This window comes from Bufo bufo, chromosome 7 (assembly GCF_905171765.1).
Source record: "Bufo bufo chromosome 7, aBufBuf1.1, whole genome shotgun sequence".
NCBI lineage: Eukaryota > Metazoa > Chordata > Amphibia > Anura > Bufonidae > Bufo > Bufo bufo.
In genome coordinates, this window is record NC_053395.1 from 11,474,295 (window position 1) to 11,618,473 (window position 144,179).

Below are 144,179 nucleotides of genomic sequence, written 5' to 3' on the forward strand. Positions count from 1 at the left end.
TGCACAGTAATAGTCACCTGCACACACAGATATCCCCCTAAAATAGCTAAAACTAAAAACAAACTAAAAACTACTTCCAAAAATATTCAGCTTTGATATTAATGAGTTTTTTGGGTTCATTGAGAACATGGTTGTTGTTCAATAATAAAATTAATCCTCAAAAATACAACTTGCCTAATAATTCTGCACTCCCTGTAGAATCAGTACTACTATGGCTCCCTAATACAGTCCTGATCAAAAGTTTAAGACCACTTGAAAAATGGCAAAAAATCATATTTAGCATGGCTGGATCCTAACAAGGTTACAAGTAGAGCTTCAACATGCAACAAGAAGAAATGGGAGTGAGACAAAACATTTTTTGAGCATTCAATTAATTGAAAATAACGATTAAACTGAAACAGGCTGTTTTTCAGCTGATCCAAAGTTTAGGAGCACATGCCTTTAAAAGGCCAAATCTGTGCAAAGATGTGGATTCATTGTCATTTTCTGTCAGGTAGTCACACGTTGTGATGGCAAAGGCAAAAAACTGTCCCTTTTTGAACGTGGTCGGGCTGTTGAACTGCATAAGCAGGGTCTCTCACAGCGCGCCATCGCTGCTGAGGTGGGACGCAGGAAGACAGTCATTTGGAATTTCTTAAATGATCTTGAGGGTTATGGAACAAAAAAGTCAAGTGGAAGACGCAAAAAAATGTCATCAGCACTGAGCCGGAGGATCCAGTTGGCTGTCCGCCAAGACACTGGACGATTCTCGACCCAAATTAAGGCCCTTACTGGTGCTGACTGCAGCCCCATAACCATCAGACGGCATCTGAGACTGAAGGGCTTCAAAAACAAAAAACGTCTTCAAAGACCTCGTCTCCTTGAACGCCACAGAACTGCTCGTTTGGACTTTGCAAGAGAGCACCAAACATGGGACATTCAAAGGTGGAAGAAAGTTTTATTCTCTGATGAGAATTTTTTTTAACCTTGATGGTCCTGATGGTTTCCACCGTTACTGGCATGACCAGCAGATCCCACCTGAGATGTTTTCTACGCTCCACAGTGGAGGGGCGCCATAATGGTCTGGGGGGCTTTTTCCTTCAGTGGAACAATGGAGCTTCAGGAAGTGCAGGAGCGTCAAACGGCCGATGGCTATGTCCAGGTGTTGCAGAGAGCATTCCTCATGACTGAGGGCCCTCGTCTGTGTGGTGACAGGACAACGCTACAGTACACAATGCCCGCAGGACAAGGGACTTCTTCCAGGAGAATAACATCACTCTTTTGGCCCATCCTGCGTGTTCCCCTGATCTAAATCCAATTGAGAACCTTTGGGGATGGATGGCAAGGGAAGTTTACAAAAATGGACAACAGTTCCAGACAGTAGATGGCCTTCGTGCGGCCGTCTTCACCACTTGGAGAAATGTTCCCACTCACCTCATGGGAACGCTTGCATCAAGCATGCCGAAACAATAACGGCGGAGCTACTCATTACTGAGTTCATGTTTGGAGGTTGGATTTCCGTTTTGGGGGGGTTTATTTTTTTTTTGGAGGTGTGGTCCTAAACTTTTGATCAACTGAAAAACAGCCTGTTTCAGTTTATTCATTGTTTTTATTAAATTGAATGCTCAAAAAATGTTTTGTCTCCCTCCCATTTCTTCTTGTTGCATGTTGAAGCTCCACTTGGAGCCTTGTTAAGATCCAGCCATGCTAAATAGGATTTTTTGCCATTTTTCAAGTGGTCTTAAACTTTTGATCAGGACTGTACTTCATGGATCCCTTCTAACAAAAAAAAAAAGATCTTCCCACACAGGCGGCAAGACTGGCCAAGTAAGGATCCCCCCACAGGACAGAAGTGGATTGAGAAGGTAGATACGATATGTAGGCTAGCTGGGAACACAGAACACATCCTTTATATTCTAAATTGTGGCAACCGTGGAAAATATTCAGGTCTAGCAACCAGTCTACATAAAAAGACCAAGGTCCTGATGTGGCCCGATCCCCGTCTTGAGATGTCTATGCGAAGGGTTCTTGTGCAGTCCTGAAGTATTTGGTCCACACATGAGGACCTTGATGTACCATGGACAGCTTATAAATAGAATGGGTTTAATTACCCAACCTAGCTTTAATGTGTACTCGCCCTTGTGACCTTCGCAGCTATTACTCTTATTATTTAATATTTTTACTTTTTACTCATCTATTTGTTTATTTAACCATTTATTTATCCTTATCTATTTAATTATTCATATTTTATGTTATTGTACTTTATTTAAATACTCCTCTCTTCCTTAGCTCTTGTCATGCTTCTCATTGATGTCAGTATGCTGGATGATTTATACATTGTAATGTACATGTGCAATCAAAGTCTTTATACTTTAGGCTACTTTCACACTAGCGTTATTCTTTTCCGGTATTGAAATCCGGTAAAGGGTCTCAATACCAGGAAAAAAACGCATCCGTTTTCTCCCAATGCATTCTGAATGGAAAGCAATCCGTTCAGTATGCATCAGGATGTCTTCCGTTCCGTCCCTTGTATGGTATTTTTTTTTTCGGCCAAAATCCCGGAACACTACCGGACTTCCATTGAAATGTAATAATGCCAAGCATCCTGGAAATTGCTGCATCGCCGGATCCGGTTTTCCGATGTTCTTTCTAGCTTAGAAAAAATTAAAAACCAGGGCTGTTATTCAGGATGATATTGGAAAGACAGATCCAGTATTTCAATGCAAAAGTCTAACAGATCCGGAAAAAAAAAAGATATCCGTTTGCATACAGATTTCCGGATCTGGCAGGCAGTTTCGGCAACAGTACTGCCTTCCGGATTCTTCTAACGCTAGTGTAAAAATACCCTTAATGTTCAATAAAAGGATTTATACAGAGGGAAAGACATAGAGCAGAGATCACAGGACTTGGCCGTCAGGAGGGAGTAGCTGGTGTCATTGCAGCTTCTGGGATCGGACACTTGACATTCCCACACTTGCTGGGCAGGTGCGGAATATGACACATGGGGTGCGATGCAGATTAAAGGACCCTGAGCACCCAGCAATGTCCCAGGGGAGAGCATGCTCTGATCACAGGCAGGGATAACAGGAGGGAGAGAGAAAGTAAAACACAGAGAGGAAGCCGGAGAGATAGAACACCAAGAGATCTGAGCAAATGGCCAACACTTCTATTGACACAAGCTGCAGGAGCACACACTCAATTATTTATGGGGCCTGCTGGGGAACATTCACAGGACATCACCTCAGAGGAAGACGTAGACATATTAAACTGAAAGATTCATCAGGATACAATATTTCTTAACGTCTACCCAGTGTTCTTACTTGGTATGGTCCAGCCATGAACTTGTAATAGGTGTTTCTGCTCTTCAAACATCTGCATTAGAGATGTCCATGGACAACGGCCCTAAGATGTGCTGACCCTTCCTCCATTACCTCATGACCACAATTTAGTAAACTTGAAATACACCCTGAGGATCCAGTGGGGTGCACCTTGGACCCTGGTCACCTTATGCAATTTTTGCATCTTGACTCATCCATGCCATACCCTTCCTAATGATTCGGTGGAATTATCTTCTCTTAGTTACTCATTGGAATAGCACCAAGTCCCTGGTGGTCCAGTGAGCTAGTGTCCAACCCCAGTGGTTCCATTGAGATTCTGGTGGTCCAGTGTCCAACTCAATTGGTTTCATACAGACCCAGGTGGGTCCAGTGTCCAACTCCATTGGTTTCATACAGACCCTGGTGGGTCCAGTGTCCAACTCCATTGGTTTCATACAGACCCTGGTGGGTCCAGTGTCCAACTCCATTGGTTTCATACAGACCCTGGTGGGTCCAGTGTCCAACTCCATTGGTTTCATACAGACCCTGGTGGGTCCAGTGTCCAACTCCATTGGTTTCATACAGACCCTGGTGGGTCCAGTGTCCAACTCCATTGGTTTCATACAGACCCTGGTGGGTCCAGTGTCCAACTCCATTGGTTTTTATACAGACCCTGGTGGTCCAGTGTCCAACTCCAGTGGTTCCATACAGTCCCTGGTGGTCCAGTGTCCAACTCCATTGGTTTTATACAGACCCTGGTGGTCCAGTGTCCAACTCCATTGGTTTCATACAGACCCTGGTGGGTCCAGTCTCCAACTCCATTGGTTTCATACAGACCCTGGTGGGTCCAGTCTCCAACTCCATTGGTTTCATACAGACCCTGGTGGGTCCAGTGTCCAACTCCAGTGGTTCCATACAGTCCCTGGTGGTCCAGTGTCCAACTCCATTGGTTTTTATACAGACCCTGGTGGTCCAGTGTCCAACTCCATTGGTTTCATACAGACCCTGGTGGGTCCAGTTTCCAACTCCATTGGTTTCATACAGACCCTGGTGGGTCCAGTGTCCAAATCCATTGGTTTCATACAGACCCTAGTGGGTCCAGTGTCCAACTCCAGTGGTTCCATACAGTCCCTGGTGGTACAGTGAGATAGTGTCCAACTCCAGTGGTTCCATATAGTCCCAGGTGGTCAAGTGAGATACTGTATACGCTTTGGCGACTCGTTGGATGACCCAATTTGATTTCATTAACCCCCTTGTGATCTCACTGTGCCCCATTCTAACTCTGGTGGTCAGTCATCAGTACATAGCATGATCCATCATCTGTACTGTTACATATGATAAACGCAGCTTATGTTAGGGTGGATTCTGTTACACATGTCCGGTCAATATTCTTTTCAAAAATTATAACCCCCCCCCCTTCCAAAAATGGAATATCCTACACCTTGTATATGACACAATGAAACTGATAGGTGATACAATGTATCAGTGCTGGTACAATGTATCAGGGCAGCCATGACACAGGCACATGGAGGCCTCTCAGCAGATGTGGTGACAACAGCTGAGGGTGGGAGTATAAAGGGTTACTGTATTATTTGGGGGGGGGGGGGGGCAACAAGGTGTTAATTGAGTGATGATGGAGATTAGGTGAATATACACACAGTATACAGACTGCGCCCCCCCCCCTCCCCAACTCCAGGCACAGGATCACAATGATGCACTAATGACCTGCACATTTATAATTAGTGAGGGCTACAGGGTGTGACATAAGCATCTTGTCACAAGAGCTTGCAATCTATGGCCTGGTGTTTGAATGGAATGAAACAGCAATGTGAATTCTACTCCCTCCCCTCTCAGCTGTTTGGGGTCTCTCCTCCCCCTGTATAAAGCTCTCCCCCTGGGTCCTGGGAGTCAGATCACATCATGCACTCCACAGGAATACTGGGCTGCTGCTTGCCCACCCCTCCCGAATTCAGGAGAGACATGAGTAAGTAGCCCTGGACCCCACGGTATATGTGTGTGCCATAGCTATGTGTATGCAGATGTAGCAGAGCTCAATGTGCCATTTGTTTGTGTGTGTGGTGAGCGCCAAGTACAGATATTACCTGCAGTCCTATGTAACACCACAGATAACACAGTGATATCTCTCTGAGCACAGATAATGTTGTAGATGTCACCTGCAGTCCTATGTAACACCACAGATAACACAGTGATAACTCTCTGAGTACAGACAATGTAGTGGATATCACCTGCAGTCCTATGTAACAACACAGATAACACAGTGATGACTCGCTGAGTACAGATAATGTAGTAGATGTTACCTGCAGTCCTATGTAACACCACAGATAACACAGTGATATCTCTCTGAGTACAGACAATGTAGTAGATGTCACCTGCAGTCCTATGTAACAACACAGATAACACAGTGATGACTCGCTGAGTACAGATAATGTAGTAGATGTTACCTGCAGTCCTATGTAACACCACAGATAACACAGTGATAACCCTCTGAGTACAGATAATGTAGTAGATGTCACCTGCAGTCCTATGTAACACCACAGATAACACAGTGATAACTCTCTGAGTACAGATAATGTAGTAGTTGTCACCTGCAGTCCTATGTAACACCACAGATAACACAGGGATATCTCTCTGAGTACAGACAATGTAGTAGATGTCTCTGCAGTCCTATGTAACACCACAGATAACACAGTGATATCTCTCTGAGTACAGACAATGTAGTAGATGTCACCTGCAGTCCTATGTAACAACACAGATAACACAGTGATAACTCTCTGAGTACAGATAATGTAGTAGATGTCACCTGCAGTCCTATGTAACACCTCAGATAACACAGTGACAACTCTCTGAGTACAGATAATGTAGTAGATGTCACCTGCAGTCCTATGTAACAACACAGATAACACAGTGACAACTCTCTGAGTACAGATAATGTAGTAGATGTCACCTGCAGTCCTATGTAACACCACAGATAACACAGTGATAGCTCTCTGAGTACAGATAATGTAGTAGATGTCACCTGCAGTCCCATGTAACAACACAGATAACACAGAGATAACTCTCTAAGTACAGATAATGTAGTAGATGTCACCTGCAGTCCTATGTAACAACACAGATAACACAGAGATAACTCTCTAAGTACAGATAATGTAGTAGATGTCACCTGCAGTCCTATGTAACACCACAGATAACACAGTGATAACTCTCTAAGTACAGATAATGTAGTAGATGTCACCTGCAGTCCTATGTTTTACCTTTTAACGGAACAGAAATACGGAGACGGAATGCATACGGAGTACATTCCGTTTTTTTTGCGGAAACATTGAAATTAATGGTTCCGTATACGGAACGCGAAAAACGGCCCGTAAACGGAAAAAATAAACGGTCGTGTGAAAGAGGCCTTACAGGGACTGACTGGCTATAGATCCTACAGGGAAATTTCCCTGTGGGCCGATGCCCAGACAGTTGCCCAAGACCTCCTTCATGGCGGCCAGCCAGGTACATAAAGAACTGATGCTTAATGTAGGAACATCAGGCACTTTTGCATCTGGTCGTGGCCGCAGTTCCACTCCAAAATTCAACTGTATTGCTGTCCTCAGGACGATGATTCAGCTTCATTCTGTAGCGTGGGTGACAGTATATTGTGCTGCACTGTGGTATCTGGTTCTGCTGGGGCAGTATATTGTGCTGCACTGTGGTATCTGGTTCTGCTGGGGCAGTATATTGTACTGCACTGTGGTATCTGGTTCTGCGGGGGCCGTATATTGTGCTGCACTGTGGTATCTGGTTCTGCTGGGGCAGTATATTGTGCTGCACTGTGGTATATGGTTCTGCTGGGGCGGTATATTGTGCTGCACTGTGGTATCTGGTTCTGCTGGGGCGGTATATTGTGCTGCTCTGTGGTATCTGGTTCTGCTGGGGCGGTATATTGTGCTGCACTGTGGTATCTGGTTCTGCTGGGGCAGTATATTGTTCTGCACTGTGGTATCTGGTTCTGCTGGGGCAGTATATTGTACTGCACTGTGGTATCTGGTTCTGCGGGGGCCGTATATTGTGCTGCACTGTGGTATCTGGTTCTGCTGGGGCAGTATATTGTTCTGCACTGTGGTATCTGGTTCTGCTGGGGCAGTATATTGTGCTGCACTGTGGTATATGGTTCTGCTGGGGCGGTATATTGTGCTGCACTGTGGTATCTGGTTCTGCTGGGGCGGTATATTGTGCTGCTCTGTGGTATCTGGTTCTGCTGGGGCGGTATATTGTGCTGCACTGTGGTATCTGGTTCTGCTGGGGCAGTATATTGTTCTGCACTGTGGTATCTGGTTCTGCTGGGGCAGTATATTGTGCTGCACTGTGGTATCTGGTTCTGCTGGGGCAGTATATTGTTCTGCACTGTGGTATCTGGTTCTGCTGGGGCAGTATATTGTGCTGCACTGTTGTATCTGGTTCTGCTGGGGCAGTATATTGTTCTGCACTGTGGTATCTGGTTCTGCTGGGGCGGTATATTGTGCTGCACTGTGGTATCTGGTTCTGCTGGGGCAATAGTTTGTGCTGCTCTGTGGTATCTGGTTCTGCTGGGGCAGTATATTGTTCTGCACTGTGGTATCTGGTTCTGCTGGGGCAGTATATTGTGCTGCACTGTGGTATCTGGTTCTGCTGGGGCTGTATATTGTGCTGCACTGTGGTATCTGGTTCTGCTGGGGCAGTATATTGTGCAGCACTGCGGTATCTGGTTCTGTTGGGGCAGTATATTGTGCTGCACTGTGGTATCTGGTTCTGCTGGGGCGGTATATTGTGCTGCACTGCGGTATCTGGTTCTGCTGGGGCGGTATATTGTGCTGCACTGTGGTATATGGTTCTGCTGGGGCGGTATATTGTGCTGCACTGTGGTATATGGTTCTGCTGGGACAGTATATTGTGCTGCTCTGTGGTATCTGGTTCTGCTGGGGCAGTATATTGTTCTGCACTGTGGTATCTGGTTCTGCTGGGGCAGTATATTGTGCTGCACTGTGGTATATGGTTCTGCTGGGGCAGTATATTGTGCAGCACTGTGGTATCTGGTTCTGCTGGGGCAGTATATTGTTCTGCACTGTGGGGTCTGGTTCTGCTGGGGCAGTATATTGTGCTGCACTGTGGTATCTGGTTCTGCTGGGGCGGTATATTGTGCTGCACTGTGGTATCTGGTTCTGCTGGGGCAGTATATTGTGCAGCACTGTGGTATCTGGTTCTGCTGGGGCAGTATATTGTGCAGCACTGTGGTATCTGGTTCTGCTGGGGCGGTATATTGTGCTGCACTGCGGTATCTGGTTCTGCTGGGGCAGTATATTGTGCTGCACTGTGGTATCTGGTTCTGCTGGGGCAATAGTTTGTGCTGCACTGTGGTATCTGGTTCTGCTGGGGCAATAGTTTGTGCTGCACTGTGGTATTGCTGTCTCCACCATCAGTTTGGACCCACCTATAAAATGGGGCCATTTTTAGGTTATTTTCCAGGGCCACTTTAAGTTCCCCGTCCGCCCCTGCTCCTTGGCTGCCCACTTACCCGGCCGCCATCTAAGTGAATTGTCTCTTCTGCTTCTTTCAGGTGCAAAGTTCCCTCATCCTCCTGGGTTATTTCTGTCTCCGCCATATTGTTCTCCTCCACGATCGCCAGCGGCGCACGCTCCTCAGGTCACTGCCCAACTGGAGAACAGGGAATTATGGGAGAAGTTTAACACTGTAGGGACAGAGATGATACTCACCAAGAATGGAAGGTAAGTGTGAGGTGCTCAACCCGAGATTCCTGGCTCATGAATAGAATGCCACAACTACAGTGAAGACTGACACAGTGCAGGGAAGTAAGAAAGAGAACATGTGAGGGTGCCTATGTAAAACTGACACCCCCAACGGGCCCCGTTGTGGGGTCTGACTCTCCCTCTTGTCTGGACAGGCGGATGTTCCCGGAGTTTTCCGTTTCCCTATCTGGGCTGGACCCGCACGGTCTCTACTGTCTCTGTGTGCAGGCCGTCCCCGATGGTGAGAACCGTTACAAGTGGCGTGAGGGGGCCTGGAATATGAGCGGCAGAGCCGAGCCAGGACCCCCCACCCGTCTCTACCTCCACCCCGAATGCCCAGCCCCCGGTCACCGATGGATGGAGAGACCCATCTGCTTCAACAAGATCCGGCTGACCAACAACACTCTGAGCCAGGGAGGACAGGTATGGAGGAGCGAGAGCCTGTGGGTGTGCTCATAGAGCAGTGCACAATGGCGCCCCCTACGGTCGTACAATCCGGAAAAATTGAGAATTTTTGCATTGAAATGAACAAGATTGTGCGCCATCACCTAAACCTCTCAGATTACTACATGTCAGTGATGTACAGCCTGAGTGCCCCCCTGTGTCAGCCTGCATGTCCCCTCATGTCAGCCTGGGTGCCCCCCTCGTGTCAGCCTACGCAACCCCCCTCGTGTCAGCCGGCATGTCCCCTCGTGTCAGCCGGCATGTCCCCTCGTGTCTGCCTGGGTGCCCCCCTTGTGTCAGCCTGGAGCGCCCCCCTTGTGTCAGCCTGGAGCGCCCCCCTTGTGTCAGCCTGGAGCGCCCCCCTTGTGTCAGCCTGGAGCGCCCCCCTTGTGTCAGCCTGCGCGCCCCCCCTTGTGTCAGCCTGGAGCGCCCCCCTTGTGTCAGCCTGGAGCGCCCCCCTTGTGTCAGCCTGGAGCGCCCCCCCTTGTGTCAGCCTGGAGCGCCCCCCCTTGTGTCAGCCTGCGCGCCCCCCTTGTGTCAGCCTGCGCGCCCCCCTTGTGTCAGCCTGCGCGCCCCCCTTGTGTCAGCCTGCGCGCCCCCCTTGTGTCAGCCTGGAGCGCCCCCCTTGTGTCAGCCTGGAGCGCCCCCCTTGTGTCAGCCTGGAGCGCCCCTTTGTGTCAGCCTGGAGCGCCCCCCTTGTGTCAGCCTGCGCGCCCCCCTTGTGTCAGCCTGGAGCGCCCCTTTGTGTCAGCCTGGAGCGCCCCCCTTGTGTCAGCCTGCGCGCCCCCCTTGTGTCAGCCTGCGCGCCCCCCTTGTGTCAGCCTGCGCGCCCCCCTTGTGTCAGCCTGGAGCGCCCCCCTTGTGTCAGCCTGGGTGCCCCCCTTGTGTCAGCCTGGGGCGCCCCCCTTGTGTCAGCCTGGAGCGCCCCCCTTGTGTCAGCCTGGAGTGCCCCCCTTGTGTCAGCCTGGAGCGCCCCTTTGTGTCAGCCTGGAGCGCCCCCCTTGTGTCAGCCTGCGCGCCCCCCTTGTGTCAGCCTGCGCGCCCCCCTTGTGTCAGCCTGGAGCGCCCCCCTTGTGTCAGCCTGGGTGCCCCCCTTGTGTCAGCCTGGAGCGCCCCCCTTGTGTCAGCCTGGAGCGCCCCCCTTGTGTCAGCCTGGAGCGCCCCCCTTGTGTCAGCCTGCGCGCCCCCCTTGTGTCAGCCTGCGCGCCCCCCTTGTGTCAGCCTGCGCGCCCCCCTTGTGTCAGCCTGGAGCGCCCCCCTTGTGTCAGCCTGGGTGCCCCCCTTGTGTCAGCCTGGAGCGCCCCCCTTGTGTCAGCCTGGAGCGCCCCCCTTGTGTCAGCCTGGAGCGCCCCCCTTGTGTCAGCCTGGAGCGCCCCTTTGTGTCAGCCTGGAGCGCCCCCCTTGTGTCAGCCTGGAGCGCCCCCCTTGTGTCAGCCTGCGCGCCCCCCCTTGTGTCAGCCTGCGCGCCCCCCTTGTGTCAGCCTGCGCGCCCCCCTTGTGTCAGCCTGCGCGCCCCCCCTCCTGGGTGCTCCCCATGCCAGGGTCCTTTATGTTGTCTCTTGTGATCGCTAATACAGTTTTCTCCTCAGATCGTCCTGCAGTCCATGCACCGTTACTCCCTGCGACTATATGTCATCCCCACCTCCAATAACGGACCCCACGCACGGCCCACCGCCACCATATCCTTCCCCGAGACGTCCTTCATAGCCGTCACCAGCTATCAGAACCCCAAGGTCAGGAATCGGGATTAGTTCACCCCCTCGTACATCCCACGTCGGCCCCCTAGGGGTTAATACTTTGATTTACTGTATTTGTACAGTTCTGTCTTTTTCCTCTGTTCACATACAAAGTTGCATTTCAAATTCTGCTGACCAAAAAGTTTAGCTCCACCCTCCTGACAGTCATGTGACCTTACAGCTGACCTCCCACAATGCACTTCTCTGCTAACAGGAAGGCAGCAGAATTAAGAATGCAGCTTTGGATGCAAGTGGAGAAGAATATTTGGGGGCCGTGCCTTTGGAAGGAGCGGGGAGGGGGGTTGGGGAGATATCCATATCCAGGCAGGAGGAACTCCAGAATATTGGGGACCTGGGGCACAGTGAATAGGGCTCCAGGTGAAGCAATACACTAAGGCCCCTACTCCAACAGGAAGGGGTCATTATAATCCTTCCTGGGCTCCTCCCACTTACATTAGCCCCTCCTCTTACCTATGTTCTCCCCCCCCATAGCTCTCCTTGTTGAAAATAGAAGAAAATCCATTTGCAAAAGGAATCAAATATTTCAAGAGTCAACAGGAACAGTAAGTGCGACTCCTCCTGTCTGCTTATCGCCCCTACTGACGCTATATACTGAAAAACCAAATCAGCGGCTGCATGGTGCGCTGCCCCTGTAATGTGACCGCCGCTGAGCGGCTCAAATAGAAGGAGAAATGTAATCAGCCTTACGATACTGAAAACCCAGAAATTCTCTGTTCCAGCAACACTCCGAGAAAGAGGCAGAACAGACCAGGAAAGGATGAAGATGGGTCCCCAGGTCAGTCATTCGGTGATCGCAAGATGCTTCTGTGACCTCAAACATCACACACTAAACTGATACGCGACATGTCCTGAGTTACATCCTATATTATACTCCAGAGCTGCACTCACTATTCTGCAGGTGCAGTCACTGTGTACATACATTACTTATCCTGTACTGATCCTGAGTTACATCCTATATTATACTCCAGAGCTGCACTCACTATTCTGCTGGTGGAGTCACTGTGTACATACATTACTTATCCTGTACTGATCCTGAGTTACATCCTGTATTATACTCCAGAGCTGCACTCACTATTCTGCTGGTCACCGTGTACATACATTACTTATCCTGTACTGATCCTGAGTTACATCCTGTATTATACTCCAGAGCTGCACTCACTATTCTGCTGGTGCAGTCACTGTGTACATACATTACTTATCCTGTACTGATCCTGAGTTACATCCTGTATTATACTCCAGAGCTGCACTCACTATTCTGCTGCTGCAGTCACTGTGTATATACATTACTTATCCTGTACTGATCCTGAGTTACATCCTGTATTATACTCCAGAGCTGCACTCACTATTCTGCTGGTGCAGTCACTGTGTACATACATTACTTATCCTGTACTGATCCTGAGTTACATCCTGTATTATACTCCAGAGCTGCACTCACTATTCTGCTGGTGCAGTCACTGTGTGCATACATTACTTATCCTGTACTGATCCTGAGTTGCATCCTGTATTATACTCCAGAGCTGCACTCACTATTCTGCTGGTGCAGTCACTGTGTACATACATTACTTATCCTGTACTGATCCTGAGTTACATCCTGTATTATACTCCAGAACTGCACTCACTATTCTGCTGGTGCAGTCACTGTGTACATACATTACTTATCCTGTACTGATCCTGAGTTACATCCTGTATTATACTCCAGAGCTGCACTCACTATTCTGCTGGTGCAGTCACTGTGTACATATATTACATTAATTATCCTGTACTGATCCTGAGTTACATCCTGTATTATACTCCAGAGCTGCACTCACTATTCTGCTGGTGCAGTCACTGTGTACATACATTACTTATCCTGTACTGATCCTGAGTTACATCCTGTATTATACTCCAGAGCTGCACTCACTATTCTGCTGGTGCAGTCACTGTGTACATACATTACTTATCCTGTACTGATCCTGAGTTACATCCTGTATTATACTCCAGAGCTGCACTCACTATTCTGCTGGTGCAGTCACTGTGTGCATACATTACTTATCCTGTACTGATCCTGAGTTGCATCCTGTATTATACTCCAGAGCTGCACTCACTATTCTGCTGGTGCAGTCACTGTGTACATACATTACTTATCCTGTACTGATCCTGAGTTACATCCTGTATTATACTCCAGAGCTGCACTCACTATTCTGCTGGTGCAGTCACTGTGTGCATACATTACTTATCCTGTACTGATCCTGAGTTACATCCTGTATTATACTCCAGAGCTGCACTCACTATTCTGCTGGTGCAGTCACTGTGTACATACATTACTCATCCTGTACTGATCCTGAGTTACATCCTGTATTATACTCCAGAGCTGCACTCACTATTCTGCTGGTGCAGTCACTGTGTACATACATTACTTATCCTGTACTGATCCTGAGTTACATCCTGTATTATACTCCAGAGCTGCACTCACTATTCTGCTGGTGCAGTCACTGTGTACATACATTACTTATCCTGTACTGATCCTGAGTTACATCCTATATTATACTCCAGAGCTGTACTCACTATTCTGCTGGTCACCGTGTACACACATTACCTATCCTGTATCCTGAGCAGGGGATGCACAGTCACAGATGATAGAAGGTGATAATGATTTCCGTGTGGTTTCAGGCTGTAAGAGACAGAGAGAGCGTGCTGCCGAGTTAACAATGTCTCCAAGAGACAGCACAGAGAAGAGACCGCTTGTGTTAGATGTGAACTCAGAAGAGAAAAATGAGAGACTGCATGTGTCAGAAGAGATAACCGTGAAGGAAGAGAGACAGGAGGACGCAGAAAAGAGAGAGGAGGAAAAGAGACAGACACCTGGAACAGAGAGCCCCGGGGACATCAGGAATACGACAGACACCTCATGCCCTGAACACACAGAGGAGAGCTCCCACAGAATGGACAGTCTAGTGCAGTGGGACCCCATAACACAGAGACCGGTGTGGGCAGCACCCTCCGCCATATCTCCAATGACGGCCTATAGTTGCCCCTTCAGTCACAGGTAAGATCCTGGTCTTTCTTTCTGTGCTTGATTAGTTCAGCCTGGCTCTGCCGCCATCTGACTGCTTCTGTTCCGTTACAGATTCGCTCCATTTCCTTCCCCGATCTCTAATTTGCCCCCTGTGACTCCCTATTTTATGGCCTCCTGGACCCCTCCACCAGTTAGACTGAGTTACCCACCGATCATGCAGCAGATGTGTTCGTCACCCTGGTACCTGCCCCCACACGCCACCTCCAGGGGCCTCTGATGTCAGAAGCAGGTGTCCTGGGGGCCCCGCACAGAGTACTGCATGGTGGAGTAGTGACATGGTGCCTGAGGTGAGCAGAGCCAAGCGATGCAGCAGAGCTGAGAGACTGGCAGAACAGACCACCAAGCAGCAAAGGGGCTGCAGCGATGCTCTGCAGCAGGACTTGAACCACGTGATGCGATGCGCTGCAGAAGGACATGGACCAAGAGATGCTGTGCAGCAGGACATGAACGAGATGATGCTCTGGAAGCACGACATGAACAGGAGGATGCTCTGCAGCAGGAGATGAACGAGACGATGCTCTGCAGCAGGACATGAACAGGAGGATGTTCTGGAAGCACGACATGAACAGGAGGATGCTCTGCAGCAGGAGATGAACGAGACGATGCGCTGCAGCAGGTCCTGAACCCGACAATGCTCTGCAGCAGGACATGACCCAGACGATGCTCTGCAGCGACCAGCCGGCTGAGAGATGCTACATGGACCTGGCTGAGGAGCATATCCTCCCACAATGTGTCCACATCTCCAGGGTCTGACAGGGGGGGGGGGGGGCTCCACTACAATGTATCATGACTGTAAAATAAAGACTTTATTCACATCCTGTAGGTTTATATCTGGGGTCGTGTCCTCACATGTGTGTCCTCTGCTGGTCTGACGCAGGCGCCTGGTCCTCTGCCCCCCGAGTCCTCTGCTCCCCCTCGTGTTCCTGCAGGAAGCCGTGAAGCTTGGAGGGGTAATCAGTCATGACACCGGTGACTCCACAGTGAAAGGCTCTGCGGAAATCCGAGTCCTGGTTCAGCACCCAGAGGTAAACCTGCAGGGGGCGCAACACATGAGAGCAGGCAGCAAATGTATGACACATACACACATCACATGACCGGCCCCGTGTATAAGGCCTCATGCACACGACCGTTGTTTTGGCGGCTCGGATGCGGACCCATTCACTTCAATGGCGCCGCAAGAGGTGCAGACAGCTCCGTTGCGCGTCCCCGCTAAAAAAATATAACATGTCCTATTCTTGTCCGAGCTTTGCGGACAAGAATAGGCATTTATAATGCTGGCGCCAGTTCCGTTAATTGCGGAAGGCACAAAGGCAACTTCCGTTTTTTGCGGACCGCAAAAAACAGCACGGTCGTGTGCATGAGGCCTAATAGACATAACATGACCGATCCTGTGTATAATAGACATGACGCGGCATGGCCGGCCCCGTGTACAATAGACGCGGCATGGCCGGCCCCGTGTACAATAGACGCGGCATGGCCGGCCCCGTGTACAATAGACGCGGCATGGCCGGCCCCGTGTACAATAGACGCGGCATGGCCGGCCCCGTGTACAATAGACGCGGCATGGCCGGCCCCGTGTACAATAGACGCGGCATGGCCGGCCCCGTGTACAATAGACGCGGCATGGCCGGCCCCGTGTACAATAGACGCGGCATGGCCGGCCCCGTGTACAATAGACGCGGCATGGCCGGCCCCGTGTACAATAGACGCGGCATGGCCGGCCCCGTGTACAATAGACGCGGCATGGCCGGCCCCGTGTACAATAGACGCGGCATGGCCGGCCCCGTGTACAATAGACGCGGCATGGCCGGCCCCGTGTACAATAGACGCGGCATGGCCGGCCCCGTGTACAATAGACGCGGCATGGCCGGCCCCGTGTACAATAGACGCGGCATGGCCGGCCCCGTGTACAATAGACGCGGCATGGCCGGCCCCGTGTACAATAGACGCGGCATGGCCGGCCCCGTGTACAATAGACGCGGCATGGCCGGCCCCGTGTACAATAGACGCGGCATGGCCGGCCCCGTGTACAATAGACGCGGCATGGCCGGCCCCGTGTACAATAGACGCGGCATGGCCGGCCCCGTGTACAATAGACGCGGCATGGCCGGCCCCGTGTACAATAGACGCGGCATGGCCGGCCCCGTGTATTACAGACGCGGCATGGCCGGCCCCGTGTATTACAGACGCGGCATGGCCGGCCCCGTGTATTACAGACGCGGCATGGCCGGCCCCGTGTATTACAGACGCGGCATGGCCGGCCCCGTGTATAATAGACGCGGCATGGCCGGCCCCGTGTATAATAGACGCGGCATGGCCGGCCCCGCGGATCACATGCATCACATGGCCGGTCTGAGGTATAACATACACACTACATGTATGATGTCATTACCTGGATGCCTCTGGCTTGGAGATGCTGAAACAGACTCTTCCTCATTATCAATCTGTGAGAAAAACATCGGGTCTCATTATAAGGTATAATCGTACAGTCTGACAGCACATCATAGTCATCACCTGGAACAGCCGACTCTCCAGTTACCAGAGAGCAGTGCATTATGGGAGCTGAGCCTCAGGTTACTGTGACTTTGGCTGTGACTGGAGCAGAGGACATGATCTAACCCAGAACAAGTAGAGGAAAACCTTTCTAAAGAATCTCAGCGTTCCGTCGAGATGTAACCTGTGAAGTGCTGGAACATCTTGTGCAATGTGGAGTCCCCCTTTAAGAAGCTAAACGCTCTGCACTTACTTGTCCTGCAGGTAGACCAGGAAGTGGTTCCTCATCAGAGCGCGTTGTGGAAAATACGTCCTATAGGAGGGAGACGCGGGGTGAGGCCTCGGTATCCAGCAATGACCCCCCCCCCAATATAATATACACGCACCTGTTTATAAGGGACGGCATGTACGTCTCCACCACCGACTCCGGCAGATCCACGAACGGCAGCAGCCCCGTGTAATACAGGAGGAGGAGGATGGCGCCCCGGCGTGGCGTGAACATGAACGGCATCTCTGGGTTCTAATATGTGCAGGACGATGAGGATGTAGTAGTTACAGTAGGAGGAGGAAAGAAGAAAGGGAGTGAAGAAAAACAGCAGAGCTAAAAGTGATTAGGAGGATGGGGGTTGTAATAGCGGTGATTGTATAAGGAGGTTATTGGTGGGAAAACTGCAATGTTAAAAATGAGTGAGTACAGAATGATGGAGTAGTAGTAAAAAAGACAACAACTATACCAGATGTAAAGAGAAGGATGAGAGTAGTAGTGGAGAGGAGGATGACGTGGCTTAGTAGGCACACGGGAGAAAGAGCAAGCAGCAGTAGTAAACAGGATAGGAGAGTAGTAGCAGTAAATATGAGAATGATGGGGTAGTAATAGAGGAAAAGAGGATTACTAACAAGATGAAGGAGGAGTACAGAGCGGCATGAGAGTTGTAGTATTTTTAATGCATAGGATATTAGAGGATCAGCAGTAGTAAAGAGAACATGGAGTAGTAGTACATTGATGGAGTAGTAGTAGAAGAAAAGAGGATGAGGGAGTAGTGTTAGTAGTGAATGAGAGAGTAGTAGTAGAACTGAGGAGGAGGATGGAGTAGTAGAAGTAGTAGTATATACTGAGGGGAGTAGTGATGAGGAGATACATAACAGTCTGACTCTCTGGCCATGTTCTCGTTACCTCCTTACGACATTTCTTCATGACCTTGTCGCTGGTGCTGGCCCAGATGGTCCTCTCCATGCGATGGTATCTCCTCACGAGCTCCGACACCTGCCGCACAAAACGGGATCACTGCCTGCCATATGGGGGTCACTGCCGGCCACACTCCGCCACACCGGGGTCACTGCCGGCCACACTCCGCCACACCGGGGTCACTGCCGGCCACACTCCGCCACACCGGGGTCACTGCCGGCCACACTCCGCCACATCGGGGTCACTGCCGGCCACACTCCGCCACACCGGGGTCACTGCCGGCCACACTCCGCCACACCGGGGTCACTGCCGGCCACACTCCGCCACACCGGGGTCACTGCCGGCCACACTCCGCCACACCGGGGTCACTGCCGGCCACACTCCGCCACACCGGGGTCACTGCCGGCCACACTCCGCCACACCGGGGTCACTGCCGGCCACACTCCGCCACACTGGGGTCGCCACTCCCTGCAGTTACCTTCTTAATCAGCTCATCGTTGTCCTCCTTAATCTCCACATTGATGGGTTTATCGGGGAATCTCTGGAAGACCTCCTCCAGGAGGGGCATGCGGTGGTCTGTGCCTGACGATATGTGACCTGTGAAAGGCAGGTGTATGAGGTACAGAGGGTGTGCTGGGACTTGTAGTTCTGAAACAATCTGAAGACTACTAGAGTGACTACAACCTACCTGGGAAGAAGGTGACCTCCAGAGACTTCTTGTACTGCGGCAGCTCCTAGTTATGAACACAATATCTAAAATCCACGTTTCAGTTCACTCACAGAAAGCACAGATGGTGAAAAGCAAGGAACTGACACAAACAGAACTTTATTACTATACATACTGTCCGTATAAAGCAGCCGCCATTGTCATTACCTCATATGTGAGGTCGCGTATGTTCACGTCGTGTCCCGTCTGCCTTAGCAAATTGCCGTCATGTGACACCACAACGCGGCCATCTTTGGTCATGTGACAGTCCAGCTCAAGGAGGTCTGTGTGATGGGTGACCGCACTAGAATGAAGAGAATATGGAACCATCTTATCTGTGTGGCGCGTCTATTTAATGGGGGTCTGGCTAAGAAGACCTTTGTCTATGCCAATAACAGCTGAATTCAGGGCCCCCAAATTAAGGTCGCTATCAAAGTGCTGTGTACACTGGAGAACCCCTTGAAGTGTTCAGCCTATGTGCAGACAGCCAGAGGAGGCATTTCCATTGGCAACCAATTAGATTCCAGCTCTCATGTTCCAGAGGCCCTTTGGAAAATAAAAGCTGCAGCCTCATTGGTTGCTGTGGAGGAGTTACTCCCTTTCTCTTTTGCACCATCTTGACACACCTGCCCCTATACGATATATTCTAGACTTGCTTTACTTTCCAGAAATCACTTATTTACGGACACCCACATAATGCCGCCCCCCAGAGAAAAACACTGCGCCCTACATAAGGCTGCCCTCAGAACAATGCTGAACCCCAGAAAATTCCACTTCACCTCAAATAATGCCGCCCCCCCCAGAGAACAGTGCTGTACCCTACATAAGGCTGCACCCCTCAGAACAATGCTGCCCCCACATAATGCTGACCCCCCAGAGAACAGCGCTGTACCCCAGAGAACACCACTGCCCCCCACATAATGCTGACCCCCCAGAGAACAGTGCTGCCCCCCACATTACGCTGACCCCCCAGAGAACACCACTGCCCCCCACATTACGCTGACCCCCCAGAGAACACCACTGCCCCCCACATTACGCTGACCCCCCAGAGAACAGTGCTGCCCCCCACATTACGCTGACTCGCCAGAGAACACCGCTGCCCCCCCACATTACGCTGACCCCCCAGAGAACAGCGCTGCCCCCCACATTACGCTGACCCCCCAGAGAACAGCGCTGCCCCCCACATTACGCTGACCCCCCAGAGAACACCACTGCCCCCCACATTACGCTGACCCCCCAGAGAACAGCGCTGCCCCCCACATTACGCTGACCCCCCAGAGAACACCACTGCCCCCCACATTACGCTGACCCCCCAGAGAACACCACTGCCCCCCACATTACGCTGACCCCCCAGAGAACAGCACTGCCCCCCAGATTACACTACCCTCACACTTACTTATCAAACGCCTCAATGGTGTTCTCGATTTTCTCACCGGCTCCTGAAGGGCAGAGATAGAAGGCAGTTAGGTCATTGTGTCCATCACCCAGCTTTCCCAGACTCCTGCGCAGTGACTGCCCACAGCATTAATGGTCGTCACCCAGCTTTCCCAGAAACAGACAGGACTAAGAAATAACTGGACATTTTGGCATTCAACCATAATAATTCCTATTACCCTCATATTGTAGGCTGGCACCCTATTCCTCCCCTGGGTTAAATGTTGGGGTGGTACCTGAAGTCGGGGAGCACTTACCCCCTCGGTGGGAGATGTGACGGCAGTGGAAGGCCAGTCTCTTCCTCTTCTGCAGGATGTGAGGATTCTTCAGTAAGTAATAGGAGGTGGCAGCGTAGCCCCCCAGGACTGGCACCAGGAAATATAAGGGGGGCACCATGATGTGAGGAGATGGGCCCAGCAGCTATTCGGAGGCAGCGGGACCTGAGGAGGAGAAGGACGGCCCTGAATGTTCATCATCCAGACATCGTGGGATGTGAAGGGCACAGAGGCTGGGAGGAGTGAGGCTCCTGTGCACATTACAGCATCAGTCGCCTCCTCGCTGTGTCTGCCATGGGCACTGCCCAAAAATAATCACAGCTCCGCTCAGTGCCCAGACACAGGATTAATAATGTCTGCTGTGCAGAGAAATGTGCTGCCATGGGGCATCATCTCCTTTACTGCCACAGGGCATCCTCTACTGCCACAGGGCATCCTCTACTGCCACAGGGCATCCTCTACTGCCACAAGGTATGTTCTATTCTGTTGCCACAGGGCATCCTCTACTGCCACACGGCATCCTCTACTGCCACACGGTATGTTCTCTTCTGTTGCCACAGGTGTTATTGTAATATAGTCATAGTTACATAACAGGGTATCCTCTATTCTACTGCCACAAAGCATTCTCTCCTCTACAGGGCATCCTCTACTATGACAGGGTATCCTCTCCTCTACTGCCAGTGTATATTTCTTCTATTGCCACGGGGCATCCTCTCCTATCCTGCAATGGGGTATCCCACCCCTCTGATATAGCATGCCCTCTACTGTTCAGTACAACTGGGTGCCCTGTGACTGGCATTGTCTCCTCTATTGTCCTAGAGAACAATCCTCGGCTCGCGCTGGGTCTTCTCAGTTCTACTGCCGCAGTGCACTTACCTGCCATTGCATCGCTTCTATCCTGGCATACAATTAGTCTGCAGTTAGGTGGTATCTGAACTCCTGGCATACAGTATCTTCAGATGCAGCACATGCCCTGATCCATACAACCTACTCCTGCCATGGTACACACTACCCGCTCTTCTTCTGGCACAAAGGCTTTAGCTGTCTCATAGTAAAGAGGACCTACCTAGTTACTACCGCCCTGTGGTACCCACTTCTCTCCTGGCACACAGGGTATAGTGCCATCTGCATCCAGAATATTTGGTTCCTCTTGGTTACAGGATATGTGTACCCGTCTCCTGGCACTTCCAGACCCCCACCTGGTAATGTGCTCCTCACCTGGCACGCCGCCTCTGCTCCTGTTCTGGCACAGTCTTCGCCCCTCTGGTTTGGCACACAGTCAGCACAGCTGTATCCCGCCGCACACTGATAGATCTTCTCCCCTGGCACAATGGTTTACCGGTCCTGTTCCCTCCTGGTGTACTGTACATATACCAGCTTGTCAGTGGCTGGCACCGGGCCCGGTGGCTGCGCCCTCTTTCTACCTGCTCCCTGGACTGGAAGGGAATGCTCCAAATCAGCAGATAAAGACCTGACAATCAACAGTTTTTGATAAAGGGTGGGCACTGCTCAGAGGTGGGTGCCTGCGGTGCCCCTGGTATGACAGCTCTGTGCACAGGTCTGTTCTCACAGAAGACTCCTCTGCACGGGAGTCGTTCCGGCAGCTATGAGGTTAATCTCCTATCTGACACACCCACCTGCATTCCAAGCAGGTATGTACCCGCAGCCTCACACACCTGACCAGAACCAGTTTGGGCAGTGACCTGAGGACAAGGTGAGCAGACCTCCCATGCCCAACAGCTATGAGGGTCCATGTCACATGACCAGCCCACTCCATGCTGTGGTATCTAAGCCTCTCATGTGTGATACAGTCTGAGACCCACACTGTACTACACTTCATGCATTCTGTCACTGTGTATCTAATCCTCTCCTGTGTGATACTGTCTGCTGAGCTGTGTATCTAATCCTATCCTGTGTGATACAGTCTGCTGTATCTAATCCTCTCCTGTGTGATACTGTCTGCTGTATCTAATCCTGTCCTGTGTGATACTGTCTGCTGAGCTGTGTATCTCATCCTGTCCTGTGTGATACTGTCTGCTGAGCTGTGTATCTAATCCTCTCCTGTGTGATACTGTCTGCTGAGCTGTGTATCTAATCCTATCCTGTGTGATACTGTCTGCTGAGCTGTGTATCTAATCCTATCCTGTGTGATACTGTCTGCTGAGCTGTGTATCTAATCCTATCCTGTGTGATACAATCTGCTGAGCTGTGTATCTAATCCTGTCCTGTGTGATACTGTCTGCTGAGCTGTGTATCTAATCCTCTCCTGTGTGATACTGTCTGCTGAGCTGTGTATCTAATCCCATCCTGTGTGATACTGTCTGCTGAGCTGTGTATCTAATCCCATCCTGTGTGATACTGTCTGCTGAGCTGTGTATCTAATCCCATCCTGTGTGATACTGTCTGCTGAGCGGTGTATCTAATCCTATCCTGTGTGATACTGTCTGCTGAGCTGTGTATCTAATCCCATCCTGTGTGATACTGTCTGCTGAGCTGTGTATCTAATCCCATCCTGTGTGATACTGTCTGCTGAGCTGTGTATCTAATCCCATCCTGTGTGATACTGTCTGCTGAGCCGTGTATCTAATCCTATCCTGTGTGATACTGTCTGCTGAGCCGTGTATCTAATCCTATCCTGTGTGATACTGTCTGCTGAGCCGTGTATCTAATCCTATCCTGTGTGATACTGTCTGCTGAGCTGTGTATCTAATCCTATCCTGTGTGATACTGTCTGCTGAGCTGTGTATCTAATCCTGTCCTGTGTGATACAGTCTGCTGAGCTGTGTATCTAATCCTATCCTGTGTGATACTGTCTGCTGAGCTGTGTATCTAATCCTATCCTGTGTGATACTGTCTGCTGAGCTGTGTATCTAATCCTGTCCTGTGTGATACTGTCTGCTGAGCTGTGTATCTAATCCTATCCTGTGTGATACAATCTGCTGAGCTGTGTATCTAATCCCATCCTGTGAGATACTGTGCTGAGCTGTGTATCTAATCCTCTCCTGTGTGATACTGTCTGCTGTATCTAATCCTATCCTGTGATACTGTCTGCTGTATCTAATCCTATCCTGTGTGATACGGTCTGCTGTATCTAATCCTATTCTGTGAGATACTGTCTGCTGTATCTAATCCTATCCTGTGTGATACTGTCTGCTGTATCTAATCCTATTCTGTGAGATACTGTCTGCTGTATCTAATCCTATCCTGTGTGATACAGTCTCCGCTCTACAATCTTCTGCTACATGAATAATATTATATCTCACAGAGGATAATAATGTTATAATAACCGGTCTCCCTGCACTCAGCGGCATCAGGCATTAACAATCAAGTATCGATGCTCTTGATCCTAATGTCAGGCTTCATGTACGTCGCCCATAGCAACCAGAGTTCAGCTTCCAGTTTTGCATAAAAAGGATAGAAAGTGAAAGAAGTGATCCGATTGGCTCCTGGAGGATATACAGAAAATGGCTGCACACAGCAACCAATAGCTTTCGTTTTTCAGTCTAGGTTAGAAGAAGAAATCTGATTGGCCGATGTGAACAAATATAAGAAGGAGCCATTACTCATCGGGAGAGTCCACAAACATCAGATTGGGAGGGGGGGGGGGGGGGGGGGGGGGATGACGACTGGTATGACGGGTCTTACGTGCTGTACATATAGCAGCCGCAGGGCGGGGCACCAATAGTGACCGATTAGCTGCGGATTTTCAGCACCTAAGGGTGCGTTCACACGCTGCAGATTAGACGCAGTTTCCTTCCTTCTATCAGAAAATGGATCGGCTGCAGGATAAATGGACAGGATGCAGAGTTCTAATCCGCAGCAGCGGAGAATTGCTGAATGCTCATTCACTTTGCCGTTGCCGCACAACGCTGCAGCAAATCAGTCACGTGTGAACCCTGCCTAAGACTGCTCCCCCACAATGGACGCCAGCCTCTGGGTGGGACCTCTGCCTCAGGAACAGAATGTGAAAATGACAGTGAAGACTGACACCAATCCCAGTAGTCATTAGTAGCCAGAACTGAATTTGTAAAGCGCTGCAGAATATGGTGGCGCTATATAAATAAAATATTATTATTATTACAGTCAAAGTGGACTAAAGTAAGTTCATCCTGAGCTTCCAGGTTCATGAAGAGAATCTGAGAACAAAAGTGAAATCTTAAGCCCAGGGGGAGAAGGGTACGTAACGGTACAGATCACTGCATGCGGGGGGCCGAGCGGGTAGATGAGGGGTGCAGCACACATTGTGGGGATACATAAGGGGTGCGCCACACGCAGAAGGCATAGCGGGTAGACGAGGGGTGCAGAGTAGTATATAAGGGCCGCAGCGCACAGCACAGGGGTATTTAAGGGATGCAACGCACGAAGGAGGCCGAGCTGGTAGCGCACAGGTAAATAAGAGGTGCGGCGCAGGTAGACGAGGGGGTTCAGCAAACATTGCGGGGGTATATAAGGGGCGCAGCACAGGTACATAAGGGGGGCAGTGCATGCAGGAGGCAGAGCTGGTAAACTGGGGGCACAGGTAGATCAGGGGCACAGCACACATTGCGGGGGTATATAAGGGGGCAGTGCATGCAGGAGGCAGACCGGGGGCACAGGTAGATCAGGGGTGCAGCACACATTGCGGGGGGTATATAAGGGGGGCAGTGCATGCAGGAGGCAGAGCTGGCAGACCGGGGGCACAGGTAGATCAGGGGTGCAGCACACATTGCGGGGGTATATAAGGGGGGCAGTGCATGCAGGAGGCAGAGCTGGCAGACCGGGGGCACAGGTAGACCGGGGGTGCAGCACACATTGCGGGGGTATATAAGGGGGGCAGTGCATGCAGGAGGCAGAGCTGGCAGACCGGGGGTGCAGCACACATTGCGGGGGTATATAAGGGGGGCAGTGCATGCAGGAGGCAGAGCTGGCAGACCAGGGGCGCAGCACACATTGCGGGGGTATATAAGGGGGGCAGTGCATGCAGGAGGCAGAGCTGGCAGACCGGGGGCACAGGTAGATCAGGGGTGCAGCACACATTGCGGGGGTATATAAGGGGGGCAGTGCATGCAGGAGGCAGAGCTGGCAGACCGGGGGCACAGGTAGATCAGGGGTGCAGCACACATTGCGGGGGTATATAAGGGGCGCAGCACAGGTACATAAGGGGGGCAGTGCATGCAGGAGGCAGAGCTGGCAGACCGGGGGCACAGGTAGACCGGGGGTGCAGCACACATTGCGGGGGTATATAAGGGGGGGGCAGTGCATGCAGGAGGCAGAGCTGGCAGACCGGGGGCACAGGAAGATCAGGGGTGCAGCACACATTGCGGGGGTATATAAGGGGGGCAGTGCATGCAGGAGGCAGAGCTGGCAGACCGGGGGCACCGGTAGATCAGGGGTGCAGCACACTCTCGTGGAGTCACGTCTCCAAGGCGCCGGTTACACAATATGAACACGACAATACGGAAACTTTTACTTTATTACATTCCAAAGGTTGAAAGGAGTCTCCTCCCTGAGCCGAGAACAGATGGAGAATCCATCGCCGTTGTGTCCGTCTGTGCCGCCTTTTGGAGACCTCTGGAATAATTGCACGTTGGGTACAGTTTATACAGTGACTGCTGCTCGCTGTAGCCCGGGCACCAGAAAATACACACAAGCAGCAACTACCAGTGGGCACCCCTCTTCTCTGCCACAAGCTGAATGAACTGGGCATGGTTGGCATACAGGCTGCAGCTGCTGCTGATGTCCGCCCACTGCACCTTGCCCGCGTCGTCACCGGCTTCTAAGGCCAACGTGTCCAGGATGTGCCCTGTTAGAAGACGGCAGAGGCTGGCATCAGAGGGCAGAGGGAAGGGGCAAGGTTACATTATCAGGGGACTGTCATACACCCACCTGTCTCATCGTGGTAGTTGACGGCTTGGGTCTCCATCCAGGCATTATCTGTGTTACGGGGGTCATCCACATACCCCCTGTATACCTGGAAAGTCACAAGCGAGTACAATCAGCCACACAGATCAACCACCAAAAATAGTTCATTGACTTTAGCTCTGTTCATCCAGAGCTTCCTGGTGCTTTAATATCAAGCCAGAATTTCAATAAGCACTGACACACAAAGAGCAGAGGGGGAGATATGCAACAATGCAGGCTAACATGTCGAGCTCCTTGGGTTACAGATCACTGTCTAGGCAAGATGAAATTGTAACAAACCATCAGACATCATCAGGGTCCCCCTACAGGCCGCGGCCAGAACTGAACATCCATGGGACCATTACCAGTAAGTGATCCTGAGAGAAGATGCTCTTGATCTTCTGCTCTGTGTCCGGCTCTTCTCCCGTCCTCTCCAAAGAGTTCAAGGCTTCCTCACAGAACTCCCTGCACAGCGCAGCCGTCATCAGCTCCCCGGGGTCCACCATTCCCTGCAAGAGCAAGAAGATTTACACAGAGGATAGCGGTTCTATTCCTGTACATAGGAGGCAGTATTATAGTAGTTCTATTCTTGTACATAGGAGCAGTATTATAGTAGTTCTATTCTTGTACATAGGAGGCAGTATTATAGTAGTTATATTCTTGTACATAGGAGGCAGTATTATAGTAGTTATATTCTTGTACATAGGAGCAGTATTATAGTAGTTATATTCTTGTACATAGGAGCAGTATTATAGTAGTTATATTCTTGTACACAGGAGCAGTATTATAGTAGTTATATTCTTGTACATAGGAGCAGTATTATAGTAGTTCTATTCTTGTACATAGGAGGCAGTATTATAGTAGTTATATTCTTGTACATAGGAGGCAGTATTATAGTAGTTATATTCTTGTACATAGGAGCAGTATTATAGTAGTTATATTCTTGTACATAGGAGCAGTATTATAGTAGTTATATTCTTGTACACAGGAGCAGTATTATAGTAGTTATATTCTTGTACATAGGAGCAGTATTATAGTAGTTATATTCTTGTACATAGGAGCAGTATTATAGTAGTTATATTCTTGTATATAGGAGGCAGTATTATAGTAGTTATATTCTTGTACATAGGAGCAGTATTATAGTAATTATATTCTTGTACATAGGAGGCAGTATTATAGTAGTTATATTCTTGTACATAGGAGCAGTATTATAGTAGTTATATTCTTGTACATAGGAGGCAGTATTATAGTAGTTATATTCTTGTACATAGGAGGCAGTATTATAGTAGTTATATTCTTGTACATAGGAGGCAGTATTATAGTAATTATATTCTTGTACATAGGAGGCAGTATTATAGTAGTTATATTCTTGTACATAGGAGGCAGTATTATAGTAATTATATTCTTGTACATAGGAGGCAGTATGTACAAGAATATAACTACTATAATACTGCCTCCTATGTACAAGAATATAACTACTATAATACTGCCTCCTATGTACAAGAATATAATTACTATAATACTGCCTCCTATGTACAAGAATATAACTACTATAATACTGCCTCCTATGTACAAGAATATAACTACTATAATACTGCCTCCTATGTCCTCTTGTATTAGAGCAGTATTATAGTATAAACCATTATACAACAATCCAGAAGCCTGATTAGGCTAGTTACCACTCCTGTCCCAGACACTAAAACATAACTTAATTTATTGGTTTAAGATTAATAGGAAAAAGTGAGCAAACTGAAAGATGAAAACTATCTGAAACCCTGTAGGTCCTATATTCCAATGGTGTAACCACAGGAAGCCCTTGCTCTTCTAGCTGATGTATGGTCAGTACCCCACTGTAGTCATCTAGGAGGCAATCGCTGTCCTCACCGAGTACCTATGACCCCGAGTACTGTATTACATCTGGCACATTACTAGCACTGTCCATAGAGGTTCAGAGTCTAAATCCCCTGATGACGGCAGATTAGCTGGCCAAACATGTTGGGGGGGGGCAGTTGTTAGGTTTTAGACTCTGAACCTCTATGGACAGCGATTGCCTCCTAGAATCCCTGTACAACAGGCCGGATACAGTGGGGTACTGACAATACATCAGCTAGTAGAGCATCGTGGTTCCAAGGAAAGGCCGTGCACCCCCCGCCTGCGCTCCTGTGGTTACACCATTGGAATATAGCACCTACAGGGTTTCAGATACTTTTCACCTCAGTTTGCTCACTTTTTCCTATTAAACTTAAACCAATAAATTACAAGTTCTGTTTCAGTGTCTGGGACAGGAGGGGTCGCCAGCCTTCTGGATTGTTCTGTATTACAGGGTCCTCCCCGTTTTTGCGCAGTATAAACCATTGCACATTATTTCCGGACCTTTACTGCAGTCTGGATTCTGCTTTAATAGATAATATACTGCAGTCCTGCGTTTCCAGTTCTTTCCTGAGATAATGGACGCCTCCGCGCACAGGTTCTATCTCGTCTGTGAACTAAGAATTTCTCAGGAATAAGATGCGGGGCTCATTTACAGGGTGGATTCGGGTGATCAGTAGATTTATCACCGTTCCGTCATCTGTCATTACGGTACGGGCAATGCTCCGATGATAGAATATTACACAAGCAGGGGCGACTTCTGTGCCAAGACTGTATTTAAAGGGAGCGTACTAAATAAACCACCATGTTAAGAGGCTGTCCACAGGGTAGGGCAACATGGTCTGATCGCTGGGAGTCCGATGAATCCGGACTCGTTCCCTATTTGAATGAAGCGCTGGACACGTATGCGTGCTGCTGGAGATAGCCGAGCGCTTGGACTGGTCTCCAGTAGCTCCATAGATGGACTTGCAGAGGCAGGTTTGCTGCTCCATTCAAACCGAGGAACAGGCCCCCAGTTCTTATCACCGGCAGGGGCCCCAGAAGTCAGACCCCGCTTGATTAGACAATTTTCCTCCTCTGGGCAGGAGATAAGTTGTTGGAATGGGACGACCCCTTTAACCCCTGACGATGTCTGCTGTACACGAAGGCAGGTGTTTTCTCTTTAAAGACGGCGCCCGCTCTGAAGTGAAGCAAGCGCCATAACCGCCGGGTGCTTGCCATTTCACACAATAGACACAGAGGGCTGTTGTCTGTGATCAGGGGTAACGCCAACATTTAACCTCTCAGATGCCATGGTCAAGTGTAACCACAGCATCCAAGCATGGAAAACCCAAAGGCCAGAAAGCCTTCCTGTCACCGAGACGGGGGAAGTAATAGGTCTGAGCCTGTACAAGGCCACCAGGCCCATTACAGGTATAGTCCAATGCAGGACTGCAGGGGGCAGCACTGCATTGGAATACAGTATACAAGGTAGAAAAGGCAGTCTGATTGCAAGTTCGTGTACCCTGGGGGGTGTTAAAAAGAAGTAAAAAAAACAAAATTAAATAATAAATATATATTTATTGGAGTAAGAAGCCTATTCCCTCAAGAACGTGCACCCAACCTTCCACTTTTTGCCAGTGCCGCCATTTTTCTCTGAAATATATATATATATATTTATTAGGGCTGCACGATATATCGCAAAAATAATCGAATCGCGATTTGGCCGACCCGAAAATGCTGCGATTATATATGAAGGGGCCCCTATTGATAAAATGTCCTCTGTCCTATTGATAAAATGTCCAGCCTCTGTACTTACTTTCACGATGAATGCACTGCAGCGAGCGGGAGCGAGCGAGGCGGCCGGCGCGTGACTGACGTCACTTAGTCACACTCCTGCTTCCTGAATTAAGTGGGAGGAGCGTGACAGTGACGTCAGTCACGCGTCGGCCGGCTCGCTCTCTGCCGCTCTCTGCAGTGCATTCATAGTGAAAGTACAGAGGCTGGCCATTTTATGAATAGGAGAGTTATGTGCGCAGTTTAGGACACATGAGGGGACACATAGGGCCATGAGGGGGACCAGCATAAGATGCTATATGTGTGTCTTATGCTGGCCCCCCTCGTGGCCCCATGTGTCATAGCACACATCCCCCACATAACAGCGTCCTCCACAGGTCCCCTACATAACAGCGTCCTCCACAGGTCCCCCACATAACAGCGTCCTCCACAGATCCCCCACATAACAGCGTCCTCCACAGATCCACCCCATAACAGCGTCCTCCACAGATCCCCAAAAGAAAGTTGGGGTTAGAATATGAAAATTCAAAATATATATTTGTCTCACTCACCCCGGGGATGGCCCACTGGCCACAGTCCTTCCTCTGTATAGCTACAAACTGTAACCAGGGGTTCCCGGAGTCGGGGTGCACCACCTTCCCTCCTGCAGCATCGCGTTTCCACCTGTAGAGGGCAGATGATGTGAGACCAGTTCTGACATAATTCTGCCCGGTGCATGAGGGGAGTAGTAGTGCTCACCTTGTGATGATTGGGTCTGCTGCATGGTTAGGTCCCCATCGGCCTAGTAATCCTCTTCCTATCACTCCTGTCCGCCCCGAGGGGTTTCTGTGAATTGAAGAGAATGGTTTGGGTCAGAGGTAATAACCAGACCCCGACTACGTCTTCCACACTCACCTCGGGGATCCGTTCATCACTTCATATGTCCCTTCAAAACTGGCTCTCTCCACTTTTCCATCGAGCGCGTTGTATTGTGGGCAGAAGCCTTCAGAGCTGCAAATTACATTGAGATCATATACTCCGGTCACTGACTGCAGCTCTGGTTGTGACTGGAGTATAAGACACGATGGAACTCATGCAGTAGTTTAGTAGCGTTACTTTCTACAATAGGGACCTTTCTGTAGATTTCGGGCAGTTTTCGGAGATCTGGCGCTCTGCCATCTACTACCATTAGGATCTACCTTCTGGGTGTGTTCTGCAGTCCTCCACTAGAGGGCCCCATAAATCAAGACATGAATGGCGCCACGCGGATATTTACAAGACTTATACGTACAATATCGACAAAGACACGTCGCTACACCCTTAGGGCTCATGTGCATGACCACTGGGTGGTTTGCGGTCCACAAAACACGGATACCGCATTTTGTGGAACGGTAGGGCCTGCAGCGTAACAATCCACGCAGAACGGCCTGCGCAGCAGATTCTGAATCACTAAGGTGCGATGCACAGGCAAAATTCAGCAGAAAATCTGCTAAAATGTAAAGCTGAACTTCTGCTGTGACCAAATCTGCGCCCACGTGCCGCGCCCTTTCAGACAATGGTAAACTGAACTGGACAAACCGCTCTGGTGGGTTTTGGGGGGCGTCACTCACCTGTGCGGAGGGTCGGCCCAGGGCGGCTGGGCAAGGACAGAAGGGGCGGTGTATTCCACGGGCTGATACTCCGGCCAATTGACGGACCAGCTGACCTTCTCTTCAGGGACTGGCCACCTCTCCACCTTGGAGCCGGGGTAAGGGGAGGTCAGCGCTTTGACGTGAGCCACCATTGCTGGCGGGCGGCTGCGGAACCAGCGGGACAGCAATATACTGTTAGAAAAACGAAACATCAGAGGGGTTACGACCTGGAAACGCAAATAATTCCTAACTGAGCAAACACATCACTGTCTGGAAGGGACCTGCAGCTATCTGGTGGACGAATAGAATGTAGAATACAGTTAAGACTGACACAGGCGGGAAAATCGAGCAGGGGGGAGATACAGGTCTCTAATACTGTGGACACTAATGGCAACCAACCCAGACCAGTAGGTGACCGTATAATGTAACTGCTACACGTACTCTCCTGTTCAGTGCATACAACATAGATGGCGGCCATGTGTAATGTAATGAGCGAACCTTCCGAGGGCAGCGGCGACGGCGGTCGTGGTAAGAACTCGAGTCTGGGTAATGCCCATCATCCACTCGTCCAGTCACACACCTCGGCCTAGCTGTGGAGGCGGCAAATGTGAAGGGAAGAGGTGACAGTCAGTATATCATCAGAAAGCATGGCCCCACACCCACCGCTCTCCTGAAATACTCTGTGCTGCTGCATGCCTCCAGATAATGACAGTGCTGCCGAGTTCCCTTCTGAGGTTTGTGGCCTGGTTATCCCGTCGCGGCTACATTACCGAAATGTCCTCATCTGCAAATTGGAGGAGGAAGCACGGCCCCTGCCATGATCAGCAGCACAGAGGAACACTGCGAATTAACCCCAGTGCTGCCATGGTTTGAAACTATGGGGTTATTACTTTAATACCTCACCTTTAGGGCTCATGTACACGAACGTGCGCCGCCCGTGCCGTGCATTGGGGTCCATAAATTGTGGTCCCCAATGCACGAGCACTGTCCATGTGGCCGGCGCTGACCCATTCAAATGCAACGGGTCCACGATCCGTCCGCACCGCAAAAGAATAGAGGATGTACGGAGGCACGGAGAGAAACCCCACGGAAGCTCTCTGTAGAGTTTCCGTGGCCTTCCGCTCTGTATCTTCTGGATTGCGGAACCATTCAAGTGAAACGGTGCGCGCGCGGCTGGTGCCCGTATATGGCGTACCGCAATACAGGCATAGCCGGCACCCGTTTGCGTGCAGGAGCCCTAATAGTTAGTGACCCCCATCAGGTACCTCTTCATACAATGGGTAACATGGAGTTAGGCCTCATGCACACGGCCGTGGTTTTGGTCCGCATCCGAGCCGCAGTTTTTGCGGCTCGGATGCGGACCCATTCATTTCAATGGGGTCGCAAAAAATGTGGACAGCACTCCGTTCCGTGGCCCCGCAAAAAAAAAATAATAGAACATGTCCTATTCTTGTCGGTCAAGGACAGGCATTGTTACCATGGGTCCACAGCACAGACGTCACCTGGATTTTGCTGGCTGTAAAATAAATACGGTCGTGTGAACGCACCCCAATAGTAAGTAACCCCCCGTCAAGTAGCGCTTCACATAATGGGCAATCGATAGTTAAAAAATAAATAAATAAATAAATAAATAAATGAATCCTCACACAATCTCATTTTTGCCTGGCATCATGGGGTTAATGTGGGGGTATTATTATTTTTTTTTTTTTATGTGTGGTATCGAATATCGCGACATTTTTCTTGGTATTGAAATCAATCTGACGACTCTACGCCTCACATCCCCGGGCACGCAGAAGGCTTCTGCACACGACCATTGAATGTTTTGCGGAACCACAAAATACGGATACCAGCCGCGTGCATTCCGCATTTTGCTGAACGGAAAGGCCACCCCCTATTTTTAAAGGGGTTCTGCACTTTCATGCAACAGGCTTGGGCGGGGCTAAGCTCTGTTCACTTGAATGGAGCTTAGCCGCGCCTACGCTAGTTGATACTAGTCGTGACGTCACTGGGCCGGCGGTAAACAGTGAGAAGGCCGCAGATCGGAAGCTGATGATCTATCCAGAGGATAGATCAGCAGTTAAATGAAAGTGCAGAACCCCTTTAAGTCTTCTGAAATGTCATGAATTAGACGCCCCCTCCGGCGGTCTGTGACCAAAATCTACTCAAACTTGTAGCTGCCGTAGATTTCAGCCGTCATTTAGGCCATAAATCTGTTACGGGTGCGCTCACACAGCTGTACGACGGCTGCAGTCCGCTAAACACGGATACGCAAAATACAAAAGAAGTCTGCGTGACGTCCGTGTGGCATCCGTTTTTTTTCTGCAGAACCACTGACTTCAGCGGGTCCGTGGTCCGCATGTGCAGCTAAGAATAGGATGCGTTATCAGTATGGATCCATAGAAATGAATGAGCCCCTGCGCAATCCGACGAAAACGAGGATCGGACACGGATGTGAACCGCAGGCACAGTGAGGATGTGGGAGAACCATCCGCCAGTAACATGGGCCCCCAGCTGTATGGAAAGTGGGGCCCCTCCTGACTAGAATATGGTCTGGATCTCAGCAGGAAGAGGAAGGCGGGTGATATATATATATATATAGATCCATATCTCCATCTCTGTCACACACGTCCGACGGCGCTCAGCGCACAGACGTGGGCCCCGCAGGGGAATCGTTCAATTAACATGATTAAATAAAATTGTGCAAAACATAATTATACATACAAATAAATAAAATAGATTATTAAATGTCCGTATCACTTCTGCATTTCATAATATACACTGCTCAAAAAAATAAAGGGAACACAAAAATAACACATCTTAGATCTGAGTTAATTAAATATTCTTCTGAAATACTTTGTTCTTTACATAGTTGAATGTGCTGACAACAAAATCACACAAAAATTTAAAAAAGGAAATCAAATTTTTCAACCCTTGGAGGTCTGGATTTGGAGTCACACTCAAAATTAAAGTGGAAAAACACACTACAGGCTGATCCAACTTTGATGTAATGTCCTTAAAACAAGTCAAAATGAGGCTCAGTAGTGTGTGTGGCCTCCACGTGCCTGTATGACCTCCCTACAACGCCTGTGCATGCTCCTGATGAGGTGGCGGACGGTCTCCTGAGGGATCTCCTCCCAGACCTGGACTAAAGCATCTGCCAACTCCTGGACAGTCTGTGGTGCAACGTGACGTTGGTGGATAGAGCGAGACATGATGTCCCAGATGTGCTCAATTGGATTCAGGTCGGGGGAACGGGCGGGCCAGTCCATAGCATCAATGCCTTCGTCTTGCAGGAACTGCTGACACACTCCAGCCACATGAGGTCTAGCATTGTCTTGCATTAGGAGGAACCCAGGGCCAACCGCACCAGCATATGGTCTCACAAGGGGTCTGAGGATCTCATCTCGGTACCTAATGGCAGTCAGGCTACCTCTGGCGAGCACATGGAGGGCTGTGCGGCCCTCCAAAGAAATGCCACCCCACACCATTACTGACCCAATGCCAAACCGGTCATGCTGGAGGATGTTGCAGGCAGCAGAACGTTCTCCACGGCGTCTCCAGACTCTGTCACGTCTGTCACATGTGCTCAGTGTGAACCTGCTTTCATCTGTGAAGAGCACAGGGCGCCAGTGGCGAATTTGCCAATCTTGGTGTTCTCTGGCAAATGCCAAACGTCCTGCACAGTGTTGGGCTGTAAGCACAACCCCCACCTGTGGACGTCGGGCCCTCATATCACCCTCATGGAGTCTGTTTCTGACCGTTTGAGCAGACACATGCACATTTGTGGCCTGCTGGAGGTCATTTTGCAGGGCTCTGGCAGTGCTCCTCCTGTTCCTCCTTGCACAAAGGCGGAGGTAGCGGTCCTGCTGCTGGGTTGTTGCCCTCCTACGGCCTCCTCCACGTCTCCTGATGTACTGGCCTGTCTCCTGGTAGCGCCTCCATGCTCTGGACACTGCGCTGACAGACACAGCAAACCTTCTTGCCACAGCTCGCATTGATGTGCCATCCTGGATAAGCTGCACTACCTGAGCCACTTGTGTGGGTTGTAGACTCCGTCTCATGCTACCACTAGAGTGAAAGCACCGCCAGCATTCAAAAGTGACCAAAACATCAGCCAGGAAGCATAGGAACTGAGAAGTGGTCTGTGGTCACCACCTGCAGAACCACTCCTTTATTGGGGGTGTCTTGCTAATTGCCTATAATTTCCACCTGTTGTCTATACCATTTGCACAACAGCATGTGAAATTGATTGTCACTCAGTGTTGCTTCCTAAGTGGACAGTTTGATTTCACAGAAGTGGGATTGACTTGGAGTTACATTGTGGTGTTTAAGTGTTCCCTTTATTTTTTTTGAGCAGTGTATATTTGTGTCAATATTAAAGGGGTTTTCCCATCACAGACAATGGGGGCATGTCGCTAGGATCTACCCTTATTGTCTGATAGGTGCGGGGTCCGGAGTCCGTCCACCATCAAACGCTTCTCCCATAGACGCGCAGCCGCTGCTCCCATTCATTTCTATGGGGCTGACGGAAATAGCCGTATTTTCGGCGGCCCCATAGAAATGAATGGAGGGCGGCTGCACATGCGCAGTGCATTTCCCCGCTCCGTTCTCATTGTAGGTCCGGACCCGCAGCGATCAGACAATGTGGGCACGTCCTAGCGGTATGCCCCCATAATACCCCTCATTATGTATAATTAATGGCAGCGCGCTCAGGTGCAGATTAAAAAAACCACCATGTGAACAAATCGGATCACTAATTACACGGTCAATTCGTGTTTAACTGAACAAGTCCCCCGCGGGGCCTCCATCTGCGCACTGAGCACCATCGGATTTTGCGTCCCAGTAAGGGCTCGTTCACACGGCCGTATGGCTTTTTCAGGGTTTTGCGGGCCGTTCTTCCGTTTTTTTGTTTCAGTAGTGGTTCCGTTTTTCCGTATGGCATATACAGTCTACAGTAATTATTGGGCTGGGCATAACATTTTCGACAGATAGTTCCGTAAAAACCAGAAGGGATACGGAAGACACACGGAGTACATTCCGTAGGTGTTCCGTTTTTTTTTTGCTGACCCTTTGACTTCAATGGAGCCACGACACGTGATTGGCGGGCGATAATAGGACATGTTCTATCTTTGAATGGAAACGGAAGGCGAAAACCGTTGGTGTGAACGAGCCCTAAGGACTGACAGGTCGCGGTGACGTTACTATCGATCTGGTGCCGCGGAATGACCTATACACACTGTGACAACGCCCGGAGACCAATGCCACTCAGCCGCACGGTGGCTCTACCCTAGCGGGGGGCCACTTACCTGCCGGACGCTCTGTGATTGGTTGGCAGCCGATGGCACCGAGCGCTGAGCCCAACCACAACGCAAGGAACCCGGAAGAGGAGCGGGAGGCACAGCCTTGTAATGGCAGCGACACACTGCGCAGGCGCACAACAAGGGGTCACGCCCGCTGTTTCCGTGGCGACGGCGTGGACAGTGGGCGGAGCGTATTAGCGCGTGAGCGCGGTTTGTCGCTGACAGGAAGCAATGCTGCTGAGGTAAATAATGTCTGAGGAGCGGGCAGCCCGGTGCACCGTGTACCACAGCCGCAGGGTATAGTGCAGGTGGCTGTCTGGTTGCCATAGTAATTAAACGTGACCCCCACCAGTAATGAACCCCAATTTGTGGTGGGAAAATTAAGAAGTCAGTGAAGCACACTGCGCATGCGCCGCCTCAGACATCCACAGACGTACATTTGTGGTATCAGGACCTGGGGAGGCTGTGGATGGGGGCGACCATCAGTGATGGGGGCGTTCACACGTAACATACATTTATCTGTACACGAGACACGTCAGTGATGGGGGCGTTCACATGTAACATACATTTATCTGTACACGAGACATGTCAGTGATGGGGCGTTCACATGTAACACATTTATCTGTACATGAGACACGTCAGTGATGGGGGCGTTCACACGTAACATACATTTATCTGTACATGAGACACGTCAGTGATGGGGGCGTTCACACGTAACATACATTTATCTGTACACGAGACATGTCAGTGATGGGGCGTTTACATGTAACATACATTTATCTGTACACGAGACACATCAGTGATGGGGCGTTCACATGTAACATACATTTATCTGTACACGAGACACGTCAGTGATGGGGGCGTTCACACATAACATACATTTATCTATACATGAGACACGTCAGTGATGGGGGCGTTCACATGTAACATACATTTATCTATACATGAGACACGTCAGTGATGGGGGCGTTCACATGTAACATACATTTATCTGTACATGAGACACGTCAGTAATGGGGGCGTTCACACGTAACATACATTTATCTATACATGAGACACGTCAGTAATGGGGGCGTTCACACGTAACATACATTTATCTGTACATGAGACACGTCAGTGATGGGGGGCGTTCACATGTAACATACATTTATCTGTACACGAGACACGTCAGTGATGGGGGCGTTCACATGTAACACATTTATCTGTACATGAGACACGTCAGTGATGGGGGCGTTCACATGTAACATACATTTATCTGTACATGAGACACGTCAGTGATGGGGGCGTTCACATGTAACATACATTTATCTATACATGAGACACGTCAGTGATGGGGGCGTTCACATGTAACATACATTTATCTGTACATGAGACACGTCAGTGATGGGGGCGTTCACATGTAACATACATTTATCTATACATGAGACACGTCAGTGATGGGGGCGTTCACATGTAACATACATTTATCTGTACATGAGACACGTCAGTAATGGGGGCGTTCACACGTAACATACATTTATCTATACATGAGACACGTCAGTAATGGGGGCGTTCACACGTAACATACATTTATCTGTACATGAGACACGTCAGTGATGGGGGGCGTTCACATGTAACATACATTTATCTGTACACGAGACACGTCAGTGATGGGGGCGTTCACATGTAACACATTTATCTGTACATGAGACACGTCAGTGATGGGGGCGTTCACATGTAACATACATTTATCTGTACATGAGACACGTCAGTGATGGGGGCGTTCACATGTAACATACATTTATCTATACATGAGACACGTCAGTGATGGGGGCGTTCACATGTAACATACATTTATCTGTACATGAGACACGTCAGTGATGGGGGGCGTTCACATGTAACATACATTTATCTATACATGAGACACGTCAGTGATGGGGGCGTTCACATGTAACATACATTTATCTGTACATGAGACACGTCAGTGATGGGGGGCGTTCACACGTAACATACATTTATCTATACATGAGACACGTCAGTGATGGGGGCGTTCACATGTAACATACATTTATCTGTACATGAGACACGTCAGTGATGGGGGGCGTTCACACGTAACATACATTTATCTATACATGAGACACGTCAGTGATGGGGCATTCACACGTAACATACATTTATCTGTACATGAGACACGTCAGTGATGGGGCATTCACACGTAACATACATTTATCTGTACATGAGACACGTCAGTGATGGGGGTGTTCACACGTAACATACATTTATCTGTACATGAGACACGTCAGTGATGGGGGCGTTCACATGTAACATACATTTATCTATACATGAGACACGTCAGTGATGGGGGCGTTCACATGTAACATACATTTATCTATACATGAGACACGTCAGTGATGGGGGCGTTCACATGTAACATACATTTATCTATACACGAGACACGTCAGTGATGGGGGCGTTCACACGTAACATACATTTATCTATACATGAGACACGTCAGTTCACACGTAACAAATGGGAAATTGCCGCCAAAATTGAGGAAAATTGGCTTCTATCTCATGGGGGGAGGGGTTACCGTCTTCCAGGCCAGGTTTGCAGGATAACCGGCTGACGTAGATGGACATGTGCCTTTTTTGAACCTTAGAAACTATTGGGGTCATTTATGAAACAGGTGTAAAGTAGAACTGTCTTAGTCGCCCCTAGCAACCAATCAGATTCCTCCTTTAATTTCCAAAGTAGCTGTCAAAAATGAAAGATGGAATCTGATTGGTTGCTATGGACTCCTAAGCCCGTTCTACTTTAATAAATGACCCCTATGTTACTACAATAAACACCTGAATGTCCACAATACGTTAGCAGATCACACGCTGACAGAGCCCAACATGTAAAGTACTACTGCTCTAAAGAGGAGCTCGTCGTTTCCCCTTCTGCTTTCTCCCTGGAGGCCATAAGGGACGTCCGTGGAGCCACTTCAACGTGCTTCTGAGAGGAAGAAGAAACTTAGGAGGTTGTTGAAAAGCGAAACTCAAGAAAGACTTAAAATAGAACTGATAGAAAAGAGCAACGTGAAAGACGTAACGGACTAAGTGGAGTTTCTCTTTACTGATATCAGGGCAGATATCTAAGAAAGATGATTTTAAGAAAGGTCTTGGCAGGAAGAGCAAGACGGACTGACGCATTAGCTGTCCTAACAGGCCGTCTGCTAAAGTCTAGGGCAGTGGTGGAAATGGAAGCAATGGACGTGGCCACCACATAGAAATTCCTCGAGATTGCCCAGAAGTCTGGCTTAAATTGTGAGCATTCAGTGGCTGTATTCCACATGCTGGAGGCCTCCTGGTGCCTCTACATAAGCAGGGGTATTAGGACCGATGTCTAAAGCGCCGTTCTTAATAAATGCCCCCTACATGTTTATCTCAGGAGACCTTAAAAGTATTTGCCATTCAAAGATAAAACTTCCCCAGTCAGAAACATATTGCGTTCTAATCCTCAAGCGTTTTCCTGCAGGCCATCATTTATAGAAGGTGGAGGCAAATCACTGTGAGAACTGGATGATGGGGTGGCCTTTCCCCTATAGAAAGGAACGGTTTTCAGTCCTAGGGTCTACAGAAATCCGACAATATGTATTCAGTGAAATATAATCCAGCTGTAGAGATTCCAGTGAGATATTAATATACCTGGACCATAGAGCCGGTCAGTGGTGCCCTTCTGCTACCTGTACACCTAATGAGCACCTTTACTGCCCCTCTTCATGACCTGTTCTGAGTGGAGGTCTTCATGCCCTGTTCTGAGTGGAGGTCTTCATGCCCTGTTCTGAGTGGAGGTCTTCATGCCCTGTTCTGAGTGGAGGTCTTCATGCCCTGTTCTGAGTGGAGGTCTTCATGCCCTGTTCTGAGTGGAGGTCTTCATGCCCTGTTCTGGTTGGAGGTCTTCATGCCCTGTTCTGAGTGGAGGTCTTTATTCCCTGTTCTGAGTGGAGGTCTTTATGCCCTGTTCTGAGTCGAGGTCTTCATTCCCTGTTCTGAGTGGAGGTCTTCATGCCCTGTTCTGAGTGGAGGTCTTCATGCCCTGTTCTGGGTGGAGGTCTTCATGCCCTGTTCTGAGTGGAGGTCTTCATGCCCTGTTCTGAGTGGAGGTCTTCATGCCCTGTTCTGGGTGGAGGTCTTCATGCCCTGTTCTGAGTGGAGGTCTTCATGCCCTGTTCTGAGTGGAGGTCTTTATGCCCTGTTCTGAGTGGAGGTCTTTATGCCCTGTTCTGAGTGGAGGTCTTTATGCCCTGTTCTGAGTGGAGGTCTTTATGCCCTGTTCTGAGTGGAGGTCTTTATGCCCTGTTCTGAGTGGAGGTCTTCATGCCCTGTTCTGAGTGGAGGTCTTCATGCCCTGTTCTGGGTGGAGGTCTTAATGCCCTGTTCTGGGTGGAGGTCTTCATGCCCTGTTCTGGGTGGAGGTCTTCATGCCCTGTTCTGGGTGGAGGTCTTCATGCCCTGTTCTGAGTGGAGGTCTTCATGCCCTGTTCTGAGTGGAGGTCTTCATGCCCTGTTCTGGGTGGAGGTCTTCATGCCCTGTTCTGGGTGGAGGTCTTCATGCCCTGTTCTGGGTGGAGGTCTTCATGCCCTGTTCTGGGTGGAGGTCTTCATGCCCTGTTCTGGGTGGAGGTCTTCATGCCCTGTTCTGGGTGGAGGTCTTCATGCCCTGTTCTGGGTGGAGGTCTTCATGCCTAGGTTAAGATAAGTAGCTGGCAGATGAGACATTCAGTAATGTGGTTCAGAAAGTGAATATCGACACAACGGCGATCAAAAGCAAAACCATTTTGGAGTCCTGATGGCATCGAGAGCTTTGTTTCTCTTTTTGTTTCTCATTAGTTTTTGCATTTGGAGTGATGTGATTTATTACTGTCCTTCTATAGTGCAAAGGATTGAAGCTCTGCCGCCCTGCGCTCTATCTAACCTGCAGTCTAGCTGTAGTATTGTTCTGGGCTTATGAACATATGACGGTCACGTCTGGATTTCAGTGCATTTTCAATGTAATACATCCAGTACAGTTTGTAGATTTCCCAGGCGATAGCAGCTTCCTAAACTCTTACAGGAAAACCACATGTGGGTGATGCCGTGATTCTCAGGGTGCCCCACGGCTGCCGTGTCCTTACCTTTATAGTGATATTCTCATTCATCTACAAACATAGATGGACAGATCCCCCGAACCTTCATATTTTTCACTTTTATTTGATAATTTTTCTAACTTTGTGGTTCCTTTACATGTAGCAGTAGTGTTCTGCGCAGTTTTAACTTTCTGTGGTTTTGTGAGGCTGTTTTGTACAGGTGAAATAATTGAAGGCACCTGCTTCACTTGTACACACTGGATGGATGCTTTACTTGTACCAATCTGGATGGATTTTTCTGTGACTGTCGCATCGCAGTTGCAGCATGTCACATGTCGTGTGACACATATAGCAGTGTAGTTGTGCCCTATGTGTCGCGCGACTTATTGTCATCGTGTAGCCCTTGCCTAAAGCTGACCTACAGCAGTGAAGAAAAATGGCTTGGTTGTTATGGAAACCTGGAGTAAAACTGTGTGTATGTGGTGACTAAGGGCCTGCGAACTTCTATTGGCTGATCAGGGACATGTGACCGTGTGTATGGCAGTTGAGATATGAAGAGAAAGACTTGCAGGCTTGTATTGGCTAATGCAGGTCATTTTTTGGCAACAGTACGTCCTAGAGAGCTGAGACCCGGTCTAAAACCTTCCCGGACACCTGGTGTACCTGTGTGCCAAATTTGGTGAAGATCGGTCCAGTTATTTGGTCGCGCATAAAGAACAGACTGACGTCAGGACAGACAGAAACTCATTGTGTACTGGCATGTTACCTCCACAGTATTCTTTCCCAGATAGTAAGTGATATGTGAACCAAGTTTAGTAGAAATTGATCGATGAGTTTTTGAGTTACAGAGCAATATGTGTGCAGCAAAAACAGCTGAAGCATACAAACTCCATGCAGCTGCTGTTTAGGGGCGTATGACCCCCACAAGATTTCTTTCCAGGTAGCAAGGGATGTGTATACCAAGTTTCGTTGAAATTGATGGTTGTGTTTTTTAGTGATCGCGGAACATACACACATACACTCACCTAAAGAATTATTAGGAACACCATACTAATACGGTGTTGGACCCCCTTTTGCCTTCAGAACTGCCTTAATTCTACGTGGCATTGATTCCACAAGGTGCTGATAGCATTCTTTAGAAATGTTGGCCCATGTTGATAGGATAGCATCTTGCAGTTGATGGAGATTTGAGGGATGCACATCCAGGGCACGAAGCTCCCGTTCCACCACATCCCAAAGATGCTCTATTGGGTTGAGATCTGGTGACTGTGGGGCCATTTTAGTGCAGTGAACTCATTGTCATGTTCAAGAAACCAATTTGCAATGATTTGAGCTTTGTGACATGGTGCATTATCCTGCTGGAAGTAGCCATCAGAGGATGGGTACATGGTGGTCATGAAGGGATGGACATGGTCAGAAACAATGCTCAGGTAGCCCGTGGCATTTAAACAATGCCTAATTGGCACTAAGGGGCCTAAAGTGTGCCCAGAAAACATCCCCCACACCATTACACCACCACCACCAGCCTGCACAGTGGTAACAAGGCATGATGGAGACATGTTCTCTTTTTGTTTACGCCAAATTCGGACTCTACCATATGAATGTCTCAACAGAAATCGAGACTCATCAGACCAGACAACATTTTTCCAGTCTTCAACAGTCCAATTTTGGTGAGCTCGTACAAATTGTAGCCTCTTTTCCCTATTTGTAGTGGAGATGAGTGGTACCCGGTGGGGTCTTCTGCTGTTGTAGCCCATCCGCCTCAAGGTTGTGCGTGTTGTGGCTTCACAAATGCTTTGCTGCAGACCTCGGTTGTAACGAGTGGTTATTTCAGCCAACGTTGCTCTTCTATCAGCTTGAATCAGTCGGCCCATTCTCCTCTGACCTCTAGCATCCACAAGGCATTTTCGCCCACAGGACGGCCGCATACTGGATGTTTTTCCCTTTTCACACCATTCTTTGTAAACCCTAGAAATGGTTGTGCGTGAAAATCCCAGTAACTGAGCAGATTGTGAAATACTCAGACCGGCCCGTCTGGCACCAACAACCATGCCACGCTCAAAATTGCTTAAATCACCTTTCTTTCCCATTCTGACATTCAGTTTGGAGTTCAGGAGATTGTCTTGACCAGGAGCACCCCCCTAAATGTATTGAAGCAACTGCCATGTGATTGGTTGAGTAGAGAATGGCATTAATGAGAAATAGAACAGGTGTTCCTAATAATTCTTTAGGTGAGTGTATATACGTCCTTCTTTTTATTTGTGTATATATATATATATATATATTGTGGCAATGTGAACATTGAGGTGTTGTTTCCCCAGGTTCCAGTCCGGGACTTGAGACATGCTCATGTCCAGGGATCCTATTTAATCCTGCTACTGGATCCTGGGTGTGTCTCACTCTGGAGAGTGTGCAGACAGAGGCCTGGTGAGGCTCTGTCAGTGTGGTCTTAGCTGGGCAAGGCTGAGGGGCCACGAGGCTATGCAATAGCCTGGGCTTTGAGGGACTCAGCGACACCCTGGAACAAGCATTGAAAGGTCAGAGTCAGGAGGACTGCTAGACCACAAACCCCTCCAAAGGTACTGCATTTGTTACAGCCTGAGGGCTGGTGGACTGTATGTCTGGGGTAAGCCGCACCTGGTTCCATGTGGGAACGTTATCGTATAGCTGAGTTAGGGATACGATGTTTATTATGTTTAGGTAGAGCCCAGACGGGCAGGCTTTTGTTTTATGCCATGTTGTGTATGAAGAGTGTAAAATAAATTGCACTGTTTGGACCTAAAACCCAGTGGTTATGAAGATCATTGTGAGAATGACCCCCGAATAAAAGGCGATCCCTTACAATATATATAGGATAGGAAAACTGGACAGCACTCCAAGTATAAAACAAGTGGTTGTTTATTCACCCATGTGGTAAGGCAACGTTTCAGCTCATACAAAGAGCCTTTTTCAAGCAATGAACACAAGTGCATCATGGGGTATATATAGTCCACCCCCTCCATATAATGATCAACAAAGCAATCTACATCAATTATCATATTGCATAAAAATAAAGTGTAACAAGTGCATTAAAAAACCTATACTTCATACACAGTGCATATGGTCCATATGAGGACATATCCATATAAAAATAAAGTGCATACATAATAGCAATCATAATAAATTGCATAATAAAGTGCCAACAATTAAATACAGGTGTATGACATCAATAAATATAAGTGGGAGGAGTGATGCGATGCATGGAAATCTGTAAAACAGAAAGAGGAGGACAATGACATACCGTGTAAGAACACCTGAGTCCCACATGCAAACTATCGCCAAACCGAGTGTTCGGAAGTTGCTATTGCGCAGGCGCCAGGTTGCGTCAAAGACCTACGGCATGAGGTCACAACGTGCCGTTTGTGGAGCATGCGCAATAGGTCGAGACATTGGGCATGCGCGCACGGGAGGAGAGGTCTCGACCTATTGTAAAATGGCCGCCGATATGGCCGATAGAGCGCATGCTCCACAAATGGCACGTTGTGACCTCGTGCCGTGGGTCTTCGACGCAACCTGGCGCCTGCGCAATAGCAACTTCCGAACACTCGGTTTGGCGATAGTTTGCATGTGGGTGTTCTTACACGGTATGTCATTGTCCTCCTCTTTCTGTATTTAATTGTTGGCACTTTATTATGCAATTTATTATGATTGCTATTATGTATGCACTTTATTTTTATATGGATATGTCCTCATATGGACCATATGCACTGTGTATGAAGTATACAGTCGTAGCCAAAAGTTTTGAGAATGACACAAATATTAGTTTTCACAAAGTTTGCTGCTAAACTGCTTTTAGGTCTTTGTTTCAGTTGTTTCTGTGATGTAGTGAAATATAATTACACGCACTTCATACGTTTCAAAGGCTTTTATCGACAATTACATGACATTTAGCAGTGTTGGCCCTTCTTTTTCAGGACCTCTGCAATCCGACTGGGCATGCTCTCAACCAACTTCTGGGCCAATTCCTGACTGATAGCAACCCATTCTTTCATAATCACTTCTTGGAGTTTGTCAGAATTAGTGGGTTTTTGTTTGTCCACCCGCCTCTTGAGGATTTACCACAAGTTCTCAATGGGATTAAGATCTGGGGAGTTTCCAGGCCATGGACCCAAAATGTCAAAGTTTTGGTCCCCGAGCCACTTAGTCATCACTTTTGCCTTATGGCACGGTGCTCCATCGTGCTGGGAAATGCATTGTTCTTCACCAAACTGTTGTTGGATTGTTGGAAGAAGTTGCTGTTGGAGGGTGTTTTGGTGCCATTCTTTATTCATGGCTGTGTTTTTGGGCAAAATTGTGAGTGAGCCCACTCCCTTGGATGACAAGCAACCCCACACATGAATGGTTTCAGGATGCTTTACTGTTGGCATGACACAGGACTGATGGTAGCGCTCACCTTTTCTTCTCCAGACAAGCCTTTTTCCAGATGCCCCAAACAATCGGAAAGAGGCTTCATCGGAGAATATGACTTTGCCCCAGTCCTCAGCAGTCCATTCACCATACTTTCTGCAGAAGATCAATCTGTCCCTGATGGGTTTTTTTGAGAGAAGTGGCTTCTTTGCTGCCCTCTTTAGGAGACGATTCTGGCGCTTGCTGGACTTTCTTGGACGCCCTGAAGCCTTCTTAACAAGAATTAAACCTCTTTCCTTGAAGTTCTTGATGATCCTATAAATTGTTGATTGAGGTGCAATCTTAGTAGCCACAATATCCTTGCCTGTGAAGCCATTTTTATGCAACGCAATGATGGCTGCACGCGTTTCTTTGCAGGTCACCATGGTTAACAATGGAAGAACAATGATTTCAAGCATCACCCTCCTTTTAACATTCTTATGTAGAAAAGGGTCGGCACTGCTGGAGTAGACGCGGTGCACGAGTCAGTGGGGAGACGTCCCAATACTTGCAATAAAGAAGGAAGGACCAGCACTCGCGATGATGATGAATGTTGCGTTTATTCAGTCTGCCATTTTAACCCAATCAGCCTGACATAATGATCTCCAGCCTTGTGCTCGTCAACATTCTCACCTGAGTTAACAAGACGATTACTGAAATGATCTCAGCAGGTCCTTTAATGACAGCAATGAAATGCAGTGGAAAGGTTTTTTGGGGATTAAGTTAATTTTCATGGCAAAGAAGGACTATGCAATTCATCTGATCACTCTTCACAACATTCTGGAGTATATGCAAATTGCTATTATAAAAACTTAAGCAGCAACTTTTCCAATTTCCAATATTTATGTAATTCTCAAAACTTTTGGCCACGACTGTAGGTTTTTTAATGCACTTGTTACACTTTATTTTTATGCAATATGATAATTGATGTAGATTGCTTTGTTGATCATTATATGGAGGGGGTGGACTATATATACCCCATGATGCACTTGTGTTCATTGCTTGAAAAAGGCTCTTTGTATGAGCTGAAACGTTGCCTTACCACATGGGTGAATAAACAACCACTTGTTTTATACTTGGAGTGCTGTCCAGTTTTCCTATCCATTTTATGGGGTAAGCAGCTACACTCCTGGACCTAGCACCCGCCAGCTATTTTTGTCCAGTGCCGCCATCGTGTTCCATTATTTTTATATATATATATATATATATATATATATATATATATATTCTCATTCATCTACAAACATACAGTAGCTGGACAGATCCCCCGAACCTTCATATTTTTCACTTTTCTTTGATAATTTTTCTAACTTTTGGAGCTATTCCGGGGTTCCTTTACACGTAGCAGTAGTGTGCTGCGCAGTTTTAACTTTCTGTGGTTTTGTGAGGCTGTTTTGTACAGGTGAAACAATTGAAGGCACCTGCTTTACTTGTACACGCCGTGATGCCAAAAGCCACATCAAAAAGTTACAATGATTCAAACACAGCATGCGCAGTAAACTTCTGCTGCATGTACAGGTCGGGTTTTATTCCCTGCAAAGCTGCAACAAAACTCTCTTTGGCTGCACCGTGTTACTACATCCGTAGTCAGATGCTGAGTGACTTTTCTGGTGTTAATTTGGCCAACACTGCCTCCGATGGACAGGTGATGAGTCATGTATACTCTTTGTTGTGGGGAGGTGCCACCTGACATTGAGTGCCCTCTGGGTGAATTTACAGTTGAGGTATTTCACTGCCGAGCCCTTTGTTTCCCACCCTGAGATAAGCCGCACCGGAGCTGCCCAGCAACTTCTCATCTGCCCCCAAATGTCAGATACATGCATGTTACTCTGGACAAATGCTGACTGATGGATATGTACGACCTGCGTACAGAAGCTCCTGACACATGTCTGGTAGGCGCTGCCTCCTTCGCCATGCTTATTTATCACCACTTAATTAGCAAGATTTGCCATTCGGGAGTATGGGAGAGCGCTCAGCCGGTCCTTTCTGGTGGGTCATCTCCAGCACTCCGTCCTTTCATGCATCTTGTTTCAGCACTCTTGTCTACGGGTCTGTGAAAACCTTAGACACAACACAGATGCCATCCATGTTTGGTCTCTGTTTTTTAGGGATCATTGCCACAATATGCTCTGAAAATTATTTTTCATCCTCAAAATGGATGACACTCGGACGGCAAAAAATGGACACATGGACCAAACACAGATCCTTCACAGACATCCTCACGGATATCATCACAGACACTGATGTGTGAAAAAGGCCTAACTCTGAATCCTGCACGTCCCAAGAATCCAAAATGGACTAATCAGTTATGATTCCTGAGTTAAATATATTGACGTGACATGATCTAGAAGTTTCATGTGTATTGATCAAATATTCATTACAATCGGCACATCATGAAGCAATCTCTTATTCACGTAGGATTCCACTTGTCTGAGCTAAAATGAAGTTCTCAAAGTTATATGGAGCCACTCAGTTATTACCGGGTGTAACTGTACTGTCTAATGGTGGGTTGACACATCCCGATAGGCAGATTTCCGGGAACAAACGTTCCTGCGAACACTCGTTCCTAAAAATCTGTCCGTCTAAAGGTGCAACCGACCACCTGATGAAGGAGCGAAACAGTTGTTCGTGCAGGCAAGTAAATTATGGTTTCTAGGCAGTAAATCGTGCCATCTAAACAGTGATCTGCTGCCCAGAATCAATGCAGCTGTACGAGGATGAGCAATTGCAATAGTGGCTGCTCGTCCTCATACTGTGGAGGTGATCGCTGCATGTAAATACGGGGCTTAACCACCACTGAATGAGCAGCCAGTTCCCGATAATGGGCTGCTCCTCTGCTTGTGTAAATCCACCATAAGACTTGTCCTGTACCCTGTTGAAGAACAGCAGCTGGATGCTGGGGTTCTGAATGTTATCACCAGAGCAGAGGTAGCAATAACGCCTGTACAAGCGTCATCGATGCCTGTTGCAGCCATTTTCTTCCCTGGAAAAAGTCTAAGGCGTACCAATACGCCTCAGACTTTTCCCCGTACAACAAGGAGCTTTGCTATTGGTTAGTTTGGGCGGACGCAGGAGCGATACAGGTCCTGCATCAGGGGAAGCCGGCGGGCGCTGGAAAGAGGAGGGGCCGGCTCCCGGGGATGTTTGAATATGGAGTGTCGGGCGCGCTGCACAAGGACCCTGGCGGCGGTGGAGGAGCTAAAGACTGGGCCCAGACATGAAGATGGACGCAGAACAAGGTGACCGCAGCGTGTAACGCAACAATGTGTGTGATGTATGTAGTGCAGTGTTTGATCATCACACTACATACATCACACACTCCACTACGTACAATACACATGTATACATCACACACTGCACTACATTAATCACACACATGTATACATCACATGCTGCACTACATACATCACACATGTATACATCACACGCTGCACTACATACATCATACACATGTATACATCACACGCTGCACTATATACATCACACACATGTATACATCAGATGCTGCCCTACACACATCACACGCTGCACTACATACATTACGCGCATGTATGTGCTGCAGTATGTAGTGAATGCAGACAGGCTATTATAGTCAAGTCTTAAAGTACAGGGAAGATCCGCCATATTGGACTGGACTTTAACATCAAGCTATTATACCGAAGTTATAATTAGACCAGTAATGGTTTCCTCCACACCCAGCTCTTAGGCCCCGTTCTCAGCACCACTATTTATTTCTATTGTTCTGCTCATCTAATGGTGCAGAACAATAAAAATAAAGGAAGTGCTGGATCGGGCACGTAGGGCTGGGTTTTTGTCATACGATCAACATACACAACAGACGCCGTACTGTGACATCCATCACCATGGAGTGCCATAGTGAAAAAATAAAAAAAAGGACTTGGCAGGAAACATGTAGGCTAACGTATCTTTTTTATATTTTTTTTACAATGGAATTCTATGGAGACAGATGCCACAGTATGGCGTCTGTTAATGTATATTCATTTTTTGTGTGTACATTAAATATATGGGCTAACTACTATGATGGAGTCCGTTCAGTTTCCATTCACGAGCCTGTCTTTATACCAGACCAAAAAAATTGCTGCATACAAGGCTTTTTTGTCCGGTCTTTAGACAGAATCTACAACAGAGGCTCCAAACGCAGATGTGAACAAGTGTAGGCAGATATATTATGTATTTGAATTACTGCAAATTTCGTACTCCTCCTCGGGTAAAAATACTCCTCAAAAATGGTCGGAGGAGTATTTTTACTCTTCTGGAAAAAAAATTGTGCGACCTCTGCACCAGAGTACACCATTACAGCCTGAGACTACCAAGACTGTCCAAAGGTTTCTGTAGACCCGTTCTCAGACTAGGTTGTGTCCTTGAGCTCATTCACACCAGGAAGCGGAAGGATAGATCGGTGCCGGACATTTCTTTCTGATAATACTCATCGAATCTCTCGCTCTGGGACACAGTGAAGTGATTTTTCCAATCTCCGCAGATTCCTGGGAAAAAAAAGAGACAAAGCCCTTTTTAGACCATTTTAGTTGATAACTAAGAGAGTTGTCATTGATTGACCCCTACAACAGTCAGAGTGACTCCTAAAACGGTCTTGTAAAGATGACAATCTTCTGTCCACCCAGAAGATTGAAAATCTGATCTCAGAAGATGTTATACATCAAAATTGACCATGACAGCAGTCAATAAGAGTGCAGATGATCTTGTGGCAGCCAGATGGCGGTGTTGTACCTTTCCTCATAAACGGAGAGACCGTTTGGTCCATAATAGTAGATGGGATGGCGGTGTAGTTTGTTGTTGGGTTCTCTTTCATGGCCTTGAAGGAGGTTTGTAGACAAATCTTCTCTAGGACATCGTCTGAAAGATCTTTCCCCAGAAATGTCATTACTTTCCGGATCTCCTTCTTTGGGTCCTGTTTATAGAGAAGAGAAGGATAGATATTTAGCTCAACAGGTTAGACAGGATATTAAGATTCCCCAACTACCATGCTGCCCGCTATGCTGGAGAATTGCTGGAGGTACGACCGACCACCACCTACCGGACAGAGGAAAACTCTACTAGATACTAGAGGGTTGGTAGGGGCTCAGTATAGTAAGTACTTAGGGGCACATTTATTAAGATCAGCGTTTTAGATGGCGGTCTTAATAAAGCCCCATCGCTGGAGGTGGACCCACCGAAGTTATGAAGAGGCGCCGGCCTCTCCATAACTTTGGCGCATCCTGCACCAGTTCTTAAAGAGGACCTTTCACCTGTATAAACGATGTTAACTGAGTATGCTGCCATATAGAGCGGCGCCCGGGGATCTCACTGCACTTACTATTATCCCCAGGCGCCGCTCCGTTCTCCCGTTATAGGCTCCGGTACCTTTGCTTCTTAAGTTATAGTAGGCGGGTCTTTCCTTGTCCTGTGGGCGTCTCCTTCTCCTAGGCTGCAGCGCTGGCCAATCGCAGCGCACAGCTCACAGCCTGGGAGAAAAAAACCTCCCAGGCTGTGAGCTGTGCGCTGCGATTGGCCAGCGCTGCAGCCTAGGAGAAGGAGACGCCCACAGGACAAGGGAAGACACCGCCTACTATAACTTAAGAAGCAAAGGTACCGGAGCCTATAACGGGAGAACGGAGCGGCGCCTGGGGATAATAGTAAGTGCAGTGAGATCCCCGGGTGCCGCTCTATATGGCAGCATACTCAGTTAACATCGTTTATACAGGTGAAAGGTCCTCTTTAATGTAAGAAGCTTCTGAGCTGTCTTACACATATACCATTTTCTACGACGAAGAGGCCTGCCGGGCCTGCCCCACGCACTCCACTCCCACAATTTTAGACCTGGCGTGAGCGGGGAGAAGTCGCAGATAACGGTTAACCGGTGTGCCGCCATCTGCGCCTGAAATGCACCTAATTTAGGCATATTTCAGAATAGTAAATGACCCCTGTAGTTGTCATCCTGCACAAGGCCTTCGAGAAATTCTAGGAGGAGACTTACCTCCAACATATCTTCATAGAACATATAAAGGATGTTTCTTTCTTGTCTTAAGGCCCCAAACTCTTTGACGTGAGCTCCCCATGGCCCAAATCCCACTAGAACAAACCGAAAAAATGTCAATGTCAATCCATAAAATGACAACGGAAAGAATAAGTGACTATTCCTCACTGTTTCCTTGAATGAACTTCTCCAAGTATTCCTCCCAGGTCCCCGGCTCCGGATGTAGTTGGTTCATCTTATCGAAATAATAAAATGACACGACCACGTCTTTAGGATTCCTCGCTACATAGATAATCTGATAAGACACAAAGCAAAGGAAATTGCCAAATGGATTATACCCAAATGATCGTAATGTAAGAGAGAAGAATGAGGAGCAGCCCGTACCTTACAGTTCTTTTCCCAAAATGACTTGGGAAAGAGTGAGACTGGTAGATGGGTTATCACCACTCTAGGAGAAGGTAGAGAGTCTAAAACCTCAGATCCTGGAAGATAATAAACCAACATTTACTACAAGGAAGATCGAAGTAACTACTGTCCCTGGGGAAAATGTATAGTCAATATATTCTACTCCATATGGGCAGTATTATTATCATACTTATATTATTATTGTTTATTTTTAAGCACCATTAATTCCAGAGAGGTGTACATCTAAAAAGGGGTATACATGCATAATAAAATACAACACAAGTACAATAAGCAGACTGGTACAGAAGGGTAGAGGATCCCGGCCACTAGGGATTACAGTCTACTCTCTATGTATCCTTCTCCATGAGAGGCTGTATTATTGTAGTTATATTCTTGTACATAGGAGGCAGTATTATAGTAGTTATATTCTTGTACATAGGAGGCAGTATTATAGCAGTTATATTCTTAATCAAATTTCTTTTTATTGAAGAAAACGCAAATAGTCATGTGACAAATCAATCACTTAAATACCAGGCGCAGCTGGACAAATGCTTATTCACTAAGCGCATCAATTCAAGTGCAGTGGCGACATGACTCAATAACACATTAACATGTGCATAAAAGTAATTAATACGGAAAAGTAAAGACAAGACATGGGAAGAGGGGAGGGGGAAAAGGAGGTAAGGGGGGGGGGGTAATAGATGTCTATCATATGCTTCGTGTGAATCTAGAAGTTACGATAAAGCTTCCAAGGGTACCATGTTTTGATAAACTTTGCTCTAGAGTGAGTCTCCCAGTGTGCAAGCTCCTCAAACCTATAAAGCTGATCCACCTTCTCGGTCCACATCAAGAGGGATGGAGGAGAATCATTTCTCCATAACAATGGAATCAATAGGCGAGCTGCTGTTATAAGCATAGTCGGGAGATTTAACCTTGAGGGGGTCAGCGTGTCATTAGGACACCATAACATTAGGAGTTTTGCGTCTATTCTAACCTGGTTTTTACAGGTCTTATTTATAATAGTTTCGATCTCTATCCAGAAAGGCCGGATCTTTTCACAACTCCACCATATATGAGAAAGAGAACCAACATCTCCCCCGCACCTCCAGCAACGGTCGGGGATATCAGAATTGATCTTATGAAGATATTCTGGTGTTTTATACCATCTTGTGAGCAATTTGTAGGAGTTAGCTTGTATCTTAATGCAACGGTTGAATCCGTGCGAGTGTGTGAGGATAAAAGCTTTCTCAGGTTCTGACAAAGTTATGGATAACTCCTTCTCCCAAGCTGAGAGAAACCATAGATCTGGAGGGGCGGAGGAGAGCAGCTCCTTGTATAATGTGGAGAGAGGCTTCCGCGGGCGTTGGCCTACTGAAATCTTCCCCTCCATCCATGAGGGATCATTTGTGGGTCGTGGGACCTTTTCAATAAGCTTTAGGTCCTTTTTAAAGGCCATAACTGCCAAAAAGGAAGCCTTTTGGACCTTTGGAAGAGCGAAAACATCACTCCAATTTAAAGCACCAGACTCAGATATAATATCTTGTAACCTTAAGCTAGATAGTAGGGCCCAAATTCCTGATGGTGCAGTGGTGGCGGGATGAATATGGGCCTGAAGCAGGTGCAGGGGGATATTCATACTAGGGAACTTAAGAACTGACGCCCGATATAGTTTGGACCACTCTAACAGTAAGCCCTTCCACAAAGGCGAGGCATAAATGTTATTAGCAGTACTTTTCCGCAAACCCCATAAGACCAGTTTATCTTTATAGGTGAGCATATCACACTCCAATTGGGAGGCAAGATTGAGAGGGCGCCAGGAGAGGAGGCTTAGAGCTCTGCTTATCATTGCCGCTTTATAGTAAAGGTATATGTCTGGCAGGCCGAAACCTCCCAATCTTCTCTCCCGAGTGAGGGTGGTGTATGCTATTCTGGGGGACTTACCCGACCATACAAATGCTGAGAAGATTCTGCGGACCTCCACAAAGAAGGAATGGGGTAGCCAAATAGGTAGTGTTTGAATGAAGTAAAGTAGTCTAGGGACAATGAAGGCTTTAATATAATTCTTCCTTCCAATCCACGAAATGAACGGGAGTTTTAGGGATTGCAGGTGTGCTCTAATGGATCTAAGTAAAGGGGCTTGATTAAGCTCGTAAAGGTCCTCTGGTTTTGCTGATATATGGGTGCCCAAAAATGGGATTGACTTGGGGGCCCACGTAAATGCCGTGGAGCGTTTGATCATTTCTATGGAAGTGGCTGAGCAGGAAATATTTAGGGCCTGTGACTTACCATAATTGATCTTGAAATTAGAGACCAAACCATATTCCTCAAAAAGAGCTTGGAGCCTGGGAAATGAGGTCGTGGGATTGGACGTGATGACTAAGAGATCGTCTGCAAAGGCAGCTGTCATATGGGTATGAGATCCCAAGGTGATCCCTTGTATGTCCGGATCTTGCCTAATTTTAGCCAGCAGTGTCTCCATAACAATAACAAAGAGGGCCGGTGATAATGGGCAGCCTTGTCTCGTCCCATTGGTAATGGGGAAAGTTGGAGAGAGTGTGCCATTGATCCGAATCCTGGCAGAGGGGAGCGAATAGAGTGAGAAGATGGACTGGATGAACTGGTCCGGAAGGCCAAATTTTGACAGTGCCCGAGACATAAAATGCCAGTTGATCCTGTCAAAGGCCTTCTCTGCATCTGTACTGAGAAGGGCTAGCGGTATAGAATTCCGCCGAGCATGCGTGATTAAGTGTATGACGCGGACCGTGTTTTCACTCCCCTGTCTGCCAGTGACGAATCCCACCTGTTCCCTATTAATAATGTCAGGGAGAACCGACTGGATCCGATGGGCCAAAATCTTAGCCCACCATTTCACATCAGTGTTCAAAAGCGAAATAGGGCGGTAGCTCCCGCAGTTTAGGGGGTCCTTATTTTCTTTGTGAATTACTGTGATATGGGCCTGTAGCGATTGTGGGGGGAGGGAACCTCCTTGGAGTAAGTAATTACAAAGGATGTTAAAATGTGGGATCAGGATGTGCTTAAAGGTTTTGTAGTAGGAGATGGTAAAGCCGTCAGGGCCTGGGCTTTTCCCGGAAGGTATGGAGGAGAGGACCTTGCTGATTTCAGAGTCCGTGATAGGGGATAGGAGCTGGGCCGACTGTGATGGGGTGATAGTAGGCAGCTTGAGGGAGGAGAGAAACTTCTCAGTCGCTTCCCCTATTTGGGCTGGCGAGAGTTGGTTTGGTGGCTCTAAGTTATAGAGGTCCCTATAGAAGGCACAGAAGGAATCTGCTATGTCTGGGGTACTTTTATGTAACGTACCTTTGGCATCCTTGACAGCTGCGATAAAGGAATCGGCTTTCTGTTTTTTAACTAAGGCTGACATTAGCCTATTCCCTTTATCTCCATGGGCATATGACCGAAATTTGGCCCGTAAAAGTAGTTTGGCTGACGTGACATTCAGCAAATTCTTAAGCTTTGTGCGAGCCTCTGACAGGTCCGAGGCACATCTAAGGGCCTGCGAGTTTTTGTGCGTTATTTCTAGCGCCTGTATCTGGGAGAGGAGGGCCGCCACTGCTTGGTTCCGCTGCTTTTTAATATGAGCCCCTAGAGCTATCAGCTCACCTCTCAGAACCGCCTTGTGGGTCTCCCAAGTGATGGAGGGGGAGGGCGCGTCCGGGCCTAGGGGGTTAAGTGTGAAAAATTCAGTTATGGTAGAGGACAATTTAGCGACATGGGAAGGGTCAGAGATAATGGTGTCATTAATACGCCAATTCCATTCCCTCTTTGGGAGGTCCTGCAGAGAAACACTCAGGAATACCGGGGCATGGTCAGACAGGGTGATGTTCCCTATGTGGGATCGGATAGCCCTATTAGCATGGGTTTTAGACAGGAATAGATAATCGAGTCTATGGTAGGAGGATTTAGCAGCTGAGTAGAAGGTGTAATCCTTACTAGAGGGGTTTGTGGTGCGCCAAATATCTATAACACCTAACCTATGTAAGGCGAGTTTGAGACGTCGTAGCTTCACATGTGTAATGGCGGACTTCCCATTTGAGGAATCTATGGAAGGCTCCAGGGTGACATTGAAGTCGCCGCCTAGAATCACCATACCTTCCTTAAAGGTGGATAACAAGCCAAGGGTCTGAACGAGCCAAGCAACCTGCCCTCTGTTGGGAGCATATACAGTTGCCAGGGTAACAGGAGTGTCAGCGATAGCGCCCTTAACAAACAGGTAACGACCCTCAGGGTCCGAGGAGACAGCAGAATGCTTGAAGGGGAGCTGTTTGTGGATCGCTATGCTGACACCCCTGCTAGCCGAACCGTACGTGCTATGGAACCATTGGGAAAACCTTTTGGGGGGCAATTTGGGGGTCTTACCCTCTCTGAAGTGGGTTTCCTGGAAGAATGCTATAGACACTTTATCCCTTTGTAAAAGGGCCAGGATTTGGGACCGCTTGCAAGGCTCGTTCATTCCCCGGGCGTTCAGGGAGGATATCACAACGGAGGACATTCTGTAAGTGAGAGAAAACAATCAGCATCTACATAGACTCTAAATGACATCTGACTACAATGGGGAGGGTGAGACACAAGAGGGAAGGAGGGGAGACAAACGGTTAATGAACAGAACAATAGTGCAAACAATTCTTGTAACAGAAGCTCCACTGAGCACCTGACTGTGAGGCGACCCTTTCTCATCACGGCTACCAGCCGGGGTCTGTCAGGTGGGGGGTCCCGCAGAGCTAAAGAGGGCCACTGACTGACCATCAAAAGGGGAAGGGTGACCCGTAGGTAAAGCCGGGTTAACCCCTGCAAACTAAGGTGAGAGCAGGGAGTGGGAAGTGACCAGACCATGGTAATAACCATAAAAGCCTGGAAGAAGAGGGATCCATTACTAAACAATAAACAGACAATAAGGCACAGAGTCCCGTATACTTAGAGTGGAACTGGAACAGAAAACGCAGAGAACCTCTTCACGGTCCTATATTCAGGTCGGAGCTTGAGCAGAATTTTCAGCCCTGGTTTTGGGCCCTTTTCTTGTGCGGACGGAGCGCCATTCACCCGCATGGGGTGGCGGTAAGGGTGGGTCTTCTAGATCCGCCGGCATCCACGAGGGTATCTTGATAGGGGTTAACCCAAGCTGGGACCAGCTAGCCTGTAGATCCGTCGGCGAGCGGATAGTGATTTGGCGTCCGTTTTTAAGGACTGCAATGCCAAAAGGGTACAGCCATCTGAATGGGGTGGCAGCAGCTTTAAGGGCGTCCAGGAGTGGGCGAAGAATACGCCTTTTAGCCAATGTGGATGGGGCCAAATCTTGGAAAAACAGGACTGGCGTACCTTCATGCTGTAGCTGCTCCGCTTCTCTGCCGGCTCTCATCAGTGCGGCCGTGTCGACATAGCTGAGGAGGCCGCAAATTACATCGCGAGGAGGATCTGTAGCTTTCGGTTTGGGCCTAAGCGCTCGATGTATGCGCTCGATTATTATCCGATCCGATTTTTCGGCACCCAGAATATTCGCGAATATTTCGCGAGCAACTTTATCAAGCGCCTCACTGGCAATCGATTCCGGGAGGCCGCGAATCCTCAGGTTCTTCCTGCGGCTGCGATTCTCCTGATCCTCAATTCTTAGGAGAGCCTCATTTAGCAGGTCGGTGTGGGATCGGATTACATTGTATGACTTCTCCTCTCTCTGCAGAGCAGCTTCCTGTGTGCTCTCCAGGTCAGACACCCGACACCCCATATTCCTCAGGTCTTCCTTGATTTCAGACAAATCCTTTTTTATAGGGGCTAGTGCTGAATTAAGCACTTCAAGAAGTGCAGCTTTAGTGAAGGATCTCCCCTGTCTGCGCGATTTGCAGGTAGAAGCATCAGAGACACTCCCGGCATCTGAATCCTCCTCCATGTCAGATAGCTGAGCCGGAGCCATCTTAGGTGTCTCAGCCGACCGGAGCTTCGGCTGTTTTCTTAGATATTGTTCCATATCTGGTTGTCTGGACCGAACTGGAGTGGGATCTGCTGGATCCTTGGATCTATCTTTACCCACTTTGCCCATTAGAGCGGTGCTGTAAGCTGATTATAGGGGTTAAAACACCGGCAAGGTTGAGGAGCTCAGAAACTAGCAGCCATTCAGCTACACAGCCAGGCTCCGCCCCCCATAGCAGTTATATTCTTGTACATAGGAGCAGTATTATAGTAGTTATATTCTTGTACATAGAAGCAGTATTATAGTAGTTATAGTCTTGTACATAGGAGCAGTATTATAGTAGTTATATCCTTGTACATAGGAGGCAGTATTATAGTAGTTATATTCTTGTACATAGGAGCAGTATTATAGTAGTTATATTCTTGTACATAGGAGCAGTATTATAGTAGTTATATTCTTGTACATAGGAGCAGTATTATAGTAGTTATATCCTTGTACATAGGAGGCAGTATTATAGTAGTTATATTCTTGTACATAGGAGCAGTATTATAGTGGTTATATTCTTGTACATAGGAGCAGTATTATAGTGGTTATATTCTTGTAAATAGGAGCAGTATTATAGTAGTTATATTCTTGTACATAGGAGCAGTATTATAGTAGTTATATTCTTGTACATAGGAGCAGTATTATAGTAGTTATATTCCTGTACATAGGAGCAGTATTATAGTAGTTATATTCCTGTACATAGGAGCAGTATTATAGTAGTTATATTCTTGTACATAGGAGCAGTATTATAGTAGTTATATTCTTGTACATAGGAGCAGTATTATAGTGGTTATATTCTTGTACATAGGAGCAGTATTATAGTGGTTATATTCTTGTACATAGGAGCAGTATTATAGTAGTTATATTCTTGTACATAGGAGCAGTATTATAGTAGTTATATTCTTGTACATAGGAGCAGTATTATAGTAGTTATATTCTTGTACATAGGAGGCAGTATTATAGTAGTTATATTCTTGTACATAGGAGCAGTATTATAGTAGTTATATTCCTGTACATAGGAGCAGTATTATAGTAGTTATATTCTTGTACATAGGAGCAGTATTATAGTAGTTATATTCTTGTACATAGGAGGCAGTATTATAGTAGTTATATCCTTGTACATAGGAGGCAGTATTATAGTAGTTATATTCTTGTACATAGGAGCAGTATTATAGTGGTTATATTCTTGTACATAGGAGCAGTATTATAGTGGTTATATTCTTGTAAATAGGAGCAGTATTATAGTAGTTATATTCTTGTACATAGGAGCAGTATTATAGTAGTTATATTCTTGTACATAGGAGCAGTATTATAGTAGTTATATTCCTGTACATAGGAGCAGTATTATAGTAGTTATATTCCTGTACATAGGAGCAGTATTATAGTAGTTATATTCTTGTACATAGGAGCAGTATTATAGTAGTTATATTCTTGTACATAGGAGCAGTATTATAGTGGTTATATTCTTGTACATAGGAGCAGTATTATAGTGGTTATATTCTTGTACATAGGAGCAGTATTATAGTAGTTATATTCTTGTACATAGGAGCAGTATTATAGTAGTTATATTCTTGTACATAGGAGCAGTATTATAGTAGTTATATTCTTGTACATAGGAGGCAGTATTATAGTAGTTATATTCTTGTACATAGGAGGCAGTATTATAGTAGTTATATTCTTGTACATAGGAAGCAGTATTATAGTAGTTATATTCTTGTACATAGGAGCAGTATTATAGTAGTTATATTCTTGTACATAGGAGGCAGTATTATAGTAGTTATATTCTTGTACATAGGAGGCAGTATTATAGTAGTTATATTCTTGTACATAGGAGCAGTATTATAGTAGTTATATTCTTGTACATAGGAGCAGTATTCTAGTAGTTATATTCCTGTACATAGGAGCAGTATTATAGTAGTTATATTCTTGTACATAGGAGCAGTATTATAGTAGTTATATTCTTGTATATAGGAGAAGTATTATAGTAGTTATATTCTTGTACATAGGAGCAGTATTATAGTAGTTATATTCTTGTACATAGGAGCAGTATTATAGTAGTTATATTCCTGTACATAGGAGCAGTATTATAGTAGTTATATTCTTGTACATAGGAGCAGTATTATAGTAGTTATATTCTTGTACATAGGAGCAGTATTATAGTAGTTATATTCTTCTACATAGGAGCAGTATTATAGTAGTTATATTCTTGTACATAGGAGGCAGTATTATAGTAGTTATATTCTTGTACATAGGAGCAGTATTATAGTAGTTATATCCTTGTACATAGGAGCAGTATTATAGTAGTTATATTCTTGTACATAGGAGCAGTATTATAGTAGTTATATTCTTGTACATAGGAGCAGTATTATAGTAGTTATATTCTTGTACATAGGAGCAGTATTATAGTAGTTATATCCTTGTACATAGGAGCAGTATTATAGTAGTTATATTCTTGTACATAGGGGGCAGTATTATAGTAGTTATATTCTTGTACATAGGAGCAGTATTATAGTAGTTATATTCTTGTACATAGGGGGCAGTATTACAATAACTTAATTTTTATCCATAGGGCTGGATTGGTAATACTTGCTCTCTTGTTGGAATACACTATTATTCGTAAGTGAAATTGACAATAATAAAGGTAAGTTTTCAGATACCTGGGGGTATTGCACCGGGCACCCAGAACTCCAGCATTGGAGCCTTATTAAGGATGTTATCTCTCCGGCTCTTCTCTGTGTCCCCGTCATTCAGGACGGCATCCACAATCTCGCTCATCCATGTTGTACCTTGAAGAGACAGTCAAGTAAGATGTCCACTTCTTACCACGCCGCTCTGCAGGTCAGAGAGCTGATCTGATTCATGACTGACCTGATTTGGGGTAGGTGGCGATAACAATGTCATTTTCTCTGGCCTGGAATTTATCAATCCTCTCCCAGTTTGAAGAACAAGCGCAGATCATTGGGACACCGCGGATCTTAACCCAATCTTTCCGACGCCATTTTGAGTCCATAATGTCTAATGTGATCTGCTGGAAACAATGCAAGAGTTGAAAGGGAATATGCGGTTTCTCGAATGAGTGTCTATATTGCAGCATCCTCTGACCAATTCCCTAACATTTTCTGTGTGGCAGATCTTGTGGACCTATACGCCATGCGCTGTCAATCGCCAGTCTGCAGAGCTCTCCAAAAGCTGTCACATTGCATTCCTATCTTTAACCAAACTATTTATTCTAGCCAAAAAAGAACGCCTCCTCCCTCTCCCTGCCGCCCCCTCAGGCATTAACTGTGCACAATTATTTACGGCAAGTTATCTGAGTTCTCTAGAAGAAATACTAATCCATGGCCAGTGGAAAAAATCATTTCAACTCCACATACATGCAGATTTTATGTCGATAGATATTCCAAGTACTGCTTTTTGAGAAATCGGTGTGGCTGTGTTGCATGTAAAACCCATGTCTGGAATGATTCTGTAGCTGATTGTGAATTTGTTTCTGCTGGTTGTGAAAAGCACAGGGCTGCTGAGCAAATACATGTAGGTGGAAGGCTACGGACACATTGGTTTAGATTTACCAAAGGAGGTATAAAGGAAACTGGATTAGTTGCCTACCTTTAACTTTTCAGAGATCCTTTGGAAAATAAAAGGTGGATTTTGATTGGTTGGTATGGACAACTAAGACTCCAGTTAGGGGTGGGCGATATAAACGATATACGATATTATCGTCATCAATTCGGCCAACGATATGGATTTTAGTTATATCGCGATAGATGACCACGGAGCGGTAGTGAATTGAAGAAGCTTCTCACTCACCGCTCTGTGGCCTCCCGACTCTGCACCGCGCTGCAGGGCCTTGCGTTCACACATCGCCAGTGCATTGGCTGACGCTGTGTGTGACATCAGGTCCCTCCCAGTGCATGCTGAAAAGAAGACGCGGCCCGTCTCGTCTCCTGCGGACTCCATCAGCCAGCCGTGCAGGAAAGGTAAGTAGCAGCAGGGGCCCGAATCTACCGGGGGGTGGATGGCTATGGCATGGGGCTGATGATGGTGGCAAATAATGGCATGGGGCTGATGGCCCTGGCTGGGGGACATGATGATGGTGGCAAATTGGCAATGGCATGGGGCTGGTGGCGCTGGCTGGGGGACATGATGATGGTTGCAAATGGCAATGGCATGGGGCTGATAAATAAAAATATTGTTTTCTTAAAGCAATTTTACCAATATGTTTAAGGTTTTTCTTATTAGAGTACTAGATTAATACTCATTTGCTAAAATAATCGTTTCCTGCAGCCCTAGATGTCATCAAGCTGTGTGCCTGTTTTGGTCAACTCGCAAGCATGGAGGAACTTACATGTGTGGAGGAGGAGGAGGTGCTCATAAAGAAGACCGGTGCGACATCAGTCATATAGACCTGGTTTGGGTTGAAGGAGTCAGATCCCGAGCAGAAAAATATAATCTGCAAACTATGCCGGGCGAGAATAATAGCGAAGGTGGGAAATACAACAAATTAGTTTTATCACCTAAAATGAAGCACGTTTTGGAACACGAAGATAGCCAAAAGTGCACCCTCCTCCACAAACGCCCAGTCAGTCAAGTGGAAACCAAAAAGGTGGCCCAACACACCAGATTCATATTTTAAAAGCATTTTTTAAAGGCATTCCATATGACAAAAGAAATCGGCGGTGGATTGATATTACAAATGCCATTCCCTGTACCTGTGTAAGGACACGGTGCTGTTTTTTACACTGGAGATAAGCGGCTTTCAGAACATGATTAAGACACTCGATCCACGTTACGGGGTACCTAGCCACAAACACTTTACCCAAACTGAAATGCCCAAACTGTATGACAAAGTCGGTGAGCAAGTGAAGAAAGAACTCCGGAGCATAAAACACTATGTAACTACAATTAGTCTCACAGTCCACTTTAATGACGAGTGGAAGTTGTGCAGCAGATGCCTACAGACAGTTAATTCCCCCGAGGATCATACGGTGAACTGATATCTCAGGGATTAAAGGAAGTGCTGGAGTCATGGGGATTTAAAGACGAGTTACAAGTCTGCATAACCACCGACAATGGCGCAAATATCGTGAAAGCAGTGGAAATGAACGGCTGGACAAGACTGCAGTGCTTCGGCCACAGGCTCCATCTCAGCGTCGGTAGGTAAACATTTATTTTAGTCCTAGACTAGTTCAACATTATGCGGGGGGTATTGTGCTAATAATATCTTCAAATTTTGTCCTTAAAGAGAAGTGTGAAAGACGCCCGCGTTGAACATGCAATTGGCAAATGCAAGAAAATAGTGAGTGCCTTTTGGAAAAGAAATGACTAATGCCCAGGCTGAGCTAAACCTGCCTCCTCACCGCCTTATCATTGAAACACCAACAAGATGGGGGTCTCGACAACAGATGATTCAGTGGGTACTTGAACAAGAGAAGGCCATATTACAGGTCCTGAAAGCAGAGAGGAAAACCAGGCACCTGGTACCAACTTGGCAGCACATTGATGTGTTAGAATCTATGAGCAAGACCCTCAATCCCCTGTTGGAGTTCATAGATGCTCTGTCTGGAGAAGAGTATGTGAGTGTGTCGTATTGACACAGACCTGGTGAAGGACATGAAGAGAGCCATCCTTGAGTATTTAAATGAGAAGTACTCAGACCCTGCAACTGATGACCTCCTGAATATGGCCTCCTTTGTCGACCCACGCTTCAGATCGATCATCATTTATAGCAGATGATCGAAGAGAGTTCATCTTCACAAAAGCAGCAGCAGAAATTCAGGCACTGCTAGAGACGCAAGCTGTGTCTGCCACAGAGTCACCACCATCACACACGAGCAGAGGAGCTGATGGAGAAGCCCAGAGAGAACCCAAGGGGAGTAAACAAAGTCTGGGCAGCTTTTTCAAAAATGCATCCGCTCAGCCTGGCCCAGCTGCCTTCATTGACAGAGAAGGAATTGAAATTGAGCTTAAGAGTTACCTGCAGGCACTGGATGTAGAAGGAGAAGCAGACCCACTGGTGTGGTGGAGGCTGCACCAGGCAAATTTTCCCAGGGTGGCAAGCTTAGCTAAGAAATACCTTTGCATACCTGCCACGAGTACCCCCTCAGAGAAGGGCATTCAGCACCAGTGACAACATACAGTCCTGATGAAAAGTTTAAGACCACTTGAAAAATGGCAAAAAAATCATATTTTACATTGTTGGATATTAACAAGGTTCCTAGCAGAGCTTCAACATGCAACAAGAAGAAATGAGAGTGAGACAAAACATTTTTTGAGCATTCAATTAATTGAAGATAACGATTAAACTGAAACAGGCTGTATTTCAACTGATCCAAATTTTAGGACCACATGCCTTTAAAAGGCCAAATCTGTGCAAAGATGTGGATTCATTGTCATTTTCTGTCAGGTAGTCACACGTTGTGATGCCAAACTCTCCCTTTTTGAACGTGGTCGGGTTGTTGAACTGCATAAGCAGGGTCTCTCACAGCGCGCCATCGCTGCTGAGGTGGGACGCAGTAAGACAGTCATTTGGAATTTCTTAAATGATCCTGAGGGTTATGGAACAAAAAAGTAAAGTGGAAAACCCCAAAAAATTTCATCAGCACTGAGCCGGAGGATCCAATTGGCTGTCCGTCAAGACACTGGACGATCCTCGACCCAAATTAAGGCCCTTACTGGTGCTGACTGCAGCCCCATAACCATCAGACGGCATCTGAGACTGAAGGGCTTCAAAAACAAAAAAACGTCTTCAAAGACCTGGTCTCCTTGAACGCCACAGAACTGCTTGTTTGGACTTTGCAAGAGAGCACCAAACATGGGACATTCAAAGGTGGAAGAAAGTTTTATTCTCTGATGAGAAAAAATGTAACCTTCATTGGAACAATGGAGCTTCAGGAAGTGCAGGGGCGTCAAACGGCCGCTGGCTATGTCCAGATGTTGCAGAGAGCATTCCTCATGACTGAGGGCCCTCGTCTGTGTGGTAACGACTGGGTTTTTCAACAGGACAACGCTACAGTACACAATGCCCGCAGGACAAGGGACTTCTTCTAGGAGAATAACATCACTCTTTTGGACCATCCTGCGTGTTCCCCTGATCTAAATCCAATTGAGAACCTTTGGGAATGGATGGCAAGGGAAGTTTACAAAAATGGACAACCGTTCCAGACAGTAGATAGCCTTCGTGCAGCCGTCTTCACCACTTGGAGAAATGTTCCCACTCACCTCATGGAAACGCTTGCATCAAGCATGCTGAAACGAATTTTTGAAGTGATAAACTATAACGGCGGAGCTACTCATTACTGAGTTCATGTTTGGAAGTTGGATTTCTGTTTTAGGGGGCTTTACACAATGCACATCTTAAAAATTTCTTGAAAAGTTTTGTAATTTGTATAAATACAGAAGAAAATAATATATCGTGATATATCGTTATATCGCCCAGGCCTCAAATTATATCGTGATATAGATTTTAGGCCGTATCGCCCAGCCCTAACTCCAGTTTTAACCTTCTGGATTTTTTTTACCTGACCCAGTTGAGGAAGTTGGGTGGGATATACACCCCTTCCAGGACTTTACCATACACTTTTCTGTTCACCTTACCACACCCTTTAGGTGTTCCACAAGAATTAAAGGAAAATGTAGATGAAATTTCAGAATTTCACTTTTTTGGCAGATTTTCCATTTTAATCCATTTTAGGGTTAACAGCCAAGCAAGGGTTAACAGCCAAGCAAAAGTCAATATTTATTACCCTGATCTGTAGTTTACAGAAACACCCCATATGTGGTCGTAAACTGCTGTACGGGCACACGGCACGGCGCAGAAGGAAAGGAACGCCATGTGGTTTTTGGAAGGCAGATTTCACTGGGATAATTTTAAGCTGCCATGTCACATTTGAAGACCCCCTGATGCACCCCTAGAGTAGAAACTCAAAAAAAGTGACCCCATTTTGGAAACTGCGGGATAAATTGGCAGTTTAGTTGGTACTATTTTAGGGTACATATGATTTTTGGTGGCTCTATATTACACTTTTTGTGAGGCAAGGTAACAAAAAATAGCTGTTTAGGCACCGTTTTTATTTTTTGCTATTTACAATGTTCATCTGACAAGTTAGATCATGTGATATTTTTATAGAACAGTTTGTTACAGACCTGACAATACCAACATTTTTTTGTTTGTTTGTATCAGTTTTACATGATAAAGCATATTTGAAAAAAAAGGATATTTTTTTAGTGTCTCCATATTCTGAAATATACAAAAGGTTTGGCAGCACTACTGTCCCACATAAGGGAAGGCCATTCTGGAAAATACCTTGAAGGTAATGGTGCACGCAGATGAGGACCCTGGCTGATGATCCCAACGTCAGAATAGATATACAAGAAATCCGCAGCACTCGTCAGTGTGATAAATCCAAGGTGGTTTATTCCATATACAGCAAGGTGGTGCGACGTTTCGACCTAACCAGGTCTTTCTCAAGCAACCTTGAGAAAGACCTGGTGAGGTTGCTTGAGAAAGACCTGGTTAGGTCGAAACGTCGCACCACCTTGCTGTATATGGAATAAACCACCTTGGATTTATCACACTGACGAGTGCTGCGGATTTCTTGTATATCTATCCATATTCTGAAAGCCATAGTTTATTTTATTTTTTTGAGCGACTATCTTATGTAGGGGCTAATTTTTTTCGGGATGAGATGACGGTTTGATTGGTACTATTTTAGGGTGCATATAACTTTTTGATCACTTGGTATTACACTTTTTGTGATGTAAGGTTACAAAAAATTGCTTTTTTTAACACCTTTTTTATTTTTTACGGTGTCCACCTGAGTGGTTAGTTCATGTGATATTTTTATACAGCAGGTTGTTACGGACGCGGCAATATCTAATAAATATACTTTTTTTATTTATTTAAGTTTTACACATTAAAAACAGCCTAGGGTGAGTAGGAGAGGCTGTCCTAGGTGAAGATCAGTGCTTTCCCAGATTGACTATAGCTGTGACTATATCCTTCCCTGGCACTCAGTTCACCATGGAAATTTTGTGCAACAGAACGGGTGAATCAGTATAAGATACCTGTCCAATGGCTTGAGAGACCTTTGGTGGTGATATCTGTGGCTAATAGGGCTCTCTCCAAGTCCGTTCAATTTGCCACTGCACCCATGGATCTGCAAGGTCCTCTCCACTCAGAAAAGATCTCCCCTCTCGTTTTTCCAAAGTCTTCTAGTCCCCTGCTAATGGGACCTCCATGGCAAAGTCAGTATAGTACAGTCGTGGCCAAAAGTTTTGAGAATGACACAAATATTAGTTTTAACAAAGTTTGCTGCTAAACTGCTTTAGATCTTTGTTTCAGTTGTTTCTGTGATGTAGTGAAATATAATGACACGCACTTCATATGTTTCAAAGGCTTTTATCGACAATTACATTACATTTATGCAAAGAGTCAGTATTTGCAGTGTTGGCCCTTCTTTTTCAGGACCTCTGCAATTTCACGGGGCATGCTCTCAATCAACTTCTGGGCCAATTCCTGACTGATAGCAACCCATTCTTTCATAATCACTTCTTGGAGTTTGTCAGAATTAGTGGGTTTTTGTTTGTCCACCCACCTCTTGAGGATTGACCACAAGTTCTCAATGGGATTAAGATCTGGGGAGTTTCCAGGTCATGGACCCAAAATGTCAACGTTTTGGTCCCCGAGCCACTTAGTTATCACTTTTGCCTTATGGCACGGTGCTCCATCGTGCTGGAAAATGCATTGTTCTTCACCAAACTGTTGTTGGATTGTTGGAAGAAGTTGCTGTTGGAGGGTGTTTTGGTGCCATTCTTTATTCATGGCTGTGTTTTTGGGCAAAATTGTGAGTGAGCCCACTCCCTTGGATGAGAAGCAACCCCACACATGAATGGTCTCAGGATGCTTTACTGTTGGCATGACACAGGACTGATGGTAGCGCTCACCTTTTCTTCTCCGGACAAGCCTTTTTCCAGATGCCCCAAACAATCGGAAAGAGGCTTCATCGGAAAATATGACTTTGCCCCAGTCCTCAGCATTCACCAAACTTTCTGCAGAAGATCAATCTGTCCCTGATGTTTTTTTTGGAGAGAAGTGGCTTCTTTGCTGCCCTTCTTGACACCAGGCCATCTTCCAAAATTCTTCGCCTCACTGTGCGTGCAGATGCGCTCACACCTGCCTACTGCCATTCCTGAGCAAGCTCTGCACTGGTGGTACTCAGATCCCGCAGCTGAATCCTCTTTAGGAGACGATCCTGGCGCTTGCTGGACTTTCTTGGACGCCCTGAAGCCTTCTTAACAAGAATTGAACCTCTTTCCTTGAAGTTCTTGATGATCCTATAAATTGTTGATTGAGGTGCAATCTTAGTAGCCACAATATCCTTGCCTGTGAAGCCATTTTTATGCAACGCAATGATGGCTGCACGCGTTTCTTTGCAGGTCACCATGGTTAACAATAGAAGAACAATGATTTCAAGCATCACCCTCCTTTTAACATGTCAAGTCTGCCATTTTAACCCAATCAGCCTGACATAATGATCTCCAGCCTTGTGCTCGTCAACATTACTGAAACGATTACTGAAATAATCTCAGCAGGTCCTTTAATGACAGCAATGAAATGCAGTGGAAAGTTTTTTTTGGGATTAAGTTAATTTTCATGGCAAAGAAGGACTATGCAATTCATCTGATCACTCTTCATAACATTCTGGAGTATATGCAAATTGCTATTATAAAAACTTAAGCAGCAACTTTTTCCAATTTCCAATATTTATGTAAATATCAAAACTTTTGGCCACGACTGTACAGTCTTAGATTGGAAGTCCAGATACATTTTACGTTGGGGATCAACCTGCTTTTCCAAATGCTTGACTCGTATACAGCCTGTCTGATGCCCTTGGTTCCCCAAAACCTGCAGGTCCTACCAGAGCCTTATCACAGTTTTTCTGACGTTTTTAATAAAAAGGAGGCCACATTTCTGCCTCCCCACGGTCTGTATGACTGTCCAATTGCTCTGGTCCCTGGAAACACAGCCCTTCAAAGTCGAGTATACCCGTTGTCTCCTCCTGCTGTGGGGGATTATATTAAGGTGAATCTGGACAGAGGCTTTATTCGCAAATCCTCATCACCAGCCAGAGGCAGATACATGCATCCATTACCGAGGTTTAAACAAAAGAGTATGCAAGGAGCTAAAATCTTCACTAAACCGATCTGCGTGGTGCTTATAATCTGATCCGGATCTGTGAAGGTGATGAGTGGAAGACTGCCTTCAACACTTGTGATGTATATTACGAATACCTAGTCGTGCCCTTTGGACTGAGTAACGTGCCCACAGTCTTTCAGAAGTTCATGAATATCTTCAAAGATCTTCTGTAATGGTATAAATAGATGATATTCTAATATTTTCTCCTGACCTGCACACTCATATAGAGAAATAGACTGTATTCCAAGTTTGAAAAATTTGTTTATGAGAACTCTTTCCTCCCTTTCCTTGGATGTGTAAGTTCTGACCAAATGGAACCCGAGAAGTTGTCTGCTCCGTTGAACTGGCCTCGCCTATCAGGATTGTGTTCCATCTAGCATTTTCTAGGTTTCATAGACCACTCTAGGCAGTTAATACAGCATTTTTCCATCTTGATGGCACCTATTTTTGCATTGACTCGCAAGGGAGCCAATGCTACGAGGTAGACTCCAGTGGTGGAATCTGCCTTCCAGACTCTGAAGCTGGCCTTCTCTTAGTCTCTAATCTTTCTTCACCCTGATGTTAACAAGCAATTATTTCTTGAAGTAGATGCTTCCTCCATAGGAGTAGGGGCAGTTCTGCCACAAAAAGCCGCTTCTGGCAAAATGGTGACTTGTGAATTCTTCTCCAAATCTTTCCTAACTCCTGAACTAAATTACTGTATTGAGGACCAAGAATTGTTGGCCATCAAAATGGTCCTGGTGGAATGGTGTCACCTATCGGAGGCAGCTACCCAGCCTGTAGTGATGTATACCAGTCACAAAAAATTTACTTATCTGGAGATAGCACGGCGAATTTACTTGATAGGCCCGATGGTCCTTGTTCTTTGCCCAATTTGCCTTTTTTCTTAATTTCCATTCTGCAGAGAAATTTTTTAAAGCTGACACTTTGTTGAGATCCTTTGACCCTACAGATCTGCAGAAAAAACCTCATTGATCCTACCAAAATTGTATTTGTAGTTCCTGTACAGGTGAAAGACATTCCTCCTGGTAGGATTTTAGTACCTGAGCCTAAGAGAAAACTGATTCTGTTCTGGGGACATCGTTCCAAAGTAGCCGGACACCCTGGTCAGTGTGAAACCACCAGTTTAATCTCTTGGTTTTACTGGTGGCTGTGCATGATTGAGTTTATCCGGAATTTTGTTTCTGATTGCACTATATGCGCTCAGAACAAGACCCTGAACCTAAAACCTACTGGTCTTCTTTGTCCATTACCTATTCCCGAGGCGCCGTGGCAGCACATAACCATGGACTTTATTACGGACTTGTCTTTATCCAATGGATGTACAGTTATCTCGGTAGTCTTAAACTGTTTTTCTAAAATGGTTCATTTAGATTCCTTTCTGCCAGTCAGCTGGAAGTTTATTGAGCATATCTTCTGGCTCCATGGATTTCTGCTGCATATAGTGTCCGATAGAAGAGTTCAGTTTACCTTGAAATTCTGGAGAGCCATGGAATTTTCTTCCACATACCATCCACAGTCGAATGGGCATGTTAAAAGGACCACTCTGGTCAAAAATGAAAAATCAGTCATCACTTGCTATTTATATGAGTTCATTACCTTTACATTGTACATGCTATGTTCTCCCTTTTATTTCCTGTTACTATATACATTTCCACATTGCAGCATCTAGTGGCGGCTGACTCCATGATTCCATGGTCATTAAATGAGTCAACTGTATAATAATAATATTTATATAGCGCTACCATATTCTGCAGCGCTTTACAATTCAGAAGATTCATGTAGAAAACAAAGACATCACAACGTAACTGGCTAATATACAACTGAAACACTAGAAGTGATGACTCTGCGCGCAAGAGCTTACAATCTATGAGGAAATAGGGGTAACACAAAAGGTAGTTGATTGTGATATGTAGTAGTAAAGCCATTATTGTACTGAAATCAGTGGTGTAGGCCGATCTGCTTCGGGTGTTGGGAGAGAGGGGTTACTAGAAGAACAGTCAGTTTAGAGAGCATGATAGGTCTGCCTGAAAAGATGTGTTTTTAGGGCACATTTGATGGTAGGGAAGGTGAAATTAACCTGATATTCCGGGGAAGAGTAAGTCAGGGGGGCCCCCCAGGACAGACGGAGTAAAGCCCTGACCCCTGATTTACAATACCTGCGGGCGGCGCCGACAGCTAACTTCACATAGGGGGGCGGAGGCAGAGCCGTGCGTGCAGGCGCAGGCTCAGCAAGGAGAGGGAGTGGTCCTGCTCCTGTTTGGCAGTTCTGGCCGGACGTGGAGGAGAAGCTGCGTGCCGCGGGTGAGTGAGGCGAGGGCGGCCGCGGCGGCATGACGAGCAGAGACTCAGAAATCTCTGCTCTGGGTCACAGACTCACGGCAATGTGGTGAGAATCACTGCTCCTATATGGGTTGCACTTGCAATCCCATATTTCCAGTGCTGACCAGCCCTGTGTGAGCAATAATAGCGGGCTTGGCGGCGATGTTGATAGCCCTGCTGGCATATGATGATGGCAAAGCAAACTGAAAGGATAAGTGAAGGAAAATTAAGAACTATGTACCTCCAATGCTGCAGAATGACACATATAGACTGATTCCAGCACAAGCGGCAGCTATATCATCATCATCAATGATTCATTGATGATAATGATGATATAGCTGCCGCTTGTGCTGGAATCAGTCTATATGTGTCATTCTGCAGCAGGTAAATAGTTCTTAATTTTCCTTCACTTATCCTTTCAGTTCTTCTTTTTAAGATAACCCTTATATACGAGCTGTGTAATGAGCGCAATTGTGAGGAGGTAAGGATTCAATGACAGAACTAAAGTGCAGATGCTGCATGTCCCAAATTGTCCTACATTACAGACAGTGCCTTTCACTCATTTTCGTCTTATACAGTATGTGCCACAAAATGTAAATTAGTGCAGTTAATATTTATACCACTAGGTGGTGCAATAAGAGAATTTGTCTGTATAAAGGTGCTGTAGGCTCTTGTTTGCTCATAGACCCTCTTAATAGCACAGCATGTGGCCGAAAGTGGTATTGCAAGTAAAAAAGAAAATCATTTTTGGGCAGTTTGGGTATAATGGGGCTAAACAGCGGTATAAGAGGAAGTTCATACGTTAGGCTAAATGATGGAAGACTTAACGTATAGCATTCGACTCTCCTGACGCTACATTTCAGTTTTATACTGGGCAGAGAATGGCGTGCCGACAAATACCCAGTAACGTCTTCTACTTCTCTTATGTACAGTCCCTGACAAAAGTCTTGTCGCTTGTGTACAAATTGACCTGAAGTGCCGCTAAAATATATTTCTAATCAAGATTTTGTTACAAGAAATGGGTCATTTTAATCCCAGCAGCTTTTGTAATAATATTTCAGTGCAAAACGAAACTGACAAAAAGTATTCTAATATTCACAGCTTGGTAAAGCCCATTGAGTCAATTTTTGCCAAGACACAAGTGTTGTCGCCTTGTCATATAAGCTTCACCTATGACTAATAATGGATCAATTATAATGGATCAATTTGGTCTCAGGTGTGTATAAAAAGAACCCCAGTACACTAGACCTTCACATCAACTGCAACTAGACCTCTGCAAACATGCCTAAGATTCACCCGGAGACTAAAGTGTTGACTATCAAGAGGCTGAAGACCAGATCCACTGCTGATGTGGCAGACACCTTCAATGTGTCTCAGCATCAAGTTCAGAGGATAAAAAAAAGATTTGAAGAGACTGAAGGCGTTTTAGACAAGACCAGGTCAGGCCGACCCCGCAAGACAACTGCTCGAGAGGACCGTTTGTTGGCTCGAAAATCCAAGGCCAGCCCATTTTCTACTGCAGCAGAGCTCCACGAGACCTGGTCACCTGAAGTCCCTGTGTCAACCAGAACAGTTTGTCGGATTCTGTCTCGAAATGGCCTCCATGGTCGAATCAGTGCCCATAAGCCAGCACTAAACAAAAGACAATTGAAAAACCGTGTGGCATTTGCCAAGGGCCACAGCCTGTTAAAAGGATGGACGCTGGAAAAGTGGCAGAAGGTGGATTTTTCAGATGAATCTTCTGTTGAATTACACCACAGTCACCGCAAATATTGCAGGAGACCTACTGGAACCCGCATGAAGCCGAGATTTACCCAGAAAACAGTGACGTTTGGTGGAGGCAAAATCATGGTCTGAGGTTACATCCAGTATGGGGGTGTGCGAGGGATCTGCAGGGTGGAAGGCAACATCAATAGTCTAAAATACCAAGAAATCTTAGCTACCTCTTATATTCCCAACCATAAAAAAGGCCAAATTCTGCAGCAGGATGGAGCTCCATCGCATACTTCCATCTCCACATCAAAGTTCCTTAAGGCGAAGAAGATCAAGATGCTCCAGGATTGGCCAGCCCAGTCACCAGACATGAACATCATTGAGCATATGTGGTGTAGGATAAAAGAGGAAGCATGGAAGACGAAACCAAAGAATATTGATGAACTCTGGGAGGCATGCAAGACTGTTTTCTTTGCTATTCCTGATGACTTCATCAATAAATTGTATAAATCCTTGCCAAACCCCATGGATGCTGTCCTTCAAGCTCATGGAAGTCATACAAGATATTAAATTTGGATCTCACAGCACCACTACTTAATTTGCTGACATATTTTTGGATTTGCAGTAAAGTTGTTCAATTTCTGTATAGGCGACAAAACTTTTGTCTTGCCAAAATTTGACCTTTCTGTCTTGATTAAATGATAAATCTTTTTTCAGTGAAACTAATTTATTTCAGTGCATTAAACATCATTTGGGAGGGCTTTAGCTTTTCATATGAGCTATTTCTAACACCAATTGATTAATTAAAAGTCAGGTTAATAGCAGGAGTTTCTACAAAATAGAGAAGTGACAAGACTTTTGTCAGGGACTGTAGATCTGTTATACGTCTGCGGTGATATCTGGCTGTCTGTGCTCACTTTTATGCTGCAGTATCTCACATACTATACGGATTTCCAGGTTAGTATATTTGACATTAACTTTTATTTTATTTTATTATTACTATTACAGACTCATGAAATTGCATCTCCTGTGAGGTATAGGAACTTAAAGGGGTTCTCCAGTAATAATGAAATTTTACTAAGCTAAGGATTCATACTTACCTGCTCCCCGCCGCTCCAGTCACATTTTTTCCTTCTCCTAGATCTGCCACTGTGCGTAACTGGGCCACTACATTTTATTATCTCATTCAGATTTTTTATTTTCAATAAAAAATAAAATACTTTACTACTTTTAGATGGCATCCTTATTATTATTATTATTATTATTATTATTATTATGCACTTATTGGATTAAAATGTATTTTCTCGGTGAGATTTTATTTCTGCCATTGGGCATTGTGGCGTGCAGGGGTCTGGTGGTGTTAGGAAACGGTATTGAGGGTAGGGGGGGACCCAAACTGGACTCTTGCATTAGGGCCCATGAGCCTATAGCTACGCCCCTGATTCCAGAGAGCAGGTGCAGCTCGAGAAAAGTCTTGAAGACGGGAGTGAGAGGTACGAATTATGGAGGTTATTAATCTTAGGTCACTAACAGAATGGAGAGCACGAGTAGAGTGGTAGACGGAGATGAGGGAGGAGATGTATGGAGGTGCAGCACTGTGGAGAGCACGGGTAGGGTGGTAGACGGAGATGAGGAGATGTATAGAGGTGCAGCACTGCGGAGAGCACGAGTAGGGTGGTAGATGAAGATGTATGGAGGTGCAGCACTGCGGAGAGCACGAGTAGGGTGGTAGATGGAGATGAGGAGGAGATATATGGAGGTGCAGCACTGCGGAGAGCACGAGTAGGGTGGTAGATGGAGATAAGGAGGAGATGTATGGAGGTGCAGCACTGCGGAGAGCACGAGTAGGGTGGTAGACGGAGATATATGGAGGTGCAGCACTGGGGAGAGCTTTGTGGGTGAGAAGTTTGAACTGTATTCTGCGGTGGATGGGCAACCAGTGACGTGACTGGCACAGGCTAGAAGCATCAGTATAGCGGGTGGGCAGATAGATGAGCCTCGCTGCAGCATATAGGACAGACTGAAGGGGGGAGAGTTAAGTGAGAGGAAGAACAATTAGTTATGAGTTGCAGCAGTCAAGACGAGAGTGGATCAAAGCAACAACAAGAGTTTTGGCCATTTCCACCGTAAGAAAAGGGCGGATTCTGGAGATATTTCTGAGATACAAACGACAAGAGCGTGTAAGTGATTGGATGTGGGGAACAAAGGAAAGATCGGAGTCAAACGTGACGCCAAGACAGCGGGGGTGCTGCCCAGGAGTTATGATAGTGCTGCAGACCGAAACTGAATTGTATACCAATTAACCTTCAGTCCATTCATATCAATGGGAGGTGCACACAGCTAAGCTTCTCTCACAGAGATGAAAATGTAAAACTGACAGAAACCATGTGTCATGGAGCCTGAGAGACATAAACCTGAGGTAATTTTACATCTTAACTTTATCCAAACCCAACGATAACTGCTCTACTGTTAGCATCCTGCAGGGGTGTAGTCATCATTGTCACATTGTATGATTCTGTCAGAGTTTATGTTATATACTGTATCAGGACAGCACTGCTCTGTAGTTATGAGAGCGCAGGCTTGAGCTGTGGCCTAGTAGGGGACTTCTGTGTAAGAGGGAGACCCGAGGGAGTTTGCTAAGATACAGTGACTGCACGGACAGTGAGCTGTGTAAATCAAAGTAACTTTACTGACTAGAGGAGAAAACTATATACACTATAATGCACACTGTGATTCAGCCGGACCACATGGAGTGAGGTGCGCTCTGGTGTACTGAAGTGGTGGTAAAATCTTGTTGGGTTGCTAGCAACCCAAGATTGTCCACAGTGGGACCCTAGCCAGGGATTCTCTAATTTAGGTACCGTACCTTTATGGATTTGTATTTTGCCTAAATGCCACCAAATGCGACAGGATCTCCTAACCCAACACAGAGAACTGAAGCCAGAGAACCTGGAGGAAACCCACGCAAACACGGGAAGAACATACAAACTCATGCAGATGTTGTCCCTGGACCCTAGCGCTGCAAGGCACCAGTGCTAACCACTGTGCTGCATTGATCCCTCCCGGATCCCAGTAATGTCCACCACCCCATTTCAACTAGTCTCTCCTTGGGAGCGGAGGCCAAAAATGGGCAAGATCGGCCAACAACGGTCTGGGGACCTTTCTCATCATCCGAAAACTCCCGTGGGCGGTGGAGATATGGACAAATTTATAAATAAAGCGGAAGCCATATACGCTGCAAAAGAATCTAAGATGGCGCTCACAAGGAGACGGAGGACAGTGATCCTGATCTGCAGGAGGACGCCACCGACACCGAAAGCTCTAGGAGTCACAAAAACCTTCTGAGGAAATACCTTGACACAGCTCTCTTAAAAGCCCTGGATCCGCTTGTGGGAGAAATATCATCCCTGAGGCAAGATATTCGGCAGGTGTGGAACAGAGTGGAAGCTCTGGAAAACACACAAGCCGCGATACTGGATTTCCACACCGCGGCAACTACCAGCTTGCAGAAATGCCAGGCGCACTTAAACACAGTCTATAGAGCACAGGAGGACCAAGAAAAACGCAGCAGAAGAAATAACCTGCGGTTCCGAGGTATTCCAGAGAGGCTACCTGTGCGGATCTACCTGTTTAAAGCTACCTGTGCGGATCTAATGGGTCCAGAACTCTATAGCCCAATAATCTTAGAAAGAGCCCACCGGGCGCTCCGTCCGAAACCTAGTGCCTCTGATCCCCCCAGAGATATTATTTGCTGCTTCCTTAATTACCAAGACAAGGAAGCCATCTTGATTAAGTCCCGTAACTCACAAGTGGTGAAATACAAAGGGACTGGGATCAGCATCTTCCAAGATTTGGCTCCGATCACTCTTAGAAAGAGAAGGGCCCTGAAACCACTAACAGACTTGCTCAGGAATCACAAGATATTGTACCGATGGACTTTCCCACTTGGCCTTTCCTTTTCTTTCGAGGATAGACGTGTTTCCATCCGGAACCACACAGACCTGGGTCCAATGTTTGATATGCTGGATATTTCCCCTCTGGAAATCGAGGACTGGGACCTTATTTAAGACTTAACCCTTCTTCCAGAAGTTCCCAGGATTACTCCCTTTGAAACTCGCTCCACTCCAACTAACTTTTGATCCCAAGTAGCATCGCCTCAGAGGTCTTCTGAAGCAACCACTGGATGTCTTTCACCTCCAAACATTTAATTGACCACTTAATAGTAGCGAGCCCCTGTTGATCTTAATAGAGGACATTTTGCATTGTTTTTCCAAGTATCTCCTCCCTTGATTCATACTACATATCTGTTTTTCTTATTCTCCATCTTACCCTATCTTCCCCTCCCCTCCGTTTCTCCACCCCTCTCCACTTTCATACTACAACCCTCTCCTTTTCACGTTCCCCCCTCCTCTCTTATACTACACCCCTCCCTCCCCAGAATTCAAGCTTAAAAGGCTCATTTATGTCCAACTAGGCCTCTGAGATAATGGCATACCTGTGCCCTCTCACCCCGGGCCCTTCCATAGTTGTCTTCAACTGCAGAGTCATTGTCAATCGACAGTTTCACATCATTTCTCCCCTTCTCATGTTGGCGCTCTTTTGTCGCGACTATATCCATATTTCTTATGTTTGTTTTATCTTCTTATTATTTAACAGGTCATTGGAATATCTTCTGAAGCGGTTCGGACTTTTCAAACATCAGATCAAATTGATCCAACAAGATCCTCTGAAGGATAATGCACATATCACAACACTTTCAATCCATGTCAGTGCTGATGGTCTCTCTTGATAAACCCAATGATGGCTCTTAGAATTGCCTCATATAATGTACAGGGCTGCAATACACCTTCCAAATGAAGCCAAATATTTGGGGTTCTGAAGAGAGATAAGGCCACTGTTGTTTTTCTACAAGAGACGCACTTCAAGCTCAACCATTACCCCAACCTCACACATTCTTGTTTCTCCAAGTGGTTTCACTGTGGTTCACCCTCCTCCAACTCTAGAGGAGTTAGTATAGGCTTCCAAAAGAAAGTTCCCTCTCTTTTGATGGATCAAATTAGTGACACTGATGAGAGATACATAATGATCAAAGGTACTATAGGACAACATCTCTATACATTTATAAATGTATACTCCCCTAACAGCAATCAAATACGGTGGTTAAAAGAAACCCTACAAGTAGAAGATTCAGAGAAGGTATTTCAATTTTTGGAGGGGATTTTAATGTAGTCCTAAACCCACGTTTAGACTTTTCCTCACACAAATCTGCTCAATCTCAGAAAGCCTTATGCTCTCTTTTGTCAAAGCTTGACGAGCGTCACCTTGTAGACGCTTGGCGGATTCTACACCCTGAATCTAGGGACTACACTTTTTATTCTCCGGTACATGGTTCATACCAACGCCTGGATCACCTGTTTATATCCGAAGACCATCTCCAGCTGTGTTCGGAGGCTGACATGAGTTCCATTATCCTGTCGGACAATGCCCCAGTTTACATTACCATTTCAGATCCCAGACAACGCCATTGTACCATGAAGTAGCGCTTGAATGAACAACTATTACGTAATCCAGACACCTTATCTCGTTTACATCTATTAGACGATTACTTTTCAACCAATTGCACCCCTGATGTCTCTCCACAAACTATTTGGGATGCTCACAAGGCCTTCATTAGAGGCCATTATATTAGCCTAGGTGCCCACTGTGAGGGATGCCACCCCTCGTGCCCGCTTGACGTCAACTACGTCGAGCTCACGAGGTGCGGTAGGGTCACTGGGTACCAAGACGTGACGTTACACCCTCCCAGAGGAGCATGTAAGGTCAACTTGGTACAGTTTACACAGACACCTCCTGTCCACGCGGGCACAGAGAGGCAACAAGCTGAGAGAGCCTTTTCACTGCCACAGTAAAACAGCGCTTTCTCAGCCCGGGTATACTGCCCCCAGCTTCTCGTATGATATAAGCCCGGTCCGCTAACAGGATTATGCAGGGTGAGAAACCAACCCGCGGTAGCTTATAACTAGGCCGAAACACAGACGTGGGGATTCGTGATCGAGATACAAGACAGCACAAGATTAAATTATATATTTAATCGCCTTAAGGGCACACTAGATAACACACTATACAAAAAGAATATATACAGTGGTCTGAGGTTATGAATATAGGTAGTATGGTACAAACAGGATTACACAGAGCACAAGTCAGTTACCGGGTAGATGAACGTTCCTTTGGGTTATGATAAGTCCTTTGCTGTATTCACATGGAGGGCAGTGATGTCAGCTGGTTGATGGTCCCTCTAAACACATGGCACGATGTGACCCTCCTTCAGAGAAAAGACACGCCCGCTTGCTGGCACAAGCCTTTTAAACTGTAGCCGGCCCATCCTCTGGGAAGGGTCCACTCCCCCTCTTCTGGGCTGGCATTAAATGACCCACAAAACCCGTTAGGGTTCATAGCTCCAGAACGTCACAGGGGGATGGTTCTGGGACCAACAGATCCACCTGTGTTCCAGCTACAAGTAGAGTCCAAACATGGTACCATTATTTGGTTTCTGTGGGGAGATATATATATATATATATATATATATATATATATATCCCTTCCCTGGCCTCCCACCACCACGCTAAGACCATGGGCATGTTCATCGTGGCCACCAGGACACCAATATGCATCCGGTTTGCGCCTGCGATGGCCGGGCGATTCATAATTCCTTATAAATCGCTGATTCCATGCTGTCTGCTATCACTACCTCTGCTATCTGATGGCTGGTGTGGGAACATGGCTAACATGAAATAATCCATATTCCTCACACCCACCTTAAAAAAAGAAAGAGCTAAACACGATAAAATACAACGCTTGGAAAGGGCTCATAAATGTTCTACACTCCAAACTCACTTAACTGAATTAAACGCATGTAGAGCCACCCTTAAAAATCTTCTAAATACAGCGTCTGCAAAATACTTTCTCCACTCCCAGCAAAAAATATTTGCTCATGGTAATAAAGCATCCAAATTTTGTAATCCAAAGGCTTAAGAGAAGGAAATTGAACAATTATGTTCACAAACTAAAAAACCCTGCTGGCTTCTTTACCTTCGACTCTGAGCAAATTGCCTCTCAATTTAGAGATTTCTATGAAACTCTTTACAACCTGGACTCCTCACAACAGACTCCTGAGGGGGGGGGGGGGGGGAGAAAGACTATCCTCCCGGTAGCTCCTTCCTAGAAGGGCTGGACCTTCCCGTCTTATCTGAAAACTGACAAGCAACAATTGATATCCCCTTTTTCTTCTGGAGAACTGTTGGCGGTCATTCGGGAATCTCCCAAAGGGAAGAGCCCAGGACCTGATGGTCTAACAATTCTTTACTATATCACGTCCCACTAAATACTAATTTCACATTTACTCCCCATATATAACAAAGCTCTGAAAAATACTCCCCTCTCTAGAGACATTACCAAAGCCCATATTACCCTAATTCTGAAAAAAAGGAAAGAGCATACCCTCTGCCCAAACTTTAGACCAATTTCTCTTCTCAACATAGACCTAAAATTAATGGCCAAAATGTTAGCCAATAGGCTAGCAAAGATTTTACCGTCACTGATTCACAGGGACCAAGTTGGATTTGTCAAGAACAAAGAGGGAAAAGACGATACCGCAAGAGTGCTCAGTATTCTGTACTACGTTAAAAAGAAATCCTTGCCTCTAGTCCAGGGCTGGCCAACCTGCGGCTCTCCAGCTGTTGCAAAACTACAACTCCAAGCATGCCCAGTCTGCCTACAGCTATTAGCCTACAGCAGGGAATGGTGGGAGTTGTAGTTTGACAACAGCTGGAGAGCCGCAGGTTGGCCAGCCCTGCCCTAGTCCTTTTCAGCACTGATGCTGAGAAGGCTTTTGACAGGGTCCTCTGGTCCTTCATGAATCTAATGTTACATTCTCAAAATTTTCCAGACCCTTTGATACACACAATAGATGCAATGTATTCAAATGCCTCTGCCTCAATATTAGTTAATGATATTATTTCTGATCCCTTCAGAATTAGCAATGGCACTCGGCAGGTATGTCCTCTTTCTTGAACCTTTACTACGAACTATTAGACTAGATACGGATATTAAAGGGATAGTACTGGGTGATCAAGAGCACAAAATAGCTGCATTCACATATGACATGTTAATAATGGCTAGTAATCCCGATACAGCACTTCCCAAGATTTATAAACATTTAGAAAATTATAGCCTCCATTCTAACTTCAGAGTTAACCACAATAAATCCCTGATAATATATACTGGCATCTCAAAAACCCACAAATTACGTTTGGAACAAGACTCGCCTTTTAACTGGTCCTCTCCCCACCTGACTTATTTAGGGGTGAAGATAAGCACAGATCCTAGTCAACTTTTCACTCTAAATTATTCACCTCTCCTAAAGAAGATCACGGAAGAACTTGCCAATCTTGATATACCTATACTATCATGGTTCGGTAGAAAAAACTTCCTCCTGTCACTGGTACTTCATAAACTAACATATCTGCAACAAGTACTACCAATCCCTGTCCCATCTTCATTCTATGTAACATTGAGATCCCTTTTTAGGACCTTCATCTGAAATAAGAAAAAAGCCTGTATATCTTATAAAGCTTTAACCTACCCTAGAGAGAAAGGGGGAATTGCCCTCCCAGACCCTGAGTTATACGATAGAGCAGTTCTTCTCGCCAGAGTGGTTGATTGGCTGAGAGCCCCTCCTCGTAAATCGTGGGTCCCTATGGAACAAGCTATGTTAGGATCTTCGTTTAGAGCCTTCCTATTAGGACAAGAAACTCCCCACCTCTCCCAACCCAATACCTCTTCTATCATGAAAGCTACCTTTCAAGCTTGGGATATATTACATGGTTCATATCACCGGATTCCTCACCCCTCCCCAACATTATTAGTCAGAGATGTACTTCAACTAGCCCCTAAGGCCCTTCGCGACAGTCTTCCATCTTTTGTCAAGAACTTTGACATCCGGATTATTGACCTATACCGGGACAATCACCTCCTTTCCATAGAAGACATGAGCTGTCTACTGGGCACTTCTCCATCTAATATTAATTCACTATATTTTCTCCGGGCATACATAAACCAACAGGTTCAATTGAGTAACCTACTCCGGATCCTTACTTGGTTTGAAAGCCTGATAAGTCAAGCACAATCTACCAAAACCATCTCACAGCTTTATAGCAGATTGAGAACCCCAGCTAACTCTACCACTCTGGCTTTTATTAGGCTATGGGAAAAATACCTAAATAAAACTTTCAAGTAGATAATATCTTTATAAAATGTCCAGATGCGTAAAAATACAGGAGAATGGATATAAAATCATCACATGGTGGTATAAGACCCCGGACAAAACATGCCTATACTCCATGTCGGCCTCAGATACATGCTGGAGATGCTCAAGTGCTAGGGGCACTTATTTCCACATCTGGTGGAGCTGTCCTAAAATACTTCAATGGTGAGAAGAAATTTTCCAAATTAGCAACCAAATATGTGGAACAACGTTCCAACCCTCCCCGGAAATTGCCCTCCTAAACTTATACACACGGGGCCTACAAGGATCCAACTTAGGCCTGTTCAGGCACTTAATCAGCACAGCCAGACTTCTCATCCCGAAGCACTGGCTCTCCCCCGACATCCCATCTAGCGAACATTGGTTACTTAAAGTAGATCTGATATACAGATCGGAAGAAATTTCTTCCTGGGAAAAGAGTTTGATTCACAAATTTACAAAAATCTGGCACAACTGGAATACTAGAGGTTTTGGAGTACAGTAAACCCAAAATACGATATTAACACTTATGGAAAATATTCCAACATGCTGCCGTCATCCTTGCTTAACCCCGCATATAAGGGTGATCGCTGGATAACTAATGTCCGACCCGCTCCAGAACAGTGATAATTTTTGAATTACCATATGACCTACAACTTTCCATTGACTTACCGATATGTTATGTTTTAGTAATAATATTTCCTATTGGAGGTTCGTGATCCTCCACCTGTTGTTAATATGTCTACTAAATTATTTGGAGGTTACTGATCCTCTTTGGCAGGCGGCAGCAGATCTCACTTACTGACTAGGGATGAAGCACTGGATCTCTGGCCAGTCACAGCACACCTCAGGTAAACAACTTATGCTACTTTCACACTTTCATTTTGTGCGGATCCGTCATGGATGGATTCGTTCAGATAATACTACCGTCTGCATCTTTTCAGAACAGACCCGTTTGTATTATCTTTAACATAGCCAAGACGGATCCGCCTTGAACACCATTGAAAGTCAATGGAGGACGGATCTGTTTTCTATTGTGTCATAGAAAACGGCTCCGTCCCCATTGACTTCAATTTGGCTCAGTTTCGTGCTTGGAGCGTTTTGGTGTCCGCCTCCAAAGCAGAATGGAGACGGAACAGAGGTAAACGGAGGCAAACTGATGCATTCTGAGCAGATCCTTTTCCATTCAGAATGCATTAGGGCAAAACTGATCCGTTTTGGACTGCTTGTGAGAGCCCTGAACGGATCTCACAAATGGAAAGCCAAAACGCCAGTGTGAAAGTAGACTTAGCAGACACATCTGAAGCCGACTCACTGCCCTCCTTCATGCCACTTCCTCTCACCAGCCCCTCTAGCTATTAGGTGCGTGAGTGTCCCTCTTTCTTTCTCTGAGTTGGTTTAGTCGCAGACGCTGTGGCTGTTCCTTCGCTTCATGGAGTCTGGGATTTACTGCACAGAATTGGAAAACAAACACGCGCACCTCTGGGTGAGATCTTATGTAGTTTGTTTAACACACTTAAAATTATACTTTAAAATCATGTGGTTATGCATATTAAACATCTTAAAACACCCCACACATAGTGACTGACATCACATGATAGCAGTTAAGACTTAATGTGACACTTATATAAAACAATTCAGGTCTAATTCTACATTTAAAACATTGGGGGTTAATGTGTTTAATAAATAAATAAATTCGGTTTCTTTCTGCGATATTGGTTTTATTATATCTTCTCCACTCTATTCACATTGTGCTGTTCCCCATACTTTTAACCACCTAACTGTTTTGCCTAGTGGGAAAAGTAGCTAACTGGAGGCGGGGGGCTGCTTTAGATGCTGCTATCTCCTGAATGGTAGCAGCTAGAAACATGCAACTGGTCTTGTTTGAAAGCTGACATCATGCTTTAATACAAGACCAAAATGACAGCTAAAGTCCAAGCAACAGAGGAGAAATCACTGTTAGAAATCGAGTCGGGAATAATCACAGGTAAAACCTGCTTTTACTTTCACTTTCAGCTGCATTCACTGCATCCCGATTTCTATCAGTGATATCTTCCCCTGTACTGAACATATTGCTGTCATTCTGGTATTGTCTGAAAGCCTGGAATGTCAGCTTTCAAACAAGACAGTTGCATGTTTCTAGCTGCTACCATTCAGGAGATAGCAGCATCTAAAGCAGCCCTCCCTCCTCCAGTTAGCTACTTTTCCCACTGCTGGACTGGGGCAAAACACTTAGGTGGTTAAACCATTAGGATTTTTATTAAGTTTTTCTGCAAAATATGCTGAAACCCTTTCTAATGTTTCTCAGATGTTCTCCCAAGCGAGTTTTTAATTGGCTTGCTGTATGGCCAACATATTGGTACCCACATGGGTTCTCCAATAAATAAATAGTATTTCTACTGTCACATGTTATGTTTTGTTCTATTTCATAGATTTTTCTTTCCTTGGAAATAAAACTTGATGTTGATTTTGATTTTATTATTTTGCACACAATGCACTTGCGACGCAGAAAGAAACTGTTCATGTTTTGTTTGGACTTCCTTTTATTACCTATGTGGCTATGTTCTGTTCTGTCTTTGATAGTGGTGGCACGCTTAAATATCACTTGGGGCTGTACAGGTAAAAATTTTGATAAAATCGGGTCCGACTTTAAAACATGCCAGTTCTTTAGTGTTTTTCTCATCCATCCAGCATCCCTCGAATATTTTGTACAGAAGGGTACTGTTATCTGCTCCTTCAGTGATGTATTTTCTTCTTCTTTTTTTTATTTTATATATCTTCCCTAATTAGGTTAGTCACCTCCAGAATGGCTCTATCCAAATCTTTTTCCACATAATTTTTTTTTCTTCAAAAAACGCCTTTTTACAGTTTCTGATTGGTTGTCATAATCTTCATTTTTTTGTGTAGTTCCTTTTTATTCTCATAAGCTGTCCCTTAGGTATATTGGAGATCCAGGGTTCATAATGGCAGCTGTCTCTTTCTATATGTTTTTAATATATGTCCTTGTGCATCATTTTCCATTTTAGGCCTAAAAAGTTGACTTTATTGCTATCTGCTTCCCACACAAGTTTAATTCCCCAATCATTTGTGTTAGTTTTCTCTAGGAAGGACATTAAACTGTCCATAGAGCCCTTCCATAAAATCATATAGTCATCTATATAGTCATCGATATAGCGCCACCTTCAAACTAAGGTGGATGGTGGTACTGCAAATACATATTCATTTTTCCAAGCAGCCATATAAAGGTTCTCGTAACTGGTGCAGGATCTGCCCCCCCTGTATAGATGCACCACTGCATATGGGGTTAAGCACTTCCTGCTTTTTAATACCACGCCAATCTGTAGTTTGTATGGAGAATTTCGCTCCCATCTCCGCGCCCCTGTTCATCCCACCAGAAGAAATGGTGGCTCAACATGAACAAAATGGCTTTTCTGAGAAATTCCTTTTGTTCTTCTTCTATTTATGCATCAGATAGGAGATGTTGTCTAACTACCTCCAGACCTTTTGTGTGAGGTATTATGGTATAGAGTGATGTCACATCTGCCAAACAAAGTAGTAAATCCGTTGTGTTTTCTATGTCCTTTAGTTTGATGATTACATATTTTGAATCCTTTAACCACCTCAGCCCCCAGTGCTTAAACACCCTTAAAGACCAGACCACTTTTTACACTTCTGACCTACACTACTTTCACCGTTTATTGCTCGGTCATGCAACTTACCACCCAAATGAATTTTACCTCCTTTTCTTCTCACTAATAGAGCTTTCATTTGGTGGTATTTCATTGCTGCTGACATTTTTACATTTTTTGTTATTAATCGAAATTTAACGATTTTTTTGCAAAAAAATGACATTTTTCACTTTCAGTTGTAAAATTTTGCAAAAAAAAAACTACATCCATATATAATTTTTTCTCTAAATTTATTGTTCTACATGTCTTTGATAAAAAAAAAATGTTTGGGTAAAAAAAAAAAATGGTTTGGGTAAAAGTTATAGCGTTTACAAACTATGGTACAAAAATGTGAATTTCCGCTTTTTGAAGCAGCTCTGACTTTCTGAGCACCTGTCATGTTTCCTGAGGTTCTACAATGGCCAGACAGTACAAACACCCCACAAATGACCCCTTTTCGGAAAGTAGACACCCTAAGGTATTCGCTGATGGGCATAGTGAGTTCATAGAAGTTTTTATTTTTTTGTCACAAGTTAGCGGAAAATTATGATTTTTTTTATTTATTTTTTTTCTTACAAAGTCTCATATTCCACTAACTTGTGACAAAAAATAAAAACTTCCATGAACTCACTATGCCCATCAGCGAATACCTTGGGGTGTCTTCTTTCCAAAATGGGGTCATTTGTGGGGTAGTTATACTGCCCTGGCATTTTAGGGACCCAAATGCGTGCAAAGTAGTTTGAAATCAAAATCTGTAAAAAAATGGCCGGTGAAATCCGAAAGGTGCTCTTTGGAATGTGGGCCCCTTTGCCCACCTAGGCTGCAAAAAAGTGTCACACACATGGTATTGCCGTACTCAGGAGAAGTTGGGCAATGTTTTTTGGGGTGTCATTTTACATATACCCATGCTGGGTGAGAGAAATATCTTGGCAAAAGACAACTTTTCCCATTTTTTTATACAAAGTTGGCATTTGACCAAGATATTTATCTCACCCAGCATGGGTATATGTAAAATGACACCCCAAAACAGTTAATAAGGGGTTAATAAGTGACGGGGATGGGGGGGTTGTAGTGTAGTGGTGTTTGGTGCTACTTATTACAGAGCTGCCTGTGTCCTCTGGTGGTCGATCCAAGCAAAAGGGACCACCAGAGGACCAGGTAGCAGGTATATTAGACGCTGTTATCAAAACAGCGTCTAATATACCTGTTAGGGGTTAAAAAAATCGCATCTCCAGCCTGCCAGCGAACGATCGCCGCTGGCTGGCTGGAGATCCACTCGCTTACCTTCCGATGCTGTGAACGCGCGCGCCTGTGTGCGCGCGTTCACAGGAAATCTCGCGTCTCGCGAGATGACGTACGGATGCGTCCAGGAGGAATTAATCGACCGCCTCCAGGACGCATCCGTGCGTTAGGCGGTCGGGAGGTGGTTAAATACGAGGGCATTTTTTTAACGTTTTTGCAGAAATATATCCACATATTCGCCTCATCTTGAGTGGATCAAATTGATCCCGGAAATTATAGAGGATTTTTATGTATTTTTGGTAGAAAGGAAATTACGGGTATTTTGGGGTGTTTGTTGAAGAGATAATTGTATTCTTCTTTTTTTCTTTCCTTGTAACATAACTTTTATTTCTTTCAGATATTCTTCACTTGGATTACTTTTTAGTTTTTCAATTGAGTGCTTCTCGTTTTTTTCTTGGTTAGATTAGGTTTACTGAGGGGTTTGTGTTTGACATCTTTGAGGTCCTTCAATAGTAGATTTTTTTAACACCTCCATAGATGATGATTTATCTGGAGGGTTAAATTAGGATTTTTCTTTGAGGGAAGTGTGTCAGTATTTGGTTGGTTCTGGAACTGATGGTGTTCTTCTTCTATCTTTTTATATTTAATTGTCTAGCATACTTGTGTATGTCTATGTATGTTTGGAATCTATTCAGTCTAGTATCGGGGGCATAATTCTTTCTGTATAGCCTTTCATGTTCAGGGCCTAGCTCCACATTTGAGAAATTGAAGATATTTTTAGTTTTTGTTATTATATCTTCAGTTTTTTTTTTCGGTTCTTCCTTCTTTTCCTTCCAAGGTTCTTTTTTTCCCTTTACATTTCCCCTTCCCCCTATATAACGGTTTTCTGATGTTTGAGGGTCCTTCTGAAAAACCTCTTCTGACAGATGTAATGCTGTGAATCTATTCGTATTAGTGGGATTTTTGTCTTGTTTTTCTTTATCTTTTAATCCTTCTGTTGTTTTGGACACAGCACTCTTATTTGTACCTCCCTATTTTTTTCTGTAGTCGGAGTGATTGGCATTTTCCTCCTCTTATCATTTTGCAGAGATATGTCATGGGGGTTACTTTGTTTAGGAAATCTCCTTTGGGGGTTAGTTGACTTATTAGGAGTAGAAAAATATCCATATTTCCTATATCCCTGTCGCACGTACTCTGTTTTATTTTTCTGCACGGTCAAGGGGTAGTGATAGTAGGTGGGTGGTTTCTTGGTATTGGCCCACATTGGTCTATATATTTTTTTGTGTTGTGGATTGGGCTCACTTATATTAAGGTCAGTTTTTTATTTTTCACTTTTGTAGTTAGGTTGCCACTTAAACACCACTTTTTTTTATTATATTCATTCTTATCTCTCAAATATTTTTTTTGTTTTTTATGGTAACCTCTTTTTCTACCTTTTTCTAATTTCTCAACTAATTTCTTTGAGCAGTTCGGATTTTGCAGTGTACTTTTCTCAGGTTCATGATTTAATGATTTAATGTAATTTAATTTATTCTTGCGTATGTCTAAAATTAACTGTATAATCACTAGCCCACACTTAACCAAATAGTCTTTCCATCTGCCCAATTCAGTGAACTCTCCCTTATCTCCATTGAACGGCAATGGCCATCTGAGTCCTTGTGGGACTACGCTCTCAGATAAATATTTCTTTGATAATACAATGTCCCAGTGGACCCCAATTTCTCTATCCATGTACTCTCTAATTTATGTTTCCCTCGATCATGCAAATTATTAAATATTGAATGATAGTCCCTGACCTTCATTTGTCTATAATCAAAGATATCAATATCAGAATCAATATGCCAATATCACAATTCACAAGAGACAATGAATAAACAATGATAGCATAAAATCTTATATGTGGCTCAAAAACAAGTCCAAATCAGTCCTTGTGAAACGGACCAGATACTGAACACAATTAAAACTATAAAGTCTGGACCTGGAGCAGTTTTCTTTGATTAAATAGCACAGTAGATTTAAAAAGGAAGATTCTGGCAAAGTTCAGATCTCACCAGATCAGTCAGTGTGGCACTGTTGCCAGTAATCTGGATTGTAGGTTAGGTGCGCGAGCGTCCCTCTTTCTTCCTCCGAGCTGGTTCAGTAGCAGACGCTGTGGCTGTTCCTTCGCTTCATGGAGTCTGGGAATTTATTGCACAGAATCGGAAAACAAACATGCGCACCTCTGGGTGAGATCTGATGTAGTTTGTGTGCTTACAGAATAAAAATCATGTGGTTATTCATATAAAACATCTTAAAACCCAACCGGTTTCGCAATCACAGCTTTCTTGAGGGCATATGGGCTGTTCCTTCCCCAGAGGTTTTAAAAGGTTACACCCCACACATAGGGACTGACATCACATGATATCAGCAGTTAAGCCTTAATGTGACACTTATATAAAACAATTCAGGTCTAATTCTACAGTACATTTAAAACATTGGGGGTTAATGTGTTTAATAAATACATTTGGTTTCCTTCGGTGATTTTTCTGTGGTTTTATTATATTTCCTCCCCTCCACTCTAATTCACATTGTGCTGTTCCCCATGCTTTTAGACCCTTAGGAAAGAAAACCCTGATAGGTCTCTGCGCAGGATCTGCTACAATGAAGGAAACCCTGATAGGTCTCTGCGCAGGATCAGCTGTGATGATGGAAACCCTGATAGGACTCTGCACAGAATCGGCTGTGTTGAAGGTATCCCTGATAGGTCTCTGCACAGGATCAGCTATGATGAAGGAAATCCACAGGACCACTATGATTAAGAACACCCTGATAGGTCTCTCTGCAGGATCAGCTGTGATGAATGAAACCCTGATAGAACTCTACGAAGGACCACTGTGATGAAGAACACCCTGATAGCACTCTGCACAGGAGCATTTGTGATGAAGGAAACCCTGATAGGACTCTACGAAGGACCACTGTGATGAAGAACACCCTGATAGGACTCTGCACAGAAGCATTTGTGATGAAGGAAACCCTGATAGGACTCTATGAGGGACCACTGTGATGAAGGAAACCTTGATAGGAATGCGCAAGATCGGCTGTGTTGAAGGAATTCCTGATAGGACTGCACAGGAGTGGTTATGAGGTGATTCATGGTAAATGAGTGGTTGGAGAAGAAAACATCTGAAATCTCTATGGTCAGGAGGCTCCTCTGATATCAGTGACCTGTCCTTGAGTATAGAGTGATGCCCGGGAGGGGCTTCTACTGCTTGGTGTAGACATGTCTGTAAATTACACTTGTGTCTTCTGCAACTAAAGGCCCTTTCACACAAATGGCTGACCATGTACAGTAGTAGAGATTTAAGGCGACCTAAAAGGCTGATGTAGACAATTTTCTGTGACCAATGCTGACTGGTGGCAGATCCATCCGAAGGTTCATATGCGTGTTGGACTTTTTTCGATAATTGTCAGATGGTGAATTTGTGTATGTTGAACGACAAAGGCATCAATGGATGAAAGGCCGGACCAGGACACAGATCAGGGCAGGGATCAGTCAGCGGTTGGTTTAACTTTAAATGGTCGCTTTAGCCCATGGCATTGCTTTCCAAGACGACAACCTTCACAGACCAATAATGAACAGAGTCACCCAGAAAAGTATTTCTGAAATCCTTTATCATTTAAGGAAGGTTTGACTGTCTTACAAGTTTTCTGTGGAGTCTGGTGAAACAAGCCCCAGTGTATCTGTAGCAGGAGGACGGAATATCGGTCTGCGCTGTACATCACCATTGTTCTTCTCCAGGATGGCATCTGCAGAGATCACTGAAGATCATACCTGTTTCACCTGCCTGTCCTATTGTTCCAGTCTTGCTGCTCTGACACGAGGACATGTTATGTGTGAAGATTTTGTAAAGAAAGCCTAGTGCCCTCAAGAAAATTAACAAACATGAGGCAAGAGGTTTGTGTACCTACTGTGTGCAGCTCCCTGTGCTTGCTGTGAAGACTTGCCTTATACATGAAGCTTCTCTGTGTGAGAAACACCTGAATGTCCACAATACGTTACCAGATCACATATTAATAGAGTCCAACATGTTCTAAAGTACTACTGCTCTAAAAAAGGAGCCTGTTGTTTCTTAGGAGGTTGTTGAAAAGTGAAACTCAAGAAAGACTCAAAATAGAATCAACAGCCTAGAAATGATAGAAAAGATCAACGTGAAAGACGTAACGGACTAAGTGGAGGTTCTCTTTACTGATATCAGGGAAGATACCTTAGAAAATTGCTGTTAAGATTACTTTTAAATTAATGTTTTTCTTTTCCGGCATATACACTCACCTAAAAAATTATTAGGAACACCTGTTCTATTTCTCATTAATGCAATTATCTAGTCAACCAATCACATGACAGTTGCTTCAATGCATTTAGGGGGGTGGTCCTGGTCAAGACAATCTCCTGAACTCCAAACTGAATGTCAGAATGGGAAAGAAAGGTGATTTAAGCAATTTTCAGCGTAGCATGGTTGTTGGTGCCAGACGGGCCGGTCTGAGTATTTCACAATCTGCTCAGTTACTGGGATTTTCACGCACAACCATTTCTAGGGTTTACAAAGAATGGTGTGAAAAGGGAAAAACATCCAGTATGCGGCAGTCCTGTGGGCAAAAATGCCTTGTGGATGCTATAGGTCAGAGGAGAATGGGCCGACTGATTCAAGCTGATAGAAAAGCAACGTTGACTGAAATAACCACTCGTTACAACCGAGGTATGCAGCAAAGCATTTGTGAAGCCACAACACGCACACGCTTGAGGCGGATGGGCTACAACAGCAGAAGACCCCACCGGGTACCACTCATCTCCACTACAAATAGGAAAAAGAGGCTACAATTTGCACGAGCTCACCAAAATTGGACTGTTGAAGACTGGAAAAATGTTGCCTGGTCTCATGAGTCTCGATTTCTGTTGAGACATTCAAATGGTAGAGTCCGAATTTGGCGTAAACAGAATGAGAACATGTATCCATCCTCTGATGGCTACTTCCAGCAGGATAATGCACCATGTCACAAAGCTTGAATCATTTCAAATTGTTTTCCTGAACATGACAATGAGTTCACTGTACTAAAATGGCCCCCACAGTCACCAGATCTCAACCCAATAGAGCATCTTTGGGATGTGGTGGAACGGGAGCTTCGTGCCCTGGATGTGCATCCCTCAAATCTCCATCAACTGCAAGATGCTATCCTATCAATATGGCCCAACATTTCTAAAGAATGCTATCAGCACCTTGTGGAATCAATGCCACGTAGAATTAAGGCAGTTCTGAAGGCAAAAGGGGGTCCAACACCGTATTAGTATGGTGTTCCTAATAATTCTTTAGGTGAGTGTAGATCCGTCCTAGGGGCTCTATACCGGAAAATAACTGATCAGTTTTATCCCCATGCATTTTGAATGTAGAGCAATCCGTTCAGTTCAGGATGTCTTCAGTTCAGTCTTTTTGACTGTTCAGGACAGAGATAATTCCGCAGCATGCTGCGGTTTTATCTCCGTCAAAAATTCTGGAACACTTGCCAGAATGCCGGATCCAGTATTAATTTACATTGGAATGTATTAGTGCCTGATCCGGCATTAAAAATACAGCAGTGCCGAATCCGTCCTTCCGGTCTGCGGATGCGCAGACCTTTAAAAATGTGAAAAAAAAATAGAAACGGATCAGTTTGTTCGTATGAGAAATGGACAGACAGATCCGTTCTTGCAATGCATTTGTGAGATGGATCTGCATCCGGATCCGTCTACAAATGCTGTCCGTTTGCATGCAGATTGCCGGATCACTCTACCGCAAGTGTGAAAGTACCCTAAGAAAGGTCTTGGCAGGAAGAGCAAGACTGACTGACCCATTAGCTGTCCTAACAGGCCATCTGCCAAAATCTAGGGCAGTCGTGTCGAACCTATAGCACGGGTGCCAGAGGCAGCACTCAGAGCCCTCTCTGTGGGCACCCGCACCTTGGAAAAAGTCTGTGGTGTACCAATCTGTCTGTGGTGCACCAATCTGGATAAATTTTTCTGCGACTGTCGCGTCGCAGTTGCAGCATGTCACATGTCGTGCGACACATATAGCAGTGTAGTTGTGCCCTATGTGTTGCGTGACTTATTGTCATTGTGTAGCCCTAGCCTAAAGCTGACCTACAACAGTGAAGAAAAATGGCTAGGTTGTTATGGAAACCTGGAGTAAAACTGTGTGTATGTGGAGACTAAGGGCCTGCGAGCTTCTATTGGCTGATAAGGGACATGTGACCGTGTGTATGGCAAGAGAAAGAGAAAGCCTTGCAGGCTTGTATTGGCTAATGCAGGTCATTTTTGGGGAATATCTCAGGAACAGTACGTCCTAGACAGCTGAGACCCATTCTAAAACCTTTCCGGACACCTGGTGTACCTGTGTGCCAAATTTGGTGAAGATCGGTCCAGTCATTTGGTCGTGCATAAAGAACAGACAGACGTCGGGACAGACAGAAACTCATTGTGTACTGGCATGTTACCTCCACAGTATTCTTTCCCAGATAGTAAGTGATATGTGAACCAAGTTTAGTAGAAATTGATCGATGAGTTTTTGAGTTACAGAGCAATGTGTGCAGCAAAAACAGCTGAAGCATACAAACTCCATGCAGCTGCTGTTTAGGGGCGTATGACCCCCACAAGATTTCTTTCCAGGTAGCAAGGCATGTGTATACCAAGTTTCGTTAAAATTGATGGTTGCGTTTTTGAGTGATCGCGGAACATACACACATATATACGTCCTTCTTTTTATTTATATATATATATATTCTCATTCATCTACAAACATACAGTAGCTGGACATATTTTTCACTTTTCTTTTGATAATAACTTTTGGAGCTATTCCGGGGTTCCTTTACACGTAGCAGTAGTGTACTCCGCAGTTTTAACTTTCTGTGGTTTTGTGAGGCTGTTTTGTACAAGTGAAACAATTGAAGGCACCTGCTTTACTTGTACACGCCGTGATGCCAAAAGCCACATCAAAAAGTTGAAATAATTCAAACACAGCGTGCGCAGTAAACTTCTGCTGCATGTACAGGTCGGGTTTTATTCCCTGCAAAGCCGCAACAAAACTCTCTTTGCCTGCACCGTGTTACTACATTCGTAGTCAGATGCTGAGTGACTTTTCTGGTGTTAATTTGGCCAACACTGCCTCCGATGGTCAGGTGATGAGTCATGTATACTCTTTGTTGTAGGGAGGTACCACACGACATTGCGAAGAAAATAAATTTGTGGTTAGTCAGCACGTCCCAGTGGGCAGGTGCACATCAGCATGGCTGGCAGCACGAAAGCAAAAGACAATGCAACAGCACTCTGAAACACGAATAATAAAGTAAATACAATAGTGCTGTACTCACTGTAGGAAATGTAAAATGCTACTGCTGCAATATAAATTTGAGATTCTTGGCAAATACATTTTGTACAAAATTATTTTTGCCTGTCCACCAGTGTCAAGGTGATCGCTATGTGACAGGAACCGAACACTAAATACTACATTTACTAGGTGTCATACTGGACTCCATTACATTCAGGGAATGCATGTTCCACATGCATGCTGAGCCCACACTGTATTATGCCACACTGACCTCCGTTATGTTCAGGGAATGCATGTTCCACATGGGTGAAATTACAGTTGAGGTATTTCACTGCCAATCCCTATGTTTTCCACCCTGAGATAAGCAGCATTGCAGCTGCCCAGCTACTTTTCATCAACCTCCAAAATATCAGATACATGCATGGTCTGGAGAAAATTCCTGACTGATCGATATGTACGACCTGCTTACAGAAACTCCCGACACCTGTCTGGTAGCTCAGGTCATGCCGCCTCCGCCATGCTTATTTATCACCACTTAATTAGCAATATTTGCCATTCAGGAGTATGAGAAAGCCATGCTGGTGGGTCCTTTAGGTCATCAACCAACCTCATGGCTCTCAGCACATTTTAGTCTACGAATCTGTGAAAACCACGGACACAACACAGATGTCATCCTTGTTTGGTCTCTGGTTTTCAGGGATCATTTCTACAATATGCCTAGAAGTGTCTGTAGAAAATGGATGAGCAAAAAAATAAATAAAAAAAAAATGGACACAGAGACCAAACACAGATCCTTCACAGATGTCATCATGGACACATCCTACGGTCTAACTCTGTAGTCACATCCCAAAAATCCAAGACCAACTCATCAGTTTTGATTACATCGATCTGACATAATCGAGAAAATGCACATCTATTGATCATATATCTATTACAATCGGTACGTCATGAAGAAATATGTCAATAATTTCTCGTTATTCCGCATGAGGCTATGGTGAGTGTGATGGTCTTAAGATGTCTTGGCTAAAATGAAGTTCTCAAAGTTATATGGAGCTACTCATCATGCAGGTTATTACAGGGTTTAAATGGATTATCTAAGGCTACTTTCACATCTGCGTTTTCAATTCCGCTATTGAGATCCGTCATAGGATCTCAATAGCGGAAGAAAACGCTTCAGTTTTGTCCCGATTCATTGTCAATGGGGACAAAACTGAACGAAACGGAATGCACCAAAATGCATTCCGTTCCGTTTGGTTGCGTCCCCATCGCAGACAGAATAAGGGTACTTTCACACTAGCGTTTTTCTTTTCCGGTATAGAGTTCCGTCCTAGGGGCTCAATACTGGAAAAGAACTGATCAGTTTTATCCCCATGCATTCTGAATGGAGAGCGATCCGTTCAGGATGTTTTCAGTTCAGTCTTTTTGACTGTTCAGGACGGAGATAATACCGCAGCATGCTACGGTTTTATCTCTGGCCAAAAAAACTAAACACTTGCCTGAATGCCGGATCCGCATGCGCAGACCAGTAAAAACGTGAAAAAAAATTGAAACGTATGACAAACGGACAGACGGATCTGTTCTTGAAATGCATTTGTGAGATAGATCTGCATCCGGAGCAGTCTACAAATGCTGTCTGGTTGCATACAGCTTGCCCCATTCGGCAGGCAGTTCCGGCGGAACTGCTTGCCGGATCACTCTGCTGCAAGTGTGAAACTACCCTAACGCTGCAAGCAGCGGTTTTCTGTCCGCGATGTGGTGCAGAGAAAGACGGTTTCATCCTGACACACAATGTAAGTCAATGGAGACGGATCCATTTTTTCTGACACAATAGAAAACGGATCAGTCCTGGCTATAGAAGACATAATACAACCGGATCTGTTCATGACGGATGCTTGCGGTTGTATTATTGTAACGGAAGCGTTTTTGCAGACTTGTCCTGTACTTGGTTGAAGGATCAGCAATTTGATGTTTGGGTTTGGGCTATTATCACCAGAACATACCGTCACACTGTGTGACTACCAAGGCTATTCGACGGTTTCTCTAGACCCGTTCTCAGACTAGGTTGTGTCCTTGAGCTCATTCACACCAGGAAGCGGAAGGATAGATCGGTGCCGGACATTTCTTTCTGATAATACTCATCGAATCTCTCGCTCTGGGACACAGTGAAGTGATTTTTCCAATCTCCGCAGATTCCTGGGGAAAGAAAAGAGACAAAGCCCTTTTTAGACCATTTTAGAGTTGTCATTGATAGACCCCTACAACAGTCAGAGTGACTCCTAAAACGGTCTTGTAAAGATGACAATCTTCTGTCCATCCCTGCTGTCTCTGAGGTTAGCCCTTCCCAATATTACTGCATTGAAAATCTGATATTATTCATAAAAAGTTATCACAACAGCAGTCAATAATAGTGCAGTTGATCTTGTGGCAGCCAGATGGCGGTGTTGTACCTTTCCTCATAAACGGAGAGACCGTTTGGTCCATAATAGTAGATGGGATGGCGGTGTAGTTTGTTGTTGGGTTCTCTTTCATGGCCTTGAAGGAGGTTTGTAGACAAATCTTCTCTAGGACATCGTCTGAAAGATCTTTCCCCAGAAACTTTATTACTTTCTGAATCTCCCTCTTTGGGTCCTGTTTATAGAAAAAAGAAGGATAAATATTCAGCTCAACAGATTAGACAGCACATTAAGATTCCTCAACTACCATGCTGCCCGCTATGCTGGAGAATTGCTGGAGGTACGACCGACCACCACCTACCGGACAGAGGAAAACTGAGGATACTAGAGGGTTGGTAGGGACTCAGTTTGGTAAGTACTCAGTTGTTATCCTGCCCAAGCTCTTCAAGAAGTTCCAGGAGGAGGAGACTTACCTCCAACATATCTTCATAGAACACATAAAGGATGTTTCTTTCTTGTCTTAAGGCCCAAAACTCTTTGACGTGAGCTCCCCATGGCCCAAATCCCACTAGAACAAACCAAAAACATGTCAATGTCAATCCATAAAATGACAACAGAAAGAATTAGTGACTATTCCTCACTGTTTCCTTGAATGAACTTCTCCAAGTATTCCTCCCAGGTCCCCGGCTCCGGATGTAGTTGGTTCATCTTATCAAAATGATAAAATGACACGACCACATCTTTAGGATTCCTCGCTACATAGATAATCTGATAAGACACAAAGCAAAGGAAATTGCCAAATGGATTATACCCAAATGATCGTAATGTAAGAGAGAAGAATGAGGAGCAGCCCGTACCTTACAGTTCTTTTCCCAAAATGACTTGGGAAAGAGTGAGACTGGTAGATGGGTTTTTACCACTCTAGGAGAAGGTAGAGAGTCTAAAACCTCAGATCCTGGAAGATAATAAACCAACATTTACTACAAGGAAGATCGAAGTAACTACTGTCCCTGGGGAAAATGTATAGTCAATATATTCTACTCCATATGGGCAGTATTATTATCATAGTTAAATTGTGATTATTATTATTTTTTTAAAGTGACATTAATTCCAGGAGACATTGCATCTAAAAAGGGGGTATAGGGTTAATATTCATTTTCAGATACCTGGGGGTATTGCACCGGGCACCCAGAACTCCAGCATTGGAACCTTGTTAAAGATGTTATCTCTCCGGCTCTTCTCTGTGTCCCCGTCATTCAGGACGGCATCCACAATCTCGCTCATCCATGTTGTACCTTGAAGAGACAGTCAAGTAAGATGTCCACTTCTTACCACGCCGCTCTGCAGGTCAGAGAGCTGACCTGATTCATGACTGACCTGATTTGGGGTAGGTGGCGATAACAATGTCATTTTCTCTGGCCTGGAATTTATCAATCCTCTCCCAGTTTGAAGAACAAGCGCAGATCACTGGGACACCGCGGATCTTAACCCAATCTTTCCGACGCCATTCTGACTCCATAATGTCTAATGTGATCTGCTGGAAAGAATAGAAGAGTTGAAAAGGGAATATGCAGTTCCTCAAGCCAAAGTCTATATTACAGCACCCTCTGGACAATTCACTTACATTTCCTATGTGGCAGGTCTTGCAGGCCTATATGCTATGCTTTGTCAGTCGCCAGTCTGCAGATCACTCCAGAAGCTTTCCCACACTGTAGCCACTACATTGCATTCCTCTCTTTCACCAAACTATTTATTCTAGCCAAAAAACAACGCCTCCTCCCTCTCCCTGCCGCCCTCTCAGGCATTAACTGTGCACAATAATTCACGGCAAATTATCTGAGTTCTCTAGGAGAAATACTAATCCATGGCTGGTGGGGGAAAAAAAATACATTTCATAAATGCAGATTTTACTTTGATAAAGATCCTGCGTTGCTGCATGTAAAACCTATTTCTACAATGATTTTGCAGCTGAATGTAAATGTAACAAGGTCAGGGCTGCTCACCAAATACGTGGAGGGACACATTTAGCGTGTATGGAAGGATCTTTCACGGTGTGCATGCCAAACGTAGAAGTAAAAGATCAGAGCTCAAGTCAGTCAAGCCTATTTAATCAGATCAGTTTTGGTATTTTTCCCCAACCTTTGTGTGCAGTATCTTATGTTGTAATCGTTTGGAAGAATATTGGTCAGATTGAATGACCAGATTATTTTCATGTGAAATTATTCTGCAAAACAGGTAACTGGTTACCACCTCATGAACCTATTAAAGGGGTTCTGCACTTTGTTTAAACTGATGATCTATCCTCTGGATAGATCATCAGCTTCTGATCGGCGGGGGTCCGACACCCGGGACCCCCGCCGTTCAGCTGTTTGAGAGGGACGTAGTGCTGCGGCCTTCTCACTGTTTACCGCAGGCCCAGTGACGTCACGACTAGTATCAACTGGCCTGGGCGGGGGTAAGCTCCATTCAAGTGAACAGAGCTTAGCCGCGCCCAGGCCATTGATACTAGTCGTGACGTCACTGGGCCTGCAGTAAACAGTGCGAAGGCCGCGGCACTACGTCCCTCTCAAACAGCTGATCGGCAGAGTGTCAGACCCCCGCCGATCAGAAGCTGATGATCTATCCAGAGGATAGATCATCAGTTTAAACAAAGTGCAGAAGCCCTTTAAGGACAGTAATAAGATATTCTGGGGTGCAGCAGATCTTGCCATTGCACCTGGACACAGAGCTAGTAATACGTGGTGCACAGGCTCAGTAAAGACAATTATTCAATAATGTCACTTCTGAAGGAACTATTCCAAGTTAATACACTTTATTTTTCTCATTTTCTCTGTCATATAGAGCTATACTTTGTATGAGCTGCTAATTTTATCCCTGAAATATTTCAATAATGTTGTCCTTTATGTACACGAATATAACTACAGTGAGGCTGCCAACCTGTGTTCACCACTGTCCTGCTATCCCAGGCTGCAGTCTCCCTGTGTGTATTGGGACTAATGCTCAGTGAACTTCCTTTCAGTGCTGCGACAGTTAATACTTGCCCTCTGTCCAGCGGCTAAGGTGTTGATCAATCTTCCTAGTTAGCTGGACTGTGATTTCACCTCATGGCCTAAGGTTTGGGTTTTCTAATCTCTAGTAACCAGCAAAAGTGTGATCTCTTCTCTTACTACCTCCAGCGCTGACTTTGGAATTGCTTCTGAATTATTCATGTACTCAGACTAAGGACTAGATTCAGGCTATGCCTTTTGCCTAGTCCCTTGGTGCTTCACAGGCATGAGAGAGCAGCCAACTACACCAGGAAGTAGTGGCCTAGTTGGTTCTCTGCCGAGAAGTCTACATCCCTATACAGGAGTTAAGGGTGAATTTTAGGAAACTGCCAGGACAACACCCTTAGGTTTAATCCATAGTCAAACTGGTTAGTTTGCACACTGGGTCCACATCCACTGTCCATTACAATAATTTAATTTAACTACTATAATACTAGTCCTATGTACAAGAATGTAACTACTATAATACTGCCCCCTATGTACAAGAATATAACTACTATAATACTGCCCCCTATGTACAATAATATAACTACTATAATACTGCTCCTATGTACAAGAATATAACTACTATAATACTGCTCCTATGTACAGGAATATACCTACTATAATACTGCTCCTATGTACAGGAATATAACTACTATAATACTGCTCCTATGTACAAGAATATAACTACTATAATACTGCCTCCTATATACAAGAATATAACTACTATAATACTGCTCCTATGTACAGGAATATAACTACTATAATACTGCTCCTATGTACAGGAATATAACTACTATAATACTGCCTCCTATGTACAAGAATATAACTACTATAATACTGCTCCTATGTACAGGAATATAACTACTATAATACTGCTCCTATGTACAAGAATATAACTACTATAATACTGCCTCCTATATACAAGAATATAACTACTATAATACTGCCTCCTATGTACAAGAATATAACTACTATAATACTGCTCCTATGTACAGGAATATAACTACTATAATACTGCTCCTATGTACAGGAATATAACTACTATAATACTGCCTCCTATGTACAAGAATATAACTACTATAATACTGCTCCTATGTACAGGAATATAACTACTATAATACTGCTCCTATGTACAGGAATATAACTACTATAATACTGCTCCTATGTACAGGAATATAACTGCTATAATACTGCCTCCTATGTACAAGAATATAACTACTATAATACTGCTCCTATGTACAAGAATATAACTACTATAATACTGCTCCTATGTACAAGAATATAACTACTATAATACTGCCTCCTATGTACAAGAATATAACTACTATAATACTGCTCCTATGTACAGGAATATAACTACTATAATACTGCTCCTATGTACAAGAATATAACTACTATAATACTGCCTCCTATATACAAGAATATAACTACTATAATACTGCCTCCTATGTACAAGAATATAACTACTATAATACTGCTCCTATGTACAGGAATATAACTACTATAATACTGCTCCTATGTACAGGAATATAACTACTATAATACTGCCTCCTATGTACAAGAATATAACTACTATAATACTGCTCCTATGTACAGGAATATAACTACTATAATACTGCTCCTATGTACAGGAATATAACTACTATAATACTGCTCCTATGTACAGGAATATAACTGCTATAATACTGCCTCCTATGTACAAGAATATAACTACTATAATACTGCTCCTATGTACAAGAATATACTATGGGAGAAAATAGTGCAGCACTGGCCTCTTCGCTGGATAATGCCTATGCACTTATAGAGGACCAGGAAAACCGTAGCCGCCGGAAAAACATCAGGCTACGAGGTCTCCCTGAGCTGGTACCTCATGAAGCACTACCTGAGGCGGCTGCCGCCATTTTCTCTGGCCTACTAGGAGCAGAGCGGGCTGAGGAGATCTGTGTGGAGCGAATTCACAGGGCACTGAGGCCAAGACCAAAAGATACAGACCCACCGAGGGACGTGGTGTGCGGGCTGCTGCGATATGTGGACACAGCGGCTGTTCTTAAAGCGGCCAGAGACCAGAAAGAACCGATCTATGAAGGAGCCAAGATCATATTATTTCAAGACCTGGCACCCTCGACGCTGAGCAGCGGACTTACCAGCAGCATGGTCCCTTCTCCAGACAACCCCCCTGGACATACCATCATGGCTTCCGTCAGCCGACACAGGGGTTCCACTGCCAGAATTGCCTGTTGAGCAGAGGTGGATCAGAGCAGCAACTAAAAGAAAATCCAACATCAGGCCCTGAAGAGGCGAGCATTGCTCAAAGGCACCCTCTATGTGCTTAGATGGTGGCCGATAGAAGCGGGAAAACCGGACTAGGCCGCATTATGGACGCCCTAGTGTACCGTTCTGCAAGTATTATTCGGAACTGTAAATGATTGCTTTGTTCACAGCTTAGTACGAGCCGCTCAGCCGCCGCCTTGTGATTGGGCACCCCCAGGGGCCCTGATCGTGATGCTGCGGATGGGCCGCTCCATGGTGAGTGGATCAGCTCAGATGATTCATGAACGCAGTGGTAGATTACCTCTCTCATGTTTAGAGTCAGAGTACACAACTTCTCTTATACATACTCACTGCATATAACTGAGTTTGGTGTTTAATGATATGTCAATCCGTTTTACAACAAATGCATTGCGGTATAGCATAGACAGGATAGGGCATGGTTTAAGGACCGGTTAGGCTAGGTTGTTATGCCGATTATGTTCTTTTAAAATGCTAGTCGTGACTCATGGGATTGGCTGGCTTACTCCCCCCATCTTGCCATGAACCTTCAGTCCCACATGGCACACACCAGGGATTTAGTGGCGCAATCCTGGTGTAAGCGCCTTAGAATAGGCTGGCTTGGGCCATTCGCGCTTTGCCTTTTTCTGATGGGCTGCGCGTTAGGCACAAGTCACCCGACCAACGTGTTGGAGATTTACTCCACTTATCAAATGTTCTCAATGTTTTGTATGTTATTCCGTTTCCCTGGTCACACATATGGATATGATTCTTTGCTCGCTCTAATGCAACCACTCAGAATATATCATGGCATTGATTAAGTGTACATCATTCAATGTGAGAGGGTTTAACACCCCGCAGAAGAGGTCACAAGTCATAAGGACGATGAAAAAATTGCACACTGACATCTGTTTTCTGCAAGAATTGCACTTTAAGTCAGGGCGTGTACCCACCCTCCCCAGAACACATTTCCAGCATTGGTTTACTAGTGAATGGAGCAGGGCGGCTAGGGGAGTGGGCATCGCCATATCAAAGAAAGTCCCTTTCCAATTGATTTGTAAACAAGAAGACCCAGAAGGGCGCTATGTATTTGTGAAGGGATCAATTGGTACCCAGGTAGTGACACTTGCCAGTTTATATTCCCCTAACAGGGGACAAGCAAAATGGCTTATCAATACTCTGAAAAAATTTGCCTCCTTTGCAGAAGGAATAAGAATATTAGGTGGGGATCTTAACATGACACTAAACCCCTTAGTAGATGCATCTGATGGCACCTCACAATTAACTCAGGCGGTCTTAGGCAGGGTAAATAACTACCTCGCAGATGCCAACCTGGTGGATTCATGGAGACTGCTCCACCCTGTCGAGAAGGATTTTTCTTTCTTCTCAGCCCCGCATAACACTTACAAGAGGCTGGACTATGTCCTGATCTCTGGCAGCTGTGCGGACGGGCTGGAGCGGTCCACCATTGAATCCATCACGGTTTCTGACCATGCCCCAGTGACTATCTCACTCCAGTTCCCAACACTGCCAATACATTCTAGACAATGGCGTTTAAACGAGACACTTCTAGACAAACATTCTGATCGAGACAATCTTAGTCAGAAACTGATTTGGTTTTTCAGGGAGAATTGCACGGAAGGAATGCCGCTCACAACTGTATGGGAGACGCACAAACAAGTAATAAGGGGGGAGCTCATTGCGCTAGGCAGCAGAGTCAAAAAGAGCAGACAGGAGCACTTAAATAATCTACTTAAACAAATTGCGGATATTGAATCGCTTCATAAGCGGTCTAGAGCCATAGATGCCAGAGATAAACTAAGTACCCTACGTAAACAGCTGACAGATCACCTAAACATAAGCTATGCGAAGACATACCAGTACTCGCAGTTCCGCTTTTATTCCCATGGAGATAAAGGTACTAAACTTATGTCCTCATTGCTTAAACAAAAGAAGGATTCCATGTTTATAGCAGGTATTGATACCAGAGATGGCACTACCCTACACAAAACGTCAGATATAGCCACTGAGTTCCAAAAATTTTATAAGGATCTATATGGTCTTCCAGAAGAAATAGCAGGATCCACAGCGGGAAGAGACACCCTGATAGATAACTTTTTAAGCCATCTGCAGCTACCCATCTTAACAGAGGTGGAAGGCCAGGCTTTATTGTCACCTGTTACAGAGGAAGAGGTCACCAAAATATTAGGCTCCATGCAACTGGGAAAAAGCCCAGGCCCAGACGGTTTCCCAGTGGGCTATTATAAAAAATTCTCGAAAGAGCTAGCTCCCCACTTGGCTGCCTGGTGCAATGAGCTTCTGAAAGGTTCCCAGTTACATAAGCAGTCCCTTGAGGCCACAGTCACTATACTCCCCAAACCGGGGAAAGATCCTAAGCTATGTGGCAGCTATAGGCCAATTTCGTTGTTAAATGTCGACGTTAAAGTCTGGGCGAAACTTTTAGCAACCAGAATTAGTGCCCTTCTCCCTAAACTCATAAACCCTGAACAAACAGGTTTTGTACCTGGCAGGGAAGGCAGTCACAACTCATGTAGAATCCTGTCCATCATGCAGTTAGCTATTAAAAAGAAAATTCCCCTGGTCCTGCTGGGTATAGACGCGGAGAAGGCCTTTGACAGGGTGAATTGGACCTATATGATGAGGACTTTACAAAAGTTTGGTTTTCCTCAACAGTTCAGGAATGCTATTATGTCACTGTATGGGGACCCTAGCGCCCGGATCAGGGTTAATGGTACTCTGTCTCCTCCCTTCCCCATAAGGAACGGGACGAGGCAGGGTTGCCCGTTATCGCCTGCTTTGTACATTCTAGTAATGGAAACATTGCTACAAGCTATTAGGGAGCACCCAGATATCAAGGGTATTAAATTGGAGAATAGCTCCGTAGAGCACCTTAATGCAGCATACGCAGATGACCTCTTGGTTATGGTGTCCAACCCGGTCGAGGCCTTCCCGCGTCTGTTATCCCTGTTCGAGCAGTATGGACAGGTGTCCAACTTTAAAGTGAATCACACCAAGTCAGAGGCAATGAATGTGTCCGCACCAGCCAATCAGATCAGTCTACTTAAATCTAACACTCCCTTTATATGGCAAACGTCTCATCTGTCCTACCTGGGTATCAAAATTCCCCATAAATTGGATAAAATATTCCAACTAAATTATGCTGCATTACTGAAAGATATCCAACAGCAGTTACACACCCTACGGATTCCGTATGTGTCGTGGATGGGTCGGAAGAACATGTTGAAAGCATTTATCATGCCTAGACTGTTATATGCCATGCAGATGCTGCCTGTCTTTCTTCCCTCTTCCTTCTTTACGCAAATCAGACGACTCTTTAGCACGTTCCTTTGAGGGGGGAGGGGAGCGAGACTGGCACATCGCACGCTGATTTTAAGGAAAGCTCAAGGAGGTATGGCTGTACCTGATGCGCAGCTATATTATAAAGCCATACACCTGAAGAGATGGCTATATATCCATGCCCCCAGGCAAAGAACTAGAGACCGCTCAACTTGATAAGAAACAGAGAGCCGGTTTATGGGGCCTGAACTCCTCTTCACTACACTCACATGTGTTGCTTAAAGGCACAGTAGGTGTTGTTAGATATCTGCCTGATATTAGCAGGGAGCAGGATAAAAGCCTGCTCCCTGCTCCGTCATCATTGATGCCAGCCGACCTTGCTCCATTCCTAGTTAGACCCAAAGCAGATAATGTACCACCAATATGGAACAAAATGCACTCTTACACTATAGATGAATTTCTGGATGGGGCATCAAGTGCTCTTCATGTCCAACATCCTATAAACAACGTTCTGTCATCTTGTATCTTTCTAGATACCATTGAACTTAATTCTGTGAGTAAAACATTACTAAAGGATAGACAGAGCAAAACAGAAACCACTTGGTTTGAGAAGCTGATGCTTTTAGGGTCGCCCCCTAACAAACTAATATCCAAACTATACTTAGCACTTAATGTCCAGAGCCCGATTGGGATACCACATTATTTAAAAACTTGGGCCACAGAACTAGATACAGACTTCTCAGAAACCGATATTTTGCGTATCCACGCACACTCTCATGGATTCTCCAGATGCGTGAGAGTGCAGGAGCACTCATACAAACTATTAACACAGTGGTATCACACCCCAAAACAATTATTCACTAAGGGGCTAAGTAGTTCTGACCTTTGCTGGAGATGTGGGGAGGAGAGTGGATCACAAACACATATATTTTGGTCATGTTCAAAAATACGAGAGTATTGGGAAGGAGTATCTGAAGTAATAAACAAAGTTATGAATAGACATGTCCAGCTATCGCCAGAATTGGTGCTTCTCTGGCTTCCCACTCCAGGCCTGTCTCCATCCAAATCAAGCTTACCTACCCATCTAATACAAGCAGCGAGGCTTCTAATTCCACAGAAATGGCTCAGTAAAGATCCACCTGCACTCCCACACTGGGAAATGAAAGTAGACCAGATATGTAGAATGGAGGAGCTAGCTGGTTGGGAGGGCAGACGGCATGAGAAATACCTTAAAACCTGGTCTCCGTGGTTGACATATAGGAACCAGGGAACAGATCCTCAAGTGCGCTAAGATGCTATGGAAGTAATCTATACAGTTGCCTCATTATACTCTCAATCCATGATCACCAATTCAACAAGGGCTGTTAGAGCGTGTATAGACAAAGCATATATGAAAAGCATTTGAAACATGTGTGTCCAGGAGGGTCTCCTCTGGGGGCCTTATTACCCCAGTTCTCTCCCAGTCCAGGTTAAGGGACTGTTGTTCCTTTTTTCTTCCCCCTGTGTCCCCCTTTTCTGATTGGAACTTTTCCTCCTCCTACGGATGCTGGCGGTAGGAGAAAATAATAGTTCATCTCAGAAAACATGGCTGTCTAGGGTCTGCTGCCGTATATACTTCTTAATAAAGCTTGCCTACGTAAGATACAATTAGGCTATGGGGCAAGACACTTCACAGGATCTGGGTAGCCGTAATATCTGTCGTACGACACTTATAATGTTAAATCTTATGACGATATAATCCAATGCACATTATAATGGAATGCATGCTTTACTCATAGTTAAGTACGCTATAAATGTGATGCCTTTGTCTTGTATGACAAAATGTGAAAACTGGAATGTTCCGATATTGTTTCTACTCTGCTACTTTTTCAATAAAAAGAAATTTGACAAAGAATATAACTACTATAATACTGCCCCTATGTACAAGAATATAACTACTATAATACTGCTCCTATGTACAAGAATATAACTACTATAACACTGCTCCTATGTACAAGAATATAACTACTATAATACTGCCTCCTATGTACAAGAATATAACTACTATAACACTGCCCCCTATGTACAAGAATATAACTACTATAATACTGTCTCCTATGTACAAGAATATAACTACTATAATACTGCTCCTATGTACAGGAATATAACTACTATTATACTGCTCCTATGTACAGGAATATAACTGCTATAATACTGCTCCTATGTACAAGAATATAACTACTATGGGGGGCGGAGCCTGGCTGTGTAGCTGGATGGCTGCAAGTTGCTGAGCTCCTCAACCTTACCGGCGAATTAACCCTTAAAATAAGCTCACAGCACCGCTATGATGGGCAAAACGGGAAAGGATCGATTTAAAGACCAGGTGGATTCGACTCCTGTGAGATCCAGACAGCCTGACATGGATCAATTTGTTAAAAAGCATCCGAAGCTGAGGTCGGCTGAGACCCCCAAGATGGCGCCCGCTCCAACCCAGGCATCTGACATGGAGGAAGACACAGATGGCGGCAGTGTCTCAGATGCCTCGACTAACAAATCGAGGAAGCAGAGGGGCTCATTCACCAAAGCGGCACTTTTGGAAGTGATGAATGCGGCATTAGCCCCTATTAAGAGGGACTTGTCTGAGATCAAAGAAGATCTCCGGAACATGGGACACCGGGTGTCGGATCTGGAAGGCGCGCAGGAGGCGGCTCTCCGGAGAGAGGAGAGAACATACAAGGCACTCAACTCACACACTGACCTGCTGAATGAGGCGCTCCTGAGGGTCGAAGACCAGGAGAACCGGAGCCGCAGGAGGAATCTAAGGATTTGCGGGCTCCCAGAATCCTTTGCCAGCGAAGCGCTAGAGAAAGTGGCGCATGAGCTATTTTCTGACCTGCTGGGGCCTGAGAGAGCGGATCGGATCGTTATCGAACGAATACATAGAGCGCTTAGGCCTAAACCTAAGAACACCGATCCCCCACGCAATGTCATCTGCGGCCTCCTAAGTTTCGTCGATACTGCAGCACTCATGAGAGCCGGGAGAGAAACGGATCGTCTGCAGTATGAAGGTACGCCAGTCATGTTCTTCCAGGACCTGGCCCCTTCTACTTTAGCTAAGCGGCGCATCCTTAAGCCGCTCTTGGATGCCCTCAGAGCAGCAGCTACCCCGTTCCGGTGGCTATACCCGTTCGGGATCGCAGTCCTCAAGAACGGGCGTCAGATCTCCATCCGATCGCCGAGGGATCTTCATGCTAGCTGGGCCCAACTGGGGCTGAGCCCGATCGAGATCCCTTCATGGATGCCGGCCGACATGACAGATCCTCCTCTCCCGCCACCCCAGGCAGCAGAATGGCGCCCTGTTTATAATAAAAGGTCGCCCAAGGCCAGGGCTGAGAAGTCTGATCACCCTCCTACCTGAGCATGAAGATCTTGAAGGGGATCTCTGTTCTGTTCCTGCTCCACTTGATATACCTGGGACTTAGTGCCTTATGGTGACTTGCCCTGGAGCTTCTCTGTTCCCTGAGGGATGCAGACCTGAATCCAGGTCAGCCATGTCCACCTGTTGTGGAAAATATTGTTCCAGCGTGCTGCTGAAGCTTAATTAGTTCCAGAATTTCTTCTGGTTCACTTAAAGTTATGGACCTTGTCTATTGCCTGTTTATTTCTAGTTGCAGGGGTTAACCCGGTATCACCTTTGGGTCACCCCCTTTTCCTTGTTAGATGGCCAGTCAATGGCCCTCTGTAGCTCTGCGGGACCCCCCACCTGACAGACCCCGGCTGGTAGCCGTGATGAGTAAGGGTCGTGTAGTCAGGTGCTCAGTAGAGCTCTCTTTGCAAAATGTATTTGCACTATTGCTATGTACCTTACCTGTTCGTCTCCCCTCCTTCCCTCATGTGTCTCCCCTTCCCCCTCCCCCATCATCAGATGTCATGTTTTGCATTATCAATTGCTGACTGTCTGCTTTCTATTTCAGAATGTCGTCTATTGTGATCTCATCCTTTAACGCCCGGGGAATGAACGAGCCTTGCAAGCGGTCCCAAATCCTGGCCCTTTTACAGAGGGATAAAGTGTCTATAGCATTCTTCCAAGAAACCCATTTCAAAGAGGGTAAGACCCCTAAATTGCCCCCCAAAAGATTTTCCCAATGGTTCCACAGCACGTATAGTTCGGCTAGCAGGGGTGTCAGCATAGCGATCCACAAGCAGCTCCCCTTTAAGCATTCTGCCGTCTCTGCAGATCCTGAGGGTCGTTACCTGTTTGTTAAGGGCACTATCGCTGACACTCCTGTTACCCTGGCAACTGTATATGCTCCCAACAGAGGGCAGGTTGCTTGGCTCGTTCAGACCCTAGGCCTATTGTCCTCCTTTAAAGGAGGGAATGGTTATTCTAGGAGGTGATTTTAATGCTACCCTTGATCCTTTATTAGATTCTTCTAATGGGAAGTCTGCCATTACACATGCCCGTTTGCGGCGCCTTAAACTGGCCCTACAGAGGTTGGGGGTTTTAGATGTCTGGCGCACCACAAATCCTACTGGTAGGGACTTTTCCTTTTATTCAGCTGCTAAACTTTCTTACCATAGATTAGACTATTTATTTTTATCCAAATCCTGTGCTAACCGAGTCATCAACTCCCACATAGGGAACATCACCCTGTCTGACCACGCTCCGGTATTTTTGAGCGTGTCCCTGCTGGACCTCCCGAAGAGGGAATGGAATTGGCGTATTAATGAGACCATTATCTCAGACCCCTCCCATGCTGCTAAACTATCTCCTATCATAACTGACTTCTTCACAACTAATACTTCAGGCCCTGACGCTCCCTCCCCTTCCATTATTTGGGAAACCCATAAAGCGGTCCTGAGAGGAGAACTAATAGCCTTAGGTGCACATATTAAAAAACAACGGAATCAGGCTGTGGCGACACTTCTCTCCCAGATTCAGGCTCTAGAGCTAACGCACAAAGCCTCCCAGGCCCTTAGCTGTGCCTTGGAGCTCTCGGAAGCCCGTACTAAGCTCAAGAACCTGCTAAATGTCACCTCAGCTAAGCTTTTACTTCGAGCCAAATTCCGTTCATATGCGCATGGCGACAAAGGGAATAGATTAATGTCCGCTTTAGTGAAGAAACAAAAAACTGACTCCTTCATTGCTGCAGTTAAAGATGACAAAGGCGTCCTTCATAAAGGTACTCCAGACATAGCAAAGACCTTTTGTGCCTTCTATAGGGACCTATACAACCTTAAAACACCAGATAATATGTCACCAGCTCAATTAGGTGAGGCAACTGAGAAGTTTCTCTCCTCCCTCCAGTTACCCCAGCTCTTGTCTCCTATCACAGACGACGAAATTGGTAGGGTTCTCTCCTCCATACCCTCAGGGAAAAGCCCAGGCCCTGATGGTTTTACCATCTCTTATTACAAAACCTTTAAGCAGACCCTAATTCCCCATTTTAATACCTTATGTAATCACTTACTCCAAGGGGGCTCCCTCCCTCCCCAATCACTTTCAGCCCATATCACGGTAATCCACAAGGAAAATAAGGACCCCCTAAATTGCGTGAGTTACCGTTCTCGCTTCTAAATACTGATGTGAAGTGGTGGGCCAAAATTTTGGCTCAACGGATTCAGTCGGTTCTCCCTGGCATTATTAACGAGGAGCAGGTGGGGTTCGTCTCTGGCAGGCAGGGGAGTGAAAATACGGTCCGTGTCATACAATTGATCACGCATGTTCGCCAGCACTCAATACCTTTAGCTCTTCTCAGTACAGATGCAGAAAAGGCCTTTGACAGGATCAGCTGGCAATTCATGTCTCGAGCACTGTCGAAGTTTGGCCTTCCGGACCAGTTCATCCAATCCATTTTCTCACTTTATTCGCTCCCCTCTGCCAGAGTACGGATTAATGGAACACTCTCTCCAGCTTTTCCCATTATTAATGGGACGAGGCAAGGGTGCCCACTCTCACCTGCCCTCTTTGTTATTGTCATGGAGACCCTGCTGGCCAGGATCAGGCAAGATCCGGACATTAAGGGGATTACCTTGGGGTCGCATACCCATCTAACGGCCGCTTTTGCAGACGACCTTTTGGTCATAACATCCAACCCTCTAACCTCTTTCCCCAGACTTCAAGCCCTTTTTGAAGAATATGGAACGGTCTCAAATTTTAGGATCAACTATACTAAGTCACAGGCCCTGAATATTTCTTGCCCATCCGCTACTGTAGACACGCTTAAAGGGTCCGCTGCCTTTTCGTGGGCCAATAAGTCAATCCCTTTTCTAGGTACCCATATCTCAGCAAAACCAGAAGATCTTTTCGAGCTAAATTATGTCCCCTTACTGAAGTCCATTAGATCACATTTACACTCTCTAAAACTTCCGTTTATCTCTTGGATTGGGCGGAAAAACTTCATTAAAGCTTTTATTGTCCCCAGACTGCTCTATCTCATCCAAACCCTCCCTATCTGGCTACCCCATTCCTTCTTTGTGGAGGTCCGCAGGGTCATCTCAACCTTTGTTTGGTCGGGCAAGTCCCCTAGGTTGGCTTATGCCACTCTCACTCGGGAGAGGAGGTTAGGAGGATTCGGCCTACCCGACATCTACCTTTACTACAAAGCATCGATACTGAATAGAGCTTTGAGCCTCATCTCTTGGCGCCCTCTCGGCCTTGTCTCCCGACTGGAGTGTGATTTGCTTTCATATAGGGACAAGTTAGTTCTGTGGGGCTTACGCAAATGTACTGCTAATAATAAGTTTACCTCGCCCTTATGGAAGGGTTTGTTACTGGAATGGACTAAACTATATGGGTCCTCGACCCTTAGGTTCCCAAGCTTGAGTCTCCCCTTGGGGCTGTTGCAGGCTCACGTTCACCCTACCACCTCTGATGCAACAGGAATTTGGGCTTTACTATCTAACTTTAAACTGAAAGACATCATAACTGTTTCAGGTGCCTTTAATTGGAGTAAAATATATGAAATCCCTAGGGTTCAGGGAGCCTCCTTCCTAGCGCTTATGGCTTTTAAGAAAGATTTGGCGCTTTTGGAATCTTTTCCCAGGCCTATGATAGATCCCTCTTGGTTGGAGGGGAAAATCTCTAACGCCCTTCGCCCCAAGAAACCGCTCTCCACATTCTACAGGGAGCTACTCTCCTCCGCACCTCCAGATTTGTGGTTCCTTGCAGCCTGGGAGAAGGAGCTGTCCCTGTCCTTGTCAGAACCTGAAAAAGCCTTCATTCTCACACACTCACATGGTTTCAACCGTTGTATTAGAATACAGGCAAACTCTTATAAATTACTTACAAGATGGTACAAGACACCGGAGTTCCTTCACAAGCTCAATCCCACTATCCCAAACGGTTGCTGGAGGTGTGGAGGAGACATTGGTTCTTTATCTCATATTTGGTGGAGCTGCGAGAAAATAAAACCGTTTTGGGTTGAAGTAGAAGCAGCTATTAACAGGATATGTAATAGCCAGATTACCTTAGATGCAAAACTCCTGCTGCTCTGGTGTCCAAATGACACGCTAACCCCCTCAAAGTATAATCTACAAACCATGCTTATTACAGCAGCTCGATTGCTGGTCCCTCTATTGTGGAAAAATGAATCAGCTCCCTCGTTCTTGATGTGGACAGAAAAAATTGACCAACTATATCGGTTTGAAGAATTAGCCCACTGGGAAAATCACTCTAGAGCAGTTTTTGTAAAACTATGGTCTCCTTGGAAGCTATACCGCAAATTCTAGGCTTAGATATGTCTTGACTTAAGATTTTGATTGACATCTAACTCTCCCCCTCCCCTCTCTCCCCCAACCCACCTTCCTTTGTCTTGTTATAGCCCCCCCCTCGTCAGTTATTTGTTTACATATGTCACTTTCTTATTTGAAGTCGTGTATGCAATCATCTTGAATATATTGTGTTTGCTGACTATGCACTTATCCAGCTGCGCCTGGACACAAGATGTATGACTCCCTACATGACTGTGTATTTTTCTCAAATAAAAAGAAATTTGATAAAGAATATAACTACTATAATACTGCCTCCTATGTACAAGAATATAACTACTATAACACTGCCCCCTATGTACAAGAATATAACTACTATAATACTGTCTCCTATGTACAAGAATATAACTACTATAATACTGTCTCCTATGTACAGGAATATAACTACTATAATACTCTCCCTATGTACAAGAATATAACTACTATAATACTGCTCCTATGTACAAGAATATAACTACTATAATACTCTCCCTATGTACAAGAATATAACTACTATAATGCTGCCCCCTATGTACAGGAATATAACTACTATAATACTCTCCCTATGTACAAGAATATAACTACTATAATGCTGCCCCCTATGTACAGGAATATAACTACTATAATACTCTCCCTATGTACAAGAATATAACTACTATAATACTCTCCCTATGTACAAGAATATAACTACTATAACACTGCCCCCTATGTACAGGAATATAACTACTATAATACTCTCCCTATGTACAAGAATATAACTACTATAATACTGTCTCCTATGTACAAGAATATAACTACTATAATACTCTCCCTATGTACAAGAATATAACTACTATAATACTGCTCCTATGTACAAGCATATAACTACTATAATGCTGCTCCTATGTACAAGAATATGATAACCAATACAAAAAAAAAAAAGATTTAATAGTGGACCGGCATTGGCTGCCAGCAGTACATAAGAAACATCTGAGAAGAGTTTGACAAAAGGTCATTGTGACTTGGAGATCACATCCAAAATCTCTAAGATTCTGGACAATCCACAATAAGTATTCCAAGTATGTGCTTTTCTGAGAATTCAATGTGAAGTAGATTTGTCGGTTGAACATATTATAAAAAAAATTAAATAAAGTTCATTGCTGTATGAAGTGCCAGCATGCAGTACCTCCATTGACCGCCCATCCGAATGATCAGGATAATGTGTGAGACTTGTAGGGGTTCTCTGGTCATTTCCTCTAATTAGTGGTGCTAACTTACAGAGGGAAGATATTTCACATAGTACTCAGATTCAGGTAAGGCTACTTTCACACTTGCGTTCAGAGCGGATCCATCTGGGGTCTGCCCAGACGGATCCGCTCATATAATGCAGACTTGGGATCCGTTCAGAACGGATCCGTCTGCATTATATTGTAGAAAAAATTCGAAGTGTGAAAGTAGCTTCAGACGGATCCGTCCAGACTTTACATTGAAAGTCAATGGGGGACGGATCCGTTTGAAAATTGAGCCATATAGTGTCAAATTCAAACGGATCCGTCCCCATTGACTTCCATTGTAAGTCTGGACGGATCCGTTTGCCTCCGCACGGCCAGGTGGACACCCGAACGCTGCAAGCAGCGTTCGAGTGTCCGCCTGCTGAGCGGAGACTGAACGCTGCCAGACTGATGCATTCTGAGCTGATCCGCATCCACTGAGAATGCATTAGGGCAGTATGGATGCGTTCGGGGCCGCTTGTGAGAGCCTTCAAACGGAGCTCACAAGCGGAGCCCCGAACGCTAGTGTGAAAGTAGCCTAAGGAGATGTTCAGAATCAAGTGAGAAGAGCTATAGAAGTTTCTGGGTTCAGATCCTGACAGTACTGCCCTTCTTCCAGGATGACCTCTGGGCATCATAGAGACTGGCTTGTCAGGATATCGTCGATGAAATTCTTTGGCAAGTCTAGGAGCATTAACATTTTCTTCTGATTCCCAAGAATTTCTTCATAGCCATACCCCTTCCACTTGATTAATTATTTTAGCTTAATGTGATTAATTCTGGACTCCAAGATCTTCTCAACAACAGATTTGTCTTCACTCTGCACATTTGCTGGTTGTGGTGGGGACAATTTGTAGCCTGGAAAATTATTTTCGTTATATGGATTCAAGAGAGAACAATGGAAAACAGGATGGGCCTTCTTAGATTCAGGAAGTTTTGATCAAAAAGTGACTTCATTAATTTGAGCAAAAATTTGAAATGGCCCAAATATATTTCTAGCCTAGTTTTGGACAAGGTACTTGCAGCTTTAGATTCTTTGTAGAAAGCCACACTTTGTTCCCTGAATGAGAAACAGGGTTTGCTTTTCGATGATTGTCAGCATCCTGTAGGAATTGTGTTTGAGCATCATGCAAATTCTCAACAGTCTTTTCTTGGACCTTCTCTAATGCTGTCAAACATTCAGTCACTGCTGGAAGTGTGGTCAAAATTGGTAAATCTAGAATGAAGATTGGATGAAGGCCTGTATTAGCATAAAAAAGGACTTTATAATGTTGAGCTATGCACAGAGTTATTATATACAAACCGAGCTGTGGGTAGAATCAGTCCAGTCATCCTGAAGATAACGTATGAAGCACCGAAGGTACTGTTTAGATGTTTGCTTAGTTCTTTAAGTTTGTCCATTTGATTGAGGATGAAAATCAGATGACACATGTATTCCTATATTCCTATCCCAGAGCAAAGCAAAAGCTTTTCCAGAATTTATAAGTAAGTTGTACGCCTCGATCTCAACCCACATTGTCAGAGATTCAATGCAATCTGAATGCTTCAAGAATTCATACATTCATCAGTTTGTTCCACATTGGGTATTCCTTTGGTTGGAATGAAATGGGTCATCCTTGTGAGAAGGTCTACAATAGCCAGGATGGTGAGCATTCATTTGAGCCCCAGGGGTGAGAGGGAATGGAAAGTGGCTGCAGCAAACCTGAAGGAGAAGTTTTATTTTGAGCACAAATTAAACATGAAGAAACATATTTTTGGACATCTTTCTTAAAGCTTGACCAAATGGAACGGGATAGAAGTTCTTGAGGTTTTTTTGATGCCTAAATGTCCAGCCAACTTAGAATTATGTAATCCCAAAACAGTAGGTCTTGCTGTTTCTGCTGGGTAAAATTGATGCAGTTTTGTCCAGAATCCATTTTTTTAAGGAGAGATTGACATTTATTGGAGAATGGCTAAGCAAAGAGTCATTCTTATATCCATATGGAAGTAGACTCAGGAACTCCTTTGAATGGGTAAACCCTACAAAGCTCTTTTCAGATAAGATTGTGCTTTCACAATTGTCTTTTTGTGTAGGCTCTGAGAACATCCTGGATAAAGCATCAGCTTTACCATTTTTGATCCAGGTCGGTAAGTAATCACAAAATTAAATTGAGAGAACTATCTAACTTGTCTAGAAAATAGTCTTCAGGTCCCATAGATAAACTCCAGAATTCTCTGATCAGTAAGCACAGTTACAGGATTAGCAGTTTCCTCCAAATGCACATTTGACTGCTAGCAGTTCCTTATCGCCCAATATTGTAGTTTCTTTCAGATAAACTAACACAAGGGTGCAACAACATCTTGTTTCCAGACTTCTGGGACAGAACAGCCCCTATAGCTGAATCAGATGCATCAACCTTGACAGTAAATGGCAAGTCTGGATTTGGATGAATTAATATTCGTGCTAAAGTAAAGAGAGGCTGTAATTTCATGAAACCAACCATTTTCTGATTCATCTTCTATAGAAGTTAGCAAAACCAATGAATCTTTGAACTTTTTTGGGAATTGGCCAATCAACAACAGCCTTGATTTCACTAGGATCAATTTCATCTTTTGGTAAAATGATACACCCAAGACATTGGATGTTTGCCTGCTCTAATTCACAATTCTCAAGCTTAAAGAGTCCCTGTACTTTCACACTATTTCATTTAATAGAGAAAGGTGTAAACAGCAACTTTCTAAATCACTTCATTTAAAAAATCTGCATGCATCCAACTGAAAAAAAAAGCTGTAAAGTCATTGCCACTAAGGCTCTCACTTCCACCTTATTTGCAGTTTACTGCCTGTTGACAGGCAAGATCCATCCGTAGCAACAGAGAGACAGAAGGTGGTTCATAGGAAGTGGGGGCGAGCCTGATAAAATAACTGCTTCTACACTGCCACTGAAGATCACATGAGCCTCCTCCACCTGTTGTCTGTTCTGTGAGCACCGGAGCCGAAAACATAGTGGAACATCACAACAGTACAGTTCTGGCAGATTCCACAGAAGGGAGATGTTCCCTGCTTCTGAGAGAAATGCATCTAGCTGTGAAGCTGAAAGGGAATAATTAAGCTCAAAAATACTTTAGGAAAGCCCAAAAAGACCTGTCCCTTCACAATTATGATTGTACAAAGAAGCACAGCCATTATGCAAACTTTTTTATGGAGATTTATATGGCCAAATGAAGCCTTTTTCTAAATTCTTATCCAGATATTCCTTTAAGGCCTTCTGTTCTGGTTGAGAAAGAGAGCAGCTATGACCAAATGGTATTTTAGCACCAGGTAGCAGCTCTGTTGGCCAATATGTACGATGTAGTGGTAGCTTATCTGAGTTCTTCTCATCACAGACATCTTGAAATTTTCTGTATGATGGGGGTAGCAAGTCTTTTTTTTATTTAATTTTTTATAGTGTTTATTTATAGAAGCATAAAAAAAAAAAATTACAAACTTCTCAATCCCAAAGGGATACAAAAACAAGACAAAGACAACCGGGCGACAAGTCCGCAATCCAGTACTTATACAAGAATCCCTATACGGGAAATACATCAAAATAACACAGCGGCAATATGTTACAAACAAGAAGGCATTCCCGCGATACATCATGTCACGTTTACTAGTACAATACCAACCATTCACACACTCATTCATCCTGGAGTCCCAGATCCCTACACATACCATCAGATAGTGCCCTGCGCACTTAACCATATGCCCCAAATCTGATCGAATCTATCAGGCGTTCCCCTCGCTGCATAAGTGAGTTTGCACATCTGTAGATCAGCATTTATCAGTTGGATCCAGGAACCAAGAGTAAGGTTCTTTGGAGGTTTCCAATTCAAAAGGATAATTTTCCTCCCATAGAACATGAGTAAACGGAGCAACTTTCTTCCATATTTGGTAGGAACTATTTCTGCCACAAAACCCAACTTCGAGGAGATAAAAATCGCAAATCCCACTCCCACTCTTAACAAAAACCAGATCAATACGGGACAGGGTATCAAATGAAGCTGAGTGACAGGAATATTGACGGTCCTTCGGGTGAAGAAATCTCCAACATTCCGTCAGAGCATGGGCATTGGCCCAATTGACAAGTGCCCTACTATGCGAGGCCTGAGTCGATCTGCAATCCGGTCCAAAACCGCATTATAATCACCCAGCATAATTAGAGGATCAGTCGGCGAAGTTGACACCCTTCCCATAATATCATCCAGTATTCCTCTCTGAAAGGGGGGGGGGGGAATATATAGGCCCACCACAATGTAATCTCTACCCTGCATAGCCGCATGTACAATGACATACCGCCCAGACAAGTCAGTCTGCACCGAATGTAGTTTAAAAGGGATTGATTTAGATACCAGGACAGAGACTCCCCTAGTGTAATTACTATAAACCACATGGAATGATGAACCAATCCATGGACTCTTTAACGCCCACAGGTTTTTGGCCTCTTAAAGAGGACCTTTCATCAGAATCAAGTATGTAAACTGAATATACATACATGGAGAGCGGCGCCCAGGGATCCCCCTGCACTTACTGTTATCCCCGGGCGCCGCTCCGTTCTCTGGTTATAGGCTCCGGTAAAGTCATAGTTAGGCTCCACCCATTTGAGCCTGCCGGCGTCTCTTTCTCCTATGTTGTAGCGCTGGCCAATCGCAGCGCTCAGCTCATAGCATGGCTAAGAGCTGAGCGCTGCGATTGGCCAGCGCTACAGCATAGGAGAAGGAGACCGCGGCAGGCTCAAATGGGTGGAGCCTAACTATGACTTTACCGTAGCCTATAACCGGAGAACGGAGCGGTGCCCGGGGATAACAGTAAGTGCAGGGGGATCTCTGGGCGCCGCTCTCCATGTATGTATATTCAGTTTACATACTTGATTCTGATGAAAGGTCCTCTTTAACCACCTCAGCCCCCAGTGCTTAAACACCCTGAAAGACCAGGCCACTTTTTACACTTCTGACCTACACTACTTTCACCGTTTATTGCTCGGTCATGCAACTTACCACCCAAATGAATTTTACCTCCTTTTCTTCTCACTAATAGAGCTTTCATTTGGTGGTATTTCATTGCTGCTGACATTTTTACTTTTTTTGTTATTAATCGAAATTTAACAATTTTTTTGCAAAAAAATGACATTTTTCATTTTCAGTTGTCAAATTTTGCAGAAAAAACGAGATCCATATATAAATTTTGCTCTAAATTTATTGTTCTACATGTCTTTGATAAAAAATAAATGGTTTGGGTAAAAGTTATAGCGTTTACAAACTATGGTACAAAAATGTGAATTTCCGCTTTTTGAAGCAGCTCTGACTCTGAGCACCTGTCATGTTTCCTGGGGTTCTACAATGGCCAGACAGTACAAACACCCCACAAATGACCCCATTTCGGAAAGTACACACCCTAAGGTATTCGCTGATGGGCATAGTGAGTTCATAGAACTTTTTATTTTTGGTCACAAGTTAGCGGAAAATGATGATTTTTTATTTTTTTTTTCTTTTCTTACAAAGTCTCATATTCCACTAACTTGTGACAAAAAATAAAAAGTTCTATGAACTCACTATGCCCATCAGCGAATACCTTGGGGTCTCTTCTTTCCAAAATGGGGTCACTTGTGGGGTAGTTATACTGCTCTGGCATTCTAGGGGCCCAAATGTGTGGTAAGGAGTTTGAAATCAAATTCTGTAAAAAATGACCTGTGAAATCCGAAAGGTGCTCTTTGGAATATGGGCCCCTTTGCCCACCTAGGCTGCAAAAAAGTGCCACACATCTGGTATCTCCGTACTCAGGAGAAGGTGGGGAATGTGTTTTGGGGTGTCATTTTATATATACCCATGCTGAGTGAGAGAAATATCTTGGCAAAAGACAACTTTTCCCATTTTTTTGCAGCCTAGGTGGGCAAAGGGGCCCATATTCCAAAGAGCACCTTTCGGATTTCACAGGTCATTTTTTACAGAATTTGATTTCAAACTCCTTACCACACATTTGGGCCCCTAGAATGCCAGGGCAGTATAACTACCCCACAAGTGACCCCATTTTGGAAAGAAGAGACCCCAAGGTATTCGCTGATGGGCATAGTGAGTTCATGGAAGTTTTTATTTTTTGTCACAAGTTAGTGTAATATGAGACTTTGTATGAAAAAAAAAAATAAAAAAAAAAAAATCATCATTTTCCACTAACTTGTGACAAAAAATAAAAAATTCTAGGAACTTGCCATGCCCCTCACGGAATACCTTGGGGTGTCTTTCCAAAATGGGGTCACTTGTGGGGTAGTTATACTGCCCTGGCATTTTCCAGGGGCCCTAATGTGTGGTAAGTAGGTAAATGACCTGTGAAATCCGAAAGGTGCTCTTTGGAATGTGGGCCCCTTTGCCCACCTAGGCTGCAAAAAAGTGTCACACATCTGGTATCTCCGTACTCAGGAGAAGGTGGGGAATGTGTTTTGTGGTGTCATTTTACATATACCCATGCTGGGTGAGAGAAATATCTTGGCAAAAGACAACTTTTCCCATTTTTTTATACAAAGTTGGCATTTGACCAAGATATTTATCTCACCCAGCATGGGTATATGTAAAAAGACACCCCAAAACACATTCCTCAACTTCTCCTGAATACAGAGATACCAGATGTGTGACACTTTTTTGCAGCCTAGGTGGGCAAAGGGGCCCAAATTCCTTTTAGGAGGGCATTTTTAGACATTTGGATACCAGACTTCTTCTCACGCTTTGGGGCCCCTAAAATGCCAGGGCAGTATGAATACCCCACATGTGACCCCATTTTGGAAAGAAGACACCCCAAGGTATTCAATGAGGGGCATGGTGAGTTCATTGAAAAAAAAATATTTGGGCACAAGTTAGCGGAAATTGATTTTTTTGATTTTGTTCTCACAAAGTCTCCTTTTCCGCTAACTTGGGACAAAAATTTCAATCTTTCATGGACTCAATATGCCCCTCAGCGAATACCTTGGGGTGTCTTCTTTCCAAAATGGTGTTATTTGTGGGGTGTTTGTACTGCCCTGGCATTTGAGGGTCTCCGCAATCATTACATGTATGCCCAGCATTAGGAGTTTCTGCTATTCTCCTTATATTGAGCATACGGGTAATGAGATTTTTTTTTTCCGTTTAGCCTCTGGGCTGAAAGAAAAAAATGAACGGCACAGATTTCTTCATTCGCATCGATCAATGTGGATGAAAAAATCTCTGCCAAAAAAAGAAAAAGGAGGGGAAAGGCGTCTGCCAGGACATAGGAGCTCCGCCCAACATCCATACCCACTTCAGCTCGTATGCCCTGGCAAACCAGATTTCTCCATTCACATCAATCGATGTGGATGAATAAATCATTGCCGGGATTTTTTTTTTTATATATACAAAGTGTTTGCCAAAGTATATGAACACCGCCACCTCCTCAGCTCATATGCCTCGGCAAACGTATCTTTTACTGCAGAGGAGAAATCTCGTCTTGCAGCGCCGCATACACCGACTTGCGTGTAATCTGACAGCAGCGCAATGCTTCTGTCCGAATGCACATCAGTGCTGCAGCTGGTCGATCGGTTGGTCCACCTGGAAGGTAAAAAAAACAAAAAAGAAAAAAACCAGGCCGCAAAGCAATAACTTTATTAACTTTAGAACAGAACATATTAACTTTTTTACTTACCGGTAATTTTTTTTTTGTTTAGTTTTTTTTACTTTTATAGAACAAACCTCTCCTTCCCCATGGGACAATGTGCAAAGCGCAAATCGCCCAAAGATGTGGCGAAGTACGTTATGCACTTTATCCCAGGTGAAAGGAGAGGTTTGCAGCAGCTGTGAGAGAAAGGGCCCTAATAGCCCTGTGTGCCTGTCCTGTGAGATGTGATCCCTATGCTAGGTGTACCTGTGTGTGGTACTTCCGGAAACACTCAACATAGCATAGGGCAGGGTGGTCCGGACAGTCAGGACAGAAATAGCGGGTGTCACGCCTTATTCCACTCCTGCTACAGACACGACATTTTTTTCGGGGTGGCGGTTGGGTTAAGGTACCAGCAACGACACTGGGGAAATGTCGCTCGTGTAGACGGCTAACTACACTGGTGGATGGGGCCACGGAACCTCCCGGATAAATGAGGTTCTCGATGATCTCTTCCTGGAATTTGAGGAAGGATCCTGTTCTCCCAGCCTTACTGTAGAGAACAAAACTATTATAGGCAGCCAATTGAATTAAATATACAGACACCTTCTTATACCAGCGTCTGGTGCGTCGGGAAACTAAATAGGGAGCCAACATCTGGTCATTGAAGTCCACCCCTCCCATGAGCGCATTATAGTCGTGGACTGAGAGGGGCTTTTCAATGACACGGGTTGCCCTTTCAATTTGGATTGTCGTGTCTGCGTGAATGGAGGAGAGCATGTAAACGTCACGCTTGTCTCTCCATTTCACCGCGAGCAGTTCTTCGTTACACAAGGCAGCCCTCTCCCCCCTTGCAAGACGGGTGGTTACAAGCCGTTGGGGGAAGCCCACGCGACTAGTTCGCGCGGTGCCACAGGCGCAAATCCGTTCTAGAAACAAATGCCTAAAGAGGGCCACACTTGTGTAAAAATTGTCCACATAAAGATGGTACCCCTTTCCGAATAAGGGTGACACCAAGTCCCAGACTGTCTTCCCACTGCTCCCCAGGTAGTCAGGGCAACCGACCGGCTCCAGGGTCTGATCTTTTCCCTCATAGATCCGAAATTTGTGGGTATAGCCTGTGGCCCTTTCACAGAGCTTATACAATTTGACCCCATACCGGGCACGCTTGCTTGGGATGTATTGTTTGAAGCCAAGGCGCCCGGTAAAATGTATTAGGGACTCGTCTACGCAGATGTTTTGCTCGGGGGTATACAAATCTGCAAATTTCTGGTTGAAATGGTCTATGAGGGGCCGAATTTTGTGGAGCCGGTCAAAAGCTGGGTGGCCTCTGGGACGGGAGGTGGTGTTGTCGCTAAAGTGCAGGAAACGCAGGATGGTCTCAAATCGTGTCCTGGACATAGCAGCAGAGAACATGGGCATGTGATGAATCGGGTTCGTGGACCAATATGACCGCAATTCATGCTTTTTAGTTAGACCCATGTTGAGGAGAAGGCCCAGAAAAATTTTAAGTTCGGAAACTTGGACTGGTTTCCACCGGAAAGACTGGGCATAAGAGCTTCCCGGGTTGGCGGATATAAATTGTGTGGCATACCGGTTTGTCTCTGCCACGACTAAGTCCAAGAGCTCCGCAGTCAAGAACAGCTCAAAAAATCCCAGGGCCGAACCGATTTGAGCCGTCTCAACCCGAACTCCAGACTGGGCGGTGAAAGGGGGAACTACAGGTGCGGCTGAAGTTGGTGACTGCCAATCAGGGTTTGCCAGCACCTCAGGGATTCTAGGGGCTCTACGGGCCTGTCTGCGCGGTGGCTGCGACGGGGTAACTAGTGCACGTGCCACTGTACCAGCTTCAACTGCCCTTCTGGTGCTCGCCACGTCACCATGTTGTACGGCAGTGCTGGTAGAAGGTCCAGGGAGGGCTGCGCTGCTGGTGTATGCCTCACCACGTGATCCGGCAGCGACAGCCCCACTCTGCTGCTCTTGAAGCGGATCCTGCATAACCTGTGGTCTAGCGACACGGGGCCGGGTACGCCTGGTGCTGCCAGGGACCTCCACCTCCTCGTCCGAACTTTGGGTCAGAGAGCCACTGCTTTCCACAGGTTCATATTCTGACCCGCTAGATTCGTCAGATGAGGGTTCCCACTCCTCATCCGACTGGGTCAGAATCCTGTAGGCCTCTTCAGAAGAATACCCCCTGTTTGACATTTTGGACTACTAAATTTAGGGGTATTCCCTGAGACTACCCAAGAAAAAAAGCAAGCCTGTCTTACAAAGGGGAGGCTAGCGAAGTACCGGAGGCCGCTGCGGTTGATAAAAAATATCAAAACTGATTTTTTTATCGCCGCAGTGCGTGTAAAGTGAATGTGCAGCGATCAAAAAACAAATTTTTTTTTGTCACTGCGGTGGGGCGGGCGTGGGTGAACGCACGTGTGGGCGACCGATCAGGCCTGATCGGACAAACACTGCGTTTTGAGTGGAGGGCGAACTAAGGTGACACTAATACTATTATAGATCTGACCGTGATCAGTTTTGATCACTTACAGATACTATAAAAGTACAAATGCTGATTAGCGATACGCTAAACAGCGAATAAAAGTGACTGCGGTGCGGTGGGCTGGGCGCTAACTACCTAACCAAGGGGCCTAAACTATCCCTAAAACCTAACAGCCAATACTAGTGGAAAAAAAAAAGTGACAGTTTACACTGATCACTTTTTGTCTTTCACTAAGTGATTGACAGGGGGCGATCAAGGGGTTAATTAGGATAATGGGGGTGATGGAAGGTGATCAGGGGCTAAGGTGTAGTGTTGGTGGGTACTCACAGTGATCTCTGCTTCTCTGCTGGATCCAACCGACGAAAAGGACCAGCAGAGAAGCCATATAACAGATCATATTTACTAATATGATCTGTTATCTGGCTTCTGATTTGATTTTTTGAAAATCGCCAGCCTGCCAGCCAATGATCGTGGCTGGCAGGCTGGTGACGAAATACTTCTTTAACTTTTGCCGGCCTGCGATGCGCATGCGCGGGCCGGCAATGCACGAAATCTCGCGTCTCGCGAGAGGACGCACCGGCGCGTCCACCCAGAACAACAGGACCGCCGCAAAGACGCAATCCTGCGTACGGCGGTCCTGAGGAGGTTAAGTGAGTCTTTTGCAGTAATACCAAATCCGGGGAAAATTTCTTCAAGTAATTGAAAACAAGAGACCTTTTCACTTTATCATTAAGTCCCCTAACGTTCAAGGAGATAAAGTTACAGCACGCCATCATGTAATCTTCAGCTCCCGCAGATAATGTGGACATCCGTGCGGTGCACCAAGACATTAAGGCCTAGTGGGCCCTAGAAGCTCAGCCTCTCCCATCTAGCCAGTCCGAGGCCTCCTCTGGAGTAGTAAAGAATTTAACAGAATCACCATCCTGGATCCTTAAGCATGCTGGGTACAACATGGCATAACGGAGGCCCCTTTCCCTCACGCGAGCCCTCACTGCAGAAAACTGGCGTCGCATTTTTTGGACCTCTGAGGAAAAGTTCGGATAGAACGAGATCCTGGAGTTTTCAAATCTAATATCCTGTATCTGACGAGCCGCCGCCAGGATAGTATCACGGTCCCAATAGTTCAGAACTTTCAATATGAAGGGGCGAATCGGAGCCCTGGGCGGCAAGGGTTTGGTAGGTATTCTGTGCGCTCTCTCAACAACAAACGTGGTGGAAAGATCTATGGAGTCCAGACATTTTTTTATAAGCTGCTCTGCAAAGATCTCACGCGATTGACCCTCAGCCCTCTCAGGTAGGCCCATAATACGAATGTTATTTCGCCGATTACGGTTTTCGGCATCATCCACCTTTGCTTGCAGGGCCTTCACTTTTTGCTGCAGGGCTCTGACGTGATTTTCTCCCAGATGGGCCACATCCTCCACCTCGCCCAATCTCCTCTCCACCTCAGTGGTTCTGTCATGGATTTTATAGGTCATGTCTAAGACAGGTGAGGTCAGACTGTAAGTGGTCTATTTTGACTGTGAGGGTGGACTGACACTGCGTGATTGCTGACATTATTTTACTGAAGTCAATCGCCTCTTGGTCAGGCGAAGTATCAAGACCCTTGTCTTCGGTTTGACTCATGACATCCACCATTAATTTAGGAGGAATGGGGCCCACCAGAAACACCCGTCTTGCGGCCCATGTATATATGGCTTGAAATAGGGTGGCAGAAAGGGGTTGTCACCCTTCGGGCCCAAGTGGAGCAGGTGATTTCTAGGTCAGACAGTCTGAGGACCCACGGAAGGGAATGCGCCAAAGAAAAGGGACCCTGCCAGACCCAAGGGTCTCAGTAGTAAGAAATAAAACAGTCAATGTGGTGTAGGATCCCATCAGCCTTCCCCCAGTACCTGATGAGGGTATGCAGTCAGCCCAATCTTCTTATATTGGTGTCACCAGACACAGAAGCACAGGCTTATATTGATTAGATTCAGGTAGGGACCCAGAGTATTGAGATTAGGGTCACTAGTCAGCCCCACTGGTCCACAGCCCCTCTCACAGACCAGGATCCAGCAGCTCTGCGTCCTCCACACCCAGCAACAACTCAGACCGGTCTCAGCCTGCACGCCCGACCTGAGTCCTGTAACAGCACCGCCACGATCCCCAGCAATCCACAGCTCGGAGATCCAGGGGCCCCACGAGGAAGGAGCAGGGGAATCAACCTACCCGCTTAATAGCAGGCGCAGACCCGCGGTCCCCGGAGCGAAGACAAGCGGTGACAGACGGAGACACTAGGATCCAAGATGGCGCCGGAACATGCAGAGCGGAGGCAGGTAATAGACTTCACCCAGTGCCGAGACTCAGGAAACTAAAAATATAGCCCCCAGACAGCTCCGCTTCACTTGGATTGGGGGAGACCAGCTCTTAAACTTGGACAGTAGCACGGATGGCCAGGATAAACAGAGGATGATGGAGGAGCCGATGCTAGAAGCGTCCTCACTCCATGACAATTAGTCCACGCCCCCGGGGTAGCAAGTCTTTAGTGGAAAGTTCAGAGATTGATGAGATCTCAGACAATGAAGAAACAGGTTTAGGCAAACAATTTAGAATAAAGCTGCTACAGTGTGTTTCCCAGTCTGTGGATGACTTGTGAGTAGACCACCGAGGAATACCCCAAATCACTGAGAACTTTGGGGAAGCGATCAATGAAAAATGTCATGATTGATGAGACTTTGAAACTGCACAGTCTCATGAGTGACAGGCCCAGATTATAGCGGTGATCCGTCAACTGTCTCTATGTCTACAGCTTCTGACTCTGTTAACACTGCAGTATTATTTTCATGAGTAAAGCTTATGTCTATGATGTTTCCACCAGAGTCTACCACAGCAGTTTTAGTGCAGATGTGGATTGGAACGATAAAATGAGACCGTGGTGCTAATATCTTGTCATCACACAGCGCCAAGGCTACTTTCACACTTGCGGTAGCAGGGTCTGGCAGGCTGTTCCGGCGGGGGAATAGCCTGCCAGATCCGTCCTAACGCTAGCCCACCGTGCCTGGCCACATTCACTCCGCAGCATGGCAAACATGACAAGAAGCAGCCGGATAAAAACCTACAGCATGCTGCGGTTTTTGTCCGGCCGACTCTCGGCTTGTTTGCCATGCTGTGGCAGGACTTCCGGCCCACCCCCATTACAGTGAATGGGGCCGGAGCGGATTTCCGGCAGCAAGGTGGGCTAGCGTTAGGACGGATCAGTCAGGCTGCTGGGTGGTAAGAATAGGCAGGTCTAATATCTAATACCCATAGGTTTCACCTTCTTCTGATCAGTTGTGACATACGTTCTCCGAGTCAACTAAGATTTCATCAGGGGCAGACTTTGGCACTACAGGGAATTTCCCTGGTGGGCCGATGCCCCACAGGGCCACCCAAGCCCTACTCACTGCCTATGGCTACGTACACACTACTGGGCCACTATAGGAGCCATTATTAGTGTAGAAGCAACAATCCAGGCAGTGTAATCCGTAACACGCTGTGGCTCGTCACATTTAAGTGGTTACAGAGGAGACGGACGCCCTCTGTCTCCCATTGGCATCCCACAAATGAGATTGTGGCGTGCCAATGTCAGAGCAGGCAGGCAAGAGCCGAGTGCAGGCCCCAGACCTGCCTCCAGTGTTTCCCAGCAGGCTGCACTTCTCTGGCGCAGCCTGCTGGTGAATGTCAGTATAGCAATGACATTAAAATATGTTGCACTATAGCAGGGATCAGCAACCTTTGGCACTCCAACTGCTGTGAAACTACAACTCCCAGCATGCACACTTACTCTGTTCTTCTAACTCCCACAGAAGTGAAATGAGGAATCTGGGAGTTGTAGTTTTAGAACAGCTGGAGTGCCGGAGGTTGCTGATCCCTGCACTATAGAAATAGTGCAATGTATTTTAGAGGCGGTCGAAAAATCGGCTAATATAATTCACTTGTAGGACTATTAAATAGTTTAAAAAATATATATATTAAAACAATTCCTATTTAAAAATACACAAAAATGCTTTTAGATGGAAAAATTGCAAAAATAAAATCTCCACATATTTGGTATCACCGCATCCGTGACAACCCACACTAAACAATTATCGTGATTTATCCCATACGGTGAACATTATAAAGAGGAAAAAAGGAATAAAAAGCGATCAAAAAGTGTTATGTACCCTGAAATGATACCAATGAAAACTACAAGTGATCCCACAAAAAGCAAGTCCTCACACAGCTCCATAGAAAGAAAAATAAAAAAGTAATGGGTCTTGGGATGCGGCGATGCAAAAACATTTTCTTCTTGTGCAAAAGTAATGTAATGTATTTACACCGTGACTGGACCAGCAGAATAGTGAGTGCAGCTCTGGAGTATAATACAGGATGTAACTCAGGATCAGTACAGGATAAGTAATGTATGTACACAGTGACTGCACCAGCAGAATAGTGAGTGCAGCTCTGGAGTATAATACAAGATGTAACTCAGGATCAGTACAGGATAAGTAATGTATGTACACAGTGCCTGCACCAGCAGAATAGTGACTGCAGCTCTGGAGTATAATACAGGATGTAACTCAGGATCAGTACAGGATAAGTAATGTATGTACACAGTGACTGCACCAGCAGAATAGTGAGTGCAGCTCTGGGGTATAACTCAGGATCAGTACAGGATAAGTAATATAATGTATGTACACAGTGACTTTGTAATTTGGTAATCTTTTTTTGGCCATGTACCAGAGTTTATAGTTGAGAAAATTACTTGCCAAATTCCTGTAGTTCAGATAGAGACCGCGGACTCCATATTGATCCAGATTATTCTCACCTGATATGTGGAATCGTCAAGGTCTGGAAAACAAGGAAGGAGTCCAGTGGCTCTGACAATTCGGATGACTGGAGTTCAGTGAAGCAAGGTAGTCGGGTAATAGTCCAAGTTTGGTACACAGATGATTGTGATAGAGGTGTAGTCAGGTGACAGATAAGAACAGTTTGCAGGAAGCTCAGGAGCAGTAGATGGCCTGAAGGCAGGACGCACAACCTGGCAATGAGGAAGTAGCAAGGCCTGGCTTAAATAGGAAGTCCATGGGTGGAGCTAATTAGGCAGAGAAGGCAAGAATATCAAGGAGCAAGAAACAATCCATCAGATTCAGGAAAGGAGCTGTCCAGAAATACCAGTAGCTCAGTGAGAAGAACCACTGCCTGGGATGCAAGAGTTACTGGGTTCAAACTGTTGTATGGCAGTAATCCTGAATCACTGTGGGTCACAACCACAAATGTGCACAAACCTATGTATTCCTATAGATGAAGTTAGAATGCCCCTCTGTGCAGTGGGCTGGAGTTTGCACACTGCCTGTGACATGCTGCGTGCTACTGCACAGAACATGGTCTGTAGCCTCTCCTGGGCTTTACCTATCATATCCAGGGGAAATCCCTAAAGTGGAGTCTGATAGCACTGCCCTTCTCTGCCTGGTGGGTAGGTGGGTCTCTAGCCACCCTGGGTTCTATAGTGACACAATATCCAGTGAAAGGGGAAAAAAAATTCTTTATTAAAAATAATCTCAAGAAAGAATAGAAGAGTTGAACATCTGCAGCCTGATGAGGTCACGCTGAAGGAATGGTGTTCACATCTTGTTTTTGTCCATCCAGATGTCCAAGGGTTCAGCAGTAATTAAGCCCGTTCTCCCCGGAAGGTACTGCGCAGTTTTGGTTCCTACTTGCAGAAGGTCAAGTCTGTATCGGACATGTCTTGAAGATAATATTCATCAAACCTCTCGTTCTGGGAAACCGTGAAATTAGTCTTCCAGTCTCCAAAGATTCCTGAGATGTCAACGCTCTGAATCAGAAGTTAAGAAACAGGAACATCTTGACATTTTCCAGCATTCCCTGCTTGTTCAGTATCTTCACAGAGCTTGAGCTGGTGATTTCCATACTGGGAAATGTATTCTTTAAACCAGGGATGCCCAACCTGCATCCCTCCAACTGTTGCAAAACTACAACACCCAGCATGCCTGGAAAACCTACAGCTATTAGGACATTCTGGGACTTGTAGTTCTGCAATAGCTGTAGGGCCGCAGGTTGGGCATCCCTGCTTTAAACCAAGCACGAATAGAGTCATCTGATGAAGGGGAGGCTATCCACCCCGCTGCATTATAGGAGCTTAGTCAGACAACACGTTTACTGTAATATGATTTCAACTCTGAACTGTAATACAGGATGTAACTCAGGATCAGTACAGGATAAGTAATGTATGTACACAGTGACTGCACCAGCAGAATAGTGAGTGCAGCTCTGGAGTATAATACAGGATGTAACTAAGGATCAGTACAGGATAAGTAATGTATGTACACAGTGACTGCACCAGCAGAATAGTGAGTGCAGCTCTGGAGTATAATACAGGATGTAACTGAGGATCAGTACAGGATAAGTAATGTATGTACACAGTGACTGCACCAGCAGAATAGTGAGTGCAGCTCTGGAGTATAATACAGGATGTAACTGAGGATCAGTACAGGATAAGTAATGTATGTACACAGTGACTGCACCAGCAGAATAGTGAGTGCAGCTCTGGAGTATAATACAGGATGTAACTCAGGATCAGTACAGGATAAGTAATGTATGTACACAGTGACTGCACCACCAGAATAGTGAGTGCAGCTCTGGAGTATAATACAGGATGTAACTCAGGATCAGTACAGGATAAGAAATGTATGTACACAGTGACTTCACCAGCAGAATAGTGAGTGCAGCTCTGGAGTATAATACAGGATGTAACTCAGGATCAGTAAAGGATAAGTAATGTATGTACACAGTAACTGCACCAGCAGAATAGTGAGTGCAGCTCTGGGGTATAATACAGGATGTAACTCAGGATCAGTACAGGATAAGTAATGTGTGTACACAGTGACTGCACCAGCAGAATAGTGAGTGCAGCTCTGGAGTATAATACAGGATGTAACTCAGGATCAGTACAGGATAAGTAATGTATGTACACAGTGACTGCACCAGCAGAATAGTGAGTGCAGCTCTGGAGTATAATACAGGATGTCACTCAGGATCAGTACAGGATAAATAATGTATGTACACAGTGACTGCACCAGCAGAATAGTGAGTGCAGCTCTGGAGTATAATACAGGATGTAACTCAGGATCAGCACAGGATAAGTAATGTATGTACACAGTGACTGCACCAGCAGAATAGTGAGTGCAGCTCTGGAGTATAATACAGGATGTAACTCAGGATCAGTACAGGATAAGTAATGTATGTACACAGTGACTTCACCAGCAGAATAGTGAGTGCAGCTCTGGAGTATAATACAGGATGTAACTCAGGATCAGTACAGGATAAGTAATGTATGTACACAGTGACTGCACCAGCAGAATAGTGAGTGCAGCTCTGGAGTATAATACAGGATGTAACTCAGGATCAGTACAGGATAAGTAATGTATGTACACAGTGACTGCACCAGCAGAATAGTGAGTGCAGCTCTGGAGTATAATACAGGATGTAACTCAGGATCAGTACAGGATAAGTAATGTATGTACACAGTGACTGCACCAGCAGAATAGTGAGTGCAGCTCTGGAGTATAATACAGGATGTAACTCAGGATCTGTACAGGATAAGTAATGTATGTACACAGTGACTCCACCAGCAGAATAGTGAGTGCAGCTCTGGAGTATAATACAGGATGTAACTCAGGATCAGTACAGGATAAGTAATGTATGTACACGGTGACTGCACCAGCAGAATACTGAGTTCAGCTCTGGAGTATAATACAGAATGTAACTCAGAATCAGTACAGGATAAGTAATATAATGTATGTAGACAGCGACTGCACCAGCCGAATAGTGAGTGCAGCTCTGGAGTATAATACAGGATGTAACTCAGGATCAGTACAGGATAAGTAATGTATGTACACAGTGACTGCACCAGCAGAATAGTGAGTGCAGCTCTGGAGTATAATACAGGATGTAACTCAGGATCAGTACAGGATAAGTAATGTATGTACACAGTGACTGCACCAGCAGAATAGTGAGTGCAGCTCTGGAGTATAATACAGGATGTAACTGAGGATCAGTACAGGATAAGTAATGTATGTACACAGTGACTGCACCAGCAGAATAGTGAGTGCAGCTCTGGAGTATAATACAGGATGTAACTCAGGATCAGTACAGGATAAGTAATGTATGTACACAGTGACTGCACCAGCAGAATAGTGAGTGCAGCTCTGGAGTATAATACAGGATGTAACTCAGGATCTGTACAGGATAAGTAATGTATGTACACAGTGACTCCACCAGCAGAATAGTGAGTGCAGCTCTGGAGTATAATACAGGATGTAACTCAGGATCAGTACAGGATAAGTAATGTAATGTATATACACAGTGACTGCACCAGCAGAATAGTGAGTGCAGCTCTGGAGTATAATACAGGATATAACTCAGGATCAGTACAGGATAAGTAATGTATGTACACGGTGACTGCACCAGCAGAATACTGAGTTCAGCTCTGGAGTATAATACAGAATGTAACTCAGAATCAGTACAGGATAAGTAATATAATGTATGTAGACAGCGACTGCACCAGCCGAATAGTGAGTGCAGCTCTGGAGTATAATACAGGATATAGCTCAGGATCAGTACAGGATAAGTAATGTAATGTATGTACACAGTGACTCCACCAGCAGAATAGTGAGTGCAGCTCTGGAGTGTAATTGAGGATCAGCACAAATAATGTATTTACATATTCTATAACTTGCAGTATATAATTCTCTATAGATATAAATAATCCCACATATTGCACTTTGCTCTCTACCTTGTGTACTAAACCTCTCCAGCAATCATTTTGTATACCTTTATATACACAGACAGCCTTTCTGTGTCACATTGGTCACCAGGGACGGATTGGAAACTTAAAGTGGCCCTGGAAAAAAACCTAAAAGTGGATCCATGTTAAAGGCGGTTCCAAATTTACAGAAGGCTGGCTAACAGAAGTAAGCAGGGCCAGCAATACCGTAGGGCAGAACAAAATACTGCTGCCCGCGCCACAGTATGAAACTGTATCATTGTCCTGAGGATGGCAATACAGTTAAATTCAGGAGGGCACCTGCCCCGCCGACTAGATGCGTAAGTGCCTAATGTTCCTACATTAATTAGTGCTGAGTGCACCAGGTCATTATGTACCTGGCAGGTGACCACATAGAGGGCTTGAGTGGCCCTCTGGACATTGGCCCACCAGGAAATTTCCCTGTAGGGTCTATGGCCAGTCCGCCTTTTTTGGTCACTTCCTACTCTGCAATGACTAAATGACGTTGAATTGATGATGTTATTTTACCTCATAAACGGGGAGATGGAGTGATCCATGAACAGTGATGGCCAGTTCGCAGTGTTCGCCAGCGAACACATGCGATCTGCCATCTTAACTGACAAGTCCGGTGAGGCACAGGTAAGTCCTTACCTGTGCCTGTGCGCGAGCCGGTCTGAAATGAAATGCGGTCTCCGGGAGCAGGCAGTTCCGAGAACGGGACCGCATTTCATTTCAGACCGGCTCGCGCACATAACAGTGCTCCATAACAGTGCCATCCACAGATCCCCCATAACAGTGCCATCCACAGATCCCCCATAACAGTGTCATCCACAGATCCCCCATAACAGTGCCATCCACAGATCCCCCATAACAGTGGCATCCACAGATGCCTCCATAACAGTGTCATCCACAGATCCCCCATAATAGTGTCATCCACAGACCACCATTAGTTCAAAACCCACCAAAAGCACACCTTTTGGTTCAAAATATATTTTTCTTATTTTCCTCCTCAAAAACCTAGGTGCGTCTTATGGGCAGGTGTGTCTTATAGGGCGAAAAATACAGTAGTTAGCTCATATATATAATACAGATAGTTAGTGGGAGATAGTCAGTGTAGATCATATCCTGATATAGTGTAGCTGATAGGTTCCAGTGCAGGGTGTTAGGTAGTGTGATAGGAATTACTGTACTGTGCATTTTCTCCAGTCTCAGGAAACTTCTAGCAGCTTGAAAAATGTAGCAAAAAAGAGCCACGCCTGTATTGCACGTGCATTGCCGATTTTCGCACTCAATAAAATAATGACTGGAGATCACGAATTCTAGAATTTGCCAAAAATTCGCGAAATATCGCAAAAACTATTCAGCATGTACCTTAGACATGTTCACATCACATTGCTAATTTTCCGCGATCAAACATATAATAGATTCATTTGGAGAAATGTTAAAAAAAGTACCTGAGGGCATGCATGGACCCGAACACTCCAGGAAGGGCAACCGCTCAAATATGGCTCCTTTCTGGCTTTCCTCCGTGTCTCCTTTAGTCAGAATTAGATCCACAATCTTACTCATCCAAGTTGTGCCTGAGAGAAAGAAGATCATGATTTATCCATACAGTGTGTGCACACCATGGCGGTGTAATTCCTGCATGTATGAAAGATACCTGATACCGGATATGTAGATATCAGCAGATCATCTGATCTGGCCTGGAAACGCTCCACATTTTCCCAGTTTTCTGCAAAGGGCCCAAGAATAAGGCATGCCCTTCACCAGCTGTAATGGTGGGCGATCAATCATGGCGGAAGGAAGAGTGCAGGACATAGTGTCTGGGTTGAGATGATAAAGTTCCTGGAAGTGCCTTACCTGCTGTAAACCATGGAGACAAATTAAAGGGAACCTGTCACCTCCACCTCTGTATCCAACTGTTTGCATAGATACATAACTACAGCAGGAGCAGTAGATACAGTCCTGATGAAAAGTTTAAGACCACTTGGAAAATGGCAAAAATCCTATTTAGCATGGCTGGATCTTCACAAGGTTCCAAGTAGAGCTTCAACATGCAACAAGAAGAAATGGGAGTGAGACAAAACATTTTTTGAGCATTCAATTTAATGAAAACAACAAATAAACGGAGCTGTTTTTCAGCTGATCAAAAGTTTAGGACCACACCTCCAAAAAAAAAATAAACCCCCCCAAAACAGAAATCCAGCTTCCAAACATGAACTCAGTAATGAGTAGCTCCGCCGTTATTGTTTATCACTTCCAAAATTTGTTTCGGCATGCTTGATGCAAGCGTTTCAATGAGGTGAGTGGGAACATTTCTCCAAGTGGTGAAGATGGCCGCACGAAGGCCATCTACTGTCTGGAACTGCTGTCCATTTTTGTAAACTTCCCTTGCCATCCATCCCCAAAGGTTCTCATTTGGATTTAGATCAGGGGAACACGCAGGATGGGCCAAAAGAGTGATGTTATTCTCCTGGAAGAAGTCCAAGTCCAAACCCAGTCGTTACCACACAGGCGAGGGCCCTCAGTCACGAGGAATGCTCTCTGCAACATCTGGACATAGCCAGCGGCCGTTTGACGCCCCTGCACTTCCTGAAGCTCCATTGTTCCACTGAAGGAAAAAGCACCCCAGACCATTATGGCGCCCCCTCCACTGTGGCGCGTAGAAAACATCTCAGGTGGGATCTGCTTGTCATGGCAGTAACGGTGGAAACCATCAGGACCATCAAGGTTACATTTTTTCTCATCAGAGAATAAAACTTTCTTCCACCTTTGAATGTCCCATGTTTGGTGCTCTCTTGCAAAGTCCAAAAGAGCAGTTCTGTGGCGTTCAAGGAGACGAGGTCTTTGAAGACGTTTTTTGTTTTTGAAGCCCTTCAGTCTCAGATGCCGTCTGATGGTTATGGGGCTGCAGTCAGCACCAGTAAGGGTAATTTTTTTTATTTTTATTTAATATCTTTATTAGTATATAAAAAGATTACACAGAAAAAGAATTTGAGTAAACACTCAATATAGTTAATACCTTTTTTCCTTTTCCCTCCTCCTCCAACCCAACCCTCCTCTCCCCACCCCAGCCCTGTGATGCGTCCACCCTCCCCTCCCCCTCCTGACCCCCTTCAAAAAAAGGGAATTTAATATAAATTATTACAGTCGATCAGATCTTCCAGCCATCCCATATCTTAATCCACTTCTCGTCTACATCTCTAAATTTTTTATCTTATTGACTAAGTTTATCCAGGTGTTTAGCTCTGGAGTATGACGAGCAAACCAGCCCCGGCCGATCAAGATTCTAGCTAACAACAATATCCTCCCTAGAAAAATCTTTTGGTATTTATGGCTACTTATTATGGAGAGATCATTCAGCAAGAACAATTGTGGCTCAAAGGGGATTCGTATTTTAAGTTTGTAAATAAGAAAGTTATTGATGCTATTCCAATATTCTCTAAGTTCTGGACAAGTCCAGATCATATGGAGGTAATCCGCACCTAAGGTATCGCATCTAGGGCACTTAGATGTATCTCTTAGCCCACATTTGTTTAACCACATAGGGGTAACATATGATCTGTGACAGATACTAAACTGCACTAGAACATGGTTGAAATTATGGGATAGTGAACCTAGATTATTAAAAATATTCCCCCACCCTTCTAATTGTATATTTGGACAATCCAACTCCCAGGCCCTTTGTAATGGTGATTGTGTATCACAAAACCGTGCCTTAAGTAATAGTTTATATATATTTGAAATCTTGATTCTTAGGGGTGTCATCCCTGTCCAATCATTTAAAAAACAGGAACTATCTATATCCAGTATTGATTTATCATCCAAACTAGATAGTGCCGACCGCAGCTGCAGATACCTAAACCAAGAGAGGTTTTCTACATTATGTGATAACTCCGTGAACGACTTAATCTCTCTATCCTTGACTACTTGTGAAATGTAGAAAATCCTATTCTTTTGCCAAAATTTATCCGTTACAATACCATCTAGAATCTGTAGATGTGCGTTATGCCAAAGAGTCGTGAATATAAGTGAACCCTTTACCCTCAACCATATTCTAGTAGTAGCCCAGATTTTAGAAAGTAATTTTGCAGTCTCTTTATAACTCCGCTCTTGACTAATCAGTAGTCCAGATTCCAAGAGAGTAAATATGTTGTTATGTAAATAACTCCCTACTAGGCTCCTTAAAAGTGCACTATTTTTCCATTCCTAACACATCAATAACTGAGCGGCAATAAAATAACCTTTGAAGTAGGGGAGGTTTAGACCCCCATATTCCAATGGTTTGTATAGGTATTCCAATTTTAGCCTGACTCGTTTTCTTCCCCACACTAAATCATTAATTATTCTTTCCATGAGTTTAAAGTATTTATCTTCTATCCAGATAGGTGTATTCCTGAGCACATACAGGAATTGTGGTAAAATCACCATTTTGACCGGTGAAACTCGATCAGCTCTAGATAGAGGAAGTTTCAACCAAATCCCTATTTTTTCTCTGGTTTTCGTTATTAATGGGATCAGATTGAGTTGGACAAAGTTTTCAACCCTGGGCGATATCGTCAAGCCCAAGTATTGAAGAGTATCTACAACATCCAACTGGGTTATCAAGACCTCCTTATGGGATAACGGGTCTATTGGCATCAAACTGGTCTTAGACCAATTTATGTGAAGACCAGATACCTCACCAAATAGTTTAACCATTTGGATGATTCTTGGGAGAGTTATTTCCGTGTGGTCTATAAAAAAAAGAACATCATCCGCATATAAGGAAATACGATCTTCCACTCCTAATGTTCCGAATCCTTTAATTTGATCATCCTGCCTAATGGCCAGAGCTAGGGGCTCGATGTAAATATCAAATAGCAACGGGGATAGTGGACAGCCCTGGCGAGTACCTCTATTGAGATCAAAACTAGTAGTCAGGATCCCATTAAGACTCAGTTTCGCTGTAGGGAATCTATACAGTAATTTAAGGATATTTATGAATTTTCCCCCAAAACCCATCCTGATCAGAAACCTCCAGAGGAAACGCCACTCCACCCTGTCAAAGGCCTTAGAGGCATCCAGTGACAGGATGGAGCGGGTGCCCCCCCCAGGGGCTTGTATGTTAGCAAAGAGCCGATGAAGATTATGATGAGTGTAATAAATAGATGGCTCACTGTGGACAATCACGACTGGTGCTCAGGTCAGAAAGAACCACCCCTTGCTCTTGACAGTGATAAATATAAATATAAATAGTTGGACAGGCACTCAAAACACTCAGAGAGCCATGTGGAACCAAACAGATTTATTCAATCACAATGTATCTAGGTACTGACTATCTGATATATTATTTTTCCTTTTGTACCCGATAAGTTTGGTATGAGACCAACAACTATGAAGTATAAATAATAAAAAATCGGATACCCCTAAAAAATTTGGATACCCTCTCTTTGAAAAAATCGGGTATTCCAACCATTCAATCAAATCACTAACATATGTTGAAACCCGATGTGAACAATTAAGGATGGATGAGGAGAGTATAAAAGTTGAGAGGTTCAGACCACAGGTGACCCACTGAGGAAGAGATAAGCTATCTCGAAACGCGTCTGAGCATAATACCTGTGCGTTAATTCGATTGCGAACTATACATGGCCATGTACTAAATCCTACTATCAAGGAGCAAAATATCGCCTCATTTATCGAAACTTAAAGACGGACTAAGTCTCACGAGAATTGGGACGAGATCCCGAAAGACGCTGTAAAGAGAAATCAACACTACTGGAGCGTGGTGTGAGCGGTGGGACGCCACTGGAAAAATCTCCACACGTAGAAAAAAACCTTGTGATCAGCGCAACGGGTCGTGAGTAACAAATGTGTATATTCACTCTCTAAAGTGGGTAAAACCGATTGACTATGAGAGCTTGAAACTAAGGCGAAACTGTGTCCTTCTTATACAAAGATTAGAGGTCCTACATATACCGAGTGACATTAGATATCTGCTACTGGGACTCATTTACATATACAAGTCTTTGTACTGGGACTCTTACCTGAACATACAAGTCTTCATAGGAAACTGAAACAACAATCTACTTAGAATGTTTTATTGATGTTCTATTTTTTTCAATCTTATTTTATGTATTTGATTTTATTTATTCGATTTATGTCATAAACGATTTTATATATTCGATAATTTATATTCGATAGATTTTATATATCATATCTACAATGAGAGTGATGGTTTTGAATCATTTCTACAGTATACAGTTCTACATTCAAAGAGTGTGTTATTCTTGCGTTGTTCACGCTTCTCGATAAATCATTTCTAGGCCGATATTTTTGCAATTGATCGACCACATGCATGTTTTTCGATTTTCTCGATGTTTTCTTTTTTGGCTCATCTCTTTATAGTGGTGCGTTTTTACTGCGTTTTTTCCGGTGTATCTGCGTTTTTTGTAATATATGTGTAGAGATTATTGCTTAGTGTTCTGTATGTGAGGTTTTTCAAAACCATGAAGTGAATCTATTTAATCCGATTTCCATTTAGGGTGAATAGGTGAAATGAAATATATCAAAAAATATAAAATAAAATAAATCTAAAATTTCTGTCAATTTTTTTTTTTATTATCGAAAAACATGCACGTTTCTCGATAGATCATTTCTAAGCCGATATTTTTGCAATTAGTCGACCACATGCATGTTTTTGATTTTCTCGATCTTTTGTTCATCTCTTTGTAGTAGTGCATTTTTACTGCGTTTTTTCAGTGTATCTGCGTTTTTTATAATATATGTGCGGGAATTATTGTTTCGTGTTCTGTATGTGAGATTTTTCAAAAAACACGAAGGGATCTATTTAATCCCATTTTCATTTGGGGTGACTAAGTGACATAAAATATATATAAAAAATATAAAAAATATATATAAAAAAATATGTCAAAAAAATATCAAAAATTTGTGTATCTAAAAGTGTTCTCTAAAGTATGTGTAACAGTACATTAAATATTTATGTGTGACAGTGTCACTCATAAAGTGATGTTTCGAACCCTGAGTGGGTTGCTATCAATAGTCGTGTAAAGATGAATATATACCCTATCTGCAGTAATGAGCCAAAAGTTTAATTGAACCTAAAGATCTCCAAGTCTGAATTCAGACCAGCTGGGAGAAGGCTACCAAAGTCCTAAATTCTCCTGGACTCGGCTTGAGACATTTTCAGAATATGGTTGCCTCCTCTCCAGTGTGCGTCTACCTTCTCCAGGGCCACATAGGAGATACCCCTGAAGTCACTATTGTGCGCAATCTTGAAGTGCTTCGACAAAGCATGATTTTCGAAGCCCTTCTTTATATTATTCAGATGTTCTGAGATTCTTACTTTCAGAGGTCTCTTAGTTCTGCCAATCTACTGTTTCTGGCAGGGGCACTGGACAAGGTAGACGACACTGGAGGAATCACATGTAAGACAACCCTTGATGTCTAAAGCAAAGTCATTCTGAGTGGATTGGACCCTAGTGTTTTTTTTTGGGAATGTTGTATTCCTACATCCCAAACATTTCCCACACCTGTAAAAACCGTTCATGTTTAACCATTTCTGGAGTGTGGTACCATCCTTCTTTGTGTGGTTTCTAATGGAGGGTGCGATCTTTAACCCTAAGTTGGGTACCTTTGTAAATGTAATGAGGGGTGAGGTATGAAGCATAGGGCCGATAGTCTTATCCGTCAATAAGAAGTGCCAATGTTGGTTGATGATATGGCGTATTTGTTTGGCTTGTGTACTGTATGGTAGGATCACTCTGAGTTCTCCTTCTTTTGTCTCTCCCTTTTGTATCTGTGAATGAAAGTAGGCCTTCCTATCAGTTTTCCTTATTTTTTCTAAGGCCTCCTCTACAACTTTTTTAGGGTAGTCCTTACACCTGAATTGTTCCTTCATTTTCGAGGCTTCCGCCTCAAAACTCGTCACCTCGGTGCAGTTCCGCTTGATCTGCCGGAACTGTCCCGAGGGAATATTCAAGAGCCACTGTGGTAAGTGGCAACTTGTGAAGGGTATAAAACAGTTTTTTGCAGTTGGTTTATTGTAGGTGTTGCAAATGTATTTATTGTCCCGTCGTGAGATCTTTATATCCAAGAATTCCGTATACTCCTGCCCTACCTTGGGCACAAAATTTAGATTCATATTGTTGAGATTTAGATTGCCCAAAAAGTGCTGTAACTGATGTGCATCTCCACCCCACACAAAGAGGACATCGTCGATGTAGCAACGCCAGAGGACCAGGTCCGTCCCCAGTCTGGGACTGATGGTGTCATGTTCCCATTGTGCTAAGAATAGGTTGGCGTAACTGGGGGTGAACCTGGTCCCCATGGCCGTCCCACAGAGCTGCAAAAAATAACTGACCTCAAAGAAAAAATAGTTGTGGTGGAGTATAAATTTTATCCCCTCCAGCAGAAAATCTATCTGTTGGGTGCACATAGTACTATTTATCTCAAGCTGGGACTTTACAGCTGACATTCCCAGGTCATGTCTGATACTGGTATAGAGGGACTGGACGTCCAAGGTTCCCATGGTCCAATTGGGCTGGACGTCCAGGCTCTCCAAAATACCGATGATCTCCGTGGTATCTTTAAGTTTCAAAAATAATTTATTGGATTTTTGCATATTGAAAAGAGGAACAATTACATAGGTAGTTGACAGAATAAGTAACATAAAATAAATATGTCTCTTGGTGGTATACATGGTAAATATCACATCAATCAATGTATTCTTGGAGGAATGAAGAAAAAAACTCTCAAGTATGGAGAAGAAGTGCATCAATCCCACACAACCATCAGGGATTTAACATGGTCAAAGGGAGATACTATATCGGATATCTGGTGAGTGGGGGGAAGATAACCATGGTTCCCACACCCTCTCAAAGGTGTCGAATGTGTCAGTGCGAATAGCTGATAGCTTCTCAAATAATAGAATTTTATTGACCCTGTCTAAAACAGCTTGGAAGGATAGTGAATCAGAGCGCCATTTAAAGGCAATGTGGATCCTAGCTGCCAGAAGAATTAATTGGGAAAGTTTGAATCTGGCATAAGGAAGCCAGTGGGGTTTGTCTCCCAGGAGACATAAGGGCAATGTCATGGGGTAGTTGCAATCCAGTACAGATGATATTAGATTAGTTACCTTGACCCAAAATCCTTTAACCACATGGCATGACCACCACGTATGCAGCATGGACCCCACCTCACCGCAACCTCTAAAGCACAGTGGGGACACCTCTGGATATATACAATGTAGGCGGGCAGGAACCATGTAAGTTCTGTGAAGTACTTTAATAGAGGTCTCGGCCAGTGTGACTTGCCAAGAGCCCTTCATAAGGGTTATGGAGCGTTCAGACCATTTGGAGGATGTAAATTCCTGACTTAAATCCTCCTCCCATGCTCTCATGTAGGGTGATTTATGACCTTCAGGGACCGAGTTAAGGGCCTCGTACATTCTGGATAACAAGCCCTGTCTATATAGCGAATAGTTAATTGAGCGTTCTAACGGTGTTAGCTCTACAGATCGGTCAGATGGAAGCAGTGATCTAAAAAAGGAAAATATTTGATTCATGGTGAGGTATTCCCTAGTGGGAGGAGAAAACCTCTCTTTGAAATCCGTAGTGGATATCAATTTGCCTCTAGTCAGGAACTTAAGTAGTGAACATAAATTATTGATCAACCACCAATCCAGATTGTGAGGCTGGATTCCTGGTAGGAAAGCGGGGTTTCCCATCAGGTTTTCCAATGGTGAAGGTTTAGACTGGA

General features: G+C 45.2%; 4 protein-coding genes across 15 annotated transcripts; all 4 read right to left on the bottom strand.

The window, feature by feature from the left end:
- Window positions 1-8,866: 8,866 nt before the first annotated feature.
- GDPD3 (glycerophosphodiester phosphodiesterase domain containing 3) lies at window positions 8,867-22,248 on the bottom strand. Of its 3 annotated transcripts, none has more exons than XM_040441195.1 (12): window positions 21,651-22,248; window positions 20,415-20,597; window positions 20,120-20,162; window positions 18,892-19,027; window positions 18,706-18,751; window positions 18,496-18,614; window positions 18,006-18,095; window positions 17,218-17,351; window positions 17,085-17,144; window positions 16,731-16,782; window positions 15,188-15,369; window positions 8,867-8,990 (listed from the first exon to the last, which is right to left on the bottom strand). In XM_040441195.1, exons 2-12 carry the CDS (start codon window positions 20,551-20,553, stop codon window positions 8,975-8,977), a joined length of 1,017 nt encoding a protein of 338 aa, XP_040297129.1. In that variant the 5' UTR covers window positions 20,554-20,597; window positions 21,651-22,248; the 3' UTR covers window positions 8,867-8,974. The 3 variants fall into 3 exon arrangements, with proteins under 3 accessions (XP_040297129.1, XP_040297130.1, XP_040297131.1); XM_040441196.1 differs by lacking the exon at window positions 21,651-22,248 and adding an exon at window positions 21,499-21,640; XM_040441197.1 differs by lacking the exon at window positions 21,651-22,248 and adding an exon at window positions 21,309-21,491.
- Window positions 22,249-25,865: 3,617 nt separating this feature from the next.
- On the bottom strand, window positions 25,866-36,997 carry NUDT9 (nudix hydrolase 9). 3 transcript variants are annotated; one of them, XM_040439520.1, is made up of 9 exons: window positions 36,874-36,997; window positions 32,066-32,157; window positions 31,547-31,759; window positions 30,852-30,947; window positions 30,696-30,782; window positions 30,509-30,620; window positions 26,678-26,821; window positions 26,298-26,382; window positions 25,866-26,214 (listed from the first exon to the last, which is right to left on the bottom strand). In XM_040439520.1, the coding sequence occupies exons 2-9, from the start codon at window positions 32,125-32,127 to the stop codon at window positions 26,069-26,071; spliced, it is 945 nt and encodes a 314-aa protein (XP_040295454.1). In that variant the 5' UTR covers window positions 32,128-32,157; window positions 36,874-36,997; the 3' UTR covers window positions 25,866-26,068. The 3 variants fall into 3 exon arrangements, with proteins under 3 accessions (XP_040295454.1, XP_040295455.1, XP_040295456.1); XM_040439521.1 differs by lacking the exon at window positions 32,066-32,157 and having other exon boundaries at window positions 36,874-36,994; XM_040439522.1 differs by lacking the exon at window positions 36,874-36,997 and having other exon boundaries at window positions 32,009-32,124.
- Window positions 36,998-50,724: 13,727 nt separating this feature from the next.
- LOC121007534 (sulfotransferase family cytosolic 1B member 1-like) lies at window positions 50,725-90,390 on the bottom strand. 5 transcript variants are annotated; one of them, XM_040439536.1, is made up of 8 exons: window positions 90,238-90,390; window positions 61,615-61,771; window positions 61,404-61,532; window positions 52,761-52,858; window positions 52,545-52,671; window positions 52,377-52,471; window positions 51,131-51,311; window positions 50,725-50,886 (listed from the first exon to the last, which is right to left on the bottom strand). In XM_040439536.1, the coding sequence occupies exons 2-8, from the start codon at window positions 61,754-61,756 to the stop codon at window positions 50,774-50,776; spliced, it is 885 nt and encodes a 294-aa protein (XP_040295470.1). In that variant the 5' UTR covers window positions 61,757-61,771; window positions 90,238-90,390; the 3' UTR covers window positions 50,725-50,773. The 5 variants fall into 5 exon arrangements, with proteins under 5 accessions (XP_040295470.1, XP_040295471.1, XP_040295472.1 ...); XM_040439537.1 differs by having other exon boundaries at window positions 61,615-61,774; XM_040439538.1 differs by lacking the exon at window positions 90,238-90,390 and adding an exon at window positions 81,065-81,083.
- Window positions 90,391-97,372: 6,982 nt separating this feature from the next.
- LOC121007537 (sulfotransferase family cytosolic 1B member 1-like) lies at window positions 97,373-130,583 on the bottom strand. 4 transcript variants are annotated; one of them, XM_040439547.1, is made up of 8 exons: window positions 130,440-130,583; window positions 99,288-99,447; window positions 99,077-99,205; window positions 98,768-98,865; window positions 98,552-98,678; window positions 98,384-98,478; window positions 97,965-98,145; window positions 97,373-97,710 (listed from the first exon to the last, which is right to left on the bottom strand). In XM_040439547.1, exons 2-8 carry the CDS (start codon window positions 99,427-99,429, stop codon window positions 97,598-97,600), a joined length of 885 nt encoding a protein of 294 aa, XP_040295481.1. In that variant the 5' UTR covers window positions 99,430-99,447; window positions 130,440-130,583; the 3' UTR covers window positions 97,373-97,597. The 4 variants fall into 4 exon arrangements, with proteins under 4 accessions (XP_040295481.1, XP_040295483.1, XP_040295480.1 ...); XM_040439549.1 differs by having other exon boundaries at window positions 99,288-99,444; window positions 130,440-130,568; XM_040439546.1 differs by lacking the exon at window positions 130,440-130,583 and adding an exon at window positions 99,535-99,667.
- Between the last annotated feature and the right edge of the window lie 13,596 nt (window positions 130,584-144,179).

Bases quoted from the DNA above. Each gene is read 5' to 3' on its own strand.
- GDPD3 (XM_040441195.1), bottom strand. From the start codon at position 20,553: ATGGTGCCCCCCTTATATTTCCTGGTGCCAGTCCTGGGGGGCTACGCT. The intron at 19,028-20,119 runs GTAAGTGTGAGG...TCTTCATTCTAG, and splicing joins ACCATTGAGGCGTTTGATAA to TGCGGTCACCCATCACACAG. The intron at 18,096-18,495 runs GTAACTGCAGGG...TTTGTGCGGCAG, and splicing joins ACGATGAGCTGATTAAGAAG to GTGTCGGAGCTCGTGAGGAG.
- NUDT9 (XM_040439520.1), bottom strand. From the start codon at position 32,127: ATGATGGGCATTACCCAGACTCGAGTTCTTACCACGACCGCCGTCGCC. The intron at 30,783-30,851 runs GTGAGTGTGGAA...TTCAATTCACAG, and splicing joins GTGATGAACGGATCCCCGAG to AAACCCCTCGGGGCGGACAG. The intron at 26,215-26,297 runs GTGGGTGTATGA...GTCTTCTAACAG, and splicing joins CAACTACCACGATGAGACAG to GGCACATCCTGGACACGTTG.
- LOC121007534 (XM_040439536.1), bottom strand. From the start codon at position 61,756: ATGGACTCAAAATGGCGTCGGAAAGATTGGGTTAAGATCCGCGGTGTC. The intron at 52,472-52,544 runs GTGAGGAATAGT...GGTTTGTTCTAG, and splicing joins GAAGTTCATTCAAGGAAACA to TGGGATTTGGGCCATGGGGA. The intron at 50,887-51,130 runs GTACAACACCGC...TTTTTTTCCCAG, and splicing joins CTCTCCGTTTATGAGGAAAG to GAATCTGCGGAGATTGGAAA.
- LOC121007537 (XM_040439547.1), bottom strand. From the start codon at position 99,429: ATGGAGTCAGAATGGCGTCGGAAAGATTGGGTTAAGATCCGCGGTGTC. The intron at 99,206-99,287 runs GTCAGTCATGAA...TGTCTCTTCAAG, and splicing joins CGCCACCTACCCCAAATCAG to GTACAACATGGATGAGCGAG. The intron at 98,866-99,076 runs GTATCTGAAAAT...ATTATCTTCCAG, and splicing joins GCCCGGTGCAATACCCCCAG to GATCTGAGGTTTTAGACTCT.